Source organism: Glandiceps talaboti, chromosome 8, assembly GCF_964340395.1.
Source record: "Glandiceps talaboti chromosome 8, keGlaTala1.1, whole genome shotgun sequence".
In the NCBI taxonomy this organism is placed as follows: Eukaryota; Metazoa; Hemichordata; class Enteropneusta; family Spengelidae; genus Glandiceps; species Glandiceps talaboti.
The window spans coordinates 11,299,915-11,426,409 of record NC_135556.1 but is presented as its reverse complement, the minus strand read 5'-3'; the positions used below and the strand labels follow the sequence as shown (position 1 = coordinate 11,426,409).

General features: G+C 35.8%; 10 protein-coding genes across 10 annotated transcripts in view; 7 read left to right on the top strand and 3 right to left on the bottom strand.

Annotated features, from left to right (window-relative positions):
* Positions 1-315, top strand: part of LOC144439190 (sialin-like) — a 9,733-nt gene extending 9,418 nt beyond the window's left edge. The window contains exon 9 of the mRNA XM_078128460.1: positions 49-315. Coding sequence (XP_077984586.1) covers positions 49-315 — 267 coding nt within the window. The remainder of the gene's footprint in view (positions 1-48) is intronic.
* Positions 316-3,515: 3,200 nt separating this feature from the next.
* On the bottom strand, positions 3,516-12,254 carry LOC144439090 (sialin-like). Its single transcript, XM_078128347.1, has 10 exons — positions 12,084-12,254; positions 11,269-11,469; positions 10,840-11,073; positions 10,314-10,401; positions 9,813-9,899; positions 9,137-9,267; positions 5,762-5,911; positions 4,756-4,888; positions 4,330-4,574; positions 3,516-3,788 (listed from the first exon to the last, which is right to left on the bottom strand). Exons 1-10 carry the CDS (start codon positions 12,165-12,167, stop codon positions 3,573-3,575), a joined length of 1,569 nt encoding a protein of 522 aa, XP_077984473.1. The 5' UTR covers positions 12,168-12,254; the 3' UTR covers positions 3,516-3,572.
* A 908-nt stretch (positions 12,255-13,162) lies between these two features.
* On the bottom strand, positions 13,163-37,047 carry LOC144438810 (uncharacterized). Its single transcript, XM_078127987.1, has 22 exons — positions 36,997-37,047; positions 35,407-35,526; positions 33,549-34,457; positions 32,405-33,000; positions 31,606-31,754; positions 31,165-31,224; positions 30,142-30,249; positions 29,389-29,476; positions 28,302-28,382; positions 26,077-26,214; positions 24,890-25,042; positions 24,458-24,604; positions 24,062-24,222; positions 21,403-23,602; positions 20,757-20,901; positions 20,093-20,271; positions 19,214-19,301; positions 18,902-19,073; positions 17,471-17,570; positions 16,594-16,677; positions 15,772-15,861; positions 13,163-15,042 (listed from the first exon to the last, which is right to left on the bottom strand). The coding sequence occupies exons 3-22, from the start codon at positions 34,165-34,167 to the stop codon at positions 14,947-14,949; spliced, it is 5,454 nt and encodes a 1,817-aa protein (XP_077984113.1). The 5' UTR covers positions 34,168-34,457; positions 35,407-35,526; positions 36,997-37,047; the 3' UTR covers positions 13,163-14,946.
* A 327-nt stretch (positions 37,048-37,374) lies between these two features.
* On the top strand, positions 37,375-44,919 carry LOC144438916 (protein FAM47E-like). The gene is made up of 8 exons (XM_078128144.1): positions 37,375-37,454; positions 38,349-38,505; positions 39,106-39,324; positions 40,062-40,234; positions 41,101-41,458; positions 42,353-42,448; positions 43,121-43,267; positions 44,205-44,919. The coding sequence occupies exons 1-8, from the start codon at positions 37,384-37,386 to the stop codon at positions 44,325-44,327; spliced, it is 1,344 nt and encodes a 447-aa protein (XP_077984270.1). The 5' UTR covers positions 37,375-37,383; the 3' UTR covers positions 44,328-44,919.
* A 7,011-nt stretch (positions 44,920-51,930) lies between these two features.
* LOC144439189 (2-hydroxyacylsphingosine 1-beta-galactosyltransferase-like) lies at positions 51,931-56,302 on the top strand. Its single transcript, XM_078128459.1, has 5 exons — positions 51,931-52,785; positions 53,737-53,956; positions 54,758-54,977; positions 55,296-55,463; positions 56,296-56,302. Exons 1-5 carry the CDS (start codon positions 51,931-51,933, stop codon positions 56,300-56,302), a joined length of 1,470 nt encoding a protein of 489 aa, XP_077984585.1.
* A 998-nt stretch (positions 56,303-57,300) lies between these two features.
* On the top strand, positions 57,301-62,427 carry LOC144439188 (2-hydroxyacylsphingosine 1-beta-galactosyltransferase-like). The gene is made up of 5 exons (XM_078128458.1): positions 57,301-58,155; positions 59,882-60,101; positions 60,508-60,727; positions 61,584-61,751; positions 62,415-62,427. The coding sequence occupies exons 1-5, from the start codon at positions 57,301-57,303 to the stop codon at positions 62,425-62,427; spliced, it is 1,476 nt and encodes a 491-aa protein (XP_077984584.1).
* Positions 62,428-65,768: 3,341 nt separating this feature from the next.
* Positions 65,769-71,825, top strand: LOC144438985 (2-hydroxyacylsphingosine 1-beta-galactosyltransferase-like). Its single transcript, XM_078128219.1, has 4 exons — positions 65,769-66,972; positions 67,439-67,658; positions 68,843-69,062; positions 70,516-71,825. The coding sequence occupies exons 1-4, from the start codon at positions 66,112-66,114 to the stop codon at positions 70,790-70,792; spliced, it is 1,578 nt and encodes a 525-aa protein (XP_077984345.1). The 5' UTR covers positions 65,769-66,111; the 3' UTR covers positions 70,793-71,825.
* A 4,106-nt stretch (positions 71,826-75,931) lies between these two features.
* On the top strand, positions 75,932-81,861 carry LOC144439186 (2-hydroxyacylsphingosine 1-beta-galactosyltransferase-like). Its single transcript, XM_078128457.1, has 4 exons — positions 75,932-76,792; positions 80,249-80,468; positions 80,733-80,952; positions 81,585-81,861. The coding sequence occupies exons 1-4, from the start codon at positions 75,932-75,934 to the stop codon at positions 81,859-81,861; spliced, it is 1,578 nt and encodes a 525-aa protein (XP_077984583.1).
* A 112-nt stretch (positions 81,862-81,973) lies between these two features.
* LOC144438828 (kinesin-like protein KIF1B) lies at positions 81,974-102,077 on the bottom strand. The gene is made up of 20 exons (XM_078128007.1): positions 101,975-102,077; positions 101,215-101,358; positions 100,335-100,382; positions 99,700-99,846; positions 97,975-98,052; positions 95,549-95,628; positions 95,230-95,349; positions 94,201-94,292; positions 93,808-93,838; positions 92,478-92,577; positions 91,550-91,687; positions 91,098-91,214; positions 90,750-90,854; positions 90,388-90,480; positions 89,415-89,511; positions 88,556-88,698; positions 88,250-88,411; positions 86,739-86,948; positions 85,618-85,768; positions 81,974-85,036 (listed from the first exon to the last, which is right to left on the bottom strand). Exons 1-20 carry the CDS (start codon positions 101,975-101,977, stop codon positions 84,957-84,959), a joined length of 2,139 nt encoding a protein of 712 aa, XP_077984133.1. The 5' UTR covers positions 101,978-102,077; the 3' UTR covers positions 81,974-84,956.
* A 1,134-nt stretch (positions 102,078-103,211) lies between these two features.
* Positions 103,212-121,935, top strand: LOC144438820 (pleiotropic regulator 1-like). Its single transcript, XM_078128000.1, has 11 exons — positions 103,212-103,323; positions 103,471-103,577; positions 105,576-105,688; positions 106,355-106,430; positions 107,321-107,390; positions 108,043-108,390; positions 109,089-109,283; positions 109,738-109,856; positions 110,502-110,641; positions 111,582-111,775; positions 121,467-121,935. Exons 1-11 carry the CDS (start codon positions 103,318-103,320, stop codon positions 121,524-121,526), a joined length of 1,428 nt encoding a protein of 475 aa, XP_077984126.1. The 5' UTR covers positions 103,212-103,317; the 3' UTR covers positions 121,527-121,935.
* Positions 121,936-126,495: the final 4,560 nt, after the last annotated feature.

The window sequence follows — 126,495 nt, the reverse complement described above, 5'->3', positions numbered from 1 at the left end:
AATACATCTACTATTTTCATTACGGTACATTTAACTCATTTCTTACAGAACACAAAAGCACAGTGGCAGAAAGTGTTTTGGTTGTCCGCTGTTTTGTACGTCATCGGTGGTTTTGTCATACTAGGCACGTTGAAGGTGGAAGAGTTGAACTGGGCCAAAGATCACAAGAAGACAGCTGACCAGGAAATTCAGATAGACATGGATCTTTACGATAACCCTGATTTCTATGACGGATCCGAGGAAAATGCAGGGACGTTATCGAAGGAGGCCGGTCAGGAGCTATCAATGGTAACTAATGACAAGAAAACCGACTAATATTATGCGTGGAAATACGCATGTTTAAACATCAAGAAATAATTCTACTGAACAACGACAAACAATCTAATCATATTATGAGACTGGATAGTATTCATAAGGGGGGGGGACACCTTTTACAAATCGGTTCTCGGGGGAGGGCCACATTTAAAAAAAATAGGATTAGGGGTGGGTCACATTTCACTTTGACTCAGTGTGTTGTCTAACTTTACATTATCAAGTTTTGGGGGTTTGGAGATCCCATCGCTACCACCGGTTCCAAATCCCATGGCTTTGCTGCCATTTGGGGGTAGGGTTAAGGTTTAATAGTTACCATACTATCAGCCCATATCTGTCAATCAAGTCGCTGCCGACATCCATTAGTAAATTAACTCTCATTTGTGATGTGAGGACAGAAGTGGGTCTCCCACGAGTAAAGCAGGAACAGTTGGGTAAGATACTGACTCAGGGGATAATGTTAATCTAATCTTTGGGAGTTTCTGGCCTTCAGCTCAGCCAATAAGTTTCAACCAAACACATGGACAAGTATTGGTTCATGCAGTCCCTTCACACACATGGTGGTAATCGTGGGAAACACGTAGTAGCCAATGCCTTTAAAACTTTCAACATGGTGGCAGCGATGGGATTAAATCCTTACCATTGATTCTGGGACTCATGTCCTTTCCCATTTCTGACAGCATTTTAACCCATTGATGCTTTTAAATACTTTAACAGGGGGAGGGTCATGTTTTAGAGAAAGGAATTGGGGGAGGGTCACTTTGTAGCACGACGGAATCAGGGAGGGTCTTATATTATGCAACAGCCCGGGCCTGATTTCCCCCAGCCCTCCCTCTTGTAATTACTGGCTCCCTAAATGTTGGTAGTTGACAAAAAAAAGTGCCATGTCTAACTGTGAATACAAAACTATCAAAATGGACCAACAGATAAAGTATTTGTTTGTATGAAAATAACATGTCACGCAAGGTTTTTATTGGGATATAGCGCACTTTTCTAAAACTTTGGTGTACAGGGGAAAATAAAACTATATGTACTGTAGTCATCCTAGAACAATAAATTGTATATTATAATTTCACATGTAAATTATTCGTGTAGCGCGACTTTTTTTCTTTATTTCCTTTATTATTTTTTAATTTTAACAAGTTTAATTATTTACAAAATCAACAAGTATACAATTACAAACACGACAGATCAAGCAAGAAATAAGACTTTATGGTAAGGAGGTTGCAAGAATTGTTTACAAACGTGTTTATTCGACGCTTTAGTACTCGTTTGCACTAACAGATTATTTGCAATATTGCAACTTCGTAACGACTTTCATCACTCGGTGGTGCCATCTGGGATCGCATACACGTTGATGAATTACGCCATCACCGATCGATTGTGACAGCCACTCTCCCATACTCTGGACAACCAGTTATTTAAGCAATAACCCCCGCCGAAGGCGGGTATACACGAGATTTTGGTACAATTCGCGACATATAGCACGAGCCGAATGGCGAGTGCTATATGGAGCGAATTGTACCAAATTCGAGTGTATACCCGCCTTCGGCGGAGGTTATTGCTATTATATTATATCAAAATATGTGTCTATTTCTTCTAAATGTGATTCTGTGGTTATTTATATGCCTGAAAAGGCGAATTCGCACGTACAGAGAAAGATCGTCTGTAATAGATCGTCGGGAACGAGCATATTTTGATGAGTGGATACGTTCATGTCGTCCCCCACACACACTGCATGAACACAAACCATACACTGCATTGCAATGTATTGACAAATTACTTTATTTACATCATATAATGCATAACGAAAACGCGTTGAAAACTAGCAACAAAGAAAACGCGAACGGGGAAAGAGGTCAAAGAAAGTAACAATTTTGTTTGGATATTTACATAAGAACAATACAATCTTGTACACTGCTAAAAATAGATGTCTCGGCCCGCGGCGTTGAACCAGTTGAATCGGAGAAAGCGCGAGACAGTAAATCAGAGACGCGACGTTACACAGTCTACTTTAATTTAATGGTTAACAAATTGAACATTGACCGAACCTGAAACTGTACAGTTTTGAAATAATCCTGACGCACTTGACTGATGGTTAAAAGTTAAATTGGTGTTGCTTGATTCAACGAGAGCAGGACGCTGACGGCTCGTTGCATGGGAGAACTTGTACCTTATCAGCCATGGCCAGTGGTGTTGAAGCCACTGATCGATCGTTGCTTTCGATCGCAAGGTCATCAGTGGAATTATTTGGACTACTGTAACCCAAACTATTGGACAGGATACCTGACATACCTTTACTCTGAAGAAGTGTTAACTTATTGGTATAAGAACGAACACTAGCTTCATTTTTGTGAGTACTATTCATATGCTAGTTTAGGGGCCCATTTTACCACTGCCAGCCGTGGTAAAATGGGATTTTACCACAGTTATTATCCAATCAGAATGGCGCATAGTAGCATGATATAATATAATATTCTATTTTCATTTTATTAGCGTATCATGTGAATACTTAAATATTATCCTGAGTCAATATTTGTGTTCAGCCAAGCAAAATGCGAGTGACCTAAGGGTCCTTGTCACTCCAAGTCGCTAGACGAGTAGTGGCAAACCCTTAGGGCTGACTGAAGGAAAATGTTCGGAAATAATATACATGTAACTATACCTCCTCAAGCATAAGAAAAATGACATCATCGTATGTTCAGAAAATCCTCATCCACTAAAATTGGCTTTTGAACATATATTTTTGTTATTTATTTTGTCCAAATTGTAAATGTTCTTGACATTGCAACATTCCAGTGACAGTCAGAAAAGTGTCTCCTCATAGAAACACACTTCGCATACTCACATTTGAGCTTCAACGTTTACATGGCAACAAAATTCTGTATACATAGTGCGTCATTTGTAAAACTATAGAACTCTATACGGCATCGTCCGCAACGTATTTTTTTTTTCATTCCTGTCAGTCATAAGGAGAATATGCAGACTAGCTTATGAGAATGAACGCCATTCTGTGTTCACTGAGATATGGGCACTTAGTGGTATGTATGAACCGAAAAGGAAGCTAATACAGGTCATTTAGCACAGTATATATACAGTACACACGCACGCACGCACGCACGCACACACACACACACACACACACACACACAGATATGCATGCCAAAAATGAAAGAAAAAAAAAACACCCCTTTGAAACGCCAAAAAAATGTGTAAGTTCGTCAACAAACTGAAAATAAAAAAAATACATTATGCGTTCATCAAAGGCCATGTTTTTCGGTTTCTTTGTTTGTAGTTAGTTCTACACTGTCTTTGTCGATGTCTGAGTGCGTGACGTCACTTTCACTTCCTTTTCTTGGTCTTGACTTCGCCCACTCTTGTTCTTCTGTTTTGATGGTTACCAAGACAACAGTGCCACCAACGATGTAGAATCCGGCGGTGATGATGAAGATTATCAACCATGCATTAGCATTGGTCTGAAAATCAACGATAAACGTGCAGATAACAAATCATGCTAATTTCGTCATCGTATCTGCGTCATCAAATTGATCATGCGATGAGCAAGATCCCAAAACAAAACTAATTATAAGGTTACATTACTTTGTAATTTACACTTCTAGGATTCCAGCTGAAGTAGTGGACAGACCCACATTCGATGCAGGGGTCTCTCGGCCCATGTCTCTGTATTGACACCATATATTGTCATTTGAATACAGTGTTGGAAATTTCTTCTCCACTGTCTATTGTCTTAGTAGTAGTCTGTCAGGTACGTCCTGTCGAACGCCCTCACGTATCGGCCCACGTGACCCCTTTCACAGATCAGGTCGTTGAGGACGGAACTTTACGACGTATCTTACAATCTAGACTTAAAGATCGGCGGTTTGTGGGCGCTCTTCTCATCCCTTTCCACAAAGGGGGGGGGGGGGGTAAGGACGCTTCTGGTGGTGTATTTTTTGGTCTACATACAATTTTGAAACATTATAAAACACGTAAAAAAAATCTCCTTCCCTGACTTACCCCTCTCTCCTGTAGTATAATTCCATTGACGTAGGGGGCGGCAAAGCCAGGTATTGACGCTGCAGTGTTGGTGATACCATACAGAATTCCACCAAAGCGTGGCGCTATTTCAACATGGTTGACTTTAAAACCTGGGTACGTCAGAGCAGCAAATGAGTTAGCCAGGACCAGGAACGACACAGCCATTGCACGGTTACACCCAACGTATGCATTGGACAAGAGAAAAAAGGCGGGAAAATACATTCCTATAAAAATAAAAAATATTATGAACCTAAATCAGTTTAGTAGTATACTTTTATAATTTTGAATCCATTATAGATGTTGCAATCATAAATGTACATTAAGAATAGAGATCGAAGTTGTTTCTGTTCGTTCCATTGAATAATTAGTGATCGTTGTTACTCATAAAATCAAAGTCGACATTACCGAAAACTGTAAAAAGCCTTCTGACAGCTTTGGTCGACATGATCTCTCTTCGCCTCAATTCGTCAGCGATATAAGCTCCAACGACGAGAAATATCCATGAGCCGGCATACGGCAAAGCTGATATTACTCCATTCTTGAATATGAAATTAAAAAAAACATGGCGTCGTTATTACATTTACTCATGCTGGAAGTCAAAATGTTAAGTAAGAAGAACGTATGTTGTAAGTGATGACGTCAAGTTCCTTACATGATATATATAATCATGACTGAACGCAAACTCTACTTTACCTGGTAACATCATATCATCACCATCATCATCATCATCATCATCATCATCATCATCATCATCAACAACAACAACAACAACAACAACAACAACAACAACAACAACAACAACAACAACAACGAGCTCTGGGCCATCATGCTTATTATAAGTGGTCGACACTAATGTTACTGACAACGATGGCAAAATGCGAAGTTCGGGTCTAGGACCTTTTAATAGCGAAATATTACATTTACCGCTGAGATCACCTAGTAAGTCGACGGTCAAAGCTTGGTTGTCACAACGATGTGCATAACCCCCCCCCCCCCATAAAAAAAAAAAAAAAAAAAAACACAAACAAACAAACAAAAAAAAAACAAAAAAAAAACCCGGTGACCCGGCATGCTTACCTCAAAGACTAAACCTGAGCATTAAACGATGGAAGTTCAGTCATTAATATGCATAGACCCTTGCTAGTATTACTGCAAGTGTGACCAATGAAGAGGCATTATATGTGTACGCTTACCTCTGTGAGGTCAAATGGAAATCCGGTCATTAATGTGTATAGACCCCAGTGTAATGGAAAGTTTGACCAATTAATGATGAGGCATTGTGTACGCTTACCTGATTGAGGTCAAAGGTTAAAAACCAGTGCATTGAAAGATGGTAGTCCGGTCACTATACCGCCGTGTATAGACTCCAGTTATTGAATGTATGACCGATAATGAAACCCCGTACACTTACCTCATCGAGGTCAAAGGCTAACACCTGGGCATTAAAAGATGGTAGTCCGGTCATTAATGTGTAAAGGCCCCAGTTACTGAACGAATGACCAATGATGAGACCCCATACTTGAACCGATGTAAATATTGCACGCCAGGGTATTCGAGTGTCCTGTATAAAAAGAATAGAAGTATTAGCGAATAGGTCTATTGCTCCTATTGTCATATGCATGAAACAGAGCGTGTCCAATTTCGAAGAGCTTTGTGTAGAATCAGCGCAGAATGAGATAGTATAGGAAAAGTGGTATTCCTTACTGACATAAAGATTGCAGGACAACAGATGACAGCAGAGTTGTCGAATAGAGCAACATCCTCCAAAGCTACTACTGTAACAGTAAGCACACAGTCCAATCAATGCCACTTCAATAACTGAACGTTATTGCAAGCATTCGACTTCTACATGTCATTTCATGATATGGTATTCAGTTTCAGATTTCAACATTCCCTATATGACAACGATACTTTCCGTTTGCCAATGAGTCACTAGAATTCTCACATTCTGATACCCCATGAGATCACCAAATGTTTCAATCCAACGATATACCAGGGCATGCGAGGTATGAATACAACCAAGGTTCTGCCTCAATGCTGTGTCCTTGTTCTGATTACTATTACTGTATGTGTAAGTACATGTAGTATAGGACATGAGGGTGCAGCCACAGTTTTTGGATTTTTTATGCTGAAAAGTGTCCCCAAAACCTCATATCCTATACTAATAATGTATAACAAGAACACGCATACATTATAATTCTCTCCGATGCTAAAGTATGACCAATTGAGAACTTCCCAACCTCGAAAATCCGAGGTTAGTTAATATGCTAAGCTGGTAGAAATGTGTTAATTGGCCTCATCATCTATATCAACAGAAATAAAGAAGTGTCGGGTATTTGCATAATCTTCTTTTCCATCTTTTCATTGTATGCATGGTGCGCTCAGACCACTATAGAAAGTTGTCTTGCTGCTAGACGTTCGGGCTTCTCCCGACGAAGTTCGCTGTGATGGCGAACGCCCATCCTTGTCGTATTGTAAATTCGGAATAACACCTGACGTCTAGCAGCTAGACTAGGACATGAGTAGCTGTGGCCAGATTCATAGCAAGTATTTATAGTAGGAGCACAGAAACTTCAAAGGCTTATTTATTCTTTATTGTTTAGTATAATGTCGTAGCGTTATTTTACAAATTGTGACGCGAACTTGGCCGCTTTATAATGAACACGCAGGACAATAACCACCTTAGCTCTGAAATATGATTTGAGAACTCTCTGTCAGCAGTTGTGTCGCAGTTCTCTGAGTGCATATTTCCAAACTTTGACCCGTCTTTTTTACACCTGACCCCATGAAGACGCGACATTACAGAAATATCCATTATCGGATAAAATCTGATTTTATATTCTAGGTTAGATGCTTGCTCTGATTCACTTTTTATGATATTATCCTATAAAAAGTACTCTGTACGTGCGAAGAGTAATATTAGAGTCTAAAATTCGATTTTGTTGGCGTCTGTCAAATCGCTACCTAGTCTTGCTGCTAGATGTTCGTGCTTTCTTTCGATACTAATTACTATAAGCGAACGAAGTTCGCAGTGAGGGCTTGCCTTGGATGTTCCATCCTCGATAGCGATGTTCGGTCGTGTGTCGTATTGTATCGGAAGAACATCCGAGGTCTAGCAGATAGACTAATCGCTACCATGAAAAGAGGCCAATGGTTTGCGTGATGTTGGAAATAAAACATCCATATGATTATTATATTGAAACGGCTTAGTGAATACACACAACTAGCACTATAAACGGAGATGTGTTCCAACTCAGACTCAGACCACTAATGAATATTTTCAGTGATCTGAGGTTACATAGACAAGGAACGCAAAATTGCAGTCCCGTGCTTTTAAGTTTTATAATGTTTTGCACTCGCAAATCCGTGATCAAAGAATGTACACTTGCTATTGAATCCAGGATGAATAAATTTAAACGTTGTAAACCTTTCTCGAATATATTCTGACAGTGATGTTGAATTTGAGGGAAAATTCTGTTTGACAATAGAATAGACTAGCCAAGATTACTGACTACATAGCTCTTCAATGTAAGTGTGAGCAGTGAAGTGAAAACAGCTAGTGTACTTCCCGTTTCTCGGACAAGGCAACATTATATCGCCCTTCACATGCTATTGTTTGTAATTGATAAAACAAAAGGCGTTCTATGGAATATCATATCCCTTCGTCGCTAAAACTAACAGAGACGAGAAAATGACGGAAATGCAAGTTATCGAACATTCAGGACAAACACCTTTTTCAGTTAGAAAAACTTCCCTTTTTGAAATGGAGATTAGTCCCCAGCATCATTTTCACAAACCTGCGAAGAGGCCTTGATTGACACAACATTGTACAGTCATGGACACAGTCTATCTGAGAGACATTCCTTACTGTTCACAAATACAGACATTTCTACTAGGCTACATCCATTTCGTAGGGTCTATGATCCATCTCAGACCGGTTGACCACTAGTGGTCTGAGGGTCCATGTCGCCCTGCTTGCATACGGAGTAAGTCGCCTACAAAGAGACAGTTGTGAAACCTGGGCTTACCTGAAATGCTAGTATAGTAGTAACTAAAGATTTAACGCATCTGTGTTCAAATATCAGCAATAAATCGACTATTTAGTAATTTTACCTCAGCTTGTCTACAAAAGTACTAGTCCCAGTCCGGAGGACCAGAAATCCCGAAATCACAAGTTCAATCGTAAAATTTATGCCCAAGCGGACGCCCGATCAAATGTGGCGGAGTTTGTAAGGCGGGACTTTGAAATCAGTCGGAACTGGAAAAGTTCCGATTTCGACACCTTTTGTGATCGTACCAGCGACTACTATCGTCAAAAAGATGTAAAATGAGTATATATTCGACCGATTGCTAATATTTGATAGCTTTATAAAAAAAAAATTATATGTAATTATTTTGTTATTGGTGCGAAAGTATTTTGTTTTCGCACTCGCTATAGGACGGTTACTTTTCGTAGGACGGTGTTGAGCGAAACGCGTGCACCGTATGTAAGCAGGACTGTGATCCATGGTACAACATCTGAGCACAGACAAGGAACACAGTTTCTTGTCTGTGATCTGAGGTACAACTACTGACCATTATCGGATTGAGAGGTGTCAACGAGTTCCAGCAAGATGCTTAGTTTAGACAAACAAGTTTTATTTACAGATAGCCCCAAAGCATAGGCTGGTGGCGTTATTCACCATATGGGTACAGGTGTAAGAAGGTGCTAAAAGGTGTTACTTTTAGCATCGGCAGAATTGTAATGTAATCCGTTACAATATATAACAGGATTCTTGATTATTACCATGTCCTGAGAACTTGGTCCGATTGATTCTATGATGTATTTTCTCTCTTCCTCTCTTATCCTTGGATGCTTTGAAGGTGTGTCGTGTATCAGTAAAAACCAGGCAATACACCAAATCAAACACACGGTGCCTGAGATATAATAACAAGTACATCATCATATGTTAGTTTATCATGGTCTGCTAGTGTAATACGTAAGCTTGCAAACTGCTTTTCATACCGACAGAGGGTATCGACTATTCATAGGTATACATCCACAGCATATTAAACGGTCGTCAAATCACACAAAATTTGGAATGTCACGGCTTGGAACGGTTTCCGTGAATTTCTATTTGGACTACTGAGATAATTTATTGTACAGTGCATTGCAGCTTACTGTTCACTAGTCGGAACGCCAGAGTGCGCTTATCGTATAGGAAGAAAGCCTAAATTACTTTCACTGATACAACCACACAGAAACCAATAAGAAACTGCACATGCTACATTTTATAATAGCAACAATATCCATTCATGCATGTGCAAGATGGTATATCCTAAGTTAATTCTGTACATTGATTTAGTTGGGGGGGGGGGGCTCATTTTAAGGACTGTGTCACTTCAAACCTTTCTCAATATGACGTTCTCTGCTATTGAACATAAGTTGTATAATAGTGTACGTAGTAAAGATAACGCCATACCTGACAGATAAAACACTGATGACCAACCGTAATAGTAGGAGAGAAACCCAGCTAAAACATTTATTATCACTGTACCAATCGTCGTGCCTTTAAAAAAAAAGATATAAAAATTTTAATATAATGTAATATATGATTCTAACAATATTATGCATCTCAAACATGAACCAAGAAGTTGTGTCACAGTCAATGATCGTTGTCTGTGGTTGTACTCAGCGGGTAACATATATGGCCTATGGGGGCAATAAAGCTCTTTACTTGGCGACATCTGCTCTAGCTGTTTGTGATAGTATTTGGGATCGCATTAACAGTATTGTTATTTTTTACCCTTATTTTAAATTCTTCTTTGTAATTTTATTACAGAATGCCTACATAGCAGTAAAGTTATGATACACTGAGAACGCCTCATTCAAAGGTCATCATTTAAACTTTCTGTATTCTATTTTCTTAAAAGTTGTCTGTGTAATAATATAACTCGTCGAATACTTTGATAAATCAACGAACCTGATGTTGAAAACGAAAGAAGTTTGCTTCTCTCCAGTGGTGGCGCCCATTTGCCCCACATGCCGTGATGAGTTGGATAAATCACAGCCTAAATACAGAAAACAGTGACAGTATGGAATACTGATAAAATTGACACATGTAACTATCATAATAAGAGCTTACATGCACTTGTACATATATATAGCTACATGTATCTTGTTACGTGTCTTCATGTATGTAATGTTTGTCAGTGTCGATTGTATTACATTGTATTAAAAGTCACATACATACATACATACATACATACATACATACATACATACATACATACATACACATATACATATACATACATACATACATACATACATACATACATACATACATGCATGCATGCATGCATGCATACATACATACATACATACATACATACATACATACATACATACATACATGCATGCATGCATACATACATACATACATACATACATACATACATACATACATACAATAATTTATTATTATTTATCTCAAAACATTGACTTACATGACACATTCCAACAAGGAGACGACATAGGAAGATGACCCAGAAATGTAAATATGCAGCAGGAACACACAGAATTGTCAAGATCGATGAAATGGTCATACTACCACCGTACACAATACGACCACCGACATGTTTCTCCATCCAGCCACCCACAACCTGTGTGAGGGCGTAGCCATAGTAGTAGGCACCAAGTAGAATACCCTGTTGATAGCTATCCCACATAAACTCACCATTCTGGAAAAAAAGGTACGAGTTTTTAAAAGTTTTTTTGGCAAATTGCAGATAGTTGACGTAGTATAAGCAATAAGATCTTTAAACTTTTATTCCATTCTCAGTTAAAATCAACAAAAAATGAAGCGTCATCAAGCAATTTTTTTAATTATCCAACAAATTAATCAAATGGTTTTTAATGGTCTTTATATCATTTACCTGTTCCATAGGGTCTGCTGAGTAATTAACCCTATTGTGAGCACATTCCGTTTCGTTGTAAAATTCCGTTGCCTGACCAGTTGTGTTCACCATAGCAACGATTGTGACGCTAAGGTTGTTTCTAAGACTGTAGAGGTTCATGAAACCCATGAAAAACACCAGTGCTAGCACGTGACGAGCCAGTATGCAGTCGAATCTCACCTGTAGATATGTAGTTATCATAATGAGATAAGATCATATGATACGATATGCTGTATGATATGATATGATATATGATATGATATATGTTATATGTATATGATATATGAGGAATGATTTGACATATAAGATATTTGATATCACTATGACAAGCGATATATGTCATGTGATATATGATATGATATGATATGATATATGATATGATATGATATGATATAATATTGATATAATATTGATATGAATATGAGATATGATATATACGACATAATACATGATCTATAACCTGGTATTATAAGATATATAATGCTGATATGATATATTTGGTGAGATATATACCGTATGATATGATGATACGATACGATACGATACGATACGATAAAACACCTTACAGGTTTCATAATTTGATAAGAACTGTGCATATTTTGATATGACATCTTTTAAAAATAGCATTTGACGCTTCCTTGCTCCATACTAATCGAAAGAATACATTGTACAATGGAGACTAGTTGACGTATATACATACAAGTTATGACATAGGCTTACTGCATATGGTTCGTGACCACTTTCAACCAAAAGGTATGACGCTGACAGTGTTGTTTGCATGTATACATGTATACCTTTTTCCCGGTTTGACGAGAATCGTCCTCCGAACGATCACTGCTGCCAACCAATGGCGTGCTCTCATCTGCAGCCGACGTCATGCTGAAAAACTACTTCGTCAGTTGGTCCGTAAATCTGAACATTCACATTTTCACCGCTGACACAGTCGTTTTGTTGTTTTGTAGAAGACGACCTGTCTATGGTAGAACCGGTTCACTCACTATAATGTCAACTCAAGGTCACCAAAGCCGGCATCTTCTCATGGCCGGTGTTATTATTTGCACATTTATTTCAGAAACTTTGCAATATTAATATATTCACAAACCAATCGCTGACGAAGGTTTAGTTCGTATAAATAATAACATATACACTAATATTATAAATCAATATCGTGTCCCATAATTTTAAACACAGGAGGGCGCTATTTAGGTCATCCGAGGTGAAGAATGAGGTCAACACATCATTCACGTACTTGTTGTCGAAGATACGCCTAACTGCTGACATTTGTAAGACCGGCTGTCATGTATTTACATTGTGTTGTTGTCTCAAACGAGTATGACTTGCACATGTACTGAACGCCCTTCCCCCCCCCCGTAAACACTTAAGCCAATATTAATAACGATTCCCCCTCCCCGAACTTTTTTTTCTTCATTTCTTGGTAACAGTACTTATTTTATGTCACATGTTATCATGTGTAAAGACCAAGAAGAAATAAAATTTCACAATAACAAAATACATCTGCAATTTAATGAGTTAGGTTTTAAATTCAACACATGGTAGTCACCTATTTCCATTCTGCAATAAAATATCAATATAAATATGGTTACTGCAGGAACCACCCAAACTTTTGAAAGGAGATGCGACACTCACTGGGAGGAAAAGGACATCATATCAAATACAACCCAGAAGCTGATACTTCATATTAGGATTATTGTGTGTGTGCACCCAACCTGGAATCTATTCAGATCTAATGTCAGAGGCCCAGGAGTGCCTGTCAGAATGTAACTATGTAATAAATTGTGGGGGGGGGGGGGGGGGGATAATCATAATAACGGATGCCAGATTTTAAAATGAGTTTCATTACTTTTCTTTATTTCTCCATGTTTTTTTATGTACAGCCCTTAATTAGAAACCCTCTCAAATAAACCATTTTATTTCACTTCATTTCAGAAAACATGTTCCATGTCACAAGTAGAATTTCCTAATTCAACAGGTAGGACCCTCTCACTGGATTATTTAAGATAATGTGACAGGCAATGAAAAAACTGGCAAAAAAAAAATCACTTCACACACTAAAACGAAATAAAGCTCGTTCACTAATGAAAGCAAGTCGTGAAAGGTATGAGTTGACACGTTAACTTTGCTGCAGAAGATAAAAAGTTCTATTCCATTAAAACATGAAATGTTTATTTACAGAATGTGTAGTCTTACAAAACCGAGACTCTAGTGTTGTAGTCTGAACTGGTAGGTGGGATAGATACAAATATAGTTGTAATATTACTTCATATCATGCACATGTATTGCACTATCCTGCCGAGGAGTGGTTGATGTAATAATTTGCATACATATTTGCATGACATTAACATATCATTTGCATGTACAGGCAATAGTGCATGTTCCATCAGATTCGCTCTCACACTCTGATCAGTTATGAAGCCTTGAAAAAAAAGTGATGATTCTGAAAAGTAAATGTAACAAACTAAACTGTGGATAGTGTTCCAAATTTTCATCGACTTCTGTAAAGTTAAAGGCTTTGCCTATTTCTACTTGCATATATTTATGAAAATAGTAAAAATAGGTGAGTCAGTCTGAAAACATAACATGTGTTTACATCATACTATCAACAAGTACACAGTTGATATTTTAGAATACAGGTTTATCTGTACATACATACTATGACAGTGACACATGTGTACACATTACTGGGACAAGCCATTAGCCAAGCAAGTGGCCTTGTTATCAAAGAGTACCAATATTTACACATGTGATGATGGGCTCTTACATAACACAAGTAAACAGCTGTAAAAACCTCTATTCGACCGTCTGCATGGACTGCAATTGAGGCAAACCTTATCTTCGTCTTATATCAGTTGTTATCAATTTATTAGGCTATTATAAGTAACACTACAAACAGCTTTAGAGATGCAAACAACTTTTATGACACCCGTTTTCGCCAGGCAAGCCCGCAGGTTTGTTGCACTTGGACCGCTAATGGTTTGTGAATGTCATGAAGTGTGGCATGCCCGGGTTATTTACACGAGTGCTTGCAGGGTACTCTGCACCTATACCTTCATTTGCATATCATTTGCATGCAGGCATGCAATGTTTTCGGTATTCCACTGCAGTGAAAATACCACAAGTATGTGCGTGCACCAGTGAAAGTGATCTCTGGTACATATGTAATAATGTACACTATAACAGAATAGCGGCTACATACCCTTGGTAATATAAAGTACTGGTATCGGGTGGCGTGGGGTGGGGTGGAGGGTACCATGCAGCCAAAAAAACTGGGATTTCTAGCAAGTCACCACTGGAATAAAGTACTGTGCGTTGTAGATTAAATTGAGTCAGAGCGTACACGCTGATCAGAGGAGTGGGGAGTAATAAATGAGAAACTTCATCTACTCCTTAAAAAAACAAACTTAATAATATACTTAAATTACTTGTTGAGGTGTAAACGTTATCTGGGTAAATCACTTCAGAACCTGTGATAGGTAAATTGTGACCAAGCTCTTGAGTCTTGTAACTGCTGATAAAACATTCTTGGATATAACCAGTTCATAAAAAAAGAAAAATCCTATCTACATCTGCTCTTCATTTCACAAAATGTTGTTTGTTGTGAATATCTGATTACTGACATTGCTTAGCAGAGTTTAAGTTTCAGATTTCATCCTCAATGTTATGTCTTTTTTTCTTTCTTGACTTTGACTTTTTCTGTCTTCCTTTGTTTCCTTGCTGTATTCTGAATGTAATACACTGCAAAAAAAAATGTAATGAAATTAAACAAAATATATCAATGTATTAATAAGAATAATAATTCTAGAGAAGTTTCTCTATCAATTGGCATGTTTGCTACATGTTCGACAAGTTTACAATATGATATGACATATTTGCTATATCACTTGACAAGTTTGATATGTCACATGCAAAGTTTGCTATATCACATGGCAAGTTTGCTATGTCCCATGGCAAGTTTGCTATGTCCCATGGCAAGTTTGCTACATCACATGCAACATTTCTCTATATATTGGCACATTTGCTACATGTATGACAAGTTTACAATATGATATGGCATATTTACTATATCACTTGACAAGTTTGCTATGTCACATGGTAAGTTTGCTATATCACTTGACAAGTTTGCTATGTCACATGGCAAGTTTGCTATATCACTTGACAAGTTTGATAAGTCACATGGCAAGTTTGCTATATCAGAATTGATAGAGCAAATATGAGAATTGATACAAATACAAAACAAATCAGATATATGTAACTGTACTCCTATTCTTAGTCTTGCCCTCAATATAACATAGCTTGAGTACAAAATCTATCCCTATTACAGTCAGTCTACTGGACTTACGTTTCTATCTTACAAATGCAGGAATACTTTCTATTTTGTTTCAATCACATATTAAAGTTGCCGTGAAACCTAAACATTCAACATTTGTTGTGAAGCTAACAAGGAACATAACATCTTTCCTGTACCTGTTCATCAAGGATATCCATCAATTTAGCCTGGCTGCATGTAATCCCAGCTGACTTCAATTCACTGCTTAACACTGTTAAGTCAAATGGCTGCAATATATAAATAAAAAAAGTAGATTATATAGACATTTATTCACAACATCAGCAGATATATGTATTTATCAATATTATCTTTTATGCAGTTTTGTCATCTTTGATGCTAACTCTGAACAGAATTTGTTTAAAGACTCATTTCTGCCAAACTTAAAACTTTGCCAATATACATCGATTAGTGTAATTATAATAATCTCTGATAACAATCTGATGGGTGTTCAGTTAATTTCCATGCACTTTTGTCTGAAAACCATAGATAAAGGGTGGCCATACTTAATTCTATGTTTTTCATCGTAACACCTAAAAAATGATGACTCGGTCAGCCATAGGAGGGTATGAAAAAAACAAAACCTAAACATGGGTTGACTTTTCATCTGAAAAATCTCTAATCATGGAGTCGATAACATGGGAAACCTCACCATGCTTTAGTAATACCTCCATAGTAACAGAATAAAGGTAATTGGCTGGATGATTGTGACTGGAAATCCCTAACAATGGGTCTGTTTTTGGATTATACAAGGGTAGATATTTTGAACTTGGGTCGCACATCCCCATATGAAAATGTGAGGGTAATAAATTATAGGGATGGGGGGGGGGGGTATCATTCCTGGTTGGATATTAGGATATTGATAACCATCAAGAGGGAGGGAGATCAGAAGTGATACAATAACTAGATATATACTGCTGCTACCTACTGAGGGTGAAAACTCAACAACACCTGACACTAACCTCATACATGAGAATTTTCTTATACCATGTCACGTTATCTTTGATGTATTTCTTAACAAGTGTTGCCTTGTCTTCTTCAGCTGCCTGTAAAAATATTCAACAAATATGACTAACATTTATTATCTATGACTATGAGGATCATAGGGTGTGGTCAATATAACAATTGATTTACATTTTAGACTCAAGAATCACAGGGTGTGGTCAATAAAACAATTGATTTGCATTTTAGAAACACAGCCTACAGATGTTTAAGATAATTTTACTATCGATTGCATTGACCCTCCCCGTTTAAGGGATTACCGATTTGTTATATTCAGTTCACTAAGTCTAAGGTTTCTTCTGGGAATTGAAGGCATAATTCCCAAAGTATATATGGATTAGATTAGATCTTACATGTATTTGTTCAGTTAGGGTAAACGCTGGATATCCCTGGCGCCATGATCAATCTCCAACTGTTATCCAACCTTGACAAAGATTCTAAAATCATCTCAACTCACATTTTTTTTACCTCTATCATTTTAAGGACACCATAATTGGCAATGTATTATATTTCATAGTGCTATGACTCTGACATAGTTGTAATATTTGAACATGATGCACGACTACCAAAATATCAAACACATTACAAACATTTTTTTTTAAATTCCATGTTGGCAACTCTCTGACTGATTGTAAATATTGAGGTTGCACTTCAGTAGAACTGACCACAGATTTTAAATTAAATTGATATTTTCATGAGTCTGCTTTGAAAAGTTAGATAATCCTAAACTAGACTAGAACATACATTATTGGAAGCTATTCATAGAAATCACACAAAGCAGCTCAATTTTTTTTCCATTCATATAACATCTATTATAAACAAAGAGATAATTCTAACCTGCTGTGAGGCTGTGAGATCACGATCATCATCACCATCACTATCTGCTCCCTCCTCCATTAAAATGCTTTCTCCAAAATCATCACCACTTTCTGAGTCACTACATGTAAAAATTCACAGCAAGCATCATTTAGAGGACAGCATTACTCACAAAACAGCATATGCATTTGTGTTGTATAACAACCCTTTTGTTGTACAATGTACGTATACAATAATACATGTCTATGACCTTTAATTGTTTATAATTTATTCAAAATGGCGTCTAGTCATGAATATTAAGTAGCTGCATTCATACATAGCATTTTCAGGGTTGAACATGGAACTACAAATTAATGCACCGTCTGAGTTTTCAGAACTGTTCAAGAACATATAAAAATATTAAGATCTCTAAGTTCATACCACCAATGGATGGGTTTAAACTAAATTTCTGAGATTCAATTTTCCTGAATATTGTGATTACTCTATGGCAAATAAATAATGCACATTTACAAGCTATTGTGCTATCATTGCATCAGAAAGAGAAATGGTTTGAAAAATGGCATCAAATATCTTTTTCTGGGGTTGTAGATGTCATTTTAGTATGCATATCCTAAAATAATATGTCAACAAATCATTAAATTAAATATATATATTATGATACCTAAATATTAGGTTTGAGTTCTTCTAATAGCAAGTGACTGTTAAGTTTACTTCAGCAAGTAGAATACTCCAAGGAATTTTTTTAATGTAGCAAAAAGTTACCCTCAAATTTTGTTTTATACATGTAGCAATAATTACCCTAAAGTGTGTACACGCAGCTTGTGCCCTCCTACCCATTAGCCCTTTAAATGGTCATTTGCATGAGAATTTGGTATTTATTTTGGATTTTGAATTGATAATCAACTGTACTATTGAAATGAAAGAGAGAAAAAAATACAACGTCTAGGGACAAAATAAAATTCTGGTGAGGACCAAGGACAGTAGTTCTTTCTGAACTAATCAAGGTTCAAGGCCCTGACTGACATGCTTAATATAATGTATTGCTGGTTACACTGTTATAAAAAATAAATATATACATAACAAATGATCTTTATATACACACACATCACACTCATAGAAAAAAAAAAAAAACTAATTATACATTCATACACACGCTAAATATTCATAAACTATGTTTTCCTACTTGAAAAAATCAATGTAACATAACATATTACAAATCTTTGTTTGTAACTCAATACATTGCAAAACATTTTTAAATATGTGTAAAATGTTTGTTATTGTACATACTATAACAAACTTTTTGCATCTTTTTGCAAATTTAATAAACAAGATTTTGGTATATGTTATTTCACATTGTTTTTTTCAAGTAGAAAAACAGAGTAAAGTTGTTACATAAATTAAAATTCCCAAATAAATACCCAATTGTAATCCATATGACCACTTTAACCTTACCTATCATCTGTGGTGTTAACTCTTTCAGTTGATGCATCAGATTCTACTGTAACTCCTTGGTTGCTTGGCTCATCTTTACCATTGTTGGCTTCATCTGTGGTTGATATACTTGCACCTATTTCTCTGTCAGTTGACATGCTAGCAGCAGTGTCTGTTTGTTCCTTTGATTTTCCTGTGTATAGCAGTAAATTAATGATATGAGAATTTTCAACATCACAAAAATAAAATAACTGCAGCTGTCTATTATTTGATAAAGTGAATATATTTCTAGGGGAAATTTTTAAGTTGGATTCCAAAATGAATCAAAATTACCTTGATGAGTGTAATCATATATGGTCTTCAGAATTGTGACTGCCTTCTTTCTTGGCATTGCTCGCACTCCAAACTTATTGAGTTCTCCCTAGAAGAAAAATATATTATTATACGCTGAGTGACAATGGCTGGGTTTTTGTTCAGAGTGATATGTTGTTGATAGCAAGTTTTCTGGGTTTTTTACTAGGGGTTACCAACCAAATGTATAATATCTGATTGGCTGGCTCTCATGCAAGATTTGAATAATTGTTTTCTAATTGGCTATCTCTTTGGCAAGATTTGAGCATTTGTTTCCTGATTGGCTAGCTAACGTCTTTGAACCATTGACTTCTGATTGGTTAAGTCTTTGGCAAGATTCAAACAATTATTATCACATACATACTTACATACATACATACATACATACATACATACATACACACACACATACATACATGCATGCATGCATACATACATACATACATACATACATACATACATACATACATACATACATACATGCATGCATGCATGCATGCATACATACATACATACATACATACATACATACATTCATACATACATACATACATACATACATACATACATACGCACGTACGCACGTACGCAGGCAGGCACACGCATGCATGCACGCAGGCAGGCAAACAGCCATCCATCCATGCGTGCACACGCACACACACACACACACACTCTTCAGGTGCTGAAACATCAAAAAGTTAAACCAGCAGCACAAATTTAGTATTTCCATTTCACTGCTCTACATAAGGTAAAAACATGTAATAGTATTTGCGACGGTCAGCTCAATTTCATAAAATATCCATTCCACTTATTAAGGTACCAGGACTTTCAGACTAAACATATTGAGCTGTGTTGTCTTACCTTTAGTATCGGTGTTGTCATGTCACCATAGTCAGGCATTGGTGTAATTGGACCTTCCGGTGTCTCAGAACTGACATCAGGAGTGACTACTACTCCAGGCTCTGTAAAACTGGGTGCTTTGGGAGTAGAATACTGACTTTGCAATGGTTGGTCATCCTTCCTCTCAACATCTAAAATGTCTGCCAGAATCACAAGATGGAGGAAGAGACAGATGATTGAAAAATCTGAGGATCTTATACTCTTAATATAAATGTTCACTATATACATTGTCAGGATTGAAATGGTCTTGTTGGCATCTTTCAATTATGTTGTGTTAAAAAACCCAACAATTGATAGTGTTTTGTAAAGGGTGATAAATATGTCAAATCTACCTTCAGTGAGAAAGAGACAGACAATTTAACCAACTTGAGAGACTTACTTACATTATTGCAAACAATGATATAAATGATCCTGCTTGTCTTCTATATTTCAGTTACTAGTATGTTGCATTATACAAGGCCATTGACTGTGTTTTTGCTATGGCCAGGTTTGAATGATATGGGATTTTGCACGTCTGAGAAATCACATAATACAATTGCATACATGGAGGCACAGACACATGGACACATGGACACAGACTGACAGACAGACAGTCTCTTGTAATAAACACAACACTAGTTCTTACCGTTCGGATTGGTCCAAATTAAACTATCATCTAGACCATCTGTTATAAAGCTACCACCAAGACATTCATCCTGCACTAAAGGTCCTGTAGTATTAGCTTCGTTTATTGCAACCACTTCTTCAATGTCATCTGATGGGCCATCATCCTGAAATTTGCGCAGAGTGGAAACGTAACAACATCATATATGTAAAGCAGGAAAAACATCATTGCTTTAAAGGCAGTAATTCGTTTACTGAATTGTACATGATGTCTCTGACATTGGTTACCAAGGTAACCTGACATGGGTTATCATTACAGTAGAATGCACATCAGAAATAGACTCTCTAAGTTTTGCTGTTACTTTATTCAAACCAACCTATTCCTGGTTAAAATCATTTTAAAAACAATCAGGGTCACTGTTTAGGTCAAAATAACATCAAACTTTAGGAATTTTGGAATCCAATATGGCCGCCAATTTTGGAAAACAAAAGTTCGGTGATTTCCTTGAAAACAACATCGTAAACCCTAAAATTTCTTTTAATATTGTATTTCAAAAGGATCAGGAACAAGCACAGTTTGGAGAGAATTGAAGAACTTTGATTTTCAAGGAATTTCTCACCTTTATAATTAACATTCAACTATGAACTACCCAAGTTTATTTGCTCACCTGTTGAAGGGTGTCATTCATTATACACATATCAACATTAAAACCACCATCATCCAAGAAGTCCATAGTACTGTCATCAAGTATGTCATCAGCTTTTTTAACCTCTTGACTCTCTTCAAGAATGTCTTCAGTTTTACTATTACCATCATTCTCTTCAAGAATATCCTCACTTGTACTATTCTCGTGACTATCTTCAAGAACAAGAATATCTTCAGTTTTGCTATCCTCATCATTCTCTTCAAGACCATCAGCAGTTTTGCTATCCTCGCCATTCTCTTCAAGAACATCTTCAGTTATGCTATCCTCGCCATTCTCTTCAAGAACATCTGCAGTTTTGCTATCCTCATCATTCTCTTCAAGACCATCTGCAGTTTTGCTATCCTCGCCATTCTCTTCAAGAACGTCTGCAGTTTTGATTTTGATATCACCTTGACTACTTCCTCTATCCTCAACTATCATATCTTCATCATCTCTAATTTCTTCAATGCTGTCATCTATATCACCTCTTTCGATTTTTCCAATCCCATCACCACCATTGCCCCTTTTGGTTTCTTCCCTCACATCATAATCATTGTTACCATGGTTACCTTCTTTTGTTATTTCCTTCCCTGAATCATCACCACCATCTATGTTTAATTCAACTTTTTCCATTCCATCATTACTGCCACTACTGTCTTCATCAGTTCTTTTCTCAAAACCATCCTCACTATTGTTACCATGGCTACCATTCACATCACCATCATCATCACGATGACTGGTTTCATAACTCTTAGAATGCGTTACATCAGATTTAGCAGTGTGACCTTTGACATCTACTGTTGTACATGCTTGGATAGATTTCTGACTGCTTGACATGAAACAGTCTTCAAGAATTAAAATGGGAGTCTTCAACAGATGTTGCAATGGACCAAATTTAGGGGACAGGCTAGGTGATAGACTTACACTGTGAGACTTTCTTTCCGGTGTTAGTGTCTTGGATGCATACCTCTGTGAACTAAGAGACTGACTTGACAAGCTGGCTCCGAAGATCGGTGACTTTGAACCAGCTGCTTCTTTGCTTTCCGTCTTTGAGCTGGCTCCAAAAATGGGTGAGCCTGAGCGAGCTGCTTCTTTGCTTTCCGTCATCTCATCATCAGAACCACTGCTTATGACGATTTTATCCTCTTTCTCTACATCTTCCATTTCAACATCATCTGGTGAGGATGGAGAAAATTTTGACATGTTCTCCTTGCTACTGTCGGAAAACTCAGCTTGGTTGATATCTTGTTCGTGTAATTTCAGTCTTTGTTTACATGTGCGTTTAAACTTTGGTGATACTTGTTGTTTTGAAGATAAGGCTGCTGATGGCAGTGTTTCTTGCTGCGATGACAATGATGATTTTGATTTTGTCGATGGAGATGACACTTTTCTAGGAGATCTTCCTTTTTTCCTTTTCCTTGCAATACGCGTTCTAGTGCTCAGTACTTCAGGTGTCACTGAGAATTCATCCTGCTTTGTAGAGGACTTAATATGCGGTGTGCTATCATCATCATCATCATCACCAAAGAGCTCTGGAGTGACAATGGTATCAGTATCTACTGATTTTGACCGAGTCGATATCGGAGTCTCAAACAGACCAGAGTTATGTCTTGTGTTTCTCACACTTTGGTGATCTAGATGAGCTGATTTAGATAAACGTTTGCATCTAATCATACCTTCGCTATCACAATCTCTGTCTCTATCAGCATCTTTCATACTGTTCGAACTATGACTTTTAATTCTTGCAGACTGACGTTTCCTGTTGTACTTCCTCTTGGTGGAGCTATTTTTCTTACGACTGTTCATTTCCGTGTTATGACCTTGCGGACTTCGACCTTTAAACTTTGTAGTCTTTGCATTTGACTTCTTTGACCTTGACCTTTGTGTTGCAGCCCTTTGTGTACTCATGTATTCGTATACATTATCGAGTTCTTTTTTGAATTGTTCAGAATCTTCATCATGGTCACTTGATGATGCGGAGGGTTCTCGTGAACTGTTTTCACCTCCCCAAAGTGAATTTAGCAGATCATCTACATCTTTTTCAACAAATTCTTTGTCCTCTCTCTTCTCATTCTCCGTCTCTGTTGTATTAACTTCATCATTTGAATGACCCCATCCATGTATATTGGACTTCTCATCTAGTATTTCATGGCATCTCTTTTGTAAATCATAAATTTCGAACCTGCAAAAAATTCACAGAAATGAGACGGTTCCATCATTATTGACACAGAAAATTCCTTCTTTGTGAAGAATAGTACATGTGGGTAGGCAAGTCATAACATCAAGCTACCCCCTCCCCTCTACTTTACCTACTTTAAGAGTGGATGGAATGGAATGGAAACAAGAAATAAATAGAAAATTAAAACCCCCACTGGGTTGTTGGTGGCCAAGTGGTTAAACCACTTGCCTCTTACCACTGCGGTCGGGGTTCGAACCCCATTCAGGGTTCGATTAAATTTACCACGCTGTAAGTAAGAAGAGTGTCGTTCAGTTTGACTCTACCGAACAACGCAGGTTTTCCATGGGTACTCTGGTTTCCTCCTGCATTAACACTGAACCCATGAGGGATGGCCCTCACTGGACTTCTTGGGAAGTGTTTATGCTTAAAGAACTATCCAGTATAAATAAAGATTATTATTACCTTTCTGCAAGTTGTAAGATAGACCCAAGGCAGTGTACTGGTATGTCTATTTTAGCTGAGTAGATAAACTTTAGGACACACATAGCATCATCAAAGGACACATCAGGCCACTGTATATGGATCTTTCCTTTGCTATGGTGACCTTTAGCTTCTGTCAACATCTGAAAGTAATAAGCATCATAATTTTCACATTTTTTACCAGATAATAATCTTCTTATAAGACACACCCTTTCGAGAGAGCTTATTTGTGACAGTGTGAATAGGCACCAGTCTATAAACGAACAAACATTACATTTACTCATGAAATGATGTATTAAATGAACATTTCTACTAACAGTCAAAAAATTTCATCCAATGACACCCCTAATGCCATGTGGCCTTTAACCTCTGATCTACCTGTGCAAGAGCCTGACATCGTGACCCCAACATGAAGGCATGGCTATGAATAGTTTGAGCTCCGTCGACATGAATAACAACATCACTGTAGTCTTTGCAGTTGACCATAGCTGACATATCATTCACCAACTGCTGCTGGTAATGACTCTATACAAATTAAAATGAAAAAAAAAATACATCAAAAACCCTTACACACAAAAAATGGATAGCTTTTCCATGAATCATGGCTATTACAATTAAAATCAAAATAAATTATTTTGTATTTCTTTGTCAGTGACTGCACATTTGCTTTTCTTTTCATTCTAAACTTTCTGTACTGCTAATGTATTAATTTTTGACAAATGTGCCTTACAAGCCCGATGGAATGGGAGAAATTACCTTGAATCACTGTAATAAAATAATCGACTCTATTACTACTACTATAAAACTTACATAAACTTGACTTGTTTTATCAGCAACTTGTATCGGGGTCTGTGTTTTTGATGGGGATGTGATGCATTCACCTTCTTCGGCAAGGTCTGCTAGCATCTGTACAGTTCTACCAAATGCTTGTGTACTGAAGTCTTCATCAGTGTCGGCTTTCCTCTAGAATAAAACCACACAAAAATATGAAATTATAAGTATTGCAAAATGTTTTCACTGTGTGCTGCAACAATCGTTTATAGCTTTTGTATCAAGTGTAAACGTATACTATTTCAAATGCTTTACGAGCCCAAAGTGAGATTGCTCTAGTAGTCCGTCTTGGAATCTGCAAGTTGTCAGTTCAATTCAAGCCTGCCACTGGCATTTCTTTCTGAATGGCTACAGTCCCTGTACTGGGTAAGATTCAAAAAAGAAGTGTGCTCTAGTCAACCCAGCTGTATACATGTAATTGGGAACCTGGTATGACAGAGGACATTGATCCCATATGATTCAATGGCTGCAGCTGTACGATTGCATGTATTCTGGGATTTGTGAAATTCAAAAAAGGCCATTGTGCTATTCTTGGTGTACTCCAGTGGTAATAATTTGTGAAGTGCTTTGAGAAGGGTGTTGGAAAGTGCTAGATCACTTCTTATTATACACTTACTGCCTGGCTATGAGGGCACTAGTAGATGTATATTACCACGAGGGCTGTTATGCAGCAGCTTTTTCATAAGGCTGAAAGCTGAGGGAAATAGTTGCTACATAACAGCACGAAGGATAATATGACATCTGCTAGTGCCCGAAAAAGGCAAGGCAATATGCTGATGTCTATTATCCCAAGAACTGTTATGCAGCAGCAATTTCCCGAGGCTGAAAGCTGAATGAAATAGTACAGCATGAAGGGTAATATGACATCTGCTAGTGCCCAAATATGGCCAAGCAATAACCATTTTATATTGATGTCTATTACCCCAAGGGCTGATACGCAGCAGCAATTTCCTGATGCTGAAAGCTGAATGAAATAGTACAGCATGAAGGGTAATATGACATCTACTAATGCCCAAATAAGGCCAGGCAATAAGTATTCTATAGTAACAGATAAAACCTTTTCAAATCATCTACTAACAACAAATTGTCTACCAAATCAGCATGTATATCATATTACTAAATTCAGTAACAAACTAGTAATAAATCTTAATCAACAACATACACACCTTGACTGGTGTTCTCCTAGTACTCCGTTTCTTTTTGACTGGTGAAATGACCTCTCTCAGGTCATGTACATAGAATCCTTCAGCTGCATTACTTTCTGGATCATTCTCTCCAGTCAGCTTCCACAGTTGTCCTCTATCCTGTAAACACAATCCATATAATATTGTTCCTCAATTTAACCAAATGATGTATTTATTTATTCAGGACGATGTTGAATGCTCATAAGTATTCCAGTTTTTCCTACACGTGTCTGCATAAAATGATCACATTGATTACTTTGATCTACAGAAAATGTTATGACAACTTGTGGCAAGGCACTTTACAGCTTAGCTCTGGATGTATTGATAATTTTTTTTTTTTTTTTATAAAGTCTTGGCTGGTTACATACTTATATGTGGAAGATGTATCCCTCAATAATATATTTTATAGTCTTACAGCAGTTTTAATCACATTTCACTTTTTAGAATGGATAAACAGAGAAGCTAGGTGATACAGTCTATGCCTGGCATTTCGCTGTAACAGTAATGTATTCAAACCTAGATTAGCTTACGATTTCCCCCAGCAATGTTCTACCCAACTTAGATGTATCTACGTCCATCACCAAATCCATCCCTTTGTGATTGGCTGATCGTGTCTACTGAAATGGGTTCATTTACATTTATTGTCTTCTCAGAGTGGGTAAAAATTCAAAACCAATAAGAATTTTTACCTTCTTTCTGGCCAAAACCTTCACTAAGTAAAAGACTGCTAGTGAAATGCTAGGTGTAAGGGGCAAAGGCGATATCAAAAATACCGCCAATGGCGTTGTAGCACAACTGTAGTTATTAAAAATGTTTATCCATATGCTAGTCTATGCTAACAATAGGTGTTTATTTGCTGAATGACTATCCATTTGTCTATCCAACCATGTCGCTATCTTTGCAATATACGTGATCATTTGGCTGTTGCTATGGGCGTGGTCTTGTTGCTAGGAAAATTTACATACATTTTTTGAATGTTTATTCAATTGTCTATTAAACCCTGTTGTTATCTTTGTGAAATACACCACCGTTTGGCTGTTGCTATGGGTGTGGTCATGGTTACTAGGGTATTTGCATACATTTTTTGAATGTTTATTCATCTGTCTTTCTATTCCTGTTGTTATCTTTGTAATATACGTGATTATTTGGCTGTTGTTATGGGCGTGGTCTTGTTGCTATGCAAATTTACATACATTTTTTGGATGTTTATTCAATTATCTATTAAACCCTGTTGTTATCTTTGTGAACTACACCACCGTTTGGCTGTTGCTATGGGCGTGGTCATGGTTGCTAGGGTATTTGCATACATTTTTTGAATGTTTACTCACTTGCTTACCAGATGATGTTGTTATTTGACCAAAATATACTGCCATTTGGTTGTTGCTAAAGGGTGTGGTCATGGTCGCTAGGGCCAATTTTGTCAAAATGTTTTTAAGAAAATCTGCAGAATAACAGTTTCAGAAACATCTCACCAAGTTTCAGACTAATTGACCAAGTACTTTTTGAGATATAAGTTTTTGACCAAAAATGAACATTTTTACACCTAATTTGCATATCACTCATGGAATCATGGTATGCTTAATATTTCTTCGTCCATACATCCCTAGATACACTCCCATTAAATTTCAGCCCAATCTGCTCAGTAATTTTAGAATTATAGATTTTTAACCAAAATGACACATTTTTAGCCCTAATTTGCATATCACTGATGGAATCATCCCGTCATGAACAAATCTTACTTTACACCCCCTTAAGAATGTTCCCACCAAATTTCGCACCAATCTGCCCAGTAGTTTCTGAGTTTAAGTTTTTTGACCAAAAATCACATTTTTTGACCCAAATCACACACCTGTGATGCGATCATTTTGATTTGAACAATTTCCCAACTAGACACCCAAGGTAATGGACCTACCAAATATCGTGGCAATCGGTTCAGCGGTTTTTGACTTTAAGTTGTTTACACACACACACACACACATCCACACACACACACACACACACAGACAGAAAGACAGATGCCGGGCGATCCCTATAGCACTACTGAACAAGTTCAGTTGTGCTAAAAATCCAAACACAGCTGCGTTCTTGCCTAGGATAGTGTGGGGTTTGATAAGCATCAATTTAGCGTATGAAAAAGAACAAGACTATAATTGTGTTTAGTTTGATAAAACATTACACAAATACAGTGTATGAGTAGAACACTTTACCTGAGATTCTCTACACTTCCTATGAAGTCTGCTTCTTTTCATTGGTGGTGTGCATGCAGCTTCAAAATTTTCAAATTCACTCTGTCATGAACAATGGAAAATTAGCATTACATCGACAAAAGTAATTATCAAACATGAAAAATATAACTATTCTAACCATAAGTATTATTGTAGTAATAATATGGTTATAGCAATGACAATCGGTAAATAAAGACTGTCATTCTTTTGTAAAGTTGCAAAATGTTTTATTTGGAAAACAATTTTTCTTGAATGGATGAATATTTAATATATTACAATCATGAAAACCTGGAACAAAAGGTTGTCTGGTTTAACAAAAATCTTACTAACATTGCTACATTTATCGTCTTGCCCAAGATTTTTGATAGCCAGATGATACAATGTAGCAATGTTGGCAAGATTTTTGTTGAGCAAGATGATGAAACGCAGCACTGTTGGTAAGATTTTTGATAGCCAATTGATACAATGTAGCAATGTTGGCAAGATTTTTGTTGAGCAAGACGATCAAACGCAGCACTGTTGGTAAGGTTTTTTGTTGAGCCAGATGATACAATGTAGCAGTGTTGGTAAGATTTTTTGATAAGCCAGTCAATACAATGTAGCACTGTTGGCAAGATTTTTGTTGAGCCAAATGATGAACTGTAGCAGTAGTAAGATTTTTATTGTGCCAGGTGATAACACTTCAACCTTTAATACCTCCTACACAACAACTAAAAATGACATTCCTGTGAAGTCCTTCCAACATTTTTAATCATTATATAATATTAAACCTCTTAACTTGTAATAATAATAACAACAATAATCTTTATTCATCCAAATAAATTTGAAAGTTTTGGTCAATGGTCGCCGCAAAAGCAGCACCTTAGTGTTGACGAAGATGTAGTACTGTTGGTAAGACTTTTGTTGAGCCAGACAATAAAAATATAGAGGTGTTTAATTTTGTCAAGACAGATGATATTTTGTTTCAGGTTTCATGATTTGAATTGATTTTTTGTGTTTATAACCTGGCAATGGTCATACAGATTACTGGATTTCTCAGTAAAGTCATCAATATTTGGTTGTAACCTACTTGTGTCAGAATAGAGGACACCTTCTCGGCTAGCCCTCTCTTGATCTCCTCCTGTGATTTCAGCAGCAGAGGTGGTACAGTTGTAAGTCTGAAAGGTAAACACATAATTTTTTTAACATTTTTTTTTAAAGATCTGCTAATCAAATTTATTAGCTCATCAACACCGTACAAGAAGCATGTGCTAGATGTATCTGTTTTAATGTGTGCAAGTCGAGTTGTAAATGTTTGAAAAGAAAATATGGAATTTATACCCAGGTCTTTCTATGTCTGAATACTTGCTCTGTTGCATGCGCATACTACCGGTAGCGCTATTTGCATTGCAGTGCATTACCAAAAACATTGTTGCATACCTGCATGCAAATGAAGGCAGAGTATTATTTTTACAGAAATTTGCTTTTTCGGATAAACATATGTAATAATAACAGAACCCCATATTTGCACTCGTGTTTGCAATGTTTTCTGCTGCCCTTTCACTCACTACACTCATGAAAGTAATGCTGCAGAGAACACTGCAAGCATTCATGTAAATACCCCGAGTACACCACACTTGCACTTGCATGTGATGGGGTTGTCATAGTACTGGTATGAATATAAAACACACTGGTCAAATATGATATGTTGTGTATATATCAAGCAATGGGCAGACAGGTGTTGAAATCAGAAATGACAGCAAAGTATACCAGGACCTTGGTGAAATCCAACTCTGGCAAACTTACAAGAGAACAGACTATTTGTACATGTTAAATCACTTACTTATTCTTGGCACCTCTTCTACCCCTTCTCCGCTTCCCATACTCTTGTTCTTGTTTGGACAAAGATAAAGACATTGCTCTGGCCAAGGCCATTTGTTCATCTTGAACACTGGAACAAGAAAAAATATTAATACATGAATTAAAAAATCATACACTTGCGCAATTGCTTCTGCCTATTTCAAGTTTTTCGTTCACCAGCTCCGTTTGATACAACCACACAGAAACCAATAAGAAACTAAATGTTCTACACTAAGATAGTAAGATTGAAATATCTTGCTACATTTTGTCTATTATGAAATAAACTATTGAAACGTACTGCTACTAGACACAGCCATGTGGGTGCCAATGTTTTGATGTCTGCATTTGATATCTCCATGGCGGCATGTTACGGAAGTTCATTCCATTTAGACCAAATGTTGCAGGAAAATGTATTCATTCAATTTGGCTACCTTTAAATATAACATGTGCAATTTCTTCTTGGCTTCTGTGTAGTTGTAACAAACAGAAGCGATGAATGGCAGATTTTAAAATGATCCATTCTTATTATTAGCATATACCGGTAGGTGACTGGAAGAATACAGGTAATAAATTGTCATTTATACAACCCTAATTATAGATATTTGTAACATCAACTGTGACTGACCATAATCGCACACTTTGCCTCATCCACATCATGTATTAGGAATAGATAAAAAATTGCCCTACAACTTGTGTTAACTTGGGTACATGTCAATTTATACATCAAATAACTCATTTGATAATAAAATTTTATACATGTTTCAAGAAACCAAACAGTTGAATGTACAGCTCTATAAAGGTCTGGGGAGAACCCTGTCTAAGGTGACTCATCACCCCAGATGTCTTCATAGGCCCAAACAGTTTACACAAAGAAAAATGTGAACATCACCTGATTTAGAATTCATAGATTCAAATACAATACACTCAAGATTGAAGTAAGTTGTGTGTTTCCAAAGACAGCATAAAAACAAAAGTGTGTGAAGTTAGAACTAATCAGGCTACATACCTTGTGGGTGGTTTTATTTTTCTTGACTTTTTGGTCTTGGTATTCTGTTCTATTGGATTACTACAGTGAAAGCAAACATTGACCATAAATCCAAAATTAATATTAAACAACTATGTGTGACAGTATGTGACAGTATAAAAATTGCACAATCTGAAACAAAGTCAGCAGAATGTTTTCGTAAGTTGAGAATGCAACCAACGTTTGCCATGAAACCATAGCAACTGATGATTTACTCAAAGACAGTACTAGTACTCAACCTCTCATGATCCAAAAGTTGCCCCTGAACAGCACTCCTACTGGCCAAACTGTAAATCTTTTGTCTTTCTTGTAACTGGGATATGGCGTATTAAATTTGCAAGTTTAGGGCAGGGCTGTAAATAGACACAAGAAGTTTTTGATTATCTATCATAGCATCTAAACTTTGTTATTTTGTGAGCTTACCTAGTCTCTGATGAAGGCTTGGTTGAAACACTTGTATCCCCAGGAACCACAGACGACACTGCCTGCTTCTGTTGTCTTATCATTTCCATAACTTTAATTGTAGAAACGTTGTTCTTCATCGCACATTTCTTGATGTGGACTTGTGGTACCTGGTTTGTTAAAAATTTGAAATCTGATCATCTCATACATAAAGAACATTTGACAGTGCTATGTTAAAAACACAATGACAACATACATGTACACTACCCCCGGGTGCAATAAAAGTACAACATGTGTGTACATATTAAGCAAAGTGTATGAAGACACACACTGTGGTACATAGATTCAGAAACCAAAACACATGCACATTTTTAGTGTTCTCATCAGAGCTTATAGGATTTTGGAAAATATCATTACAACAAATCAAAAGCAATTGATAAACATAATGAAAGAGCTTATGTTTGTGCAAATTAGCCAATATGCTACAAGAATATCCTGGAGATAACACTGCACATGTACATATATACTACTATATAAAAAAACATGTGCATGCACAATGTGCATGCACATTCATACACACACATGCACACATGTGCACACAGACACACATACATACACATACACATATATAATGTATACATACATATTCCATACATACATTACATACATACATACATACATACATACATACATACATACATACATACATACATACATATGCATGCACACAGGCAGACAGACAGACAGACAGACAGACAGACAGACAGACAGACAGACAGACAGACAGACATACAGACAGACTGACAGAGTTTCAACTTACTTTCATTGAGTGGATGTTCTTTCCACAAATAGGACATCCATCACTTGGACCAGTACTACTTTCAACACCTCTTTCACTTATGATTTCAAACAGACTCTTCCTTCCTGGTGGTTTGCCTCTTGGCCTATCAGTAGTTGAAGTTTGTCTGGAGGAACTACCATCAATACAACTATTAATGTGAACAGCCCTCCTCTGTTCACTCATGTGTGTCAGATCCTTCTCACAAATCTGACATGTGACCTGCTCTGATGATGATGTCATCAACACAGCACTCTCCTTTTTACTTGTCTTGACAGTTTCCAGTCCTTTAGGGGTTGGGAAACCATTCCCACCTGAAATACTCAAATCAATGCATCTATTAACGTGTTGGCTTTTCCTCTCAGTTGTCATGTAAGACAAGTCTTTGTTACAAATCAAGCACACACATTCTTCGCTTGAAACAGATTCCTGGCTTTCACTCTGCTGTATTTGTTTGGCCAACTCTGCGTCTTTCCTTTTCTCAGCTTCAATTTCTAGTCTTTCTTCTTCTTCTATATGTTTAGCTAGTTCTGAATCGTTCAATTCTGATGTTCTCTTTCCTTTCAAGGGGCTATAGACTGTGAAAACAAAGGGATAATGAAAACATCAATCAACAGTGATACACATAAGAGCCACAGTCTAAGGAACTGTGAGAGCTAACAACAGAAAGGAGCATTTAAGATTGCCATCTTGTAAATATTGCTATCTTGGTATAAAGCAGAATATCTCATGAATTTTTTTTACAAATTTTTAAAAAGAAAATTCCATATTTGTGGCAAGTAATTTTGCCCATTAGGAGTTGATTGAAAAATGGTTTCAAGTTAGGGGGTTCTAAAACCTTAACTTCCTCTAATCTTCCAACTATTTTTCCTTCACTTACAGTTTTTCACAATGAACTAGATGCATCATTTTGACCACACACAAGTAATCAATATCAAACTCAAATTGCACCTAATATCCTTTGCTCCAAAATGGCTACTTTATGAAATTTCAATAAAGTTTTCATTCCACTGGCTAATATTTTGCTTCCCTCTGGCAGCACTGAGTTTGACAGTACCGAGAGTACAAGTCTCTATTTTGCTACAATTTCATGCACCCCATGACCTAATAAACAAATGATACTGACCTTTTGATCTTTTTACAGAACCAGAAGTCACGGTTTTCCGTTGCAGTGAATAGTTACCATGGAGACAAGTCTTGATGTGAGCTTGCATCTCGTTGATCGACGAAAACACATCTTTACACGTTGGACAAGTGTGACCTCTACAGCTCTGTGCAATGTCATTCTCCGTTTCATCGCATACTTCTTCTGTTGGAACTCGTCTTCGTTGTGAGCGTTTCTTAAGAAGTGTTTTTGTAGACAGCTGCTGCTTCTTAGATGGACGACCGGGACCTCGTTTCTTTTTCACGAACACATCCTCGAAATCGTCCTGATCCTTAGGACTCATGAATATTTCTCGGAGTTGAGTTTGTTTGTTTGTACGTCTGGCTCTCCTGAGTACTCTTTTAGCACAAATTTCAGCAGAAGTAGGTGTACTTTTTCTGCCGTCTCTGTTTTGTTTGTCAGGAGTGTCGCGATATCCTCGGTCACATTCAGTTGTTGGATTTCCTTTATTGTCTTTACTCAATGGTTTATTTGAACTACAGTACGCTTCTACGTCTTGCATAGAAAACACTTTTTCAGGACTGAAAGCGGTGGGCAGTTTATCCAGTACAATCTTAGGCTTTTTATTTTGATGATTCATGATTTTATTTACAATTTTTTTGTCTTTGTTTTCTTTTTAGTGTTTTTTTTTTTAACTACAAAGGTTTATATCTACAAAAAAAGTTGCAACTAAAAAATAAGGAACACTGTTTTTAACTTTTCTCCTGTTCAAACAACTACATTTTTCCTTGTGCTTGCTGTCTTGCCTCTAACTTTCTTGTTCTTTCGATGTTAGCTCGGTCAACAGATTCAAAGAATTCCTCTCTGGTTTCTCTGTGCTCTGCAGCCTGCTGCTCTCGTATCTCTTCAACCTCAGGCCAGAAAGAATGCCTTAAAAAAAATATATGAAAGAAGCAAACTTTTTATTACAGTAAATTTATCAAAATAGTCACAAAAACATACTCTATCGAGATCATCAATAACAATATCCATTACACCATGCACGAGCCAGGTTGAACAAAAAATATGGAATATATACTCTGGTCATTCTACGTCACAACAACGCAGGTTTATGTCACGACAATGCATATCTACATCATAGGTTCTGCCGTGTGCAAAAAACGTTCAATTGCCATTACTTTGACTGATTTTTTTTTATATTACTGGCGATGGTATAATTATATTATTCCCCAACATTATTCTTCATTCAGCCGGAAAATACTCATGACCTAAGGGTTGTCACTATGAGTCACTACAAAGGCCCCTTAGGTCACTCGTATTTTCCTTGGCTGAACGAAAAACAATGTTGGGAATAATATCTAAATGTTACACATGCAAAATGTAATGTTTGGACATCAACACATATTCTTTCTTGCTCCGAGACATTTCAAACACCAAGATAAAATATCTACTCTACGTGTTTGTCAATGCCTTGTTTTAATATTTTCATATGTAAATAAAATCAACACAGTCACTACTTCTAACTTTACGACTGATTTTTTTCTTAAATACTCTGTTTTGCAAAGATGTATGTGTAGTTTTAATGAACTTTCGAATTTGTATCCTGAGATTGAGATTCATTCTAATTTAGGTACTTTTAAAGGTCTTGTTAGGTCTTTTCAACTTAACCCTAGGCCTTAGTTAGCAATTTTTTTTTCTCTCTGTGTTGTTCTAATTTTGATGTCAATAACTTCACCTGTATGTTTGTACTTGATGTAACTGTAGTAAGTCTTATTGCTGTATTTTTAAGGAGCCTGTAAATGGGACGTGCTCCCGTTGGTTATCCTGGAAATAAAATAAAATAAAATAAAAATGTACAGTATCACTAATGGATATGTACCTGGATAGGAAAGCAAATCCAAAACCTCCAAGAAGTGTTCCAAAGATAATAGGAAACCTCCAACGCATGAACTTTGTGACTTGAACCATGCTGGACTTTACATGCAAGATGATGTCTGCTCTGAAAATAAGAAACTTTTGTAATAAAAATCAAATGAAGCAAAGATATCATGAATAAAAAAATTTAGAAGGCCGTGAAATTTGTCAAATATTCAATATAACAGACGTACATTATACATTTCCAAAATAAAGTGAACAAAAGTATGAAGGGCAGAACACGCAATTGAAAGCATGTCAAGAGTTGTTAAGCAGGTTTGAGAGTCTTAGCGGAAATATAACATAAATGGAACATGCATAGCAAATTTATCAAAGCTGAAGTACAAAATAAAATAGCAGCCTCTTGAATTCAATGACTGACTGGTACCATTTGAGTGTCAAATACATAGTTATATAACTTATATACAAACTTTGAGAGATATAAAGTATTGTTTAACCCTTTAAAGCCTGTTACCCAAAATTTAGGGTCTACATACAGAAACCAAGGGTTAAACACATTGTAGGTGGCCATTTATCTACAGTATGAAGCCTAATTAAAAAAAATTGTGTGGTTCCAGTTACACTCAATTTTCGAATAGGTGGGGTAGGTAGATTTTCATTTTCTGTGTGAGTGTCTAGTTCAGGTTTTCCATTGTTTTCCAAATGGTCTCTGTGTTGTTTTAATATTTCTTCGTATAAGATGTACAGCCAATACAGATTGGAAGAACAGTTTTTATGTTGTCTTTTTAAGTTGATGTCAGTTTCTGCATCCACTATTTCTTGTAAGACTTCACAATTTTTGCAATTTTATTATTTATTTTCTCGAATACCTAAAAAAGAAAATTTAGGATCAGCACTTGAAATCTAGGTGGGGTTGGGTAACGGAAACCAAACAATTATTTTTTGTTGTTTTTAATTCTCTCGCTGTATAGTTTCACTGTCAATTAACGAGTAAGATATAATATGTCCAAAAATATATTTGTTGATATTTGGTAAATAAAAAAATCGTGCTTTCTATACATATAATTCGTTACCTATTTATGTTACCATGTAAAGGTCGTACACTCTCTACTCTACATAGGAACTACGGTATGTTAACTCAAGACTGTTGTGTTGAGTTTCGGTTTCACTGTGCCTTGCAATTAATATTTATTTACAACGTGTCAGGCGCTGAACACTCCGAGTGTTTTGTTATGTTTCATTCTTGGTACAGAAATTCTGGCGCCCTTTCTGTATATTGCACACTACGGTACCCAGTGACCATGGATTGGTGATAACAAATGGACGCGAAGCTTTGCGAATGTGGACCTTGTACATGTGCCTGGCCATTATTTACAACCCTTAATCACGCATGGCGATATGCATGATATGGCGTAAAAAAAATACAAATTTTAAGTTGGGTAACGTTTTTTTTGTTCTCCTAGATAGAATTTGATATTTTCTCAGATAATTTCTACCATTATCTGTAGATAAATTATTTGACAATATGGCAATATATCGTTGACGATGTATGCACACTTAAAACGCGAAATTATGTGGTGTAAAATAGTCTTACCTTTGCTGCGTCCGCACGATGTCGCACGTCAAGTACGCTTATTGACCCCACTGTAACCTTTGCCATTCGACCTGAATAGCGCCATACACGACAAAATGTTGAAATGGACGATGTTTATGTGGGAAGAAACGCTGAGCCTTGGCAACAGCCTTATCACACGAAGCCCTAGACATTATTATTCCGCTATACCTGTATGTTTTACTAAAACCAAACAAAATAAATACTTAATTCTAGGATCGGTAAATCTTCATTAGAATTAATTTCTTTAACAACAGTGAAAGTATATATCATTGAAAATAAAAAAATTTCAACAGGGTACTAATTTATTTAGGCGGACGTATAGAAGAGAACACAAGTTTGCAAAGAGGTTCGAGGTAAACTATCAAAATGGCGCAGAACAAGTATGATCTCCTGCTCGTACAGACAAAAACAGATAAGAAAATAAGAAACCAACCATGGTAAGCCATTTATTTAATTTTTTTCTAACAAATGATATAACTGCCAAATGTTGATCTCGTGAATTTGGCGAATATGTCGACATTCCATGAAAACATGAGTGATATAGAGTTAGCGATCGTGATAGACATTGGTTATTTTGTTGTGATAATTCGGTGTACATGTCCTTCTACTGCACTAGCTCCATGATTGTACTAACACTACACACGTATTGCGTATACTCTGTATATTCAACCTCAAACTCTTTTATAAAGTTAAGGGATTTCTTTGGGTACTAGTGGGTCAGGTTGTTGTTTTTGTTGTCCATCAGCTTACTTTACAGGAAGTAACGTTGCAAATACAATGGAGGCAATGTTGTGTGCATGATGTACATGTATATATGTTTTTTTATGGTTTCGTTTTTATCACTTTGTCATACAGTTGAAAATACGATTGCACTGTGAAATTTCCTTAAATATAGAAAAAAAATTGCGTAACTTTAATTAAAAAGCTGTTTTGTGGAGGTGCACTCGAATAGCACATTAATGTAATTCAACATAGGACTTGGAAGTACACATTCCTTATACCATGGATGTGTCCCCTAATACTATAGTACATCCATGGTCATACAGATTTGGCAAATTGCAATAAATCGAAGAATGAGTAACAGATGATACAGTTTACAATATCCTAACTTTTGTATAAACAGTAAGACTACTATTATCCAAGCCACACTGGCATTGAAAGAAAAGTTTTAAAAGACAGTTAATCATACAATTTACAATTATGAACATGACATTTACACACGTCTTACCATTGATTCAGTACGCTGTGGCTAGTTTTAGTCTGCAGAGTATTTTACCATTATATTAGTATTTTATTATACATTTATGAATGCATTGCTGTATGTATTTCAGGTACAAAGAAAGACTCAAAATAAAGTATTTGAAATCGAAGAAGCCAACAGATGTATCTGGCACTCTCCTGGGATCACATTGGACATTTTTGAAAACTGGTTTAGATGATTTCAGAGATGGTTTGCCTCCTCCAGTTGAGGATGATATTTTTATCCAGGTGAGATTTCATGTCATAAAGGCCATCGGTGTACCTTCTATTAAAGCTGACTAGATGTGTCATTTACTCACAGCAGTATATTTTGACACACCAAAATTTGGGGTTCCCCTATCCCTTACTATACTACACTTACTGCCTGGCAATGAGGGCACTACACTAGTAGATGTCTATTTCCCTGAAGGCTTTTATGTAGCAACTGTTTCCTGAAAGCCAAGGGAAGTAGTTGCTACATAACAGCACAAGGGGTAATATGATGTCTACTAGTGCCCAAATAAGGCCAGGCAATAAGTGTTTTATAACACATCACATTCTCAGGCAAATATTCTTTCTATGGTCAAAGCAAATCTCAATAAGACTTCCATGGTACATGAGTATCGCCCTAGGGAAAAATATAATGTGACTAGTGCCCATATATGCAAATTAGGGTCACTATGGGTCAATAGTACATACCATATGATACGATCTAAGCCAATCACTGCAGGGCTATATGAAAAACGATGTGTTATAAAAATTTAATATATACTCTTGAATATATATATTGAATATATAATCTTGCCCTCTTAGAGTAACTTAATTTTATTTCTTTTTTCATCAAAACAGGGAAGCAAAGGACCAGAACCTAATGTGACTGGTGACTCAGAGCATAAAAATCCCAAACAAACAGTGAACAGGCATAGGTTTACCAAAAATCAAGTAGTATATTCTAAGACATTACCTTTACATGAAATGAGGAGAGATCATATAGATGAAATGGAATATGGTCTAACACAGCATCCACTAGCTTTGTATCCTCACCTTGAAGAATGTATGCCACCTGATGTAAGTCAATACTACATTTTTGGAGAGTGAAATATAGTCAATTTGGAACAGAAATATCAATTTAGATCAAAGCATCGCAATCATTTCAAATTTACCATTCCAAAATTGACTTTATTTCACTGTCCAGATTGATGCTGGGAAGACAATATAAACAATATATTGTCAATTGTTATCATGTTTTATACAAAATGTATCATTACATAATTTACTAAGAAGATATACACTAACTAAAACTATTGTCGCATCATGTCGATACAACAGTGATAAGCTATTGAAATTGAATGAATAGTGGTGTAATTTTAGTCTCAGTAGAGAGGCATTGCAGATGGTTGTATCGCCAGAGTTCCATGAACTTGCAGTGTACTGTTTATGAATTCCAATGTTTACACTATCTTGATCATAGGGATGATTAGAATCACACAACAGAGGAACCGCTATCACCCACTTGTGTAATCTACCACATTGAAGAACGATGGATTTTTTAAGTTGCACCTATCTTAGTAAACCAAGGCTTGATTAACAGAGTCATATGTATGTTCAGCATATGATATGCAAAGCCCTAAGGCCCCATGTGCAGTTTAGTCAAACACCAAATTGTACATGTCTCATGGCATGATAATGGAAGAGTTGCATGCTTGTGATTTTTACACCCTCTATACAAAGTGGTTACAGAAACAGGACAATGTTATTCCTTGAACTAGTAACTTATCATTTTTGAATGTTATGTGTTCATGCAGGTTTTTGAAGATGTGGTGGACCTTTTAGATCCTGAAATGAATCTAGGTAGTGAAGCTGATGACGAGGACTTTGATGAATTAGAAGACACATTCCCAGAAGATGTCTCCCAACCAAACCAACCACAAGATTCGTCCAATGAGAAAGACACACAGTCATCAGAACAGTCACAGGAGTAAGTCAATTTATCTCTACCTTGTAACTTGTATTTCTAAATTCATGTACCTTCATAACCTTGGTATCAGAGATGTGTTAATCCAATTGAAAAAAATGCATACTGTTTGAAATAACCTAGCTTGAAAGCATGGAGCTATCAGCTACCTATGTATCATACCCACATACTGCCCAGGGTGACTGGGACCCTTACAGTAAACATTGTGTAATTTGCAATAGGCTATATAGTGCTGCGACATCTATTACTGATGCAGTTCTTGTTTTTAATAAAGCCTGCATCAGTGACACAAGCATTTTTCATGAGTGCACATAGTACGTAAGAAGAACTTACCCTTTATGAAGAGAGTTTGATGAAGTACTTAACCTCTGTATTTGTTTTTTGTTTAACTAGTGTCCTACAACACAAATCAAATTATTTTTAGTCATATTACTGGCCCATTAAAAAAAAAGTTTCCTGTGTTAAATCCATTGTATATCAATGTTCCCCACTAGAGAGAAAGCTAACACTATCCTTGCCACCCAGACTGCCATGCTTGGCTGTTTTTTTTGCTGTGCTGCAACATTATTCTACCCCTTTGAATGATAAACAATATTAATACTTTCACATGAAGAGAATTTGTTGATTCCAATGTCCATACATGTGTGTATGTGTTAAATATAAACATGTCAGTATGTTTCAATGTTGTAGACATGCATATCGTATGTACAACATTATGCAAATTATATTATTGATATGTAAATTATTATGTAAATTAACAATCATCCTTTCAATCCATCCTGGGAGAACATTGTATATCCTCTAAGGATGTATTTTATATTATGTCTTCACGCCATCTTACAAAACCACATTTATATTCATTTATGCAGAGTTGATGAAGGTGCGACAAGAAATCCATATATGTGGTTACCAAAGAAAGAAGAAACTCAAAAAGATGATAAAAAACATGGCAAAAAGAGAAGTGATTCCCCTTCACAAGACGAACACATTAAAGAAGTTACAAAAGAATTCTGTGACTGGGTAGAAAGTTTAGGTGGTGAGAGTAACAATGTGGAAGAGGCTACAATCCATAGTTTATTTGCCAGTGGATATGAAACGAAACCAGCTTTGTCAGTGCCAATACATGTTGTTGAATTAACTAATGTGCCTCCAGAACTTCGAATGTCGGCTCAAGTCACTCCACAGGGGTCAGCACAAACTACAAGAAATGATGGCAAGCAGGATTGGGTAAGAACTAGAATCTGGTTTATTTCAATCTGTAAATCTGCTTTCAGGCAAGGATATTATGTATTGAAACATAGACAATGGCAGGGAAGATTGTCTATGATTGAAAACCATCAACAACAAATCCAGCTATAAGAAAAAAAATTAATTTACATGTAGGAGCAAAGTTTTGAATCTGGATTTTGACTTTGCTTAATGTTGATGTAACTTTTGACAATCTAAAGATTTGTTTCTGTAAGATTGAATTTTCATTTTAAAAAAAAACAAGGTTTATAATACAACCCTTGCAGTAGTTATGTAGATATGCCTGAGATCAAAACTGGCTTTGAAGGTGCTGAAAAGTCTTCCCCTTATGACTGTCAGACAATATCAAACCAACATACATACATACATACATACATACATACATACATACATACATACATACATACATACATACATTGATACAAAAACAAGAGCGGGTGCCTCTGATGTAGATTCTCAGGATACTTTTATCGAATGTCTGTGAAAATGAGTCATATGGTAAACAAAGATATGACTTTCACAGACATAAACAAACTGGTTAGAACACTGTATGAACCATAGACCCAACATGAAAGTAGGGTATGTCTATGTAATAACCTATTTCAGAGGCACTTGCTGTTGTTTTGTGTCAATGTATGTCAGTTTGATAGTGTGATAAGGAGAAGACCTTTTTTAAGTGTCAGCTCTTGATAAAACGATATTCTTAATGAGAGGCATCTCTGGACAACTGTTGTAATACTTTGTAAGTTGTAATACATGCACGTGTCATGTGAATAAATGTAAAAGTAAAATAAAATACATAAATGCGTTACTATATTTAGCTATACAGCAAGATTACATATGAACCAAATATGATATACTTTATTACTGCAGGCTGGTGGTGATGGTTATACTCCAAGTTGGATCAAACAAAATTATGGGGCGTGGTACTTAAATCCTAAAACTTGGAAAAGGAGGCCTGTTAATGAGGTGAGTTGAAGCTCAACACTACAAATTTGTCCATTATTTGTATTTAAGTTACTATTTTGTAAGTTTTGATAGACAAGCTGGGGTGATGATCTGTATTTGCTTTCTACCAGTAGGTTATTTGTTTGTACACAAAAAAAACTGCAAGTTGGGAAAAATAGGATGGAAGAATTTGACCAGTTTTCCCTGTAAGTTTTTTGAGATTGAGCAACTTAAAGGAGAAAGGGAAAAATGGAAAGAGTGACATGGTAACCGCGTTTGTGCAGTCACGGGGAGTTGTCCGGAAGCAATATAATTTGTTTATTTACAATGTGAAGCTAACACTTTTTACCTGCTCTTGGATGCTGAATAGAGAGAAATAAAACTCTTTGACAAAATTTTAGTTATACTTTATTTGTATATATTTTCTGTTTTATTCTTAAAACTTAGGTGTAAAGTTGTGCAAAACACAAAATTTGACTGTGAGGGAAGATGGAGACCTTGCGAAAGTAGGGCCAAAAATAAGCCCTAGAGGGAACACTGATTGTCACTAGCAAAAGATTGTAATTAGCTGTACTTGATGTGATGAGAAAGAATATAATTGAAACAAATTTAAATTATAGACATTTTGAATGACCTGTACTTCTGAGTTGCTGATAACAAACTTATGTGAGTGTTTTCTTTTACATTTGCCAGCCTTTACAAGATCCTAAAGAGCTGAAAGATAAAGAAATGTCCGAGTCAAAAAAGAAGAGTTTTGCTATGGATGAACAACTGGCACCCCTTCATGGTGCCAAAGCATTTAAGGATTTTATTGAAAAGAAAAATAATAGGATGCCAGAGGTAAGCTTTAAAACATGCCTAGTTTGTTTTTATCACTTCTCTGAATATAACTTAAGTTTAAACATCAACAATCATACTGTCAGTATGTATTAGTGATTGCAGAAGAGGGGAAATATTAGGCTTAGTTTATAGTATTTTGGGGATTATTTTTGCTGCGTACTTTAAAAAGGTACTTACAGTCGACTGTAAGTATTATACCTTCAAATGGAAATTCATCTGTGTTGGTAAACCATAGTATGCAATTTAACTTTTGTTCCAAACACAACTTGAAAATTTTACCCTTATAAGGCTCACGTGTCCATAAAGTCACGTGTACTGAATAGTGGTCAATCTGTTGACAAAGACTGAGGTGTACAGTCGAAAATTTCAGGTAAAATTTTAAAGTTGTGTTTGGAACAAAAGTTAAATTGAATATTAAGTATTATTCCTATTGAAGTATGTTTAACTATCATTAGCTAATGGCACGGGTTAAACCTGGTATTCCGGCATAATATGTAAATGATTTTACAACATACTTTAGTATTAGTGAACCAAAAATGGCAAAGAAATTCCAACTATACCATCAACTATGCAAATGACAGATGATATTTTGATGCCAACTATGGTCGACAGTAATATTATAGTAAAATGGTTAGATTAAGTTTTATGAAATTATTTTCACCTGATTAATACACATTAGCAACATTCATGATGAAACCTCAGCTGTGAAAACATTCAGCCTATGTTCATAAATTTGACTTCATAGAAATACTAATAGCTTGCCAAAGCCTCACCAGGTATCAACCATGGCTTCGCCAGTGTTTTCTGTAATCGCAAGACATGCTTGACTTCAGACAATTACCCCTAATGCATGCATGACTTCAGACCATTAACCCAAATTCTTGACATTTGGGTAACATCTGGGATTTAACACATCTTTTTTTTCTCGATTCCACAGTTTCTTAATAGGGTAGCTGATTTCCAAGAAAAAGCAGAAGCTGAAGCAGCTGCAGCAGCAGAAGAAGAAGCAAAGAAAGCAGAAAATCTCAGAGTAAGACAAGAAAGAGATAAGCAATCATGATCCACCTGTGCCTGATTCCTGTTGTTGCTTAAAAAAAACATTGTATATTTATGGAGTGAAGTACAAAGACTGAGTTCCCTTGAATCATGGGAACATATTATATCCCAAATAACCTTTCCTAAAAGATCTGAATTTACATTCAGACCATCTCCATATGTGGATTATTGTGTTTATTCCTCTGAAAGGAAATAATTTGTTGACCACCAAAATTATTTCTGTGGATGGAAACCACAGTGAAGTGAAAAAAGAAATCCAATTGAAGTGACCAGACTTTCAGCGTACATGTTGTACATACAAAAATTGTGTATAGAGTAATTATTGGATATTTACATGGTGCTGTACAGGCAAGACATTACATGTACAGTGTAATCAAAATTACCTGTAATGTTTATAATACTAATATGCCACAAATTGTGGCAGGACAGTATACAGCTCTAACATGTATTATAGTTTCTATTTGTCAGTTTTCTTGAATAAAACTATGAAATTAAAGTAATGATCGTTTTGTGTGTCCATCTGTGTGTGTCTAGGTGTTGCACAATCTGGTTAAAATCCGATGTAGATGTCGGCTAATCGTTCAATGTTATTTTACATCGGCATTTTTGCTTGAATTGACCTTGTATTACATGTTTATGTTTTGGTCCTGGTAGAGGAGGCAGCTATCAGGACCAAAACATAAACATGTAATACGAAGGTCAATGCAAGCAAAAATACCGATGTAAAATAACAATGAACAATTAGCCGACATCTACATCGGATTTTAATCAGATTGAGTTTTACAGTGGTATTTGAGTATGGTAAAGTACTTGTCTGTTAGGCTGTGTGTGGGCGGCCTTTGTAAATATGTGAATAAGAAAATCAATAAATGAATGAGAAATATGAATAAATTTCTTGTGTTAATATTTCATTACACATACATTGTGAAACATTTATGAGGGAATTTGAATGAAAAGGGAACTTCACCTGCAATATTGTGGAACAGTGGAACATAATGTACAGTCCATACTGTCAACAGGAGTGAGTGTTGTGAAATAGTGGGTACCCAAGTATGACGGGACCGGTAATTGGATTTCAAACTGTGTTGACACATTTCCAACTTTAATATTGATAAAGTGCTGTACTGAATATGGACTATTGTTTTGGATGAATGGCCTGATATATATGTGAATTTTGAATGGTTATGTATAAAGTGATGTATGAGTGTGAGTTTGTGCATGGGTTTGTATTGGTATGACTAGTATGTGTCTGTCTACAGGTGTGTGTAAGGAAATATTTTAAATACAAAATAGGCCGATTGCAAATATTTTTGGTAAAATAATTTTGCTTCTAATGTCTATCTAGTTGGGGAATGTTTCAGGCAAAGTGGTCAGATAAGTGATATGCAAACTGGGTCATCAGAAATGTTTGTTTAGTAAATTAACAACAAATAAACAGAACGAGGGGAGCAGGTGGTGCCTGAAATTTAGTTGAGATGTTTCTATAGGGTTTTCTGCATGTTTCAAAATATACCAGGGTGTGAATACATGCACAGGTAATTTCAGTTAAATGCCATGGGAGTAACTACTAAAAGAGACATCATGAAGATCGAGGTGAGTTTTATCAACCTCATAGTGACCGACAGCCCCTTCAAAACACATCTAAACGGCTTGTCGTCACCATCCCAGAAGACCTTAATATATCAGATTCAGAACGGAATGTTCTTAGTAGGGGGCTTACATACATCCCTATTAAATCTCATATCAACGAGTTCTATGTTAAACGTGATGTCGAAACTTTTTTCCGTCGTCTTCGCTTGAAAGAGTACTTTGCTAATGATGATAATGATACCCAGGGTGAAGCTCATGTTAATAATACCAATAACCAACGATTGTTTGGCGCCCTCCCTGTTAAGTCACATTGGACACCTCAAGCTGGTCGCAATAGTACTCTTGACCATTACATCAATGTTTGCAGGCGTGAGGTTTATACTATTAAATTTAATAACAAGTTCCCTTTCAGTAACATCACTAAGGAAGAACGCGATGCTATTTCATCCCTTAGAAAGCGCGATGATATTGTTATTAAGCCTGCAGATAAAGGCGGAGCAGTAGTTGTATGGTATAAAGATCTGTATGTGGCTGAGGCAGAGAGACAACTTTTAAACACGGATTTTTACCAGGAATTGGATTGTGATATTACAGAAGACGTGCAACGCGAAATTATGAATACTGTTAACGCTTTTATATCCGCTGGCGAATTACCAACGGAAGCACGCAACCTTATAGTCCGTCGACCAAGGACAGCCGTGTTTTATTTACTACCCAAGATACATAAGGTTAATATTCCTGGTAGGCCCATCGTCTCAGCTTGTAACTGCCCTACGGAACACATCGCGCGTTATTTAGATGCCCTTTTACGACCTATTGTGGCATCTCAGCCTACCTACATTAAAGATACGAACCATGTTCTTAAAGTATTTAATGGCTTCCAATTCCAACAAGGTAAGCCACGATACCTTTTTTCTATGGACGTTAAGTCATTATATACTTCCATACCACATAATGAAGGGTTAGTTGCAATCGAACACTATCTTAATTTAAGACCTGTACTTGACCCTCCTACCCACGTACTTCTTAGATTGGCTGAACTTGTTCTCACCTGTAATTATTTTACCTTTAATGACAGGTATTTTGTGCAGAAACGCGGCGTTGCTATGGGAAGTTGTCTTGGACCTAGTTATGCTTGTTTATTTATGTCTTATCAAGAACACCTTATTTTCAGCTCATATCAAGGGATCTTACCTGATCTATATAAACGATTTATTGATGACGGCGTTGGTGCAGCATCACTCAAACTTGAGGACCTTATGCAGTTTATTAACTACATATGTAATTTTAATCCTGCTATTCAGTATACTTATGATATTTCAGAACTAACAATCAATTTCCTTGACATCTCCCTTAGGATTGATGGTGATGATATAGCTACATCTATTTATACTAAACCTACTGATTCACATTCATATTTGCAGTATGGTTCATCACATCCTAATAAGTGTAAAGATTCCATTCCCTATTCACAATTACTTCGTTTACGTCGTATTTGTAGTAGTGATTTGGATTTCAGAAAAAGGTCTGCTGAATTTTGCACGTACTTCCATCAACGTGGTTATCCTATGTCTGTTACCAACGCGGCTTTACATAAAGTATCATCTTTGTCTAGGGAAGCTTGTATCAAATCACATGATCAGAGGAGTAACAACGATCGTCCCATACTAGCTCTTACATACCATCCCTTTTCAACTAAAGTTAAAGACATTATATACAAGCATTTTAATATCTTACGTTCTAATAGGGTTACCAATTCATTGTTTCCTGCAGTACCATTAACAGCTTGGCGTCGTGATACCAGTCTTAGAGATATGGTGGTACATACAGAACAACGTGAATTGGAAGTTAATGCTGGTTCTTTTCCGTGCGATCGTACTCGATGTGGTACATGTCGTTTCATTATTAATACTAATCATGTTTTTGGTCCTAAGAACAGTGTGCCTGTTACAAGTAGATTTACTTGTATTAGTACTAATGTAGTGTATTGCATTACATGTCAAAACTGTGGTTTTCTATATATAGGTTCAACTGTACGTCGTCTTGGTGATCGTTTCGTGGAACATCTCCGTTTGACCAGACAAAGGAATCGTAACTATCCCGTATCTATGCATTTTATTACAAACGATCATAATGTATCAGATATGTCCATTTCAGGAATTTGTAAGGTTTCTGGTGATGAGAAAGCTTTGAGGTTGAAGGAAGAAGAAATCATTTTCCGTCTTGGAACGCTGGAACCCCTTGGAATTAATAGATTATTCTCGTCTTTCCCAATCTAATTATCATGATTATTGGGTATTTTTTAAATTTCAGGCGTATTCTATTGGGTTCTATTAGGTGCGTGCGAATTTAAGAACTTATCCCACGTACAACCGTTTATTTATATCACGCGCGGTTTTGTTCCATTATATTTAGAAATGTTCGGGTTGTCACCTGGCATTTCTCTGTCTCGCCAATTTTTCCTTTGAAAAAGAATATTTATTCGAAACGTCGGATTTAACAGCTATATATACGGACTGGTTTATTAGTTCCTTATGCATTACTAAAAGAGATATATTTACAATGGACAAGCCATATCTCCAGTCATTGCACATGAACACATCTTTTCGCTATTTGCCTCATTACATATATCTAATAACGTATAATAATGAAGGCAGAAAATGTATACATTTTGTATTAGTAATTTATTTTTGGGGTTTTCAATAGTAGCCATTCAATTTACAAATTAGAGTAATATAACATTGAAAGATTAATCTTAATAAAGAAAGGGTGTTCACAATTTAATTAATTAAAGCAGTATAACATTGGAAGACTTACAGCTAAAATGGTGTAGGCTTGGTGTTTCACTCATGTGACATGACATTTACAGCTAAAATGATATAGGCTTGGTGTTTCACTCATGTAAGCTGACATTTACAGCTAAAATGATGTAGGTTTGGTGTTTCACTCATGTAAGATGACATTTACAGCTAAAATGATGTAGGTTTGGTGTTTCTCTCATGTAAGCCTACATTTATTACACACCCTCAGACAACTTCTAATGCACAATAAAGAATTACATATGTGTCATGCACAGTGGGGATGTAGAAGTAGTCAAGTTTATATTTTGATTACCAGTTAGAAAATAACAATTAAAGCCATTAAAATCATCAAGTCCATGTGTAATGTTTTCATTAGAAGCTTGTTTTTACTGCACTGTGAAAGAATAGCAATGTTTATCACTGTTCAATGTGATTGCCATGGACAAGGGATCCTAATGTGTTTGTTGTGTCTCAGTTATTGTTAGTCTAGAGTTGCAATATGTCTAGCTCTGTGTCAAAAACATAATGTCCCACGAGTGAAACACCAAGCCTACATCATTTTAGCTATAAGGCTTTTATTAATGAATACAGTAGATGTCAAAACACTAATTCAGGACAAGATTTATAATGCAGTTACAACTATAATACAGGACAAGAGGTAAATATATATTTTATTCCCTTTTTAAAGTTTTCAATAAATTATATACACACGTCTATGAAAAGTATATATGTAGGCTTAATTATAACATTAATGTTTTGAACACAAAATGTTAGTTTAGAAATTTTGGTCAGTAAATTTCAATGTAATCAATATTTTCCATAGTAAAAGGGATTGAGTGACCTGGTTTGGTTTATCTAAGCTACATTACATAGGCTAATGACAATTAGCTCTGTTGTTATGACTGTTGCAATTGGAGGGATATACAATAATGGAAAGAACATATTATGTAAATTTACAATTGACTTTTTCATATTTTAGCTACAAAGAGAATGCTATGAGACTATCTGCAATTCACAGAGATTCACCAATGACGCCCTCAGAGACGACAGCTTTCTGGATTGAACATGTTATCAAACATGGTGGTCAACATCTTCGGCCTGCTTCTTTTCAACTCGGATCAATACGTTCCAGTATTTTCTTTTAGATGTTATGTTAGTTTTATTACTTACCGTTGGCTTTATAATCTATGTTTTAAAGAAACTGTTAGGACTATGTTTTCAAGTTTGTTGTAGAAATGTAGCGAAGGAAAAATCTGAATAGGTATGTATTTCTCTCCATCAGTTGATAAAGATGATTAGATAAGGAGAAATGTGACATTTCAAATATGTACTCGTGAATTGTGTTTTTTTTCTCCAAACTTTTGTTAAGTACTTACTATGGACACAATACATTTTATCAACATATTTTGCAAATCATACATTTTCCTAAGAATTACATGTAAACTCTACAAAAATCAGCCTACTGAAATGTTAGCATAGATGGTATGTCTTAAACAACAGGGTTTATAGTCAGAGATGAAATCAACGCCAGTTCACTATATATGTTTTCAGTGGAGATTAAATATTGTATACGTAGTCTGTGAGGGCTATGATTGCCACACAGTTAGGGGTACACGCATTGAAAACACAACTATAACCAGCTCCCGTAGGACGTAGGATAGTTGAGAGAGAGAGAGAGAGAGAGAGAGAGAGAGAGAGAGAGAGAGAGAGAGAGAGAGTGAGTGTGTGTGTGTGTGTGTGTGTGTGTGTGTGTGTGCAGTTAAAAAATAAGTATGTGTGTGTGTGTGCATGTCTGTATTAATGGTATCAAGCTTGTTTAGAAGGAGAAGAACATCAAGTAGTAACATTTAAACACAAAATTGCTTACCTACATGTATAAGTTCATTCATTATTTTTTTCAATTTCTGTCTATTACAGTATTTTCTTATGTTATGTTAATTGTTTATTTTTATTTCTAGAGTACAAAGGTCAAAGAATAAAATGTGCTGCAATTTTGGATGACTTTTGTCTTTATCTAAGACAGATTTGCCTTTATTTGAAGTTTAATACATACATTTTTAAAAAAAATGTATTATCAACATAGATGCATATCAACATGTCACATAGTACATATGCAAATATTTGCACAGATATATTTTTGGCTACTTTCATGTTCAATAAAGATGATATTATGAACGTGGAGTGTAATTTATTCCCAATGTTTATAGCTTTTATAGCTGTTATCAGCTGCATAGCTAATTCACAGAGTGTACATGTCAGGGGCTAATAGCTCAGCAACATTTTGATGCCTAGTGTAACCATATGCCGTATAGCTTATGGTAAGAAACTAGACGTAAATACCAATGCATGTCACGTAATTCTGATTTATATTTTTTTATTATTAAATCTTGCAATCGTTGATTTTTATTTTGATTCTTTTTAAAGGAATTAAAGTCTAAAATAAATGGCAGGCTAAACAGAGAATTATCGCAGTCATTAGGAAGCCATCATTATTCACGAACGGGAGAAAGGGTCCGGTAGAACTGAGGAGGGGTGACCCTAGTCCTGCTTACATGACGGTGCACGAGTCTGTATTACTGACTTGACTCTTGTCAGAATCGAGTCCCGAATTCCTCCGTATGCAAGCAGGACTAGGGTGACCCCAAAAACTTAGCATACATAAGGGAGAAAGGTCACTGTGGAAATGGGGAGGGACAAGGGAGCAGGGCACTAAAAATACTTTATTTTAATTTGCTTTTTTCTGTTACTCTAATAGCTTCATAAAGCTAGTGTGCTGCAAATTTTCAAAAGCTTCCACAGCGGGAAGGCATACCCTTCCCACACATTCCACCACCCTCTCGAACCCAGGACCACTGTTCTAACAACTGCGCCACAGGGTGGGGGTGTTAAAAATATTTTTTCATTGAAATATTTGAACAGGGGCGGATCATATTGTATAGATTGGGAATTGGGGGGGGGGGGGGGTCACTATCTAGCACATCGGACTAGGGGGCGTGTTACATTGTATACCACAGACCGGACTTGTAATTACTGAAGGCTCCCTTAAAGAATCGTAGCCTGGGACGTCCAATTCATGAGAATGGATTGCAATCCCAAGAATCAGGCCTTATTATGTAAGTGCGTGACCTCGAATATTATAATGTAGATTTCACATATCACAATACACGCAAACTCTGTACCAACAGTTCATGTAACTGACCCTGTGTGCTGTTAACTATGGCACTCGTTTTCGGGTTTCTTGTACTATATACATCACTGGTAACAATATCGTCATGCAGTAAACTTCTGATTATCCCAGGTATACCGCTAGGGAGCCACTACATGTTTATGTCAAAGGTAGGGAGAACCATGGTTGATAGAGGACACAACGCTACCATGCTGATCAATCATGGATTCCAAATACAGCAAGCGAAAAATATCAAAGCTGACGAATCGAAGTTTTCATTCGTGAAGTACCAGGGTACCTTTACCGATGAATACATGAAGGAATCGGTTGAAAAGAAGATGGCAGGTTCATTAAACGGCACGGTTAGTATCTGGGACATACTGGAGTCCATACAAAAAATATCACGTGATTGTGAAATGCTGCTACAGGACGATGACCTTTTCGAGTTATTGAGGTCATCAAAGTATGATATTGTATTGGCCAACAATTTCAACCTATGTCACGGGCTGATCATAGGAAAGCTAGGCCTGCCATTTGTTTCAGTGTCAACACAACGGATTTTCCCAATGATGGATAGTTCATTCCACCATATTCCATCCTATCCATCCTATGTTCCAGCTATGTATTCAGGTCTACCAGACCAGATGAACTTTTTCCAGAGGTTAAAAAACCTTGGACACTACGCAATGTCTTACCTAGTATTCAATTGCTTGCTTTTGGCGCCATACGAAAACTTAAAAGTCAAATATAATATCAGACCAGATGCAACGTTACACGAACTGATGGGAACTTCTGAAGTGGCTCTGTTTTGTTTTGATTTCGCCTTTGAATTCCCTCGTCCCTTGATGCCAAGCAGTAAGTACATTGGCGGACTTCTTGCAAAACAGGCATCTACTCTTGACAAGGTAAATATGTCTTAATCTCAATGTTTGTAAACTTGTTTTTTGCTTAAACTTGTCAAGTGATTTAAAGATTGCAGCATGCACATTAGTACTTAATAATATGCAAACTATGAAGTTTAGTTTTTATATTTTGCGAATTTATTTATGAGGATACAAGACATATAAGCAAGAAACAACACTGCAAACAATTGACAAAGAGTAGAAAAAAGTGATACTGCGCAATACTGAATTAAATACTACACAGGAAAATTAGATTTACAAAAATCTGCTAAGGATGACTATTTTATATGCATGTCAATTTTAATGCTAGTTTCTGCTAGTTTGGAATTTGCATCATTACATATACTGCTTCGCAAGGAGTAATAATTAAGTATCATTTGGAAATAATAATTAAGAATCATTGGGAAATGGTTTGAACCAAGCATCACTTGTTGACAACTTCATTACCTTGAGGGAGGGCTTGAATGTAGCAGTTGCACCAATTAAAACAAAGTTCCAGAAATTGTTATAATTGTTTGATTTAATGTAAAGGAAAGAAATATAATCTCATACATACATCACATCATACCACTTTTCAACTGTACATTTCTTAAGTGGGTAGTATAATAATTATTTTAGAGACAACCCATCACTTTGTTATGATTTAACAGTGATTTGAAAGTGGTAATTTTGATGACAATAATGTTTTTAAAAAAGTACAGTGTGCATCCACTAAGTGTGCCAGGCATAACAACAAAAGCGGGGGTTTCCTTGTCATATGGTTTAAACCATAACATTTTGTGGGGTAATAATCTATACTGTAGAAATGAATAGTAAATTTACACATTTCTGTGGAGCCAGGAGACGTTTTGTTTCAGGGTTTATGATTTTCTTTGTAAATGTAATCATAAGTGGATATTATCACGATACACATAAATGTTATAAAATTGACTAAATATCTCTTGCTATAAATAGGAATTTGATGAATATGTCCAATCAGCTGAGCATGGAGTTGTTGTGTTTTCATTGGGATCGATGGCAAACCTGGCATCGAACATGGACATGGCTGAAATGTTCGTGAGAGCATTTGCAAGACTTCCCCAGAAAGTCATTATGCGATATGATGGTCCTCTCCCACCTGGAGTTGGATCAAATACCAAGCTTGCGAAGTGGTTGCCTCAAAATGATCTCTTAGGTATGATTACAAAACATTGTATTTTCTTGAACAAAAATACTTGCTGTTATTAAAATTTGTGTTTTTAAATATTGCTAAAAGTGACGAAAGACGCAATAACAGGGCTGTTAAACTCCAAATATACATTAATTTTCATTTCTATACATTCCAAGTTTCTCTTTCACTTTTTCCATAATAGCGTTTGTCATAATTGATTTAATGATTCAGTGGAATGCCTAATCATAGAAGATGGAGGTGAAATGTCTATAAGGTTAGATGTGGCTCATTGTAGCTCATGATGATTTTGATAGTTCGTTAAATTCTAGATAATTTAACAATGCCATGCGCTGTATCATATATGTTGTATTTTCGTTTACCGGAGTTATTAGTCAGTTCCTCAGTTCCTGTGAGATTGAAAGTTTTAAATGATGACATTGAATGACACGTTTCCTGAATTTCAAGTTGAGTACTTGAAATAAAATAACATTAGTAGAAACAACCTCTCATGCAAAGAATTCTATATAAAATTTCAATTGGATGAATTTATATTAAATAAAATATGAAATCAGTAAATATGTATATGGGGTTTTGCAAATAAATATGAGTCATACCCTAACGATGTGTCTAAACAATTGTAATTATCTATGTTGAATATTCATTAATTATGCAGATTTATGCAACATTTTATTCTTTATATAACCTGGAAAATATGTCAAATAATGTCCCTCGATGCAGTTTTATTTTCAGACAAAAATAAACAAATTAGTTTTAGGCCAAAATACCCCAAGTTACCTTAATTCAAGCAACTTTCTAATCCTACAGGACACCCTAAAACGAAAGCATTCATAGGACACGGTGGTATGAATGGTATATATGAAACTATTTATCATGGTGTACCAATGGTAGGAGTTCCAATATTTGGTGATCATTACGATAACTTTGCTCGATTAGTTCATAAGGGGATGTGTCTTACACTAGATGTCAAAACACTAACTCAGGACAAGATTTATAATGCAGTTACAACTATAATACAGGACAAGAGGTAAATATATATTTTATTCCCTTTTTAAAGTTTTCAATAAATTATATACACACGATGTGAAAAGTATATGTAGGCTTAATTATGACATTAATGTTTTGAACACAAAATGTTAGTTTAGAAATTTTGGTCAGTAAATTTCCATGTAATCAATATTTTCCATAGTAAAATGGATTGAGTGACCTGGTTTGGTTTATCTAAGCTACATTACATAGGCTAATGACAATTAGCTCTGTTGTTATGACTGTTGCAATTGGAGGGATATACAATAATGGAAAGAACAGATTATGTAAATTTACAATTGACGTTTTCATATTTTAGCTACAAAGAGAATGCTATGAGACTATCTACAATTCACAGAGATTCACCAATGACGCCTTCAGAGACGACAGCTTTCTGGATTGAACATGTTATCAAACATGGTGGTCAACATCTTCGTCCTGCTTCTTTTCAACTCAATACATTCCAGTATTTTCTTGTAGATGTTTTGTTAGTTTTATTGCTTACCTTTGGCTGTATAATCTATGTTTTAAAAAAACTGTTAGGACTATGTTGTCAAATTTGTTGTAGTAATGTAGCGAAGGAAAAATCTGAATAGATGTTTATTTCTCTTCATCAGTTGATAAAGATGATTAGATAAGGAGAAATATGATATTTCAAATATGTACTCATTAATTGTTTTTTTTCTCCAAAAATTTGTTAAGTACTCACTAAGGACACAATACATTTTATCAACATATTTTGCAAATCATATTTTTCCGAAGATTTACATGTAAGCTCTAAAAGAAATCAGCCTACTGAAATGTTAGCATAGATGGTATGTCTTAAACAACAGGGTTTATAGTCAGAGATGAAATGTTTCATAAACTATCAACGCCAGTTCACTATATATGTCGTCAGTGGAGATTAAATAATGTATACGTAGTCTGTGAGGGCTATGATTGCCACACAGTTAGGGTTATCAGGGTAATACACGCATTGAAAACACAACAATAACCAGCTTCCGTAGGACGTAGGATAGTTGAGAGAGAGAGAGAGAGAGAGAGAGAGAGAGAGAGAGAGAGAGAGAGAGAGAGAGAGAGAGAGAGAGAGAGAGAGAGAGAGAGAGAGAGAGAAAATGTGCCTGTCTGTATGCTTTAATGGTATGAAGCTTGTTTAGAAGGAGAAGAACATCAAAGATTATATTTTAACATAATGCTTACCTATAAGTTCATTCAAACTATTTTGGCAATTTGTTTTCAATTTCTGTTTATTAACATATTCCATACACTCCAGTATATTCTTTTAGATGTTAGGTCAATTATTTATTTTTTGTTTCTAGAGTATAAAGGTCAGAGGGTAAAATCTGCTTCAAGTATTTAGTTTTAATCAATAGTAAATTTAAACCTTTGTCTTTATCTACGACTGATTTGCCTTTATTTGAAGTTTAATACTTGTATTTTATTATTTTATTATCAACATATCATATGCATATGAACATGTCACATAGGGAACTGAAAATTACACTAGTTTCTATGATCGCGCAAGCGATCATAGAAACTAGTGTTACAGTAAGTTTATCCCTTTCATATACAGTTGGCTTAATAATTACGTCAATATTATCGATATCATGGACATTTTATTGTATTCTGATAGCAATGTTCTGATACATATCTCGGGAAACAAGTGCCTGTGAGGTTTTAACTTCACGGACACCTAATCCATACACTGTTTGCCCGAATGTTTGAATACTGTTGTTTACCATGATAGCAAAAGGTACCTTGTTTACGATTCCACGGACATATATATAGACGGCCGACGAAAAACACCCCCCCCCCCCTTCCGTGAAATTGCTAACAAGCATGCGTGCCCGCTTCGTCTGGGACTGCTACCACCAGGGGCATACCTCTCCCACACATTCCACCACCCTACCGAACCCACTACCTCTTGACTACTAATCTTGGGTTCTGACAACTGCGCCAAAGGGAGGCGGTGTTAAAGATATTTTTTCATTAAAATATTTGAACAGGTGGCGGTCATGTTGTAGAGATTGGAAATTAGGGACACTTTCTAGCACATCAGCCGCGAACTAGGGGGAGGATCACATTGTATACTACAGCCCGGACTTGTAATTACTGAAGGCTCCTTTAAAGAGTCGTAGCCTGGCACGTCCAATTCGTGCGAATGGATGGGGAAATGAACATTCAAAATCCCTATTCGCCTGGATTCTAGACTTATAATAATCAGGCCTTTGTGTAAGCGTATGACCTCGAATATTGATATGTAGAGTTCACACAGACTCTGTACCCACACTTCATGTAACTGTGACTTTAGTATGCTCGTAACTATGGCACTCGTTTTCAGATTCCTTTTACTATGCACATCATTGGTAACCATATCGTCATGCAGTAAACTTCTGATTCTCCCAGGAATACCACTAGGGAGCCACTACATGTTTATGTCGAAGGTAGGGAGAACGATGGTTGATAGAGGACACAACGCTACCATGCTGATCAATCATGGATTCGAAATACAGCAAGCAAAGCAAATCAACGCTGACGAATCAAAGTTTTCGTTCGTGAAGTACCAGGGTATGTTTACTGATGAATACATGAAGGAATCGGTTGAAAAGAAGGTGGCAGGTTCATTAAACGGTACGGTTAGTATCTGGGACATGCTGGCTTCCGTACAAACTATGTCACGTGATTGTGAAATGCTGCTACAGGACGATGATCTTTTCGAGCGTTTGAGGTCATCAAAGTACGACATTGTTTTGGCCAACAATTTCAACCTATGTCACGGGCTGATCATAGGAAAGCTAGGGGTACCGTTTGTTTCACTTTCAACACAACGGATTTTCCCAATGATAGATAGTTCATTCCACCATATTCCATCCTATCCATCCTATGTTCCAGCTATGTATTCAGGTCTACCAGACCAGATGAACTTTTTCCAAAGGCTAAAAAACCTTGGACACTACGCAATGTCTTACCTAGTATTCAATTACTTGCTTTTGGCGCCATACGAAAACTTAAAAGTCAAATATAATATCAGACCAGATGCAACGTTACACGAACTGATGGGAACTTCTGAAGTGGCTCTGTTTGGTTTTGATTTCGCCTTTGAATTCCCACGTCCTTTGATGCCAAACATTAAGTACATTGGCGGGCTTCTTGCAAAACAGGCATCTCCTCTTGATAAGGTAAATATGTCTCCATCTCAATCTTTCTAAGTAATATATGTTTAACTTGTCATGCGATTAAAAGATTGCAGTATGCAAATTAGTGCTCATAATAATATGTATACCCTTTAGCTGTCAAAATGTTGACGAGGTGCTTGAAATGTACATGATTAGCAGTCCTCTACCGGAGCTAATATTAAAGTTTGTGTAGCAGGTTATAACCAGCTCCTTGTCTGAGTTGCTGCTGAAGTCTTATCAGTAATGGATAGTGTAAAACAAAGGGGGGTTTAGAAGGTGTGAATTGGGTTGACCTTTGTAGTTCAAGTAACACCAGTCCAGCAAAGTCAGAAACCGTATGCCTGAACCACAGGGGGCAGCGAGCATGTAACTGATTGATCGATCATTCGATCGGTTGATTTATTTATTTATTCATTGATCGATTGATTGATTGATTGATTGATTATTTGGTTGAATGATTGATCGATTGAATGATCAATTTTTGTGGTGCAATATAACTTGTTTTGTGTGTGATATTGATCAATTCACTCATTCAGTTTTAAAACTATCTCTTTTTCTTTCCCTGGTTACTTTGCTCTCAGCTATATCTCAGATCACTGTAATTCTCTCTTTTCTTTATTGACTAAATAAAGACGCTTTGTCCATTCTTCGCCTCTTATCCTAATTAAAACATCCCTTATCTTATAATTGGTGAGAGATCACTTACATTAACAGTTTGATTTATCTCTCATCTGCTGGGTGATTATCACACTGGACAAACACCCGATCATGCATAAACTAGTAAGGATTCCTTACTAGGTGAGATGGAATAATCCTGCCATCCTGTGAACTACAATAGACACGAGTGGAAAGATAAACAACGCGGCTCCGCCTTGTTGTTTATCTTTCCACTGGTGTCTATTGTATACGCAAAATGTGAAGTGATATGTAAACAAATTTTTTTATGTTTAAGAACAAACAAGACTGCAAAAAGTTGACAAAGGAGTAGAAAAAGGTGATACTGCTCAATAGTGAATTAGATGATTAACAGGAAAATCTGCTAAGGGTGACCATTTTCTTAAATGAATGTCAATCTTATTGCTACATTCTGAAGTTTGTTTATCAATATTTCTGGCGTGGGTCACTACCGACCTGAAAAATCTTTGATTTGGAATTTGCGCCTGTACATATAATGCTTCGCAAGGAGTAAAAATCGAATATCATTTTTCAAATGGTTTGAACCAAGCATCACTTGTTGACAACTTCGCCGCACCAAATAAAAACAAAGTTTCATTATTATTTTTTTTTATAATTGGTTAATTTTGTTTTAATCACATAACGTTATAGCTTTTCAACTGATGAATTGTTTTCCTTGCCTGGGTAATACAGATGTATAAAATAATTAAAAAACAAATCAAATCCATCACTTTGTTATGCGTTTACAATCATGGTTTGAATGTGCTATTGGCTGTGCCATTAGGTAATTTTGATGAATCGGCATCAGACCAATGATTTATGAAAACAAGTGCAGTGTGTTTCCGCTATCTACATCTGGGACAGGTACCACAGTCACAACCAGAAATGCCTGGCATAAACAGAAAGGGGAGGGGGTCTTGTCATGTGGTTTAAACTACAACAGTTTTATGGGGTAATAATATATACTGCAGAGATGAATATAAAACGTAATGTTGATATTACCATGATATACATAAATATGATGCAATTGATTACATATCTCTTATTTTGATAGGAATTTGGTGAATATGTCCAATCAGCTGAGCACGGAATTGTTGTGTTTTCATTGGGATCGATGGCAAACCTGGCATCTAACGTGAAGATGGCTGAAATGTTTGTGAGAGCATTTGCTAGACTTCCCCAGAAAGTCATTATGCGATATGATGGTCCTCCCCCACCTGGAGTTGGATCAAATACCAAGCTTGCGAAGTGGTTGCCCCAAAATGATCTCTTAGGTAAGATTGAAATAATTTACTTTCCTGAACAAAATACTTACTGTTAAAGTGTTAAGTGTTATTATAATCTGTCTTTAAACAATGTTAAAAGGGCCAGAAGAAAGACACTGTGCCAGGAAGTGCTATTAAACTTGCTAATAAACCTTCATTTTTATTGCCATACAAATTCCTTTACCACCTTCAGTCAAGAGCCTTAATATCCAAACGATATGTCTGAAATGGTAATTATTTATGGTAATATATTCATTAGTTTGGCAAATTTATGCAACATGTCATTGTTTATCCAACCTGGAAAATATAAGGTACATACTGTCCCCTATAGTCAGTTTTCTTGTAGTCAGGTCATTGCCAGAAAAGAATCACAATACCCAAACTTAACTAATTCAAGGAACTTCTAATCCTACAGGACACCCTAAAACGAAAGCCTTCATAGGCCACGGTGGTATGAATGGTATATATGAAACCATTTATCATGGTGTACCAATGGTAGGATTACCAATATTTGGTGATCATTACGATAACTTTGCACGACTAGTTCATAAGGGGATGTGTCTTACAGTAGATGTCAGAACACTAACTCAGGACAAGATTTATAATGCAGTTACAACTATAATACATGACAAACGGTAATATATATTTTATTCATATCTAGCTGACGTTGTGTAATACAGAAATATACGTTGTTATATGAAAAGTGTATGTGGGTTTAATAATGAAATTCGTTTTTCGAAAAGGACATTTCAACAGTTTAGCAATTTTGGTTAATAAATTTCCGCGTACTGCGAGAACGTTATCCATAGTAAAAGAGATTGAATGGTCTGATTTGCAGTTATATTTGATAATGTTTATAGCAATTAGCTGTGTTATTATGACTGTTGCAACTGGAAGGAATATACCTGAAACCTGCACTAGCTACAACGGGGATATTTCATCAAAAATCTAAAGATATGTTTACTAGAAATTGGTCAATTACATATAAAAAGACATTGTATCTAATAATTAGTGGTCGATACAATCTGTACTAGTGTAGTAGCAAGTTTGAATTCTGAGCCAAAGCTCAGTTTTGAAATTGTCACCATGTTAATACAGTACTAGTTAACGATCAATTTACGATCAGACAACCACAATATATTCACTGAAGACTGTTGAAATACCAATAAGTAGACATTGCACATGTTAACCAGTGGTCGATATTATCCATAAGCAGTACAGAAACAGTTGAAATCATAATTGCCGTTGACGGAACTCATGTTGGGTGTGGACCCCAAAATCAATTTGATTCGATTTGATTTATCATGTATACAGCTACAAAAAGTTGTTTATCCACAGTCGATGCGATACTGTTCAAGGTGTACAATATTAAGAGTAAGTTATTGAACCTATTAAACAAAACATTCAAAAACAATAATCTTTCAGTTGCAGCTAGTGCAATAATCAAAGCAATTACAGGTTAAATTCATCTTTGACTTTTTCATATTTTAGCTACAAAGAGAATGCTATGAGACTATCTGCAATTCACAGAGATTCACCAATGACGCCCTCAGAGACGACAGCTTTCTGGATTGAACATGTTATCAAACATGGTGGTCATCATCTTCGTCCTGCTTCTTTTCAACTGAATACATTCCAGTATTTTCTTTTAGATGTTATGTTAGTTTTATTGCTTACCGTTTGCTTTATAGTCTATGTTTTAAAGAAACTGTTAGGACTATGTTGTCAGGTTTGTTGTAGAAATGTAGCGAAGGAAAAATCTGAATAGGTATGTATTTCTCTTCAGTTGATAAAGATGATTAGATAAGGAGAAATATGAAATTTTCAAATATGTACTCGTGAATTGTATTTTCTTCACAATTTTGTCAAGTACTTACTATGAACACAATTAAATTACAATCAACTTATTTTGCAAATAACCCGTTTGTAAACTTCACAAAACCCAGCCTTAGTTCTAGTGAAATGCTAGTATAGATGGCATGTCTTAAACACGGGTTACAGTCAGAGATGAAAGGTTTTATAATTATCAACGTCAGTTCACTATATATGTTGTTAGTGGAGGATAAATCATAGTCTGTGAGTTCTATTATGACCACAATGTAAGGGTATCATGGTATTAAATACAAGCATTGAAAACACAACGACAACCCGCTCCCATAGTTTAGTTTCTCGAGAGAGGATGCTTAGTTAAAAATAATAACAGTTCATTATATATATATATAATGCTGATTACAACTCACATCTCAAATATTGTCGTCATATTATGAGTAGCATATAAGTCATCTGTGACAAGAGTAAAATGTTGTGTTTTTTTCAATATAGAAACAAAAGATAACAAATCATGTTAAATGTTGTGGACGAAAGCATACTTTCTATGTAAGAGCTGAACTGAGGCATATTAAAATAAATCAAATATGCCCAAATATGTATATTAGCTCACATTTCAAAATCCTCTTAAAGATTTCTGTCAATTTGCCCTTGTGCGTGCGTGTGTGTGCGGGGGGCGCGCTTGAATGAGTGTGTCTGTCTGCATGTTTAATGGTATGAAGTCTGTTTAGAAGGATGTATATTTTGAAGAAAATCGAGTGGTTACATTTTAGCATATAAATCCGTATTATGAATTGTTTACCTATAAATTCATTTAGCATATTTTGACAATTGTTGAATTCCTGTTTATTAACACATTCCATACATTGAGGTATTTTCTTTTAAATATTATGCTTATTTTGTTTCTAGAGTACAATGTTCAAAGAGTACAATTTGCTGTAAATGTTTAGTTTTAACCAATAATAAAGCCATGCATATTAATCACCTTAATTTACATATGTTTTCGATTTTGGATCTTTTTTGTTTATCTAAGACGGATTTGCCTTTATTTGAAGATTAGTACAAGCATTTTATTAATTTATTGTCAACATATATGCATATCAATTACACTAATCATCGTTTTCAACATTTATTTTCAAGCATTTCCATGTTTTAATTCTATTCATGTAAACCAGTAATAGTATATAACATGTGATTTAGTTTTAGCATGATTACGTGAATACTGATTGATATTCAGTTTTTTCACAATAACTAACTATTCGTGATACGTAGGGGAGCATTTTCAGTTTCAATGTCATTTTACATGCATGACCTATCAACTAAACGAAGATACAATGGACATTTACTTCGTCAAGTACCTGGAATGTGTATTGTTAACATGCAGTTTTACAGTAAGGGGTAGACCATTTGCTATCCTGGGGGGGGGGGGGCTTGAAAGATTGGTGGAGAGTCATTATTTTTTTTCACACCTGCTTGCCTGTGAATTATTTTTTTTCTATGCTGGCAACTTTTTTTTCTTTCCTTCTTTGAGATATCTTGATTTTTTATGTCAATGTTGAACATCTACTTTTGTTGCCACAATTTTCTGTTTGGTTTTCGCACAGGATAATACAGAGAGTAAAAGGATGCTGTTCTATCACGCACATATTATATTTAGAAAACTACATATTTCAATACATGTTTGATTTTCAATTGAATAAACATCATTGACAGTTTTTATGCCATGGTATGATGACACACTGAAAATGCAAATCGGAAACTTAATTGGTGAGCTCAAACATTCAGACAGACCTGTCAGTTTCTCCAGCCTTGGGGGATAGGGGGTGGTAAGTGTTTTTTTTTATTGGGCCGACAAAAAGTCACTGACCCTTTCATAGCATCTTGAGAGTAAGCTGTAGAGGGAAGAGCTTTGAGACTGGGATATGTCCACCTCTTGTGTGAGTGTGAGTGTGTGTGTGTGTGGGGGGGGGTTCTAGGGTCTCCCCCTAGAAGCCCTGGAGGATGTTTACTCTTAAAGCCAATTTTTAGGCTATTCACAGACACTTTCAGACAATAATTTGCAAGCTTTACAAGACAGCTCTAACATGTAAAAAGCAACTACATAAGGTTGAAACATTTTTTAAATAAAGTTTTATAGCATTTTGACAGTAAGAGGTGGAGGAAAAGAACTTTGATTTTGAGACTGGGACATGTCTACCTCTTATGGGAGGGGGGGGTTCTCGGGGGTCTCCACCTAGAAGCCCTGGAGGATTTTTACTCTTAAAGCCAATTTTCAGGCTATTCACAGACACTTTCAGACAATAATTTGCAAGCTTTACATGACAGCTCTAACATGTAAAAAGCAACTACATATGGTTGAAACATTTTTTAAATAAAGTTTCATAGCATCTTTACAGTAAGAGGTGGAGGAAAGAACTTTGATTTGAGACTGAGACATGTCTATCTCTTACGAGGGTCCTAGGGGTATCCCCCAGAAGCTTTTGAAGTTTTTTACCAAATTTGGTAAATCTTATTGTTGGTTTAGCGAATGAGTGGCCTCTGGGGTGAGGGAGTCCAAGGGGTTTGTTCCCCCGGCAGATCTGGAGTTTTTTGTTTCTATTTAGGCAATTTTTAGGTTATTCATAGCCTCTATTGCCAAGCTTCGAAAAGCTAAAGTAAATAAAACTTTTTAAATAGGGTTTTAATGTTATAAAAGTGGGCCTGTAACATTGGTATAGGGGCATTGATATTGCATGTATAGTAATGTCACTGGTATGTTAGAGCACTTTAGGAGGTCATACCTAGTGTACAATAGAAACTTGAATTTGATTTGTAGTGTTGATACATGTAGTGTCCGAAATAGGAAGTATATTCATCCCTTCTGACAAATTCATACTGAAGAGACTAGAACAATTTAGATTAAGTTCTTTTAATAACAGTGTGAAGATTGCCATTACAAAACCTTCAAGTTCACTTTTGCCCCAAAGTGCAAGATAAGTGAAGCACTGATTGTGAAACAGCCAGACATTTACATGGCATGTTCTGTAACTAGTGTGGTAGCTTGGTAATACATGTATATGTGTAATTTATGTATAGTTATGTTTGAACCCTTACATGAAGTAATATTTATAACAAATTATGAAAGAAACAGAGACAAGAACAAATATATATATGTACCACAGGCTAACGAAACTGACTGGTCCCTGACACGTGTTTGAAAATGTTTGTCATGATCTGACAAGTGTCATGGTTGGAGAGGTACGAGCAGGTTGAACAGTACACTCGAACTTGTGCATCATTTCCCTGCCAAGACATTTTTTTCCAGCAGCAGTGGGCCATTTTTTTTCTATCACCCACTCATATCTGGATTTTTAAAGCAACTCCATTTGGCATCTTTTTTTTCCCGAAATCTTCCAAGCCCCCCCCCCCCCCAGGATATCAAATGGTCCACCCCTATTATATCTTGCGGGATTTATTGACTACAATCTGGGTTGCACATTCGTATAATAGTGTCACAGATGACATATTCATATTTTCAGTAAACTTAATATTTTAACAACATCGCATGTCCTAGTTTGACTAAAAGGTCAATAGACTGTCTCAAGGATTCAGACCACACAGGATTCCAAGCATACTCGAATACATGAGACGACAGTCTGCATTTCATAAATATTTGGGATTCATAGTGATCATTCATCAATGTTTTGAGAATACTTTTAGGGCATGATAACGCCCAGAAAAGCGATTGCATTAATTATTTGGCCATTGGCCATGCGTTATGTAAATTTAGACGTCACAATAAAGAACACTTGGGACGGAGAGGCACTCAGTTCTTCGGAGAGGCACTCAGTTCTTCGGAGAGGCACTCATTGGTGGGGAACTTCGCTTCGCGGGAAATCAATGAACGAGGCACTTGCTGAATGCTTGCGTTGGTCTCGATTGTAGACTCAAAACACAAACTGTGTATAGTCTGAGCTAATTCCCTTTGAAGTTCAAGTGTGATCCTGGTACGTACATACAGAAGTTGAGTCGGATATGAGGAGTGACTCGAGTGTTATTACTTGATCTGCCAGCTGTGTGCGAAGATCAGTAGTAATAATAGTATGACCTTGAACATATTGAATACCATCTTGTACCTGATAGAGGTCAGATTCTGACGTACATAGTCTGTACCCACTGTTCAGGTGTGACCATAAGGTGGGCTCTTACGAATATGGCACTCGTTTTAGGTTTCGGATATCTCGTATTATTTATGTCATTGGTACATACATCGTCATGCAGTAAACTTCTGATTCTCCCAGGCTTTCCTCTAGGGAGCCACTACATGTTTATGTCAAAGGTAGGGAGAACGATGGTTGATAGAGGTCACGACGCTACCATGCTGATCAATCAAGGATTCAATGTAATGCAAGCGAAGCAAATCGAAGCTGACCAATCGAAATTTTCGTTTGTGAAATACCAGGGCACATATAGTGATGAATACATTAAGGAAACGGTTAGGGTGAAGATTGGAGGGTCGCTGAATGGCACGGTTACCATCTGGGATATACTTGACATCATCCAAGGCTTGTCACGTGATTGTGATATGCTTCTACAGGACGATGACCTTTTCGAGTTCTTGAGGTCATCAAAGTATGATATTGTACTTGCCAACAATTTCAACCTATGTCACATTCTGATTGTTCAAAAGCTGGGCCTGCCATTTGTTTCTGTTTCAACACAGCGGATTTTGCCAATGATGGATGCTCCCCTCCATGATATTCCATCCTACCCATCTTATGTTCCAGCTGCGTATTCAGGTCTACCAGATCAGATGAACTTTTTACAGCGGCTTAAAAACCTTGGACACTACGTTATGTCTTACTTAGTTTACAAGTACTTGCTTTTGGTGCCATTCGAAAACTTGAAAACCAAATATGATATCAGACCGGATGCAACGTTATATGAACTGCTGGGAACGTCTGAAGTGGCTCTGTTTTGTTTTGATTTCGCCTTTGAATTCCCGCGTCCTTTGATGCCAAGCAGTAAGTACATTGGCGGGCTTCTTGCAAAACCGGCCTCTCCTCTTGATAAGGTATGTAGCTACTGCCCGATTCATGTTAGTGTTCACGGACGCTGTTTTATAAAACCAATAAGAAATTGAACATTCTACACGCATGCACGAAGATCAAGATATCAATTTCTGGAAACATGTTTACCTCCGATCCTGTACGGTTATGATATACTAACTTGTACGTCTGTTTGTCTGTCTGTCTGTCTGTCTGTCTGTGTATCACTCTGCGGTTACAATATCTCAAAAATCTACTGCACCGATTCCAATGAAACTTGCTACATATCTTCCATATAGTAATGACAAAAACTTATTAGATTTACATGATTGATGGTTCTTACTAGATGCAGACACGTGGACGCCATTGTTTTAAAGTTTGCATTTGATATCTGTATGGTCATTTAATTTAGAAACTGGATTCATTTAAACTTGAGCATGAATGGATGTTACTATTATTTGGTTATGGAACATTAAACTTCTCTTGTTATAGGAATATGATGAATATGTCCAATCAGCTGAGCATGGAATTGTAGTGTTCTCACTGGGATCTATGACAAACCTGGCATCTAACATGGACATGGCTGAAATGTTTGTGAGAGCGCTTGCAAGGCTTCCCCAGAAAGTCATTATCCGATATGATGGTCCTCCCCCTCCTGGAGTTGGATCAAATACCAAGCTTGCGAAGTGGTTGCCTCAAAATGATTTATTAGGTATATTTGAATTATTTTTTGTTCGACCAAACAATTTAATTTTATCATATTATGTGTCAAAGGCAAAATCCAGCATGTCCAAAGATATACTGGAAAAAAAACTTCGTTTGCATACAACTCAACCCAGTTTTCTTTTGTCTTTCGCACCTTACTTTCTACAATATGGATGGCCTAAATGTAATGGTAAGGGTTGTTCAGTATAGTGACATGTGAATATACACTGTCAATTACAATTGGATAATTTATAACTTACAAATTACCCAATAAAAAGAACAGAAAGTTAATACATCTCCCGATCACATCGAGCTTATTTGTAACTGTGTAAATTCAAATAACTACTGTAAAGAAACGGGGAAATTGAAAGAACACAATCATAACAAGTTAAAGAAAAGTAACAGTACTATGATGAAATATAGAAATGAAATGATTACACCTTCTGGTGTATGTTTTTTGAATAAATTTAGGTTGCTCTAGGCTTATTGGTCATTATAAGGTTCTATTTATCTGACTCATTAAAGTTTACAAAATGTGGATCCTATTCTCAACTGAACAACAAGAGGGCTTTCAGCTCTGGGCAAATGTATAATATATATATATATATATATATATATATATATATATATATATATATATATATATATATATATATATATATATATATATATATATATATATATATACATACATACATATATATATATATATATATATATATATATATATATATATATATATATATATATATATATATATATATATATATATATAGTGTTGGTAGTACTGGAACTCTTGCTTGGTTGTAACTCGGAGTTTCACGCATAGTGTGATCATCAGACAAGTTGTCTTGAGTTGTCTGATGATCGCACTATGCGTGAAACTCCGAGTTACAACCAAGAAAGAGTTCCAGTACTACCAAAACTATTACGCTCTGCCACTGCGGTATAGAGCACTGTCTTAGCAGATTGATACTCACCGAGTTATATATATATATATATATATATATATATATATATATATATATATATATATATATATATATATATATATATATATATATATATATATATATATATATGGATTGTACGAGATTGATTCATGGTTTATATTCGATGACATCCTTGTGAATATATCACAGGTGATAGAGATGAAATATCTGTAATTGAAGAAACTTTCTAATCCTACAGGACACCCAAAAACGAGAGCCTTCATAGGCCACGGTGGTATGAATGGTGTATATGAAGTTATTTATCATGGCGTACCGATAGTAGGAGTTCCAATATATGGTGATCATTACGATAACTTTGCACGACTAGTTGATAAGGGGATGTGTCTTACAGTAGATGTCAGAACACTAACGCAGGACAAGATTTATAATGCAGTTACAACTGTGATACAGGACAAAAGGTAATACGTTATGATATTACTATCTAAACTTTTAAATGAATTATATTTGTTACCTATGTTCACGTAGTAAATTTCATATTGTTGCCATGTCATGCCATACTGTGATTGAAGGGTAATGAAACTGTATTCAGGAGGCCACTAACACTCAAGTTAAGAAAACAGTATACATTTCTCACATGTTAACTAGAATTCATGTTGCATGATCATTTATCAATGTTGTTTGGGCATGGCAACTCCCTTTCATAATTCGTATATGGTTCGTATCAACTATTTAGCCATTCACATTCGTCATGTAAATTTTGGCATTTAAGTAAGCAAACATGAATAATACACTTCTTCTCGGCACATCCAAAGAATGAATGAGCTTGGTAATAGCTTGGGGCAGATATGCTTGGTGCGCAGGACTCATCATTTTGTTATGTTTACCTCAGGGTTGTATTTACCTAAAGCTCAAGTGATCCCGTGCACAAGTGGAGATATGACAGTTAACCTTTGTGTAGATACATGATCTACCTGATGGGCGCGTGAGATACAATCACATGGAGCATGTAACTGATTGATCGATCGATCGATCGATTGATTTATTGATTGATTAATTTATTATTTGGTTGAATGATTGATCGATTGAATGACCCAATTTTTGTGGTGCAATATAACTTATTTTATGTGTGATATTGATCAATTCATTCATTCAATGAGTTTTAAAACTCTCTTTTTCTTTCCCTGGTTACTTTGCTCTCAGCTATATCTCAGACCACTAGCAGTCTGAGGCTGTATGTAATTCTCTCTTTTCTTTATTGACTAAATAAAGACGCCTTGTCCATTCTTCTAATCTTATCTTAATTAAAACATCCCTTATCTTATAATTGGCGAGTGATCACTTACATTAACAGTTTGTTTTATCTCTCATCTCCTGGGAGATTATCACACTGGACAAACATTCGATCATGCATAAACTAGTTTATCAATAAATCAATCAATAAATCAATCGATCGATCGATCGATCAATCAGTTACATGCTCGCTGCCCCCTGTGGTTTATGAAAGCTACAGTCCTTTTCCAAAATACAATTACAAACAGTGTAGGCCTAATTATGATAATCTTTTTACTAAATACATTTGCATGAAGTAAGAGACAAAAAAGCAGTTTGATATGAAAGTCTCATTTGAAGTATATAAAGTTGTATTTATTCATTTGTGTTTGTTTGTTTGTTTGTTTATTTGTTTCCTTGTTTGTTTGTTTGTTTGTTGGTTGGTTGGTTCGTTGGCTGACTGGCTTGCTGGCTAGCTGGTCGGTGGGTTGGTCGGTTGGTTTATGTGCTTGTCGCGTAAGCTTGGTTACATGTAGCTTTACTGTTTTATGTGATATTGCAGCTGTTACAACGTTTAGGGATCTACACCTAAATGCAATTGCAAGTAATCGAGATTCCCTTTGACCGTTTCGTATCTTACAGCTACAAAGAGAATGCTATGAGACTATCTACAATTCACAGAGATTCACCAATGACGCCCTCAGAGACGACAGCTTTCTGGATTGAACATGTTATCAAACATGGTGGTCAACATCTTCGTCCTGCTTCCTTTCAACTCAATACGTTCCAGTATTTTCTTTTAGATGTTATGTTAGTTTTATTACTTACCTTTGGCTTTATAATCTATGTTTTAAAGAAACTATTAGGACTATGTTGTCAAGTTTGTTGTAGAAATGTAGCGAAGGAAAAATCTGAATAGGTGTTTATTTCTCTCCATCAGTTGATAAAGATGATTAGATAAGGAGAAATGATATTTCAAATATGTACTTCTGAATTGTATTTTCTTCACAATTTTGTTAAGTACTTACTATGAACACAATTAAATCACAATCAACTTATTTTGCAAATAACCCTTTTGTAAACTTCACAAAACCCAGCCTTAGTTCTAGTGAAATGCTAGTGTAGATGGCATGTCTTAAACACGGGTTATACAGTCAGATATGAAAGGTTTTATAATTATCAACGTCAGTTCACTATATATGTTGTTAGTGGAGGATAAATCATAGTCTGTGAGTTCTATTATGACCACAATGTAAGGTTATCATGGTATTAAATATAAGCATTGAAAGCACAACTATAACCAGCTCCCATAGGTTAGTTTCTCGAGAGAGGATGCTTAGGTTAAAAAATAACAGTTCATTATATATATAATGCTGATTACAACACTCACATTTCAAATATTGTCGTCATATTATGAGTAGCATACAAGTCATCTGTGACAAGAGTAAAATGTTGTTTTTTTCAATATAGAAACTAAAAATAACAAATCATGTTAAATGTTGTGGAAGAAAGCATACTTTCTATGTAAGAGCTGAACTGAGGCATATTGAAATAAATCAAATATGCCCAAATATATATATATTAGCTCACATTTCAGAATCCCTTTAACGATTTCTGTCAATTTGCCCTTGTGCGTGTGTGTGTATGCGCGCGCGCTTGAATGAGTCTGTCTGTCTGCATGTTTAATGGTATGAAGCATGTTTAGAAGGATGTATATTTTGAAGAACATCAAGTGGTTACATTTTAGCATATAAATCCGTATTTTGAATTGTTTACCTATAAATTCATTTAACATATTTTGACAATTTTTGAATTTCTGTTTATTAACACATTCCATACATTGTAGTATTCTCTTTTAGATATTATGCTTATTCTGTTTCCAGAGTACAAAGGTCAAAGAGTAAAATGTGCTGCAAGTGTTCAGTTTAAACCAATAATAAAGCCATGCATATTAATCACCTTAATGAACATATGTTTTCGATTTTGGATGCCTTTTTTGTTTATCTAAGACGGATTTGCCTTTATTTGAAGTTTAATGCAGGCATTTTAGCAATTTATTGTCAACATATATGCATATCAATTACACTAATCAACGTTTTCAACATTTATTTTGAAGCATTTCTTACATAATTTATATACTTCTATTCTTGTACACCTGTTTACAAGGGTACATAACATGTGGCACGATTAAGCCTAATAAACAAGCGACCTATCGGTCAGAATAGCTCTGCTGTTGTTTTTAATTTAATTTTTTATTTTGGTAACATGTAGAAGTGGTTCAGTTCTTCAGCTCTTCACTATGCAGTTTTGTTTTAGCGATGTAATAAAGTGGTTAATGATTTCATGTGATGTCTCACTATAAAACACATTTTACACAGAAAGTTGGTAATGTATTGTACTTTTATACCATAGTCACCATTTTATAAAAAAAAAATCTACTGTTATGAAAAATTACACAAAATCTCAGAAAAATAATGACTGGGAAATGCACACAAGAAAAAGAAAAAAAGAGGATTTTGAGGTTGGCTATAAATAATTCCAGTGTCTTACAGCTTTAACCCTGGAAAATTTTAATGATGAATGAAATAAACTAGGGATCTAAAATAATTTTGAGGCAATTCGAATTTCAATTTTCTAACAAATTTACCAAGTCAACAACATTCAACTTGTACTAGTTGTAGTAGACATACCATCGTCTGATATTTTAATTTACGGAATTTCTTGTGACCGGCGCCTGTCAGCAGACTCTGCCAATTTTTTTTCATCATTCCATTGTATTTAAACCTTGTACTTGACATTTCGCAATATTTATAATTCTCAACAAATTACCTCAACATGCCTCACCTCGCTCGTACTCAAAGCAGTCCCAGTATGATCACTGATGAGTTGTGCTTGCATACGGAGTAATCCGGTGCTCGATTCTGACAATTGTCCCTACTATTTGTTTAGAGTCAAGTCAGCAATATAGACTTGTGCACCGCCTGTCGTATGTAAGCAGGGCTAACCACTGGCATGACCAGAGAGAACCTTTTCGGATTTACATGTAAAACGGGGAAAGATACGAAAAACATAATGCAAAGTCTGAAGCCAAATTAAAGTTGTAATTATTTTAATTATTTTTACTAGCCAAATATTTGCATTTTGGAAATGGCAAGACACGTTCATGTCGTTTAACTTTACATATAAACTGTCCGCCAATAAACACAGTTTGGTCGATTCACAGTCGGCAGTGAGACTGCTCTTGCATAACTTCAACCGCATGCCAAGGCATGCCTTCCTTACACGAGTTGTCTTCATTTTGGTTCACTGTCACTCCAAATTGCACGACAATATAGAATTAATCACAAGATACAGTTTATCTGAAAACATCACACTTTTATAGTGGGTCTGAAGTGTGATTTTAGTGAGTACCAAGAACTCCCGTGCTGTTGCTGTGGAAAATCACCCAGACGTCAAACGAGGTCATCTTTAGCTTCTGGGTCAAATCAGTCATTTTCTACCGAAAATTCTTGAACGGTCGGGACCGTTACACAACGATCCTACTAAATTTACTTGCCATGGTTATTTAAAACACATAAAAATCCACCTTTTTGTGAAATTTGTAAACTTTCCGGTCTGTATTGAGGAAACTATGAGCATGGAGGGTTATACTTCCATGCTATGAGCGAAAAACTGGGTCGAAATTTCAGGGCCTCAAGTATGCGTCCCGAATTCGTCAAAAATTTGGTATTCCTAAATGTAATGCCAAAAATTATTTTGCTGGCACGAAAGAAGAGATATCAGTTGAGGTTTAGACGTTTTCAGTATCTAAAATGGGGAACTCTAGTGAAAGCTACGGCGAGTTGAAAATACCGAAAAATAAGGCCTGTGAGCAGTCATTCAAAGTGTCGCTATCTGGAACATATGAGGATAGATTGTATGCAAATGTGGTTTGTTGCGGACTGGCTGATTATGTAGAAGGGGTGCAAAATTTGGATTTGAAGTTTACAACCCTGTTTCGAACAAACACTTGTCATTTGGGCGCACAATGCGTAGAATTATGACTATAGCACATATTACATTGCTTGTTTGATGTCAATAGTGTCTTTTGAAAAGTGGCAGTTTACTTAAAGTCTCGTGGACTGATTTCCAATATGGCGTCGGCCATAATGCTCATTACCATATTCATTTTTTCTTTAAATTACAAAAAAAAATCATTAAAAATAGAAAAGAAGATGTGCTGACTTGAAATTAACAAATCTGAGTAAGCTACCCCCTGTGCATCAACACACCAGATATCAAAGCAATCTGACAAGAAGTATTTGAGGAGATGATGAAAATATCATTTTTTTGAAAAAAAATCATAAAAAATTGAAAATGGCACAGATCAACTTGGCATGGACAAATCTGAATAGCCTCCCCTCAGGGAACATGCACACCAAATATCGAAGAATTCTGACAGTCACTTTCGGAGAAGATGATGAAAATATAAAAAGTTGACAGAAACCTATGATTCACTCTACTCTATACCTCTTATACCCACCTATACCTAAAGCTACATGCAGTGACTCGGAGCGTAATTCCATATGCTTGGAGCAAATCGAATCCATTAGTGTATTATGGGACCAACAAATATATTGTGGCACTGCATGTCCTGATACACCTTCTTGAAGTTTCCCATGGGTATTCTAATACCTAGTATATTTATTCGAGATGAAATATGTTTACTTTGTTTTTAAATGCGTCCTTCAAAAGGCGACATGAGTACCAGTATAGTAGGCTAAAATATGCCGTCATTGAATGTGAAACACCCGACATTACAAGTGTTTATGTATATCTAGTCTAGCCATTTGATTTATTTTGCCATAATATGGGGACATAATATTTTAGCATTTATACCACAGACACTGATAATAAGTCAGAAAGTGTGAGTAAATATCAGTAAATGTTGGTTAATAAGACATGTAGACTGTAGTTTTTGTTTACTGATGTCTATTACAACCACCTGCGATGTATTTTTTCACAATGCTGTTGAGTTTTATTCACCTGTTGACTACGCTCGTCGTAGCCTGCATGCTAACGATGTCCCTCTATGACGTCACAAAATCCCGAAAACTCTCGAAGTAAATCCGAAGGGAACTGACTGAAAAAAGGTCATTTTAAGATGTTTGCAGACGCTTTTTTTAAAGTTTTAAAACCAGAATACGTTTCACAAACATGTCGTCTAGCAAAATTGCAATAGTGAATGTGAGCATTTGGGATCACCTTTAAAATTTTGTCCTTTTCACTCTTATCAAGTAATTTTGTCATGGATTGGACACCATATAATACTAAGGCAGAGCATCGTACAGATTTTTGAAAACGTTGACTGATGTTGCATTCACCACATGTGATGGTAGACTGTTCCATTTGTCTATGATCCTGGGAGTGAAAAAATATTTCCTTGTATTTAGTCTAACGGATGGCTTTGCAAGCTTTAAGTTATGTCCTCGTGTAGACGTTGATGACGTTTGAAATGAGACATTGCAGGAATCCAGACCATTTAGAATCTTGTATGTCTGGCTGGATCACCCACTTTCTACCGAAAATCTTGAGTAGACCTTGTCTATTTCTAACTATAGCCATTTAAAAGTACACATAACAAGAATCCATCTATTTTGCAAAATTTGTAAATTTTGGGCGAAACAACAAAAGGGCGAAAAACAGGGCCGAAATTTAAGACCTCAGCGGGGTCAAGTATTCTTCACGAAATCGCCGAAAAATCACATTATTCCTATCAATAATTCCAAAATCTATTCTTCTAGCACGGAGGGAGAAATATCAGTCGAGATTTTCGCTTTTATAGTATCCAATATGATGAATTATTGTGAAAGTTACGGCGAGTTGATGCCCGAAACTACGGCTGGTGAGCAATGAGCAGCCAGCCATTGTAAACGTACCTGCACGATCGAAGTGTACACAATGGAGGCTCATCATATCACTGCGTAATGAGCTTTCACAGTTATTCTTACCCATCATGCTCTGCACCCCTTTCATCCTCCTCTGGGTGTGACCACCAGGTGGGCTCTTAAATACGAAAATGGCACTCGTTTTAGATTTCGGATATCTCGTATTATTTATGTCATTGGTACATACATCGTCATGCAGTAAACTTCTGATTCTCCCAGGTTATCCACTAGGGAGCCACTACATGTTTATGTCAAAGGTAGGGCGAACCATGGTTGATAGAGGACACAACGCTACCATGCTGATCAATCAAGGAATCAATGTAATGCAAGCGAAGCAAATCAAAGCTGACCAATCGAAGTTTTCATTTGTGAAATACCAGGGCACCTTTACTGACGAATGTGTTAAGGAAATGGCTATGATACAAATGGAAGGTTCATTAAATGGCACGGGTACCATCTGGGATACAGTGAACATCATCAAAGGCTTGTCTCGTGATTGTGATATGCTTCTACAGGACGATGGCCTTTTCGAGCTCTTGCGGTCATCACAATATGACATTGTATTGGCCAACTATGTCAACCCATGTCATATTCTGATTGTACAAATGCTAGGCCTGCCATTTGTTTCCGTTTCAACACAACGGATTTTCCCAATGATAGATAGTTCACTCCATCATATTCCATCCTACCCATCCTATGTTCCAGCTATGTATTCAGGTCTACCAGACCAGATGAACATTTTCCAAAGGCTTAAAAACTTTGGACACTACGTTATGTCTTACTTAGTTTCCAATTTCTTGCTTTTGGCGCCATATGAAACTTTGAAAGTCAAACATAATATCAGACCGGATGCAACGTTACACGAACTGATGGGAACTTCTGAAGTGGCTCTGTTTGGTTTTGATTTTACCTTTGAATTCCCACGTCCTTTGATGCCAAGCAGTAAGTACATTGGTGGGCTTCTAGCAAAACCGGCCTCTCCTCTCGATAAGGTAAATAAATTTCTAATGTCTTCAGCTCAATGTTTGTAAGTGTGTTGTTTACTGAATAGCTTGATCAAAATATTCAACATGCATGTTTCTTGTCCCCGTTTAGATTCTTGCGTGTTTAGTGTTTAGTCACTATAAAATCGAAGGAACACTTCATTGCAAGGGGTGTTTTTTAGAGTGCTCACGATGTCGAAGAAAGTTTGGCTATGTAAGGTCTTATCTACTTATTCATGTCAAAGCTAGTACATCTAATGAAATTGAACTATGCCAACCAAATTCATGGTTAGGTGTCATCACATCTGAAGCGATTTTACTAACAAGCAACATGTTGTTAGAAATTCCAGGAAATTCTGTAATAATACAAAAATAAAACAGTAGTTTCAAATATTACGTATCAACTGAGCTCTTTCTGATATTTCAATCAAGAATATTCAGACATTTGGACTGGTTTCAAGACGATCAGTTAAAGCCCAAGGTGCAACCAGGCTATGTGCCCACGCTACGGAAGTAGGTTTGTTTATCTGGGAGGAGCATTTGGTAAATCCAACCCAGGTAGTTTATCAACATGTTAGTGGCTGTTCACACATATTGGTTACATGTAGTTCTTGCCTAATCCAAAAGAGTCCCTTGTTATATTTTTTCCAAGTGACAGTGTTTCTGCTACGTTTTTTTCCGGTGCGTACGTACGGCCAGACACCCAGTCTTGGTGAAACACGTATTTCTATAAAGATATATATATAAACATAATAGCCCGAGAAAATTATATTTTGAGGGACCTGTTCCAACACCATCCAAACACTGTTATTACACAGTGACAATTTGTATAATTGAAATTGTAAACTGATATTCTTGGGTACGAACTAACTTACTTGTATCATTTGTACAATGTACTAGATTACATTTGCACACGTACAGCGTCGGCATTTGGTCGATCGTTACGTAAATTTGAAAACATCAAAATCGTTAGATAGATGACATTTTTACAGATTACAGATTACATGTAGGTCTCGTGTTTGGACAACATAATCGGGAAAACTTCAAAATTAACTTCACAAGTATCGCACGGACCAGAGCGGACTAAGCTTTACACTTCCATACTTACTGTACACTAGATAGCAACGTGCGATCTCGAGTTTGGTAGAAATGTCATGGCTGTTTTATGATTGATTAAACTTGTATTTCCAAACCCAATGTCTCATCTCAGAAAACAGTCAATAAAATCACAAACATGTGCTTCTCCGAGTTATCCCGATGTGTACGAGTACCACCCCAGCTATTTCAAAACAAACGCAAAAATACATACGTCGTGGTGGGGTGAGTACCGACTCTAGTTTGGTCTCCGCTCTGTCTCCGTATTTTTTTCTACGATGTCAGTCGTTGTCATTTACATGACGAGGGTTATTGCCGGATAGTGCCAAAACATATGGAAACGATTTTTGAGAAATCTCGAAAGAATTTAATACGATTTCTCAACTCTCAAATTCGAATGAAACAAATATTTTCTGATGCCGCCATGATTGTACTTGTAGTCTAGTTAGTTCGCGTTACGTTCATCTCCACAACATGCACAGAGCTAGAGATTGTTGAGAACAGTCGACAGGTATAGGAACTAGACTAGGCAGTGATGTATGATCTATGTGTACAACATAGACAGTTGTCCTTGAGATTTGAGGATCATTACAGAAATAAAAGATTTGCCAACGTTAGATTTGTTTATGGATTATATCACTGTACCCGTCATCAACGTCGCTTATCACTGTCAGTGTCAAATATCGCACTAAATGTTTCAAAAATGTCTTGCTTCCCGGCCATCAGAAACTTTAACTGAAAGTATGGTAAGTCTTGATCGAAACATATTCAGTCATAAAATCCTCAGGTTTCTGACAATTTCCAATACTTATTACAAAAAAGACTGCAGTCGGGCCTGCGGATACCGCCTCATCAGACTGGCCCGGGCCAGACGATGTATACCCGACAACATTGGAAAACATGTAATCTCTGCCACTGTTTTCTCACTCTTAGATTACTGTGATAGCATCTACTCAAACTGTAACCTTACACTTAAAGACAGCTTGCAACGCATTATCAATCAGTCCTCATTCAATGTGGTCTGAAAAAATCTGATCACGTTACTGCTGCTAGAATCTCGTTAGACTGGCCAACAATTCAAGAAAGGCACGATAAACATTTCAACAAACTTGTTAACAAATGTCTCAGAAACAAAGTTCCATCCTATATTTCAGATCTATTGACTACAAACTCTTCAATTCATTCGCACAATACTAGAAGCAATTACCCAATATCCCAAATGTGCATAATAGATCTTTTGCATATAGGGCATCCATTGTTGCAAACAATAGAATCAAGTAGCTTTGTGTTTTTTATGTGTCATTGTAGATTTCATTTTCCACCTTACTGTTTTCATTGTATGTGTTCTGCTTTTTGTACATTTTTATATATTTTTTTTAACATCTGCATGAAAACCCATTTATGGATGCAGTGTTTTAAATAAATTAAATAAATAAAAAAATAAATAAACAAGAACATTTTGTTAGCTACATGTATTACATCTGATGCCTTATACGTGACACGCACGATCATTGTCCAGTTTGCACCACATGGTGTGCTTGGGTGACCCTATAAAAACGAATGACAACCCGAATGGCGAAAAACCATTGACAGCATTTCCAGTATGTAAAGAGTGGAATGACACACCCTTTTCTATACATCCAGTTAGTTGAACATGATTTTACTGGTTTTACAGTGCAGAGGGTGTCATTCAACTAACTGAATGTAGAAAAGGGTGTCATTCAACTCTGTACATACTGGAAATGCTGTCATTCCAGTTCCAAAGCATTGCAAATGCTGTCATTCCACTTATTTTATAGAGTGGCGATTGTCATTCCATTTGTTTTATAGTGCAGAGGGTGTCATTCAACTAAATGAGTGCAGAAAAGGGTGTCATTCCACTGTTTACATACTGGAAATACTGTCATTCCAGTTTCAAAGCATTAAAAATGCTGTCATTCCACTTATCTTATAGCGTGGCTGCTGTCATTCCACTGGTTTTACAGTGCAGAGGGTGTCATTCAACTAACTGAATGCAGAAAAGGGTGTCATTCCACTGTTTACCCACTGTAAATGCTGTCATTCCAGTTCCGAAGCATTGGAAATGCTGTCATTCCACTTATTTTATAGAGTGGCAGCTGTCATTCCACTGTTTTTACAGTGCAGAGGGTGTCATTCAACTAACTGAATGTAGAAAAGGGTGTCATTCCACTGTTTACATACTGCATCGGTGAATATTAAGTTTGAGAAATGGTCATAGATGTGGTCATGGTGAATGGATATTACCATTGTGACATCACAGTTAGATGTATTTCTTTTAGCAGGAATTTGGATATTACCATGATATACATAAATATTATATAATTGATTACATATCTCTTACTTTGATAGGAATTTGATGAATATGTCCAATCAGCTGAGAATGGGATTGTTGTGTTTTCATTGGGATCGTTGATAAACCTGGCATCTAACATGGACAAGGCTGAAATGTTTGTGAGAGCATTTGCTAGACTTCCCCAGAAAGTCATTATGCGATATGATGGTCCTTCCCCACCTGGAGTTGGATCAAATACCAAGCTTGCGAAGTGGTTGCCTCAAAATGATCTCTTAGGTAGGATTGAAACATTGTTTTGTTTTCAACAAACATACTTTTACCATCATATATTTGAAAGGGAAATGTCTCAAATGTCCATGATACCCCTTCAAAGGGATTCCAATAACTACTCGCCACTGATCGCCATGTACATTTTCATAAAAGTTTATGATCTCTTACCTCAGTCTTTTATTGCCTTTCTGCAGAATGGCAAATGTAATAAGATTGATATCGTGATTTTGATGAAATATCTCTCTCGGAATTAACTTTCTAACCCTACAGGACACCCAAAAACGAAAGCCTTCGTAGGCCACGGTGGCATTAATGGTGTATATGAAGCCATTTATCATGGCGTACCGATGGTAGGAGTTCCACTACATGGTGATCAGTATGATAACTTTGCACGACTAGTTGATAAGGGGATGTGTCTTACAGTAGATGTCAGAACACTAACGCAGGACAAGATTTATAATGCAATTACAACAGTGATACAGGACAAAAGGTAATATGTATGTTTTTGCTTTTTTTGAAGTTTTAAATGTTTAATTATATATGTTGCCTATGGCATATTCGTAATTTAGTAAATTCCACACATTGGTCATATTATTATGCCCTACTTCGATTGAATTGAAGGGCACAAGTACAAGTGGAGATATGATAGTGAACCTACATCGTCTATATATAGTTACGTAATTTACCTGGTGGGTGCGAAGGTCAAAAGTACTATACTCTTACCTATGAAAACTATAGTCCTTTTCCAAATTCAAAACAGTGTTGGCGTAAATATGATAATCACTTTTGAAAAAGAATGATTTTAGTAAATAAATTTGCATAATGTGAGATCAATGTCTGGAGTCAAAAAATTAGTTCGATTGGAAAGTCTGATTTGAAGTAAGTCGTGTTTAAGTTTGTGTGTTCCTTTGTTGGTTGGTTGTTTTTTGTGTGTTGTATTTTGTTTGTTTGTTTGTTTGTTTGTTTGTTTGGCTGTTTGTTTGTTTGCTTGCTTTGAAAACTTACATGATGCATGTTGTACGTTTATGTGATATTACATTTGTTACAACGTTTAGGGATTTATACCTGAATCCCACAACCAAAATAAAAGAGATTCCCATTTGACCGTTTCGTATCTTACAGCTACAAAGAGAATGCTATGAGACTATCTGCAATTCACAGAGATTCACCAATGACGCCCTCAGAGACGACAGCCTTCTGGATTGAACATGTTATTAAACATGGTGGTCAACATCTTCGTCCTGCTTCATTTCAACTGAATACATTCCAGTATTTTCTTTTAGATGTTATGTTAGTTTTATTACTTGCCGTTGGCTTGATAGTCTATGTTTTACAGAAACTGTTAGGACTATGTTGTCAAGTTTGTTGTAGAAATGTAGGGAAGGAAAAATCTGAATAATAACTTCTCTTAGGCTGATCCTATTATTTCGTTACAAGAAGTGTTATATTTGGATTTTGAATGAAATTGTAATAAAATAACACAGATAAAAAAATTTCAATCAGTATGTATATTTTAATATGTAAATGTATTTGAAAATTATGGTTTGTCTGGAACAGTATTGCATTCAAAAGTATTTCCTCTTACATAAAAGTGAAAAAGAAATAAATCAATTTCTTTGAAATCATTTCATAATAACAGATAGGCTATGTTTATATACAAAAATTACATCAAATTGTAACAAATATTATCGTCAATAGGCAAAATAAACAATAGTGTATTTCTGATAACCCGACTGACCCTAGTTTCAGCTGTAGACCCAAACATTTTTTGTATGCAAAAGGTAAAATGATGACAATATACTATTTCCCTGTAGATGTTATTGCCGAAGTATCTTTGGTTACTTTTTTAAATCAGAGAAACAATGTCATTTCAGCCTATAACAGCACAGTCTGCATATTGTGTATTCTGAATCACATAATTGTCTTCATTTACTTCTTTTACACCTCATCAACTGTTACAGAAGTATTGACCAATGAGCATCTTATCTTTGCATCGAAGTAATAAAAAAAAAGTAAAAATAAAATAAAATGTTATCTATCCTATTTCCTGAAGTCATCAGAAACAAACATTTTTTTATATTTTTACCCTTTATACCAGTAATTTTTATGGCATAACAAAAGTTCCATAAGTACATCCTTCACACGTGTAACTACTGATTTATAAAAGAATGTCTTTCAAGCAAAGACCCTAACGACGAGAGAAATGAATAAATACTAAAATACATAACTTTATACAAATACATTTAAATGTAAAATACATGAAGTATGTTTTACAGAAAACGGTAGAAATCAAAAGAATGAACTTCTGAACTACAGACCCTGTTATGAAGATGACACAATGGAACATTATTCTTGAATACTTATTTCATGCCAAAACCTAGAACAAAACTTCTGAAGTACATTGCTGTTCATTTAAAATACTGTAAAATTCTTATCTGAAGTCATAATTTTTATATGTACACGTGTTATAAATTTTTTACTGAATATGGTGAATGGTGTCTACTAGTATCTCATAAAACAAGGATGCTTCTCTTAAAACTGATTTTAACTATCAGTTTGGAGGATTGTCAATAAGGGAGCCTTCAGTAATTACAGGTGTGGGGGGGGATTAGATTTTACAAATCACTTCTTGGAGGAGGGTCGTATGGGGGAGTTAAGGGAGGGTCACATTTTGCTTGAACACATTATACTATCTATAAAGTTTGCATTACTTTGTGATGTCTGCATCCAACCACTGCAGCAACATCCCAACAACCAACCGGGCTGAACCCCCACCCTCATCCCCATCAATGAAAGCTCCCTAAAATAGATTACATCTTCTGCTAAAGATGCATTTTGAAGTAAGTTTGTCACAGCAACATTATTGATTTATACTGAAAGCACACTGGGAACTCAAGTTCATTTCCAAGACATCTCAAGAAAGATGTTGCTTGCAACACAAACTTCAAGATTGTTAATAGTGAGTCCTAACAATTTGAGCAAATGTATGGCATTATACTGATCATTTACTTCAACATAATGAATACAGTTTGATCATTTATGACATTTCAAGTGATTACTTTTCATGTTTTCTTAACATTGATTGATTGCCATAGCCAACTTTATTATACTGAAAGCTGTTATTTCATTTAAATTGTTACTATTATTTCACTTTACTATGTATTTACTTCTCTAGTATGTAAAGTCAAGATGAAGAATTCAAATAGCCTTTCTGGATTATTTAGGTTTATCTCAATGCGGCATATTCCGGTTATAGGAAAGATAAAATATTTCATGGTTTGGCCACAAGGAGTGCTGTTCACAAGCCATTTGGGGGCAGGAAGTGAGGGCCATGTAGTCGAGTATTAATACTCTACTATTCATGCAGACACCAGACACTAAGTTACCACACATTCTCTATGTTGTTCCCACAATACTATTTTAGTAGCGACTACCACGTTAAAACATGCCTAACTACTAGTACTTCAGTGTTCTTCCACACACATGCATTTCATTCACTACTTCATGCTACCAGTGGCCACGACACAAATTTCAGCCCTGACCTAGCCAAATCTGGTGCGCCCTCTTGTGGTGATTACCTGAGAAATGGCCAGAACTTCAGTAACCGGAATATGGCGTATTGTCTGTTGCTTAATAGACTAATAACAGTATACCATCAAAAAGGAAATGTAAGGTAAAACGCACCATAAAGGTGAATTTCTCTGAAAATCAAAGTTGACATGTTCAAATCTGTTAATTTTTTTCCATATCAAAGCCTGTTCTTTGTCCTTTTGAAATAATAAAAGAAATTTCAGTAGTCATCATTCTTGTTTTCAAAGAAATCTAAAATCTTTCATTTTCCCTAAAAATTTACGCACTATTCAGCGGCCATATTGGATTCTGAAATTAAGGAATTTTATTTATTAATAAGTTAAAGGAGAAGAACACCTATGGAAATAAAGGTATTTTCATAAAAGTTTGGTTCTGAAGAGTTATTCTATGATTTCATATCATATGTGATTACCAAAAATCACTAAAGGTGAAATACCTTTACTTCCTGCAGTGGAAAGTTTTGGAAATTTACAGATGATACAAAAAACGTAACAATGCTATCATCCGTACAGACTTATTTACAGTATGTGTAATGCTCACCCAATGGTAAATATCTATTTACAATGTTTATATATATATATCATACCACTATCATCATCCGTGAGCTAATGAATCTAGTTTTAAATATGTGATTTGAACAATAGCATTTGTAGGGACGGACTGTAAAATGACATTTTTTGCAACTGCCTGAAAAGACTTTTAGAATAGGGACGGATTGTAGTACCTGCTACAAAAGAAAGACAAAGTTTGAAGAATTTCTACCCTGGTCACCTGCCATGGTATATCAGATGTGTCAATGTACCATTTACAAAAGAGCTAGCACACAAAGAGAGGTTCACTGGAATTAAAACCTTGAATTGTTTTCACTTCATTACCATGGCTAGACTTCGATGATTCAGCATGTTATGCCCTTGCTGGTGAAGCAGAGGAGGGTCTGCTGGGCTTTCCAGATAAAGACAATTGGTCTTTCATTTCAGCAATTTCTGTGAATGAATCATAGACAGTAAAAACAAATTAGTGTCTAGTGCTGCATGAATAGTAAAACAACGCCTTAATGGCTAGTCAAAACATGATATTGCTTGTTTTGAACGGATACTGCGATAACCCTTCTTCAAAAACACGACGAAGCAAAATACTGTACACCTGACAAAATAGACATAGTTGAAGAAAAGATATATATATAGAACACCTCACCAATGCCTTCAGACACAGAAATTCAGCCTCAATGTACAATTCTGAATTCTGATCTAAAGACAATAAACTCTGACAAGAAAGAAAGAAATTAACCATATTAATGTCGTATCATTATAGCCTACAAAGCACTTTCTACCTGTAGCTATTATGCCAAAATATGCTTTTTTGCCAATATTTTGTGTATGTTAGCATTCACTGGCTCTGTTTGATACAACCACACAGAAACCAATAAGAAACTGTACATTCTACACTTTAAGATAGAAAGATTGCAATTTCTTGTTACATTTTGTCTAAATGAAATAAACCATTTAAACATACTGCAAATAGACATGGCTACATCAATCAGTGCAAGGACTTGGATAATACCCACCTTGTTTTAAAGCCTGGTTTTCTTGCATTAGCTCGGAGTTCCTTGTCGATAGAAAGGCAGCATCTTGGATGGACTCTTCCAGTAAACTTCTATATCTCTGCTCTAAAGCTGCTTTCTGTTCTTCAAACACTTGTCGATAATTTCGGAAAGTCTACAGGTGATAATTAAATGTACATGAAATTGAGGAAAGAGAAGTGAAGGATTCAAACTTAAAATCACACCTTACACAGGTAGTTGAAGTGTAATGCCGTGTTCTTATCGTCTACGCTTATGAGAGAAGAAGACTGGTGAGAATTGTAGTGTTCATTAACCATGTTTGTTCAGTACACAGTACATATCCTATACGAATTTCATATATATAATTATACGAGAACTCTTATCCAGGGATGTAAATTACTACAGATGTTCAATGATGTCACAATAATAATAATATTGGTTTTATAATATAGTGGTTTCCTACTCTGTGCTCAAAATGCTTTACAAATATTACCCCTGGCACGGATCTGTAGTGACACAACAGCCTTTCATGCTTCATAACTCCCTAGTCTTGGGGAGCATACAATCCATTACAATTTACAAAACGCACAAGAGTAAAGTATTCACTCTGCAACCTTTATCCTACCAGGTCCCCCTATTATACATACAGCTGGGTTGACTTAAGGCACAAACATGGTTCAAATTTTGCCCAAGAACTTTAGCCATTCAGAAATAAGTGGCAGCAATAGGGTTTGAAATCTGAAGATTCCAAGCTGGCCACTTATAACCATTGAACCATCACGACTCCAACATAGCCTCCTACCATGAATTGAAACACAATTACAGAAGAACTTCTTGTGATCAAAATAGTTCTCTAATTGTCCTTGTTCATTTTCTTAAGTCACAGAAAAATCTCAAATGAAATTGATTTCAGCATAACATTTTAAAAGGACCTGGGAAGAACAAGTTTTCATCTGGTAAAGTTTGAAGATTTTAAAAACTTTGATTGTTACAAAAGTACTCAACCCCCCCACCCCCACCCCCCACCTGAGTCTTGGTCTAATAAGACACATTGCTATTCTATTGCTAACCAATACACTAGGACTGACAATCAGCTAAATCTACACCAGCACTATAAAACCCACCTGAAAATTCTGCAATTCTTGTATTTCCAGTTCTTCTTTGTGACGTTTGTGACTTTCATCCAGATCTTTACCTAGCTGTTGTTTCTCTTGATCCAGAGTTTGTAACTGCATTGTAACAACAGTCCTCTCAGCTCTTAGCTCTATTAGTTCTGTCTCTCGCTTCAGAATTTCTTCATTGGAGTATTTAAATCCATCCTCTTTCATCTTTCTCTATTGGAGATAAACCACATATCAAATTAGTTGAGTGTGTTGCCAATTAGCTTATTACACTTTTCTAGTCTCACCCCCCTCCATATCTTGCTGAACTTATTGTAGTTAACAACCAAACAACATCTTTGCACTCATATCATCATGCAATACTCACGGTTCCCAGAACAAGACTTAAATGATATGGAGATCAAGGAATCCCACTCTGAGACTCATTTGAACCAAATGATCACGTCTCTTCAGCATTCCTTCTCATTGTTGTTTGATACAGGTGGAATATTTACTCTTTACTAACTGCATCTGTAGTAATCACGATAGCAGTCAGTGAAGAGGAAACAACCCAGTCTGTCAAATGATGGTGCACATATCTCACACTTTCCAATACTACAAACCACACATCAATCATTACATACAGAAATCACACATGCTCTATCAATGGACCATAGTATACAATATAGACCATGTACACCAAACATCACCAGTGTCCGAAATTGACACTGATTTGTCAGTCCAAGACCAACAGATTCCTGTAAGGACCAACACTTTTGCAGAGTTACAGCTACTTGTCAGTCCTTACGATCGATTGAAATTTGAAGTTTATGAATAATGCAATCTGATTAAAATCCGATGTAGATGTCGGCTAATCGTGCATTGCTATCTTACCATCGTTATTTAGCTTGAATTGACCTTCGTAGTAGATGTTTAGAGGAGGCGATCAGGCTAAAAGCGTAAACATCTACTACGAAGGTCAATTCAAGCTAAATAACGATGGTAAGATAGCAATGCACGATTAGCCGACATCTACATCGAATTTTAATCAGATTGTGAATAACGTTACTCAATGATATGGATAGAGGGGGGTAGCTGTATATACCTGTCATAAGAGACACTGGATCAACTAAGTACCAACAGCTTGTTACCTTTCAGTCCTCATGACTAATAGTCAGTTTTATTACCTTAAAGGTGAGTGCCACTCCAGGAAATAGAGACATTTTCATAAGATACGAGTCATTTCATGATGTTACCTAACCTACAATTACTTGCGATTTCAGAGAATCATTAAGTTGATCTTGTGCCTTTATAAGGTATCTTTGCTGTGCGCTGTTGCATTATGGGAGTCACCAGAAATATATATTCAAGTTGCACACTGAATATTCATGAGTCCTAAGTGCCTATACCCTGCAACCCTTCACTGTAGAACATCTCTCATGAATATTCATTGTGCAACTCGAATGCATGAGCATCAAACCATCTTCACACAAAGCTGCTAAAGCTAAAGAATGGTGAAAACAGTGTTTACTCACCTGGAGGTCAGCCTTTTCATATGCTATATCTGCCTTCATTTTATCTAGTTCATCTGTCAACATGGCAGCATTCTCTCTTTCCATTTTCTTTCTCTCTTCTTCCTCAATGATTCTGCGTAACTCGGAATTATTCCGCAAGTCAGCATTTTGTGACCTGACCTCCTTTAGAAACAGACAGCAACAGAATACTTACATCAATATTTTTTATATAAGATTTGAAAATGTACCAATAAATTGTACCAATAAATTCAACATGACTTTTTTTTAATCGAAGCAGTAAACAATCTGTTTGAAAACAATACAAACCTCTTTCTCTCGTCTTTGTTTATCCTGTAAATCTTTCAACCGTCTTTTCACATCTCTGACATTGTCACTTTCACGTTTCAGTTTTTCTTTCAGATCATGGATAGCAGTAACTCTTGCTTTGGTGTCAGATTCAGATGCTTTACCTGATGACAGAAAATACAACATTGTCAAATCTATATGAATACACCATATTCCAGCTATCTGAGAAATGAAAGATTTCATGATTTGGCCACTAGGAGTGCTGTTCGCAAGCTGTTCTGTGGCCAGTCGTAAGGGCCAGAATATGACAGATCCCTGTAATGCATGAATGCCAGTGTGGCTACACATTTGCATCAGTGCTTGGGGTGTTCTCTGTGGGAATACTTTCACTTCACTAGCTTAGCAAAGACTAGTATTGAGACATTTAATTATGTGTTACAAACGAAATGCTCTGTGGAATCAACGATGAAATAGTTTGGTAATTATACAGGACAACTCGTGACACACAATGCTTTTTACATAGTGTAACTCAAGACAATTTCAACTACAAAAACAGTTATACAGGTGCCAAGCACAGTTGGGATGTAGAAGCAGACAAGTACTGATGTTGATTATCAGTGCTGGAAAGTAAACAATTGAAGTCATTAAAATCATCAAGTTTTAATATGTTTAATCTTTTCAACAGAAGCCTGTTTCTACAACACTGTGCAAGAATAGTGACACTGTGAGTTGTAAGGGATTCTGCTGTGTGCATGTAGTGTCACTGTTTTACTGTGAAGTTGAAATGCATCTGTGTTTATATAAAGAAACATCATGTCGCATACTTGAAATGCCATTCCCACTTCATTTCTCCTGTAATATTTGACAAGTCTTCACTTACCACTTTCAGCTAACTTGGAATAGTCAGCTATTCGTGCCTGCAGGTTCTCCTTCATATCATCAACCACCTTACGTTTCTCTTTATACTCTGCCATCAACTGCAAAGAGATAAGTCCATGATTTTATCAATATGAGGCAATTCATCATATTTAAGCACAGACACATGCATGCATCCACAGACGGATGGAGCCCATCACAATATCCCCCTCCATCAAGGGGCTTGAATAAACTTCAGACACTTCAGACACTTTAGACACTTCAGATACTATTTGCTTACATGTGCTCGTCATGAAAGTCAAGTTTTTTAATAACATACAGGACAGGGAGGGACCACAAGGAATGGGGAATAAAAAATAAAACACACAATTGGTCAGATTTATCTTGAACTGGTCTTCTAAAGTGAAATATAAAATACAATATTTTTAACAGCAAAATTGCTTGTTCTATGACTGTTACTTAAGAAATTAGAGTCCGCACTTTAAAATTATTGATGGATGGCTGGTGGTGGCAAGCAAATAAACAATGCATAGCACATACAAACCTGAAATATCAAAACAATTTGATTTTCCTTGAATAAATTGATACCCTTTTCCCCAAAAAAAATCAAGTGATATTGAAGACAACCCAACAATTTTGAACTAATAATCCTCTATTTCTGTAATATTTTGATATAAATTCAAGATATATTTTGGATTCTGCTTCAATAAAATACACAGGGAATGCACCTACATTTGCAAAACTATTCAACAGATAGTGTGTACACAAATTTAGTTGTTTGCATTGGTTACAATTTTAGTACTTCTTCAACAGGTATTTTTGTTTTCTAATTTCATTAACTACAAGTTAACCCTAAATATGAAAAAAACAAACATATATAACCAAAAGTGTCAACAGATGGAAACATCTTGTGCTAAAAATGAAACATATTTTCTCATTGAATGGAAATGTGTAGTTATATGCATCTTCTTCCCTACCTGGTCTTTCTCTTTCTGCATCAATAGGAACTTCTCTTGCATTTCTTTGTTTCCCTTTCTAGCACTGTCACTCATCACCCATTCCATAATTCCCTATGGAAAGAAATTATTTCAGAATGTATTACTGGAAAAACACAATTTTGATATATACAAAGGAAATCCCACCACTGGAACTATTTAATGTTTATATATAATCACATGCAATTACATTTAGCATTACCTTTCATTTCAACAACTTTTCCAAAGTGTATGCAGTTGTAGTTGCGCAAGTTGTTAGCAATACTGGAGATAAGAAGCACAAACTATTGTTTCTCTGGATGAAGGCATATACAGTGTCTTTTCCATTCTGTTATTAGACTTACCCTTCTCGCAAGATTCACTTTTCTTTCATCTTCATATTGTAGAGATAATCTCTCTTTCTCATCCCAACTTTGACGTTTAGCTACCTGTAAGTCCTGTACCAAATCCTATTGTGAGAGAAATTTGTACACATCTTAGTTTATAGGTGAAAACCCCTCAAGGAAATAAAGGAGTCATTTCATGTTTTCACATCATGTAATTTTCACTCAGTTACCAGGAAATGCCAAATTGAAACTCCTTTTCACCTCTATTCTTTTCAGTGGAACACTATTGCATCATGGGTCTTAGCAGACACTAATACTAATTAGAACTTTAAAATCAACGTTGATTTCAATAGTTGGTACACCAACCTGCATCTTCAACACATCTTCTTTGTTGGCATCTTGTCCAGGTCCAATGTTGGCTAATTTATCCCGTAATACACTTATCTCCTCTCTCAATTCTCGTATCATCTTTGAACTCAATTCCTGCGAATGTTGAGAGAAAACCACCATTGAATGTCGATATAATAATAACAATGTTTGAAAGACTATAATCTCAAACATCGTTTCAGTAAAATTCCACATTATAATACAGGGCCAAAAATCAACAACTAAATTCACCCTTAGTCGATGCAAGGTAAGATATAAAACCTGACAAATCAATTCTCTTATAGCTGATCTAATGTTTTGGATAAATTCATTCCATAAAGTAATACGGAAACCAGTTTTCTTTGACCATCTACTTATGGCTTTGTACAATTCAATCAACCAGTCGCACAGATTCAGGCAGTGGAACTGCTAACACACAAAATTAGACTTACCACATTCTTCTTGACTACATTCTGGATATTCTTTGCATACTGTGCATACTGTAATGTTTGTAGACTGGCTGCATAGCTACTCTCAGCTGCAGATACCACAGCAAAGAAACAGGCATAGCTGTTTCCACCAAACGCATCCTATAAAAACGAGATATGAAGGGACTTTAGAATAATACAGATAGAGAGTTCTTGACCACTATTATGTTGTGGAGGCATTTCAGAATAAACAAAGATTTGGGCAGGGATTGAAGAAAAAAGATGTTGAAGAATTCTTGTTAACTGAAATAGAATTGTACTAGAATTTTACTACTTAGCAATGTCATAAAAATAACAAGTTTTTTTTTTACACAGTTCCCTAAAACACTTTACTGATGTGTGACTACATTCGAAACTGATTTCTTTTGTTAAATTTTGACTCAGAGTTAGGTAAAGGTCAGGGACTAACTATCACTTGCTATCTTGGTTGAGCAGATGACTTCCGTTCCATGCAATACACATCCATTACTGTAGGCGTGCATGAGAATAAGTTGACCTTCTTGTTCTATTTTGATCCTCTAGCACAAAGTACAATGTTACTGCAGGCACTGATATGTGACTGTTTTCCACTGGTACGTGTAAGGAATTTGAGAATAGAGAAGTTAAAGAAATGAGGATATGTTTCTCACAGGTCATATCAATAAATAACCAATTCAAGATGCTTTATTTTTATAACATCCCAGTAGAGGTCAGTTTAAAGTAAAACTACTATTCTTCACTTCTGTCAATGAAGCATGGAATTCTGTCGTGTTACGTTCTGTTATGCAGATGCCCTGATTTGATTTTACCATTTAGGTCTGTACTCCATGTCAATTCCGTAACATGGAAAAAGGTTTTTCCACAACATTTCTTATAGTTTTAGTCAAAAATAAATGTTCAGTTGTGCTCTTACCTGTAGAAGTCTTGTAACCTTGGAATCTCTGTATGGAACATGTCCACCTTTCTTGTGAGAGTCACCTAGTGCACTGATCACATGACCAACAGCTGACAAACTGTGAAGAGTCACATGACAAAACTTCATGTTTGTTCTTTCCTGTCACATGCCTAATACTAGCTGTGTATCTCTTACTGTGTCTTTGTGCTGTGCTTCAATTACATGAGTTGTTGTTATATGCGACAAGGGGAATGTCACTCCAGCAAAATAGCTGCAATTTCATAAACTATGATACCGTGTAGAAAATGTTCCATCAATACCTAATGTTGTAGTTTGGTTATGTATACCATACGGACACAACCTAATGTGAACTATTACCAAGATCAATAGATTTAAAGGTGAACACCACTCCAGGAAATAGAAGCGTTTTCATGAAATATGGGTTCTGGAGGGTCCTTTCAAAATTTTACATCATATTCAATTACTTGTGATTTCAGAGAAACATCAAGTTGATCTTGCACCTTTATAGGGTATCATTGCTGTGGGTCATATTGCCTAATGGAAGTCAGCAGATGTCTATGCAATAGGCGAACAATGGAAATCATGAAATGACTCCAGAACCCATAGTTTATGAAAATGCCTCTATTTCCTAGAGTGGCATTCCCCTTATGGGGTTTACCTCAGCTAATTCCTTAGTAGCTACTGCACTACAAAAAGTCTCTAGCTTGATTTCAAAACATGTACCCCATGTATTAGAAAGTTCCCTGTAAACTTGAAAAATTTGCTGCAATGTAAGTTATTTGGGCTATGAGGAAGATGATGAAAACCACACTACTTTTCCCACACAATTAGTCTAGATACTGACGACTGCGTTCCAATTTTACACTATGTTATCTTCACAGATTACGTCTAGTCAATATGGTTACTCTCGCACAGAATTTTGTGCTCTCCCACTACAGCGTTCATATAAACTTGATGGCATTGTCAAGTCCCCATGTGATTTTAGTTCCAGCTGACTGGAGGTGGAGCTCGGTTTTTATGTTTAACCACATTTAATGCCTAGAGTAATGGCATTGACTAGATGTAATGTGTGAAGATAACGTAGTGTAAAATCATAACACAGTCTTCAGGAACTAGACTACCACACAATCTGTGCAGACAAGGATGTCAACAATGTACAAATGCATTATGTTGAGATACTGAAACCACCATGCTAATTGTTATGATCACAAAGTTTTGCTATCAGCGATTTTTTTTTTGACATTACAGCTGTATGCTTCATTCATCTAGTTCTTCACCGAGTCCATTCTAACAGCTAACTTCCTACTTAAAAGATCTACAAACTCACCTAGCATCTCTGCTGCCGACTCCTTCAGACCCTGAATGCAAAATAGGATAAACAACATTAACAATAAGATGAACAACAAAGTGAAAGTTCTGAACTGTATTACATGACGTATAACAACTTCAATTGCAATGCAATTCGGATGCTTTATTGGTGACTTCAAAAAACAAACAGCAATACTGATGACAAATACTGCATACTGAGATCATACACCGTTTCAAACATGGACTTAGTGAATGTTCCTTTTAAATTTCAGGTTTACTTTTATTAGGGATACACAATCTCTGGAAATATCAATGATCGCATTTTCTCCACTACAAACAGTAATGAATTTGTTTGCTCTGCAAAAAGTTATCCATAGAATGAAAAATCAGATCTGAAATACTAAAGCCTCACCTGCTAAATCTGCTACCATGACCTTTGACCTCACTCCATTCTCAGCACCTGCATTCTTTTGTTCTATAGTAATGCTGAATATCCCATGTGCTCTAAATTAGGCAACAAAAAGAAATTTGACATTAGGACAAATTTAAGTCTGTTAAATTCATAACTTTCATGACTAAACTGTACATGAACTCACCCGTTTGAGACACGTTTCTTGTACATCTTCATGAGTACGTGTCACTGTATTTTTAGTTTGATTTACTAATAATGGGTTGGTAGTGTGAGATTTGACCCCTATGACCTGAACTACTCCATTTTGTCTGATTTATGCTTTAAGTGACTATAATTTATGCGACATGCTAACATGTAAATAGCAAAGATTAATACAGAGAAGCAGTTCAAACTTAGTAAACAACCACCACAGCCTTTGATCTGTTCTGGTCAATGATCCTCATCAGAATGACAAATTCTTGGATAAATTCTTGGACAAATTCAATAATTATCCATTAGCTTGAGCTAACAGGTTTGTGAAGGTTTCTGGCTATGGCATCGATCATGGGAAGGCCATTTCAGAAAATAAATGCATTTTTCATAACTTTAGATTCTGGAGTCTCTTTTGATGATGTTACATCGCTTACATTACATGATGTGCTTGCCAAGAAACACAGTGTTGAAACTTGTTCCTCATTCATTGTTTAGTGGAGGTCCTTGCCATGGACATGCATCATCGCCATCTCATTGGTATCAGCAGACATGCATACATAACAGCAGAACAAACATGTTCATGCCTGTTTGACTTGAAGGTAATAAATACTAATAGTTTCAATTTGGTCTTTCTAAGCAATCACATGTAAAGTATGTGATATAAAATCACAAAAATGACACTCCAGAACTAAAAGTTTAAGAAAACACATTTATTTTCAGCAGTGGCATTCCATATCTTCCTTGAATGTTTGCAAAAATGTCAAACTAAATTAATGTTTCTCAAAATCTGACTGAGCTATCTTCATTACAATTTAAGACGTAAAAGTTGAAACTTACCTTTCTCTGTGACTTCTGCTATCTGAAGCCCCCATCTTTCTTGCTCTAGTTCCCTGCTCATACAGTCTGTTAATGTCATCAGCACTTTTCACGACCATTTCAGACAACCCATCTACAAATCTGTGTCACGAAATGAAAAAAAAATTGATGATACACGCAAGAATCCAAATTGCATTCATTACTCTTTGACACCTCACTCTTGTCTAAGGATCTTGACAGTTGGTAAATATTGACGTTTCTCATATGAGAATATTACTGTATTCAAAGTTATTCCTACTCAAAAACATCACAGAACTTGAAAATATACACCAGAACTTACATTCCAATTTGTGGGTGTTGTTTAATCTTCATTTCATTATTATGTGGATTCAGCAAATCCGTCATGTGCTCATCCATAATCTGGGGGAAAAAATTGTAAATTTGATACAAATATTGACACATCATAGATTTCTGGGTGAGTGACCCTGCCATAAAAGGGACAGAATCTACACTGCAGATCGAACACTCCCTATTTTGTTTCTTTTACGCGTATACACCTTCACTGAACAATCACTTCTCAGACGCGCACACGGCTCAGTAAATTAAATTTAGCATAGTCAAAGAGTACGGTCATATTTACTACACTGCACACCGGAATACAAATGTCAAACTTAGTGTATCATGTACATGATGTTCAGTACTATAACATATGGTATTATCAAAACCATAGTTACATAATTTCAATATTTCATAGAGTCGTAAACATTCATATGCCTGGCGTACTTAAATACGCAGCCGCCGAGTGAAAGACGGAAAACTTAACATTTTTCCTGAATGGGATTGAAATTCGAAAAAGTAAAACGATAGAGTTTTAGGACGACATAGTGAGACATGTCATCTCAAATATTGGTTGAAGTAACAGAAAAATAAAAAAGTTAAACCGAGGGGTTTTATGAGGTGACGAGTATCCAGGGCGATGACATGATTTTGCATAATTTCCCATAGACCACGATGGCGTTTACTGAATTCAACAGGGTGCGAACTTCTCGTCGGTTCAATTTTTTCAAATTTCGACTTATGATTTTCAAATTTTGCATCCATTTTCGGAGTATCATAGGCTAAATTCGTATCGTTTTAGAATTTTGAATTAATACTCTATATTATTGTAATCTGCATTTGAGTATGATTTTATCGTCAAGTATTCTTAGCCGTTGACAAAACTACCGATATTTACGCCAACACGCATCTTTAAAGTAGGCTTGAAATTACGAAAATAGGTCAGTAAATGTTATAAAAAGTACGAATTACAAGGGCACTTCATCCTGAAATCAAAACTACCAAATGTTGGCTGATATATGTAAGACATAAGGTCCTAACACGACAAAATATCAAGGAGTGTAAATAATATACACACGAACTTTCCACTATAACTCAACAGTGGACGTATCGATCAATATTCTTTTCACTGGAAATTGATACAATGTTATGACATGTTGGCTGGTCGTCTCTAAAAAATGACGGCGCCAAAAATCCAAAATGCAGCGCAGATATAAATAAAGGACTACTGCGAGAAAATTATCCAGTTTAGGCATCTCCTTGATTCATAAACATTAATACACTGGCACAATAATATAGGGCCTGTCGACATACATGTATATCTCATGCGGCAAGTACGAACAAAATCGTTGTAAACCAGACGGTAATATACTGCCTTATGAATATTCATTAGATGCTTGTCAAATTTGACCCCGTTGTTGACCTTTCAGGCACAGTCGGCGCTTCGCGGAATATGAAACAAATGGGTACCGGTTCGTCCCGCAGTGCTAACAAAGAAGTCTTTCATTCCGTATCTCACACCACACAAACACTCTGCTTGATAATCCTATACACCTACTGATTTATAGTACAAAGGCAGTAAATATGACAACTACCTGTGACCCAGGTCATGACCTTACACTGAGGTCACACATAACTCATGTCATGTGACACTAATCACCTCATAGCTTGTCAATGCACTCGTTAATGATTCACTTGACATTTCGACCCTAGCAATAGACAAACATCATACTTTTATACTTGGCACAAAACAAATATTTGCTTCATTACATGCAAAATGAACTTTTCACCCTACCAATACACAAACATACTCTCGTGAAAAACACAAAACATGTGTTTCATCACGGACGCAAATTGGAAATTTTAACCTTAGCTATTTAAAGCACATACTTTGATCCTTGCAAAAAACAAACATACCTTTAAATAATGCACACTGCCAATTTCAAAGACAATGTGTAGAACACACCATAGAAGTTTGTTATCACATGCGAATTACTACAAAGAATAGATGAACAGAAAAAAGGAAGAGAAAAAATGAGAAATAGGATTGAATTCAAAGGGTATGTACATATATAAGGGATGTGTGCAGTGTAAGGAAGAATGCACCTCAGGGATGAATTTTACTCAAAATCGAAGTTCTAAACTCTTGCCAAACTCTGCCATATGGAAGTTTACTTCTGGTCTTGTTTTTGATCAAAAACATTTGTGGGGAGTGCAACTGTGCAATGTCTTGTTTTCAAGGAAATTGGCAATATTTTCTTATGGGTTTTTTAAACAAAGTATCAGCATACATTTGTACTTTATTTCCGAGGTGCATTATATGTTATCAAGAGTGCAAGGTAAAAAGAGGGTAAAAACAGGATGATGAAATAGTCCAAAGGAAAGACAAAGAAACTTAGAAAGGAGATGTTTGAAGAATGTACAACTTACCTCCAAGTAAGAAACTGTAATCAGAAACTGTTTGCTGGCTGGAGAGTCATCAATATGTTTAAATAGGCTTTTATTTAACTGAAAGTAAGACAGAAATTCAATCAAGATCAGAAATCATCTACTTAGTTCAGTTCTGGCAAATACAGCCCATATTAGTGTTCACTGGCTGTTTGATATACAATCTTGCAGAAACCAATAAGAAACTGCACATTCTATACTTTAAGATAACAAGATTGCAATTTCTAGCTACATTTCGTCTAAATGAAATAAAAAATTCAAACCTACTACAACTAGACACAGACACACGGTGCCAATGTTTTGATGTCTGCATTTGATGTCTACATGGTGGCATGTTAGTTCATTTCATTTAGACAAAATGTAGCAAGAAACTGTACTCATTCAATCTTCTTGAAGTGTAGCAGGTCCAGTTTCTTATTGGTTTCTGTGTGGTTGTTGTATCAAACAAAGTCAGTGACCACTGACATGAAACGGACTGTATTTATATGTGACATTTTATTGAATATCACGTGTGTCTTGTAGTAACAGACCATAGTGTCATATTAAAGTACATAGATGAATATACAAAGTGGTTTGAAATTTCAAGACTTTCCAGAAGAAAATATAAGATTTCTATGACTTTCAAGAAGAGGTTCAAAATACATGTATCAGGATTTTCTATTCTAGTACAGAGGCATGATTCCTGTCAGTATATTCAATCTGACTGAGAAAAATTTAATTTGCATAAGAGACAAAGTTGGTCTGTCTATCACACTATGGTTCAATTGCCTCTATGTCACTAGAATTTGATAAGGTACATGGATGAGATGTTTATTGGTCGAGAGCCAAGTAAGGCAACCTTTGAATTGCAATAGTGCTTATGGACTGGGTTCATAGTTGCACATGAAAATTTCTACTGAATTCAAAAAATTCTTTGGACGAAAATTTCTAATTTTTGTTGATGTCTTGTCAGCATTGCCAAAGTTTGAACTGTTTATATAGTTTGTCATGTTACAATGGTAAAACAATTTTTACAAGTAAGTTTCAAAGAGATGTGAATGTTTACTTTTATACAGGTACATGTACATGGTATAATACTAATAATAATAAAGTAAGAACTTGTATTACGCCAAAATCCAAAAATTAAAAGCAATTGTATTATATGCATTCATAATGGCATCTAAACAATAAAAAACATTCATCATATTTTTAAGTTTGGAGGACTTCATGTCATTCTGAAAAAACAGAAATTTCCAGTGCTAGTCACTAAAGGTGCAGCCTTTTAAACAAAGTCCAAAGAGTAGCAGATAAATGATATATGTGATAAAGAAATACTTCCCAAGTTTTACACTAAATGAGTACATAATTATAAATTACTGTAAACGACCAAATTTTGCATTAAGTATGCTTCTGAAGTTAATTTGACACTTCAAAACACAATTAATCAAAACACCAACAACTGATGGCAAAGACTGTGCGTGCAATGAGAGCTCATAGAACATTTCAAACACTTAAATTTAGACTAGGGGATATAAAGGACAAATAAACACATTTGTCTAAAAGTTGGAACGCAGTCGTGAATGGAACTCTCTAAAAACTGAAAGAAACAGACAAATGCTAGTATGACATTGTGAAAGGTTGACCAAAAAAATGAACATAGATAAATTACTTTGAAACTGTACATTATACATTTCCACTTTCAGCAGAGACTGAGAGTAACTTTCTTACCATGGGTGCTATACCAGGATCATCCTCAGAGCCTGCAATGAGATAGGACTTGCCGCTTCCAGTCTGTCCGAACCCCATAATGGTCACATTGTAACCCTCTAGAGCTTTCAACAGTAATGGCTCACATTGTTCCCGATAAATTTGATTCTTTTTTTTTGACATGGAAGATAAAAAAGACACAAGAATGAGTGACTTTGTACAAATGTATTAGAGATGTATAAAAATATATCGAGAGTACAAATGAGTGGCTTAACTGTTTCATGATATGAGTGAGAGTCACTCTATTCTACGTGTTGTGTGCCCACCTTCACAACAAATCCATGGCTGATTTGTTCTCAATTTGACTAAATTCAAACTCTAACACTAACGGAATATCATCAGTGTGCCCTACAAGGCAATTTTGATGTTTCACTGACGCACGACAATTTGTCACAGACCAAAATTTGATGTTCTCCTATCCCTTCCTATGTGGCAACTCAAAACCAAGTTTCTGCCATTTTGATCCATGCTAGAAAATGTAGTCTTTCATTAGAAGACACACTGATTGCATTTGAATTTTTTAAAGTAAAACATTTTTGACTATGCATATAAAAGTTCATTTCAATCTACAATGTACACTTTTATAGTATACTTACCATTCTGACATCCCAGAAGTAACTTGCATTATATGCAAATGTATTTTCCTGTGAAAATAGAAGATTTGAGGAAATGATTCAAAGGGTCCTCACCACCTGCCATGAGAGCACATACATGTACCTACAAAACAACAATGTACACACACACACACACACACACACACACACACACTCACACACACACACACACACACAGACATAGACACACACACACGCACGCACACACAGACACACACACACACACACACATACACACACACATGTATATCAAAAGGGACACCACAATTCAGAAAATAAATTATACTTTTTTAAAATAAAATGACCACACTACAAACTACATGTATCTACATACTTTAATACATGTACACTATACAGTATACATACTCACAGTCAAGCCATACAATATACTATCATCCTCAATAAAAATTAACTAGGCTGTCATAGGCTGTGGCTATCATATACTTCTCAAAAATTACCAAATACCTATGTCCAATGTGTCATTTTTAGATAATCAAGTACATTTTAGTTCATGAGTATGTATTAAAAGAACTGTTGACTACACAATGTACAGCCTAACATACAAACTTTGAATCCAATTTCTTGGTACCTTCAGTAACATTTTACCGCATGTTAAACTATCAAAATACACCAAGATCAACTTGTGGAATAGAAGTCATAGTGTAAACCAAGAAACTAAATGATTGTTATTTCAATAATGTGCCAAGATTGTATTAAAATTCTATTACAGGTTTTAAAACAAAATAGATATTTTTGCAGTCTGTTATTACAAATACATTTTTTTATTTGCCTGCAAAATGAAAAACTTATCAAAGTAAAATTTGTCTAAATTATTTAGTTTTTATTTTAAAGTGAATTTTACCTTTGATGTCCCACCTCCCTGTGGATTTTGTAAAGTTGTCTTATCTCCACTCATTTTCACAATACGAACAGCACTCTTTGCCTGTTCGGCCTCTGTGAATGGTCGACATCTTGCGACGACTTTCAAACCAACCTTATCACCAGTCTATAAAAAATATTATTTGTGAGTAGATTAGTGACTAATACATCCATGGTCTTACAAGAGGAAATAAGTAAACAAAAATAACAGCAAAAGCAGAATGTTCTTTTTTTAACGATTTACAGATTACAGGTAACGTCTTTGATATAAGTAAAGTTTCTATAGCCATTGTCAATGATATCTTTTTTCAATGTATATCCATTGTTTTAATATAATAGACAGCCTGGATACTAACACTTGACATAAGTTATGTTTACAGCGTGACGTAAAGGGTGTTTGATTGCAACCTCGTCCATATGTATGCGACGCTACTTTTTAGCATTGTCTTGTCAATATTCACATAATAAATCTGTTATCAGGTCTAAAACAGTGAACTGTTCACGCATCTTTGGCCAGGTAGTGCAATAATGCGGACTCTGACATGAGAACATGTATGGTCGAGTCGTCAGCTAGCTATCAGGACTGCAGTGCAATGATATGTAGTGCGTAAGTTCGCCATGATTGACTGACAGACAATCCCATCCACCGTAGAAAACAACAAGTTCCGTAAACTCAGAAATCTATTCCTTAGCCTGAACACCCTCTTAAACAAGAATACAAGACAAATCGCCAAGAAACTTACCATGCTGCAACGTTCTAAAGTGTCTTTTCAGAGATCTCGATTTCAGTATTTCAGACAATCAACAGGTTGAAAAGACCCAGTGGGATATTTACAAGGAACTTGATTGAATCTTAGTAACTGACGTCATAGGACGATGACGTTTGCCCTCGTTCCAGACACTTTAGAGATAGGTGGCCTGAAGAAGTGTTAGAATCAAAAGAATCATTCATCTGGATATACATCTAAGTTCAATAATGTTTTTATATCATTTAAAAATATTGAATGCCAACGAGTTGAAAATTTTCAAACTATATTTATATCTTTCATTTCATTACTGAGTGCGAGCTTGAATGAACGAACGTTAAATGAAACAATAATCAGATTCAGCATCCCATTCAGCACCATATGCGGTGGAAATACATTATACATGAAGCGAATAGCGAATAGCGAATAGCGAATAGCGAATAGCGAATTTGAGAAAGGATTAAAAAATATTAATCCGACGGCAAAAATAGGTGAATACTTCATTTTCCTCAGATTTTATATTGACGTTATATCTCAGCTCACTACCTGATTAGTTCAAAGCTACTTTCTGACCAAAATCCACCCTCCCCGCCCAAGTAGTAGACAGTATTATTGCTATGCTCAGATTATATCAACATTTAATCAAACGTATCTAAATACATATATTTTCAAAGTAACTTTTTTTTTATTTGAAAATGCTATGGTAAATTTTACAAAACATAATATATGGATACCCATGGATTTGAAATTCGTGAATAATAAATTATTAAAACCTGTTACAGGTTTAATATCAATGTTCTCTTGTAAGAAAATGTGATAAGATAGGTGAAATGCCATATTTCTAAATCAAACTCAGCAAATTTATGCGAAAAGGTATATATTGCCTTTAAAAATGTTGCCTTTTCCTATACTTTTAAGATCTTTAATGTGTCTTTGGTATTTTTCACTAGTATTGGGTTTTCATGTATGGTCACCGTCTTTGTATACACGGTAATTTTACCTCCATCTATCTTTTAAATTATTAACCAGAGATTTCAGTGAATCGTGTACTTTATAGGTACATGTAGTTTAATATGGAATGTCTACAACTTTTGCATCCGTGTTTGTTTCTCAACAATGTGATCAGTGTTTCATTGCACTCGATTCAAACGCCGGGAAGAATGTGAATCTGATTTTGTGACCGCCATGCTATAGAGATTCAAAGATGGCGCTCTCCATCAACTTTGTTGTGTGACTATTTTACTCGTTTATTACGCTATATCTTATTACTGAGGCGAAAGATAATTATTCAGCACACTTTAAATAATCTGATCTTTTGAAGAACGTCTTGGATTTACAAAATGGAGGTGAGGAACGCATACGATGTACACGCATCGAATGTAAACAAATAGCATGGCATGTGTGTTTCTCTCATTGTATTACTAGTACTAGTAGTATCCAAACGTTGTACAGACGTTGAATCAGGAATGACTGGTTTCTATTTTTGCTTTCAGGAGGTACAGAAACACTCCGTGCATACGTTGGTGTTCCGATCTTTGAAGAGGTCGCATGACATGTTCGTATCAGACAACGTTGATCCACCCCAGCAAGACCAAGGATCGTAAGTATTGATCGATGAATATTGTGTGTATGTTCGTTCACAGTCTACGTAAAGAGTGGTATGTTGTGCAAGTGAAGTGGTGACACTAATATAGATAGCCCTTGGAGTAATTATACTGACTCCAAGGAGAGCCCACAAGTAGCTAATGTTGCAAGATTATTCATCGTTCAATATTCTAGCTAATTTTGCCTCAGATTTTGCGTTACAAGTAAGGTTGATTTACGAAAAATGATTGCGATTCACTTCGTCCCATTTTCAACTCGTCCCATTTCAACTCGCCCCAATTTCAACTCGCCCCATTTTCAACTCGCTCCATTTTTAACTCGTCCCATTTTCAACTCGCCCCAACAACACTAGTAAACGTTTATAAATCTAAACGATACATGGACTCGAAGTACGGAGACCGAAACATTTACATGATTTTACCTACGTAGCCAGTCGAAGCGTAGCAAATGTAACATTTCGTAGCAGAAAGTGGTGTGGGTTTTGGCTAAGTGTTTGGTAGATCTAGAACTTATACTAGCACAACAACTTTAAATTTCCTCAGTCATGGAATATCACTTTTCACATTAGGACTTAATGTTTACAACCCAAATAAGAAATAATAATGATAATAACCAGGGAGAATATTAGTGACTGACACGCTTACGACTTCCGCGCGTACGGGTTTTGGAGACGTGTCTCCTCTCCCTAGATAACGCAACTAAGTATTGTAGTATGTGTTTACAGCGCAAGTGGTACTTCATTAGTGGAATACGAGATACCACAGACCCTCCAAACTGAGTACTACTAGCTTCGATTTCATATATGCACAGGTAAATTATATTGCAAAGAGTTGGGGCGAGTTGAAAATGGGGTGAGTTGAAATTGGGGCGAGTTGAAAATTGGACGAGTTGAGTGGGACGAGTTGAAATGGGACGAGTTGAAATTGGGACGAGTTGATCCGTCACCACGAAAAATAGCATCATGTTGGTGAGTATGGTTTTCATCGTCAAGTATGTAGTCCTACTTGCAGTCGGGACTCGATTCTGACATTGTCCCTCTCTTGAGTGACATTGTCCGTATCGCGTCCCATACACTGTCTGCAAGCAGTACCAAGTAACGTACTGAATCAGTGAATGCATGCTATTTGAGGTAAATGTATTTATTTTATTATATATTCATTTATTTATTTATTGCATCCCTTTTGTATCAGGGGTTCACTAAAATTGTTAGGAGAAGCAGAAAAAAAAATTAAAATACATACACTACTAAAAAAAGACGAGTGTACAGGAACAAACAAAACAAAATAAACCAAAGTGAGGTAAGAAGATTGATAAAACGAAGAAAAAAAAATATGCTTCAAATGTCAGTTGTCAGAAAATCTAACTGCTAAACTATTCTATATTAGTTTATTGTTCTCTTGAAATTGAATCTGGTCAAAGTAAAAGAGATCCCTTTATGTACTGTGTTTTACACTTTCTATGTGTGTCCCTTGGTTCTTCTCACAGTTTGAGGCAAACAGGTAAAAGGTACCAGGGTTCCCAAGTAATTTTACTGGGTCCCCATACAAAATTGTGGTAGATTGTATATGAAACTAGGCAACTTTTACCCCTTTCCTCTTATCTGTTACTGTTTTCCCCAAGCTTAGCAAAATCGTTGCCTCTCTTGCATTTGATTTTTCATCTGACCAACTACATTTTCATACTTAATCAGAAAGGCCTTTGCCAACAAATGTTCTCTGGCCAAATGGATGAACAGAAGTTAGACTGACAGATCAGCCGTTGTGGGTGTGGTCTAATCTCCCGGACTAATAACGTCATTACAGTCTAGACAAAAGTGACCTGAATCAAAATAACATGAAAAGAAAACTGTATATGCATTTAAGAGAGTCATCACTCATGACAGTCACATTGTGTGAGGCAGTTTGTTTATTTTTGTTGTTGTAACTTTCTTTAAAAGCAAGCAAAATATTTCATATGTTACAGTTATGTAATTTAATTTTTATATTCACTTCAGTGAAAAACTCAAACTGGCCTGCAAAGCACGTGATGAGTATGGACCAGTTATGCATTTACCAATACCAAAGGAGACACATCGGCCACAAGTACAACATACAGGACAGACTCAACGTAAGTATGAAAACATTGTGTCTACATTACAAAATAATGTTACACGTATATGACTCGATGATCACACTTTGTTCAGTATGTTTGGAAACACAATCTAAAACACACTCAACTAAATTGTCTCAGTACCCATGGGGTTGAACTCCTTGTTCGCCTTGCTGTCTAGTATTCAAATGCTACACAATGGCTCTTTTGGGCCAATTTCTGAAAACCTTGAAATGTTATATGTATGCATGTGCTGGATGCAGTGTAACATGGAACTATCACTAGCATGACTAGTACTGTGTTCTTGTGGTTAAGCATTGAGTTTAACTTTCAAGATATTTTCTGATATGTATCATTAAAGTCAAGATTCATAACATACATGTACCGTACTTATCTGCATGAGCGCCCTCGTGCAAACAAGGACCCAGTACTTTCCTTTGTTTTTCGTAAATATTCAACACAGGGCCCATGTACACCCTCTCCAGTGTGTATTTGGCATGAGAAGTAGATAAAGTGTATAGTAGTACTAGTTCTGCACTTGTTAAGAACTGAATCTACTTATAGAGGTTTTTGGTACTTTCATGTACGACTTTTATGTAAATAATTTGAAACTTTAATTTCTCCAAAGACAGATGTTAATACAATATTGATAAAACTTTGTGATTTGTGTTTTTCTTTGACCAGATGTAGCTAATCTTACATATAGCAACCAAGGACTCCAAGATGGCATCATGTCACGCACAGACACTCAGTCACAACAGTAAGTATATTCAAATCCCATTTAAGTAAAAGATGTTTGGCAACAGCAATTTACGAAAAGTACGAAAAGATGTTTTAACACATTTCTTAAACTTCATAGAGGAAAGCCTGAGTGTACTCCTTTTCAGTGACACCACATCCTCTGCAATGTTTCAGGTAGTGTCATATTTGCTCCATAAATTCATTGCTACTGTTAGTGGCCACTGATGAATTTCTAACATAACTTTGCACACTCTAAAAGATAATGCCCAACTACAATTACAATACTTTCAGATTGGTAGAAACATTGGAGGATGGGCTACTATTTTACATGATAACATTTTCTATACATACTATTTATAGACCGTTAAAATTTGTCATATTTCATGAAATCAGAAAGATAAATGATTTCAGGGTTTGGCCACGAGGAGCACTGTTTGCAAGTTGGTTTGGTGCCAGAAGTGAGGGTCAGAAGAGTTGAGTATTGTAACATAAAGCCAATATACACAAAGCTACCACTCAGTTACCATGTTCTTCTCTCTGTACTGTTTTATTAGCAACTACCAGTAGACAAACTACTTCTGCTCTGACACACACATTGTATTCACTGCTTCGTGCATTTATCATATGATCAGTTGCCATGACAAAACTTTAGCCCTCAAGTTACCAAATCTGGGGTGCCCTCTTGCAATGATTACCTGCCCATTGCCCTCTTGGAATGATTACCTCCCATTGGCTGGAACATTGATAACCAGAATATAGCATATTTTAAATGTATTTTGTCTGTTGCGATACTACAGAACAACTACAGGCATTATGGCATTCATGCATGTATACTAGTCAAGGGTGACATATTCTGTGTTATGGTAGTCACAAGTGTTGTCATAGTTTTACATTCTCTGTTTCTTTCAGAATTTCAAGGCCACCAACAAGTGTTGGAGAAATTAGACAGCAAGCATCAGCAACAACAGAGACATCAAGGGTAAGTAATAGTGTACAAGACAAAACATCACAAGACAAGAATGAAAGCAAAAATCTGTCAGGAAAACTGCTAAAGCTGACCATTTTCTTGTTGTGTGTGTGTGTGTGTGTGTGCGCGTGCATAAGCAAAACAAACTAACATCTGTACACAAAATATTGTTTTTGTTTTTATTTATAATTTTTATTGATTAAATACTATTCCCCAATATTTTTCTCCGGTTAGCCAAGGAAAATATGAGTGACATAAGTCACAGATGTTTTCCGAGTGAATGAAAAGAAATATTGGAGAGTAATATAATTAAAGCTACACAAGTTTAATTTTAGAGAGAGAGAGAAAAAATGTAGAAAATAATGGTAATCCTGAATACATTGTCTCATATTTGGAGCACTGGAGAACTAACATAATGATATAGAAAAGTGTTGTCATAACTCAGGGCATAAATACCATATTTTCTGTTTGAATATGTACAACTTTGTGGCATAGATGGTAATCCAGAGTAGTCATCACTTCTCAGAATGAGATGTATTTACCGCTTGCGCATTCCCACAATAGCAGGAATCGGTGGTGAAAGGGTTAAGTGAAGCAAACTATTCATGAAATTCACCAAATGCAATTTGTAAAAATCTGAATCTGTTTTGTTGTTTTCTTGCAGGCACTTGTATCAGTGTCTGGTACCAAACAATCCAGTGCATTAGCTTCACTAAAAGCACCAACAATGCCAAAGCCTCAATGGCATCCTCCATGGCAGTTATACAGAGTCATCAGTGGTCACATTGGTTGGGTACGATGTATAGCTGTAGAACCAGGCAACCAGTGGTTCTGTACGGGGTCAGCCGATAGAACTATCAAAATATGGGATTTAGCCAGTGGTAAATTGAAGTTATCTTTGACAGGTCATGTCAGTACTGTCAGAGGACTAGCTGTGAGTTCAAGACAACCTTACTTATTCTCCTGTGGTGAAGACAAACAAGTGAAATGTTGGGACTTAGAACAAAACAAGGTAACTTTGTAATACACTATATTCCAGTTATCTGAAAAACAAAAGATTGTATAGTTTGGCCACTAGGGGTGCTGAATGGTGGCATACTCACTTGGGGTGCAGAGGCAATTTTTGGACCAGATATGAGATTTGTGATGGCTGAATACTATTGTCTTCTTGAGAAAATCATCATTACCCACGGTTTCACAGCAAAAGTTGCTGCCATTTTGCCAAGTCAAAATATTCTGCTAAAGTACAATGTATGCTTCAGATCACTTAATTTTCAGTAACTCGTGGAGTTTTTGTAACCACATTTTGTTGACTGTTTCTTGTACTGCCATGTCATTTCTCCTCATGTGGGGGTGCCCTCTGACAACACTTACATATACACAATAATGTTGGTTTTATATACTGCTTACTTTCACCTAGATTAAAAGGTCATCCTTTTCCACAAATGACAGACTGTGTGGTTACTGTTCTACAATAAAATGTTGTTGCATCCATATGTACGATTACTCTATGCTGTAGTTGTGCTGATCAAAACTGACAGGTCTTACACTCTGAGAAGTATAGAAAGTGATGGAACAGTAATAGTAAATCCTTAATGAAAGTTGCACGTAAAATTTATTATTGGACATTCCAGCCAATTTAGCTCACAATTACTCACCAGATTATTGATTTCATTGCATGACATACCTTCAATACTGTTATTTGTGTAGGTTATTCGTCACTACCATGGTCATTTGAGTGCCTGCTATGCCTTAGATCTTCACCCAACCATCGACGTACTGTGTACCAGTTCTAGAGATTCCACTGTACGTGTGTGGGATATGCGAACCAAGGCATGTGTTCACACTCTTGCAGGACATACAAACACAGTGGCAGATGTTAAATGTCAGAATGCAGAACCACAGGTACAACTTATTTTATTCTTTAGAATTTTATATTGACATCATCATGAATTTCTAGTTGTAATGTAACTGTCTCTTATTTAAAGTTACAACATGTACGTTATTTTTGTATAACTAGAAGTTATGGGAATCTATGCAAAAATTTTACCGGATTTCCCCCCTCTGTTACTGAGGTCCCACCAAAATTAAGGTCCAAGTTATGGAAATCTATGCTAATTTTGCTAGATTTCTCTCCTGTGTTACCATGGCTACCGACCAAAAATTATGGTTCAATGTATATAAATCTATGCAAGTTTACTAAATTTTCCACTCTGTGATATGGGTTCCCCATGGAATTTACGGTACAAGATATGGAAATGGAGGCAAGTTTTACCAGATTTCCTGTCACTTGGGTTCCCAAACCTCAGCAAAAACACTTTTGAGTCACATTTTTACCAAATATTTTTCTCATCTGCAGATTATCAGTGGCAGCCATGATTCTACTGTAAGACTGTGGGACTTAGCAGCTGGCAAGTCCAGGTGTACACTGACCAATCACAAGAAGAGTATCAGATCATTAGCTATTCATCCAAGACTGTAAGTTGATTGGCTACATTCAAATTTCTTGTTGAGTTAGACTTTTTAATCATTTTTAGCACAAATAAAACATAGGTTCAGTGATGTTATAAGGATACTACTGTATCATTCTGGATGTCGATGTGTCTGTATGTGCTGGATGTCAATGTGTCTGTATGTGCAGCTACAATGTCTGAAATGGAGCATCGCCCAAAGATGCTGTCAGCTAAGTGAAATTAATATTGCTCAGAATAAGTTTGAATTTGTGGTCAATAACATCAAACTTTGTCAAAATTGTGAAATTTGAAAAGTAGTCACTTTAGAGATGTGATATTTGACTTGTTGTTCCTGACAGTGATGTAAAAAAAATTATGCAAAGAAAAGGCCATTAATATGCAAATCGGCCAACAATAGTTGAAACTACAGGAAAAAGCTTTAAAACCTTCTGAAATGGGGTATCTCCAACAGCAGTATCACTTAGCCAATTTAATACGAGGAAGTAGAATACAAATGCATAGATGATGGTGAAAATAAAAGTAATCGAGATGTGTCTCTAGAGGGAGCTGCTCTAACTATATACATTTTTCTTGAGTCACAACTTTTTTCAAAAATACTCTCCAAATTTTCAAGTAATGTAAATTAGATTTTCCTATTTGTTTGTTTTAGATACATGTTTGCATCAGCCTCACCAGACAACATCAAACAATGGAAGTGTCCAGATGGTAGTTTTATGCAGAATTTACCAGGTCACAATGCAATTGTTAACTGTCTAGGAGTGAATTCTGACAACGTCATGGTATCAGGAGGTAGGTATTGTATTGTCAGTGTGTATCTTGAAAACAGATTACAATCATTACAGATGGTCAGTAGAAATCGTTCTGATCACAACATCAATTTTATCAGTAATGAACAACTGAAAACAAGATGCCAACACACAGAGAAAATTTTCATCTTGCAAAGAGGAAAGGCTTTTATAAACTTGTACAAGATTGTGAGGCAGTGTGATGTTCAACATGATACTTATACATGCATTGGACTGTACTGTCAGATCAACTAAAGCAATATTCAAAATAAACTTGGATTGCCAATAGATTTTTGTGAAAACTGCAGTCAATCTAACCACAATAATGAGCCAATAGGAAACTTGCAAACCCGCCATGTTGAATGTTGCATCATAGGAAATGTGATAATAAATACTAATAAATTGGTATTGTAAACAATACTGTTACATTGTTTGCAACCACGAATTGTCAATTCATAGTTTACCCTGACTATTGTGGGAGGTTTTTTAATGGTAGCTCCAGATTAGGTATTACGCTTACCACATATAATCCCATAGTCCTTTGCATCTGAGCATGCTCAGTCTGGATTGCAAGTTCCCTATTTGGAGCAATGGACTTGAGCATTATATAAAACTGGGTTTGATAAAAAGTCGACAAGTCCTTCAGTTTATGTTAAAACTTTATTTCTAACATTTTGACCTCCCATGGGAGGTCTTCTTCAGGATAAAAAAAGATGCACATCTGTGTTCTAAAATCAAGTAGGAGTGAATGACTAGTTTTCTGTTAACAGAGAGAGGGGGAGGGGAAGGGTTACTTTGCATTATTTCTTGTACATTCAACCATATCTTTGAATGATTGCGAATCTTGTTATGCTAGTGTGGAACTACTACCAGGTTTAGACTAAAAGATATTGAAATATAACGTTTTTTTTATTTTTATTTTTATCCCTTTTTTTGGCACCAAGGTGACAATGGTAGTATGTATTTCTGGGACTGGAAAACTGGGTATAATTTTCAACGTATCCAAACAGTAACACAACCAGGTTCATTAGACAGTGAGGCTGGAGTATTTGCCTGTAAGTTTGATCACAGTAGTAGTCGTCTTATCACAGCAGAAGCTGACAAGACAGTGAAAATATACAAAGAAGATGATAGTGCGGTAAGTTCCTTTTGATATTGCTTCAATGTGTGTACTCAACTTTTACTGCAGAAACAGGGTTGGTGTGGGGTTACATCGATGGGGCATAATTGTTTTAATACTGACAACTTATGTTCATGCCTCGTCACCACCATTTGTTTCTGAATCAGTGAATGGCTAAAGTCGTCAGGAAAGATCTGAACCACAATTATTCTTCAGTCAACCCAGCTGTGTGACTGGGTACCTGGTAGGATAGCAGTTTCCATGTGAATGCTTTAATCCTGTGAGCTCACAGAGGCTGCAATGGATTGTATGCTCCCCAGGGAGTTGAGGGAGTATAAAGGGCCATTGTGCTGCACTAGATCCGTGCCAGGGGTAAAAATTGTAAATTGCTGTAGGCACAATGTAGGAAAGCAATTTATAAAAAAACAGACATAATAATACTAATATTAACTGATAGTCTAGTAATTATCGAGGTGGCACACACAGTTGGGATGAAGGTAATCAATCAAGTTGCTTAACTGTTGGAAAGTAAATAATTGAAGTTATAAAAATAATCAAGTCCATGTGTAAGCATTTCATCTCGAACTGTTTCTACTACACTGTAAAAGAATATCAATACATTCATATTTTATTTTATCAATTCGTTATTTCCCATTTTAAAATGATCTACAATACGGCATATTCCAATTATCAGAAAAGATAAACGACATCATGATTTGGCCACTAGGGGCGCTGTTTTAGAACCGGAAGTGAGGGCCAGAATAGGTGAGCATTGTCGCACAGAAAGGGCTGACACGAAGTTTTCTCTCACTTTTCGTGCTGTCCCCACTGTACTATTTTATTAGCGACTAATAATCAAAACATGACTAACCATTACTGTAATGCCCCTGAGTATAAAGCTGCCTTGAAATTTGAGGATTCCTCCTTTTACCCATAAATGTTAGACCATGAAGGGTAAAAGACTGAATTCATATAATATAATTGTATAAAAGTATAAAAGTAAAATTGAATAAAAGTAGAACAAGCCATTGGAAGAATGAAGTGTTTTCACTTACTCAATCAAATTATGCCATTCGATCTTAAACCCGTCACTAAGCACAGTATGTTACCATCACTGCAGGAATATGTAACTTTTATGGGCAAATCGTGAAAACATTAGATATCCTATAGTTTTGAAATTTTGTTGAAAGAAGTTACGCTATGTGTTGATATATCATTTGGTTGTGATACAACTGAAGTTGTTACATGTTTTTATTAATGCCAGATAGTACATCAATTCAAAAGTAATTATAATTTGTATGAGAACATTTCAAAGACTCCATAAATCATACTTTGCGTTTAATATCGATGTATTCATACAGCGCACGTAAGCCAATCGTTAAATTCTTTTTGTGCGACCTTAAGTTTCTGGATAGTGTCAATGTCCTCACAACTTTGTTGCATAAATGAAATGAAATTTGATTTGAAAGCTTTTGCAAGTTCTGCAACTGGTACTGTAAAATCATATTTACAGGTACCATTGTCACTGTAGTGATGAAAGAAGAGAAAGTAAAAAATAAATATTCATAAAACGCGTTTCAACGATTCAAAGTGGTGAAATTTGTCACTTCAGTTTCATTTCTACCAAGAAATACGGACTAGTAACACAACCACGCTTTCTTTTCTCAGTCTTTGTCACAAGAGGCGGTAAACCTCGACCATACACAAACGAAGAAAATAAAAATTAAGTGGGAACTGGTGACTTTTATTACAATTTAAATTTCTGGCGAACAAAGAGTGATAGAAACACAAAGGAACACAAGGAAATAGTAGAACATTAGCAGTTAATTTTGCAGGGAAAAAACACTTCCTGTCGTACATATTAATGTGGATTACAGCTCTGCCAGATTTCCCCCGACCGACAGCAATGCTTGCTAGAAGTAAACCTGTTAATGGTACTTACGCAACACAAGTCAAGTATCTGACCGGAGACGATTTTACCCCCATTTTTAAAATAAAACCACCAGTTTAATAAGAAATGTAATCATTACTTGTTGTCATGGCAACTAGCAAAATTTCAAACAAATACAGTAATTGAAATATGAGTTATTCACAAATCAATTACTGTCATATTAAAAGACGTATATGCATTTATTGAAATACCGTGGGGGAAATCTATTATTCTCGTTATTTTCTACCAGTCAGTAATTTTTATAGAAATTAATCATCCCTTTGCTAAGTATTTGCGCTGTAAACAAATATCTTAATGGAGCTATATCAGATTTCCATCTGTGTTGGATCAAATGTAAATTCCATTTCAATCTATCCTTTCGTTCCCGGACAAGTAAATACAGGTTGTATTTTAGTTTTATTGATCTTTATGTGCAATTAGTGTGTAATTCAACACAAGAGAAAGAGCCTTTTAGAACTGTAGAGTTTGTGTTTCCCCATGTACATGTACTACTATCAATCTTATCTTTTTCTTTCCAAGATAAGTTTAGTGCAATTATCCGTTTGCAGTAGAATATTGATGTCAACTTGTTTTATTTTGACTATTCAAAAATATGAATAGTCTGTGTGTCAGTTAACTTCATCCGTGCGTGCATCCATTTGTAATACATCATTTCTCTGACATTCATTGATTCAATATTCAGTTTCAATCAAACCTGACACAAAGGTGACCTATTATATAGGGCATATGTATGTCACTTTGTTTTATATGATAAATGCAATTTTGACCTAATGGCAGCCATATTTGTTGTTCAAAATAAATATTTACTGCATAACTCAAAAACTATAATACGTGGAGATTCCATTCAAGTGTCTACCCCCATATTATCAGGTGCAAGGTTTCTTGCAAGACCTTGACAGTTGACCTTGGCCTTGACCTTCAAGATCAATTATCAAAAATCAAGCTACTGTGGTATTGAAGTGACCAATTTTTTTTAATCCTTGGCAAGGGAAATACACACAGTATGTGAATTTATTTCATCTATGCACTAATTTCATTTGTGTCTTCTTTGAAGACTTGTCTTTTGTGCCTTGAAATCATGTCATTGTTTTGAATATGAACACCATGGAAACCAATGCAGTGATGCATGTATCACTTTCAATACACATATTGGCTATTCAGCAGGTAACAATACAATGGTTTCTGGTGTTATTATCTACCTTGACAGTTGCGTAAGGCAGATGTAGAATTTAACTCCATGGAAACTAGTCAAGTGTCCATGCAGTGATGTACATGTACGTATTGCTTGCTGCATATGGATAATACCACAGTTGCTAGTCATCAGATAACTACAAAGTTTTGTGATCGTAATGTTCAAAAAAGTTAGGCCATGTTCAGTCTACAGACCTGAAGAATGGGTGCTCCTACATGATATACATTAAAGGAGGAATTACTAAGACAACAACACCAACAACTTGGCAGTTTTATAAGGCCTTCATTCATTTTTAATTTTACCATAATGATAATAATCACAGTATTTAAAGTAAGGTCACTTTATTCCGTACTCTAAGGCCATTGGCCCATAATACAAATAAAATATTACAAGATGAAAGGACGACACAAATTAAAGTGCATGTTAAGCAGATAATACATTTTACACAAATCATCTTTAAGCTTCCGCCGCACACTCACAGTGTGGAATACAAAGGTTGCTAAACGTTGGATATGATCTACATTTGTAGTGGAATGTAAGTCAACATCCACCCCACACTCAGCGTGGAATACAATATTTGCTAAATGCTGGATACGGTCTACATTTGTAGTTGAATGTAAGTCTACAAATTTTCTATCAGAAGGTGAATCCAAATACTGCCTAGGAATATTTATATCCTGTCCTTATATTAGAGAAGAAAGTACAAACTAGTGAAAAAAATGTTACTCATCTTCAACTTGATTGGAATCACATTAAAAGACAAATTCTGTGATATCTCTCTGTACAACGTTACCTGTCAGTCTCTATACGTAAGTAGTGAGATGAACAATGGAATCTTTCAAGCATTTGCATATGAATGGGAATTTAAGTGAACATAAATACTTTTCAGGCTTGAGAGATAGTTTAAATGTATAATATAAGGAGAGTTTATTTTGAGTACAAATCTCACTGATAGTAATCACAGAAAATTATATGTTAGAGCCAAAACAAATCAAGGGTGACTTGTGAAAAATGACTTTTGACTTGCAGACAGGTGTAATAATGACAACTAACTGTTGATAAATAACTAGCTAACTAGCTATATGACGTTGTTATCACTCTTTCACATCAGACAACTGTAAATAGATAAAAGTAACTCTTACTTTTAGATAAGAAAATAAAGTTACAAATAATGTTAGAAATAACAATCTTTTAGTTTGTACTGGAGAGTTGGTTAAAGAGAACACCACTTGAAAAAGTAAAGCAATTTTCATAAACTTTGGGTTCTGGAGAGTCATTTCATGATTTTACATCATATAAATTTCACACAATTGGCAAGAAACACCAAATTTAAACTTGCTTCACTGTGTGACTGGCTTAGCTGTGAGTCTGTGTTGTCTTATGGGACTCAATCAGAAGTCGACTCCTAAGTGCTTATTACCCTTCAAATACAATAATCGTGAATATTTATTGCTCATTTAATATGTATCTTATGTCTGGCATTGTCTGCTAACTCCCATGAGGATTGTCTGAACAATGAGATGGATACTTGTACAGAATCATTACAATACAATGCATCATATTTGTCAGTCAACAAAAGTGCTTCAATCAATATATCAAATGTCCACTGAAATGTAATAAAAACGCCACAGTCCAAAGGATAGACTGTTCCCTCTAATCAAACAATCATTGCTGTCCCGTATTTGATGGCCGACTACCTGTTATTGGCACGTAACAACACATTCATGTTGTAATTCATTAATGATTTGCATGAAATATTTAGTGAAAGCTAGGTGCGTCATAGACAGAGAGGCATTTATAGTAACAGAATCATACTCAAGGTTCAATTTACAGGAGAGTAATAAAGTAGGCATGTTCTGAACTGCAATACAATCTGTTGCCAAGGTAACGGCATCAAAAGTTTACTATGACAGCAAAGCTTAAGAACATATTACAGAATACTGATAAGTTTAAATGAAATTCTATTTGAACCAAACTTCTTGAAAAATCCTGCTGAGGTGCAAAGCTAGTTAAAGATTTCATGTATTAGCGTAGAATCCAAGTGAATTGGGATTTTGAATTTTCAAAACCCTTGAACACATGGATTCCAGACTATTCATATATATAACTTGATAAGGCTAAAATAAAGAAATTGTTTCTGATAACCCGACCAACCCTAGTTTTAGCCTCCGACCCTAAACATGTTTTAAACATTTAAAACAAAAAAATAAGAAATTCTTCATCTTCATGCACCTTTTTGTTTTCTTCCCCAGCGATGTCTCAGTACATATTTCATTTTCATTTGGTTATTTTTGTGTTATCCCCATGAATCTGCAGACTGCATGGGCTGGACAAACACACACAAAAAAAGACTGACACGGGGCTATTTAAAGTGAAGTGCAAACCAGAAACAATTCTTTCTTTTTGCGGGGCTTTACCACCTACTTTTTCTGTTTTACCTGATTCTTTTTAAAATTAGCTACATCCTTGTATGCTTTAAAAGTAACACAAGCTGAGTTTGTAAGCTTTGTCACTTGTGAAAATACTTACAAAATACTTTGATGAAACTATCTTAGTATAATGTTCATGTTGATGTATGCCTTCTATGACATTACAGTTATCTTCTGGCATTGTTGGAACTGTTGGTTGCATAGTAGGGAGTTCCTATACATTTTTGAAAAAAAATGTATAATCAATCACTTCATTGAATCGTTTATAAGTTATATCCTAGTACCAGGTGTGAGTTAAGTCAATTGCAAGTGATGATTAAGTATACATCAGTAAGTAGAATACTGTGAGTATGAAGAAAACAATTACATGCTAAAGACATATAAACTCAAATTGTGCCACTTTAATTCCCTGGAGATAACCATAATTCTGTTCCTTTAAAAGTATATTGCTATTTATAAATACTACAGTGGCAATCTAGGTTTCGGATTACTAAGATAGACACATACTAAAACTATAGTCCAGACATGTAGACTTATTAAGCTATCCGTCTGGACTTTGGTTCAGTTATGCACATGGTAGGGTATCACTTCTAATTACTTCCATGATCTTGCAGTATATATTTTTGGGGCGGCCAGAATTCCACTATCTTGATTACATGGTGAGCATCAGTGTGCCCTCTAACTTCCTAAGCCAATTTGACACACCACTGATGCACACAATTTCTAGAGATGCACCAAAATTTGGTGTTCCCCTATCTCTTATTATGTTGGGACCAGTGTGCCCTCTAAGCCAATTTGACATGCCAGTGACGAACACAATTTCTAGTGATGCACCAACATTTGGTGTTCCCCTATCTCTTACTATGTGGTGACTCACAAGAAATCCCAGTTTTTCTCATTTTGACTCACAACAACAAAATTTGGCTATCATTAGAGGGCACACTGGTGAGCATCATATTGAACAAAAACAGTTTTAGTTTATTGTATATCTTAGTCAACCGAAACCTCGATTGCCACTGTAGTATGACTGATAACTTTAGTGGATAGGGAATAAACTCATAAATAAATAAATCCATTAACTGTCAGACTGATGAAATGTTTGCCTGTTTGATGGCATAATGGTAACTAAGATCGCCTAGAGAGAGAGATGACTGCAAACCTCCACGGGGAGTAAGAATTACTTCCTAAGTAATGTATCTTGAATTGTTCATCAAAATGGGCATTCACAGATGTGTTGCTTTGTTTGATGAGTCGTGTACACTCAGAGAATGTAATAAAGCTGTGTTATTCCTGTCAAACTGTGTTGACTTCCAAAATTGAGTTGTGACTTACAGAATTAGGTTGTCTCATTTTTCCCTAAGGACCTGTTGAAAGTCAAGAAATGTTTGACGTATTAAAACCGTTCATTAATTTGGAAGTCATGAATGGAAATGTATATGAAAAAGTTACATGTAGGAAGGTGAAATGGTGAGAACAAGGAAGAGATCGGATTATATTTGGTATCACGCAATATGTCAAAGAGGGAGTTTTCATGACACAAAAAATGAGAAAGTCAATATTGATATAGATGGTTGTATTTATTTCTGAGTCATCCAATATTAGATCATGTTTTATTTCCTGTAATCAGATCTGTTTACTCTTCACAATCACATTGTCTATCAGAGTTGACATCTGTTGACACTCCCACATAGAACAGAATAGCCGCTAATCAAATATATTTGGTGACATTTAACCATCAATAAATTGGATGCTTTCTTTGTGCACTTCATGGTCATGTTGTCATGCTGTGATTGTGTGGGTATGATTTCTGTTGACAGAGGTAGGAAATACATTCATTAGCAATTAGTGTCATTTCATTTATTAGATATGACAAGTTGTTGAAAAGGAAATCTTTCTCATAAAGGATGAATCTAATAAAAATCAAAGCACACTGAATACCGTTTAAAGTGTTGACCTTACTCAGTATGCCTGCAAGTATAGAATGACACGGCACAAAAGATGAAATTATGTTAACAGTGACTAAGCATCACATCTTGTCGTCAGCAAATTAAAAAGCTTGCATTGTAACTGTAGGGCCGGGAGGCTTTTCAAACCCTAACATACTCATTACAGATTTTTCTTTCAAAACAGTGATTGTTGGAAACCAAGGCAACAGGATTTTTAGGGAATAACATTTTGCATAGATTAATTTGTAAATACTGTGCTAACTTTATAGGAAAATAAAAGATTGGCAGTGTCTTTGAAAGCAAGATGATGAACCCCTAAATTTTGAACGCCCGAGTTTCTTTTTATCAAGAACTAGGAACAATCGGTGATATATATATATGCCTAAGTAGTAGAAGTAGTAGTAATATTTATTTTTAAAACAGGGTAGCCAGGAAACAGCAAAAGCTGATTGCCATGTGGGCCCTGTTATCATTCGTAAGAACTTACATACCAATCAAAAACAAGAAGAAAATATATAAACAATGAGATTAGCAAAGTTCAACACGACAAGAAAATGAAAACAACAATATCAATAGACAAAATTTACACAGCCATCCAGTTACACCAATCTGGAAGTCATCCTCTCTGACATAGGATGATTTGTGCATTTATTCGTAAAAGTATGAATTGTTTTGCACTGACTAATATGTGGTGGGAGGCTGTTCCATAGAATAGCTCCAGAGTATTTGAAGGTTCTCTTGCCAGAATTACTGCAAATTCTCAGCACATGCATATTGAGATTTGATCTTTGTCTGGTAGAGATTTGGAAATATTTGTAAAACTTTGATTTTAAAGGAAATTGGTTCCCAATGCACACACTACCTTAACAATGATACCTTAATACTATTTTCAATTTCTCTCATTCTCACAAGCCAAAGCACATTTTTTCCACTGACGCAGCAAAACAATGAAGTATGACTCTGAGAGTATCTGCCATAAAGAGGCTAGTGGTTTACAATGATGACTTCACTGACTGCAACTGAGAGTGTGGGAACAATCACGATGACAAACAGACTTTACTTAAATGCTCAGACTTTAATTTAAACAAACTTTTTATTATTTATTTATTAATTTTATAAATCTATAGCATTGCAATATTTGTTTTCATAAGTGGCATAAACAGTTGAGCAATATTATGCAATGGATAAGTAATAACTCTGTCGGTCTACTTCATTAAAATATTTCTGTGAACGTTTCCATAGTGCAAATCATTTCTATTTGGTTTACTTCATGCTATACAAAAAACTACAAGTTGACGTTGGGCAAAACAGGGTTAATTAAATCTTGTTTTGCCCAACTTGTAGTGTTTTGTATACAAACAAATACTCCTTTGGTTGAAAGAGGTTACATGTACCTTATTGTGTCCACTTAGAAAAAAATCATAGTCGTAAACCACATGCACAGGCTCTTGTACGGTACCGTCTTGTTATTTCGCAATGTCGCGGAAGAAATAACAGGTTTGTGAGAATCGACAAAATAGTCTTTGATCAAATAAGTCTTTGGATGGGCTTTTATTTTCATTTTTGATGAAAATTTGAATTATAGAAAAGTCAATAATAGCCCAACTGAATTCAAACTCAGTCTGGCCTTACATTGTCGGTGAAAACTTTGCTGTAATTAGAGAGTGGTGTATAGCATTTATTGATCGTCTTGTCTAATAAATGATGTTTGAGATGGAAAAGTGGCGACACAGTGTGTAGACTGCATTGTGTTATTAACTGTCAGTTTGTATTAATGGACTGTGTACTATTCAACCTTGGCAAAGATGTCTCCAGAGACAAACAAACTAGAGACTTTCAAGAATTAATGAATAAAGAAAGAGTACATTTATTTCATGCAAGGCATGGTTCTCCTCAATCTGTTAAGAGGATAAAGTCTGTGGGATGGCATGAAAAAGCTGCAATACACAGTAGAATACTAAAATAACCATGATATATCCCTGGACACTGTGTGTACTGTAGGTGATCTTTTCTCTGGTTTAGAGCAAGATTTTAGTCAGTCTTCTGAGATTTCGCATGACAGTCGCTTTAATCATTTCTAAAGTCTTTTCAATGATGTATAATTTGATTTAATAATCTATCACTTACAATCAAAGAAATTGTATTAAAAAATATTAATTTTTCACTTTTTCCTGGTTTTTGTTTTATTTAGACTGAAGAGTCACATCCTGTTAACTGGAAACCAGAGATTTTGAAGAGGAAGAAGTATTAGAAAAAAAGATATTCTGGACCACATTTACAACCGTTTAAGAATTTATCTAACAGTGTTTGTTCTTTCTGTGTGGCGAATGTTTGAAAATTTCCTTCATGGTGCCGACTTGTCTGTACCAAGTGTACATCTATCAGTATGTTATAAAGCAAAAGAATAATCAATTCAATAATAGATACTTTGTATCACACTTGGCATAGTGTAATACAATGTATCAATATACTGTAGACTTGTTGGTGCCATCTTAGAAGTTCACCATAAGCTGTTGTATAGATTGAAGCAAATGATAAAATGATTTCACTTATCCTCACATAAACAGTGTTAGCCACAAATGTATTTTTATCTTGGTTCATACAATATTGGTTGATAAGGACAACATTTCAGACTTGCTGACTGAATTGTCATGAATTGTAATTACTTTCTTTACAAATTCAAAGACAGTAATAATACAGAATACAAATGACAACAAAGAATTGTGCTACACTGTTACAACCTGGCCCATTGCAGTAGACTAAATAAACTTTAAGATGTTTAAATTTTACTAGATTTCAATGACTCAGTGGTAAAAATGTGTTGCAATTATTTGTGTTTTCATTTTTTTTAAAGAGTCAGCATGTCTGAAGTTATGTCCTTATATCTACCAATATTGTATGCAAAATGCATTTATGACACATGCTGTTTCATCAAGGTTAGGTGTAACTGTCTGTAAATTCTGAAAGGTTGTAAAAACAGCCAAGGACAGTGGATTCACTTCATTTACAGTGAATTTCACAACACCATTCTGCTTTTCTGTTTGATACAACCACGGAGAAACCAACAAGAAACTGGATATGCCATACTTGAATAGCAAGATCGCAATTTTTGCTACATTTAGTCTAATTTAAATAAACCATTTAAATGCATTGCAACTCCATGTCTTGGCTGCCAATATTTTTCTTAGCATCAAACATCTTATGAAGGGCATGTTAAATGGCTGTGCAATTTTCATGTGATGTCTGTATGGTGGCATGTTTAGTTCATTTCACTTAGACAAAATGTAGCAAGAAACTGTACTCATTCAATCTTGGTATCTTAAAGTGTAGCACATGTCCAGTTTCTTATTCATTTCTGTGCAGTCATAGCAAACAGAAAAGCTGTATACTGCAGTGACGTTAGGTGTAATTGGCTGTAAATTCTGGAAGGTTGTAATAAACAGCCAAGGACAGTGGATTCACTTCAGTTGTATTAATTGAGTGTCTTGTCGTTGTATTGTCCTGGAAGGATGGCAAGATCAGATCCAGTAGATGCTGGTTGGCTCACCATTCCTACACACCAAGCTGCCAAATATATATATAACAAGCATTTAAATTTTCTTTCCAGCATACAGTTTGACAAATTGTGTGTCATGTATCGAAAGCCATATTATGAATAATTGAGTAATTTTAAATTGATGCTGAATTGAAAAGAAAGGGAACATACATGTATAGACATAAAAACAAATTCTGATAACAGCGTAAGTGGAAAGCAGCTGACAGACACATTTATTTATATTGCATTACCCAATAATGTCATATCAGAAGTCTTAAAATTGTCTTGTACACTATAGTGACATAAAATAGCATCTTCTCCAGGGACCTCCTCACAGTGGACGGCCCCATCTGGCATTCATCTAAAATAGCATCTTCCCCGTTGGTTTTACAGTTTCTACATTTGTATAACAATGTAACAGCAGCATGACATGACCCATTCTAATAAAATCCGATGTATTGTATACTTCACGATTGTTATGTTTACTGTTGTTTGTTCTTTTGCGAGCGCTCGTTACATACATCTGACACAACACCATAGGCGTTCCCATACCAAATCTCGCACTTATGAGTAGCCAATCAGAATCCGTCTTACAATATATACACTCAACATTCGAAATTGGAAGAAAGAGAACACCAAACAATAATAATAACACCGTTGTCTGCGCTCTGTGCTCTTTTCGAACAGAGTACTCTGAAGTACTGTACCCATATATTTCAGCGCATTACGCTTTCTCATTCGTTGAGTGAATTCACTCAGCGCTTAGATTTTGTATGGGAACGCCTATGGTGTTGTGTCAAATGTGTGTAACGAGCGCTCACAAAAGAACAAATGACAGTAAACATAACAGCCAAAAACAAATCGCGAAGTGTACAATACATCGGATTTTAATCAGAATGGGCATGACCTTTGTTTTTAAGCTGTGAATTTTGATATTCAACTTCAAGTATGAAATGAAGTATGGAATATGCCACCAGAATGAAATTGTGAAAAGCTATCTGTATAATATAGCTAGAACTAGCCTAGAGTCCAGTCGTGTGGTGATTTCAGCTATTGCGTCTTTCCCATCACACCTAGCATTTCCCTTATTGGGTGCGCCTTCCAGCCTAAACTATATGCATATGATATTTAAATATTTTAATGATGTTTACTTGTTACTACTCCACTCTCCTCATTAGTTTTAATCTATATGATAATACTATTGAATTCATCTAACAGCAAGTACATTAAATATTGAATAAGCATTAGCACTGGCTTTCCGATTGATACTTCATTTATAAACCTTAATCGTGTCACAGTCATTATCTTTTACATGGATCTGACCTGGAGAGATTTAAGTAAACAAATCAATCGGGATATACTAGACATGTTGGGAAGACAAATCCCCACACGACTTGTACACTAAGCTAAAACCTGCCATGAATGACAATTTTCCCTTATCCAAAAAATATATTTTTGATTTATGTAGACTTAATTAAGTATGAATTCTTAAGTTCATGAATATCATTAAACTTTAAAGGTTAATTGTTTGACAGAAATACAAATGTAATTAACCAAAAAGCAACCTTAGTTATGTTTGTGACATTTCTGAACTTTATAGATGTAGTCGATAATTAGAAACACTCTCATGTAATTGTGTCACATGCTAGTGTATATTTTTTATTCTATTCTTTGACATTTGGCAACTTATGTCATAAAGATTTAAGTATGAATAAAATGAACACTTTAATAGTTTCTGAGATTAGTCAAATTTGTCCTTTTTTACACAACTGAACTGGTAGGTTCATTTGTGCTATAGGCATGGTGCAGTGTCTGTCTGTCTGTGTGTATGTGTGTATGTGTGTGTGCATGCTCATGCTCAACTTAACCTCAAAAACCACCAGACCAATTGTCTTGATATTTGGTGGGGAACATTACTTTTGGTGTCTAGTTAGAATATTGTTCAAATCAGAGATGTGCGTTTTGAGTCAAAAATGTTATTTTTTTGTCAAACACTTAAACTCCAAAACTACTTAGCCGATTGGTCTGAAATTTGGCAGGAACATTCTTAGGGCTGTGTAGATTAAGAATTGTTCATGATATGATGATTCCATCAGTGATATACAAATTAGGTGGAAAAATGTGTCTTCCTTTTAGTAAACAATCTTAATTCCCAAACTTCTGAGCAGATTGGGCTGAAATTTAACAGGGGTGCACCTGAGGATGTGTAGATGAATGTATGTATTCACGATATGATGATCCCATCAGTGGTATGCAAATGAGGTCCAAAAAATATATTTCGGGTCAGAAACTTATATCTCCAAAACCAAATCGTGAATGGGATAGTTTGATAAACCCAGCGACATAGACGAGGTACACACTACCCGGAGTATCACACAGAACTGCACTGTTCATTTATGCTACCGTACATTTCATATTAGTGTTCACTAGCTCTGTTTGGTACAACCGTGCAAAATCAATAAGAAACTGTACATTCTACACTTTAAGATAGCAAGTTTGAATGATGACAGTTTTTGTGACATATTGTCTAATCATAAATGAAACGATCTAACTTGCCACCATGCAGTCACCAAAGCGTGTCCATGTGCCGCAGTGCATTTATCTTGCTATCTCATAGCGTAGAATGTGTTGTTTTGTATTGCTCCCTGCATGGTTATATCGAACAGAGCCAGTGAACAACAACATGAAATTGGTGGTATTTCACCCTTCCATCAACCATGATCATGTCTAGATTAGAGTAGTGGCCATATTCGTTCCTTTTGAGTTCACTTTGCCGACCATTTAAAGTTGATATATTTTATATTACGGCTTTTAAGTCATTAGCTTGTACAATTAACTATATCCCAAGATGATTAAAAGAAGATGTGTACTCCTATAATGACGAAGTCTTGAGAGTCAACAGACCGTAAACTACATCTTTAGATGGGTTTTTGAACCCACCACATGTAGTGTAAGAAAGTACTTTTTATATTAAGGTGTCCCAGAGGAAATTTCAGTACAGCTTTCCCTTCATTAATTATCGATAAAAGCAACCGATATACATTTACCTTTGAATTGCGGCCGAATGCTCTCCCATAAAATCCGATAAAACTGTCATTACGGTTGACAACTATATTACGAAATTAAGATTTGTTGACAAGCTATACAATTTATGTTATGTTTCCATGGTAATTGCTATAGAAATGGATAAATAATTTTCTCTGACCTAAAAATATGAATAGCTATGATGCGAGTCGTAGAGTTGAACGGTATAAGTATGGATAGTTCAGACGTTACACTCTAGCACTCACACTCTCATACTCTCGTACGGGATCGTTCAGGTCCAAGTCGGGAATTAGTCACAACTGAGAAGATATTTCGGCTTGCCAGAATCACCTACCCGAGAGCTCGTCTCTCGTGAGCTCCTCTCCTGATTCTGAATGTTTTATTCTCATCTAAAGTATACTTCGAATACAATGGAATTTACACAACGACTATATAAATAGCAAGTCACACCATAAGATCACGCCATCATAAAAGTTATTACGCACTTTTCTCTAACCAATCATGTGAATTTCAGTTACATCATGTTTGCCCAGCTTCGTCATCGCCAGTCTATATCTGACCTATGGCCTACAATGCCGAAAAGTAGAATTTATTCCCATAATTCCGAAATACGATATTTTGGATCGTAACACCACCCCCC

Bases quoted from the DNA above. Each gene is read 5' to 3' on its own strand.
- LOC144439090 (XM_078128347.1), bottom strand. From the start codon at position 12,167: ATGACGTCGGCTGCAGATGAGAGCACGCCATTGGTTGGCAGCAGTGAT. The intron at 9,268-9,812 runs GTATGGCGTTAT...ATTATATCTCAG, and splicing joins ATCAGTGTTTTATCTGTCAG to GCACCGTGTGTTTGATTTGG. The intron at 4,889-5,761 runs GTAAGTGTACGG...TTCATATTCAAG, and splicing joins TAGCCTTTGACCTCGATGAG to AATGGAGTAATATCAGCTTT.
- LOC144438810 (XM_078127987.1), bottom strand. From the start codon at position 34,167: ATGAATCATCAAAATAAAAAGCCTAAGATTGTACTGGATAAACTGCCC. The intron at 19,074-19,213 runs GTAATTTTGATT...TGCTATACACAG, and splicing joins ATATGATTACACTCATCAAG to GAAAATCAAAGGAACAAACA. The intron at 15,862-16,593 runs GTTAGTGTCAGG...TATATATTGCAG, and splicing joins AGAAAATTCTCATGTATGAG to CCATTTGACTTAACAGTGTT.
- LOC144438916 (XM_078128144.1), top strand. From the start codon at position 37,384: ATGGCGCAGAACAAGTATGATCTCCTGCTCGTACAGACAAAAACAGAT. The intron at 41,459-42,352 runs GTAAGAACTAGA...TTATTACTGCAG, and splicing joins ATGATGGCAAGCAGGATTGG to GCTGGTGGTGATGGTTATAC. The intron at 43,268-44,204 runs GTAAGCTTTAAA...TCGATTCCACAG, and splicing joins AAAATAATAGGATGCCAGAG to TTTCTTAATAGGGTAGCTGA.
- LOC144439189 (XM_078128459.1), top strand. From the start codon at position 51,931: ATGGCACTCGTTTTCGGGTTTCTTGTACTATATACATCACTGGTAACA. The intron at 52,786-53,736 runs GTAAATATGTCT...TGCTATAAATAG, and splicing joins AGGCATCTACTCTTGACAAG to GAATTTGATGAATATGTCCA. The intron at 53,957-54,757 runs GTATGATTACAA...CTAATCCTACAG, and splicing joins GCCTCAAAATGATCTCTTAG to GACACCCTAAAACGAAAGCA.
- LOC144439188 (XM_078128458.1), top strand. From the start codon at position 57,301: ATGGCACTCGTTTTCAGATTCCTTTTACTATGCACATCATTGGTAACC. The intron at 60,102-60,507 runs GTAAGATTGAAA...CTAATCCTACAG, and splicing joins GCCCCAAAATGATCTCTTAG to GACACCCTAAAACGAAAGCC. The intron at 60,728-61,583 runs GTAATATATATT...TTCATATTTTAG, and splicing joins ACTATAATACATGACAAACG to CTACAAAGAGAATGCTATGA.
- LOC144438985 (XM_078128219.1), top strand. From the start codon at position 66,112: ATGGCACTCGTTTTAGGTTTCGGATATCTCGTATTATTTATGTCATTG. The intron at 66,973-67,438 runs GTATGTAGCTAC...CTCTTGTTATAG, and splicing joins CGGCCTCTCCTCTTGATAAG to GAATATGATGAATATGTCCA. The intron at 67,659-68,842 runs GTATATTTGAAT...CTAATCCTACAG, and splicing joins GCCTCAAAATGATTTATTAG to GACACCCAAAAACGAGAGCC.
- LOC144439186 (XM_078128457.1), top strand. From the start codon at position 75,932: ATGGCACTCGTTTTAGATTTCGGATATCTCGTATTATTTATGTCATTG. The intron at 80,469-80,732 runs GTAGGATTGAAA...CTAACCCTACAG, and splicing joins GCCTCAAAATGATCTCTTAG to GACACCCAAAAACGAAAGCC. The intron at 80,953-81,584 runs GTAATATGTATG...CGTATCTTACAG, and splicing joins ACAGTGATACAGGACAAAAG to CTACAAAGAGAATGCTATGA.
- LOC144438828 (XM_078128007.1), bottom strand. The intron at 95,350-95,548 runs GTAAGTTCTGGT...TTCGTGACACAG, and splicing joins CAACACCCACAAATTGGAAT to ATTTGTAGATGGGTTGTCTG. The intron at 93,839-94,200 runs GTGAGGCTTTAG...TTTTGCATTCAG, and splicing joins CATGGTAGCAGATTTAGCAG to GGTCTGAAGGAGTCGGCAGC.
- LOC144438820 (XM_078128000.1), top strand. The intron at 105,689-106,354 runs GTAAGTATGAAA...TTCTTTGACCAG, and splicing joins ACATACAGGACAGACTCAAC to ATGTAGCTAATCTTACATAT. The intron at 109,284-109,737 runs GTACAACTTATT...TCTCATCTGCAG, and splicing joins GTCAGAATGCAGAACCACAG to ATTATCAGTGGCAGCCATGA.